The sequence below is a fragment of the Capra hircus genome, chromosome 2 (assembly GCF_001704415.2).
Source record: "Capra hircus breed San Clemente chromosome 2, ASM170441v1, whole genome shotgun sequence".
NCBI lineage: Eukaryota > Metazoa > Chordata > Mammalia > Artiodactyla > Bovidae > Capra > Capra hircus.
The window spans coordinates 65,068,967-65,213,145 of NC_030809.1; the positions used below are offsets into that span (position 1 = coordinate 65,068,967).

A 144,179-nucleotide genomic window follows, 5' to 3' on the forward strand; every position below is an offset into this window, starting at 1 on the left:
TAATAATCTCTATTATTCACATTGCTGCAGATGGCAATGTTTCATTCTTCTTTATGGCTGAGTAATATCCCCTGGAGGAGGGAATGGCAACCCACTCCAGTACTCTTGCCTGGAGAAGTCCATGGACAGAGGAGCCTGGTGGGCTACAGTCCGTGGAGTCACAAAGAGTTGGACACGACTGAGCGACTAACACTTTCATTTTCACAATATTCCACTGTGTCTGTGTACCACGTCTTCATTCATTCATCCTATTTCCTTTAGCCTGTATTATCTCTTTAAATTTTCACAGCAGCCTCTGTGGTGGGTTTCATCTTCATCCCAGGATGAGGAAGCTGAGTCTGGGCTATTCTATAGAACATATCGAGGCCACCCTGCTGACAGGGGTGGACCTGGGCTGGGAGACCAGGCCAGGCTGCTCCTAAAACCCAGCAAGGTCTCAGCCATGACATTACACTCTCGGTTACTTATTCCTTAAAGGTGAACTCAGTCTTCCTACATTCTCTTTCAGAAAAAAAATGTTGGGTCTGACCATAACTCTTGGCCATAAGTCTCAGACTCTGGCATTTAAATAATAAATAACTTAAATCTTAGAGATTGATTTCGTTTGTCAGCTCTTTATTTCATCAGGTAAACACATTACTTCCCTAAGTAGTTGCAAAGTTCAACAATGCTTCTTTAACATTGTCAATACACGAATGAAAGGACATCACAACAAAGAAACATAGGGAGGACATAAGCTTGGAATAATCTGTGTGTGTGTACGTGCATGTGCACAAATGTGTACAGCATGTTTTTAAGACAAATGGAAGCTTCTTCATGGAGCCAAGTTGGTAGTATTGGGGAACCACTGTCTTAAGAATTCCTGCCTAGTGTTTCTGCTGTCATCTGTTGGCTGGTAATTAGATAATTTTTTAAATTGAAATATTTATAATGTGTTAGTGTCAGGTATACAGCAAAGTAATTTGTTATACATATGTGTGTGTGTGTGTATCTTTTCTTTTTCAGATCCTTTCCCATGATAGGTTATTATAAGATATTGAATATAGTTGTACTATACAGTAGGACCTTGGTTTTTTTTTTTATCTATTTTATATAAGTAGTGTGTGTATATTGATCCCAAACTACCAATTTTTCCCTTCCCACTCCTTTCCCTTTGGTAACCGTAAATTTGTTTTCTCTTTTATTTATTCATTTTGGCTGAACTGAGTCTTCATTGCTGCACACGGGCTTTCTCTGGCTGCAGAGAGTGGAGGCGACTCTCTAGTTGTGATGTGCAGGCTTCTCATTGCGGTGACTTCTCTTGTTGTGGAGCACAGACTCTAGGTGCACGGGCTTCAGTAGTTGAAGCATGCAGGCTCAGTAGTTGAAGCATGCAGGCTCGGTGGTTGAAGCAGAAGCATGCGGGCTCGGTGGTTGAAGCATGCAGGCTCAGTGGTTGAAGCATGCGGGCTCGGTGGTTGAAGCATGCGGGCTCAGTAGTTGCAGCTTGTGGGCTCTAGGGCATGTGGGCTCGGTAGCTGTGGTGCGTGGGCTCACCACCAGGCTCTAGAGCATGGGCCTAGTTGCTTTCCAGCATGTGGAATCTTCCTGGACCAGGGATGGAACTCGTGTCTCCGACACAGGCAGGTGGATTCTTACCTACTGCACCACCAGGGGACTCCAATAAGTTTGTTTTCTGTGTCTGTGAGTGTTTCTGTCTTGTAAATAAGTTCATTTGTATCATCTTTTTAAATTCCACAAAAAATATCATGATATCATGATATTTGTCATTGTCTGACTTACTTCACTTAGTAGCTTAGTTGCTTCAGTCATGTCCAACTCTGTGTGACCCTATGGACTGTAGCTCACCAGGCTCCTCTGTCCATGGGATTCTCTAGGCAAGAATACTGGACTGGGTTGCTGTTTCCTTCTCCAGGGGAATCTTCCTGACCCAGGGATGGGACTTGTGTCTCTTATATCTCCTGCGTTGGCAAGTACGTTCTTCACCACTAGCGCCACCTTGGAAGCCCATGATAATCTCTAGGTCCATCCATGGTACTGCAAATGATATTATTTCATTCTTTGTAATGGCTGAGTAATATTCCATTCTATATATGCACCACACTTTTAAAAACCCATTTGTTTGTCAATGAACAGTTAGGTGACTTCCACGTCCTGGCTATTATAAATGTGCTGCTGTGAACATTGGTGTATACGTATATTTTCAAGTTGGAGTTTTCATCTTTTCTGGATATATTGGCTGGTTACTTTTAAAATGACCTCCTTCAAGTGATGCTAAGAAGGTATCTCCCAGTTATCCTGAAATTAGTTGCTCTGATTATGGATTGTACTGGCTGTTAGTTCTGTAGATTTTTAAAAAGCTCCTTCACAATCATTACCATCTCCAGTGAACATGATAAATCCTAGGAAGTGGTGAGCTATGAGAGGGGAAGAGCAGTGTCTGTTTTTTCACTGCTCCATCCTAGAACTTAGCACAGTGCTTGGCATAGAGTGGGTGCACAGTAACCCTGAGTTAAGTAACTGAATGAATGAATGAATGGTGGATGAAAGAGATAATCGCATTTAAAATTTCTTATTCTTTGTGTCCAGAGCTGATCAACTCTTAATATAAACATATTTGTAAATTATGAAACAATAATGGGAAAGTATACTATTAACCCACTACTGAGCTTCAGAAAAAAGCTTGTGAGTACCTTTCCTATCCCATCCTTCCTGCTTCCTTCTAAATAAAAACCACCCTGAATTTTGGGTTTCTCATTTTGTTGCTTTTTAAAAGAGTAGTTAAAAAATCCCATATGCGTATTCCATCCTAAACCTTATGTTTACCACCTTTGCTTCCTTAAGCTTGTTCTAAAAATCACATATGTATGTAACCCTAATCAGAGTGTTGGTTAGTTTTTGCTTGGTTTCTGAAGTTTATAAAAAATGCTATCATATAGCTTATGGTTTTTTACTATTTTTTTTTTCACTCCATATTATGTTTCTAAGCTTCACTGGAGCAATAGGTAGTTTATTTTCAGTGCTGAATAATAAACAGGCCATCATCTGAATAGCACAATGTATTCATGAATTTACCTGTCAATGGAATTTGGGTTATTTCTAGTTTGGGGCAATTGTGAACAGTATGGCTATGAACATTCTTTAAAAAAATTCTTTTGGTTGTTAAAATAACAGTATATACATATATACATGTGTATATAGCATAAGAAATGAAAAGCTCATGTATTAAAAACTGAACACCTTTAAATACACCCGTGGCAAGATGACTTACTCTGACCTCAAAGCCCGCAATAGGCACCATGCCCTCCTTCAGTTGGACTTCGTGTTAATCACCTCTGTACTTTTCTTTGCTGCACTCTCACCTTTCCTAAGCACTACAGTTTAGCTTTGCCTGTTTATCTCTTCTTTCTTAGAACGTCTTTTCCAGATCTCCTTCCATCTGTAAGCCCGCATTCCATTTCCTCTCCCTCCTCTTGCCATTTTGAACTATTAGGCTTTTGTTTTCATTGGTGCATTCCTCTGGCGTGCTTTTATTATCTACAGGGATGTTATTCTGCTCCTCATTTTTCCTTGAATAACTGTACAGGATTTGACTTCAATCCTTTTCTCTTACTTATGCATACGTGATATTAGGTTTCCCGAACTTATCGGAAGGAGGTATAATTTAAGAGTTGTTCTGCTTTTACAACTTTAGAGCATCCTCTTCTGTAGTCTTTGTTAAGTATTAAAGAACTCTGGCACCTCACTTCCTGCCATCTCCAGCTTCCTTTTATCAGGCTCTTCTTCCCACTTCCTTTACTCTATTTCCCTGATCCGCTCCCTGTGGATTCTATTTCTGGCAGTTCCTCCTCAGTTGCAATTTTTAAAAATAATTTATTTTTGTGCTTTTGGCTGTGCAGGGTCTTCATTGCCGGGCAGGGTTTTCTCTGGTTGTGGCCAGTGGGGACCACTTTCTAGTTGGGGCGTTCTCGCTTCTCATTGCAGTGGCTTCTCTTGTTGCAGAGCTCGGACTAAATATTATCAACTTGCAAATATTATTGCCCATACTGTGGGTTGTTTTTTCACTTCTTGGTGATGTTGTTTGAAGTATAGAAGTTTTTAATTCCAATTCATCTATTTTGTCTTGTGTTTCTATGCTCTGTATGTCATATTAAAGAAACCATTGTCTAATCCGTGGTCATGAAGATTCATATCTATGTTTTATTCCAAGAGTTTTATCATTTTAGCTCTTATGTTTAGGTCTTTGATCCATTTGTGTTAATTTTTACATGTGGTGTGAGGGAGAGGTCTAATTTCTTTCTTTAGTGGGTGACTATCCAGTTGTTACACCATTTCTTGAAAAGATATTCTTTCATCATCAATTGGCACCCTTGTTTAAAATCAATTGACCGTAGGTATATGGGTTTATTTCTTGACTCCAAATTCTGTTTCATTGACCTATATGTTGATAGGTCTTATTTCCTATAGCTTTGTAGTAAGTTTTGAAATTGGGGAGTGTAAGTCATCCAACATTTGTTTTTTTCAAAATTGTTTTGGTTGTTCTGTGTCTTCTGAAATTCTATATGAGTTTTAGGAACCGCTTATTAATTATTGAAAAAAAAAAAAAGCCCACAAAAGCCAGATGGAGACTGACTGAATCTGTAGATCAATTTGGGGAATACTGTCATCTTAACAACATTAAGTCTTTTAATCCATGAAGATAGAATGTCTTTTTGCTTACTTAGTGCTTATTTAATTTCTTTCAGTAATGTTTTATAGTTTTCTGTGTACTTAAGTGTACTCACACCTTTTTAAGGTTATTCTTAAGTAGGTTAATCTTTTTGGTGGTATTATTAATGGAATTATTTAATTTTTGTATTGTTTATTGCTAGGACATAGAGCACAACTGATTTTTACATATTGATCTTGTATCCTATAACCTTGCTGGATTGGTTTATTAGTTCCAATTTTTTAGTGGATTCCTTAGGATTTCGTATATATAAGATAATGTCATCTCTAAACTGAGAGAGTTTCACTTCTTCCTCTCTAATCTGAATGCCTTCTAATTTCTTTTCCTGCCTAACTGCCCTGGACAGAACTCCAGCACAGTGTTGGGAAGAGTGGATATACTTATTTTCTTCCTGATCTCAGGAGAAAATCAAGCAGTCTTTGACCACTACATTAGCTATGGATTTTTCATAGATGCCCTCTATCAGGGTGAGGAAGTTCCCTTCTATTCTTAATCAGTTGTGTTTTTAAATTTTTAATAGGAGAATAATTGTTTAACAATTGTGTTAGTTTCTGCCATACATCAGCATGAATCAGTCATAGGTATACATGTATCTCCTCCCTCTTGAAACTCCCTCCCACCTCCCACCCCATCCCACCCCTCTAGGTTGTCACAGAGCACTGACTTTGAGCTCCCTGCTTCATACAGCAAATTACCACCGGCTGTCTATTTTATATATGGTAGTGTGTATATTTCAGCACGACTTTTTCAATTCATCCCTCCTTCACCTTTCCTCACTGTGTCCACAAACTGTTCTCTATGTCTGCATGTCTATCTTCAGTTCAGTTCAGTTGCTCAGTCCTGTCCAGCTCTTTGTGACCCCATGGACTGCAGCACACCAGGCCTCCCTGTCCATCACCAGCTCCTGAAGCTTGCTCAAACTCATGTCCATTGAATTGATGATCTCATCCAACCACGTCATCTTCTGTCATTCCCTTCTCCTCCTGCCTTCAATACTTCCCAGCATCAGGGTCTTTTCCAATGAGTCAGTTCTTCACATCAGGTGGTCAAATGATTGGAGTTTCAGCTTCACCATCAGTCCTTCCAATGAATATTCAGGACTGATTTCCTTTAGGATGGACCGGTTGGATCTCCTTGCAGTCCAAGGGACTCTCAAGAGTCTTCTCCAACATCATAGTTCAAAAGCATTAGTTCTTTGGTGCTCACCTTTCTTTATAGTCCAGCTCTCACATCTATACACGAGTAATGGAAAAACTGTAGCTTTGACTAGATGGACCTTTGTTTGCAAAGTAATGTCTCTGCTTTTTAATATGCTGTCTAGGTTGGTCATACCTTTTCTTCCAAGGAGCAAGCATCTTTAATTTCATGCCTGTAGTCACCATCTTGGCTGCAGCCCAAGAAAATAAAGTTTGTCACTGTTTCCATTGTTTTCTCATCTATTTGCGATGAAGTGATGGGACCAGGTGCCATCATCTTAGTTTTCTGAATGGTGAGTTTTAAGCCAGTTTTTTTTCACTCTCCTGTTTCACTTTCATCAAGAGGCTCTTTAGTTCCTCTTTGCTTTCTGCCATTAGGATGGTATCATCTGCAAATCTGAGGTTGCTGATATTTCTCCTGGCTATCTTGATTCCAGCTTGTGATTCATCCAGCCCAGTATTTCTCATGATGTACTCTGCATGTAAGTTAAATAAGCAGAGTGACAATATACAGCCTTGATGTACTTGTTTTCCCAATTTGGAACCAGTCTGTTGTTCCATGTCCAGTTCTAACTGTTGCTTCTTGACCTGCATACATGTTTCTTAGAAGACAGGTAAGGTGGTCTGGTATTCCCATCTCTGTAAGAATTTTCCACAGTTTATTGTGATCCACACAGTCAAAGGCTTTACTCTAGTCAATAAAGCAGAAGTAGATGTTTTTCTGGAATTCCTTTGGTTTTTCTTTGATCCAACAGATGATGGCAATTTGATTTTTGGTTCCTCTGCCTAATATGTTACACATAACTATAATATGTGATACACACATATTGGATTAGGGTCCACCCTAATAACCTCAGTTTAATTAATTACCTCAGTAAAGATACACTCTCCTGGTAAGGTTATATTTTCAGGTCCTGGGGGTTAGAAATTCAACATGTGAATTTTGGGGGGTACTCAGTTCAACCCATAATAGTAAGTGTACACATATTTTTTTTTAATATCTGGAAAGAGTTTGTGAAAGATTATGTTAATTTTCTTTAAACATTAGGTAGTATTCATTTAGTGAAGCCTGCTTGTCATGGCCTTTTTTTGGGTAGGAAGTAATCAAAACAATTTTGATTATTAATTCATTGTTTTTACTTTATAGATTATTAACAAATTTATAGATCTCTTCAGATTTTGTTTCTTCTTGATTTGGTGTCAATAGCTTGTGACTTTCTAGGAATTTGCCCTAGAAGACTATCTAATTTGTTGGCATTTAGTTGCTCATAGTATTCCCTTATAGACTGTTTCATTTCTGTAAGGTTGGTAGTAATGTCCCCACTTCATTTGTGATTTTACTGATTTAAGGCTTCTGTTTTTCTTGATCAGTCTTGTCAATTTTGTTAATTTTTTAAAAGAGCCAATTTTTTGGTTTTGTTGATTCTATTGTTTTTCTATTCTCTAGTTCATTTATTTTCACATCAGTCTTTATAATTTAATTTCTTCTGCTTTTTTATTGGGATTTTTGTTTGCTCTTGCTTTTCTAGTTTATTCAGATTATTGATCTGAGGTCTTTAGTCTTTTTAAATATAAGTATTTACTGCTATAACTTTCCTCCAACCATTGCTTTAGTGATATCCTAAGCTTGGGAGAAGGAAATGGCAACCCACTCCAGTATTCTTTTCTGGAGAATCCCATGGACAAGGAGCCTGGCAGGCTACAGTCCATGGGATTACAAAAGTCAGACATGACTTAGCGACTAAACCACCATAAGCTTTGGTATGTTTCTGTTTTCATTCATCTCAAAATATTTTCTAATTTTCTTTGTTATTTCTTCTTTGATCCATTGCTATGTTGTTTAATTTCCAGATATTTTGAATTCATAAAATGTATTTTTGTTATTGATTTCTAACTTCTTTCCATTGTGAAGAACATACTTTGTGTGATTTTAGTCTTTTAAAATTTATTGGAACTGGTACATTTTATTGGAGCTAATGTATAGTCTGTCCTGGGGAATATTCCATGTGTGGTTGAGAAGAAGGTATACACTGCTGTTTTTGGAGTGTTCTATAGATATGTGTAAGTCTGATTGGTTTATAGTGTTCAAATCTTGGATTTTCTTATTGTCTTTTGTCAGGTTTTCTACCCATCCCTGAAAATGGGCTATTGAAGGCTGCTGCTGCAGCTAAGTCGCTTCAGCATGTCCGACTCTGTGCGACCCCATAGACGGCAGCCCACCAAGGCTCCCCCATCCCTGGGATTCTCCAGGCAAGAACACTGGACTGGGTTGCCATTTCCTTCTCCAATGCATGAAAGTGAAAAGTGAAAGTGAAGTTGCTCAGTCGTGTCTGACCCTTAGCGACCCATGGACTGCAGCCCACCAGGCTCCTCTGCTATTATTTTTGAATTGTCTAGTTCTCTCTTCAGTTTTGACAGTTTTACTTCTTGTATTGGGGGGTTGTTAGGACACTTATCTTTATAACTGTTTTATATTCCTGATATATTGACTTTTTTCTTATTTTAAGATTCTGACTCCATTAAATTATTTTGTCTTAAGTCTATTTGTCTTTTTTCATACAGTCATGACAGTTCTCTTTTGGTTGTTGTTTGCATAGAGTATCTTTTTCTATCCTTTTACTTTCAACCTTGAATCTGAAGTGTTGCTCTTGTAGCCAATAGATAGTTGACTCATTAAAACAATCCATTTTGCCTTTTAAATGGAGTGTTTGATCTTTTTACATATAATCTAATTATTTATAAGGTAGGGCTTATGTCTCCCATCTTGCCATTTGTTTTCTATATATCTTCTCTTTTGTGCCTCAATTTCCCCATTATTTATTTTTTTGTGTTAAATAGGCATTTTGTAGTGTACCATTTTAATTCCCTTGTCATTTCTTTTACTATATATTATTTTCTTACTGGTTGTGTTTGAAATTATAGTTAACATATTAATTTATAACAATTTAAGTTTGGGTTAATACCAACTTAATTTCAGTATTATACAAAACGTTGCCCCTATATATATATTCAATTCCATCCTCTCTCCTTTGTGTTGTTTATTGGTGTACAAATTACACCATTATACACTGTGTACCCATCAACTCAGGTTATAATTATTGTTTTCTGTGTTGTCTTTTAAATCAGATGGTAGAAAATTACAAATAAGAAATGCATTTATACGCTTACCTCTGTTGTTATCTTTATTGGTGTTCTTTACTTTTCATCTGAGTTTGAGTTACTGTCTAGTGTTCTTTTAATTCAGTCCAAAAAAAAAAAAAATCCCCTTAGCATATCTTGTAGGGTTGGTTCACTAGTGATGAATTATATCAGTTTTTGTTTGTCTGTGAATATCTTCATTTTTCTTTCATATTTGAACACATTTATAATGGGTATTTTGAGGTCCTTTCTGTGAAATTTGATATCTGGTTGTTTCCAGAGGCAGCTTTTGTTATTCTTTTATTCCCAAGGTGTATGGGTTACATTTTCCTGTTGCTTGCGTGCCTCATAATTTTTTGTTAGAAACTGGACATTTGAGATGATATATTGTAGGACTCTGGGTACTCATCTCCCTTCTTCCCCAGCCAAGATCTGTTATTTTTGTTTGCCTGTTTTTTAGTGACTGGATTATTTTAGCAATATTTATTTTCTCCATCCTATAAAGTGTGAAGTCTCTGGTGTTGTTCCTCAGGGAGTGAAACCAAGCAAGACCCTCTGGGGCTCCTGGGTATAGAAGCATTTCTGTGTCCCCATTCCTTGTTTGTAGGGAACAGACCCCAACCTCCATGACCTTCCCTGTGTCCCAAAGGGCAGATTCAAACAGTTGCTAATCAAGGAAGGGAGGAGATTCAGAGACAAAGAAAACACAACCAAGAAACAACAGTGCCGCCTTGGAGGAGGGTCCTGTTTCTACCTCCAGATGGCATAGCAATATCTTTAAGCTCTTTGTAGAACTAAAGTGAAAAAGTGAAGTCGCTCAGTCGTGTCCAACTCTTTGCATTGTAGGCAGACGCTTTACCATTTGAGCCACCAGGGAAGTCCTATAGAACTAAAACCCCCAAGAAATGCAAGATGTCAGCAGTCCTTCATTCTAGAGAAGCCCTTCTGAAGTCAGATTAAAGGAACCAGAGAAGCTCATCAAGAGATTACCTGAGAGTAGATTAAAGGAGTGTAGGCCCTGCACACACCCTGATCCTTATCAGCAACCCCACTCTTGAACCATTGCTATAAAACTCCTCACCAAATCCTCCCAGGTTTGGACTGTTTTCAAGGGCAGGAGGCTGCTGTGTCTCCTTTGCCTGGAAAAGCAATAAAGCTCTTCTTTTCTAATTCACCCCAACTCTGTCTCCAAGATTTTATTTGGCACCAGTGCACAGAGGCTGAGTTTTTGGCATCAGAAGACCCAACTTGGATACTTCCATAATCACCTCGGGATGATAGTGGTATTGGTAAGTGCTCTTTCTTTCCCTGACAACACTCAGTTGTTAAACCCCACTAATTGCAAGCTTATTGCTCTATTATTTCTAATAATGTCCTAGGGCATAAACTGTCCTACAAACCAATCAGGCCACCTGATTTGAAGAACTGACTCATTGCAAAAGACCTTGATGCTGGGAAAGACTGAAGCCAGGAGGAGAAGGGGGTGAAAGAATGAGATGGTTGGATGGCATCATCTACTTGATGGACAAGCTTCAGGAGCTGGTGATGGACAGGGAAGCCTGGCGTGCTGCAGTCCACAGGGTTGCAAAGAGTCGGACATGACTGAGGGAATGAACTGGTAGGCAGCTAGGAATAGGATGTGAAACACTGAAGTTCTGCTTCTCCTAGGAATAGGGCCCTTCCAATGGTAGCTTGAGGAGAGGGAGCCCTATGTCCTTGGCTGCAGAAGTCTGGAGTCTTCACTGAGCTGGAAGAGGGAGGAGGGTGGTCTTTGTTCAAAGACTGCCTGCTTGTGCCTTTGTTACCAATTTTGGGGTGTGTGTGTGCTTGCTAAGGCGCTTCAGTCATTTCTGACTCTGTGCGACCCTATGGACTGTAGCCCACCAGGCTCCTCTCTGTATAGGATTCTCCAGGCAAGAATACTGTAGTGGGTTGCCATGCCCTCCTTCAGGGGATCCTCCCAACCTAGGGATCAAACCTGTGTCACCTGCGGCTCCTGCATTGCAGGCAGATTCTTTACCACTGAGCCGCTGGGGAAGCCCAATTTTAGGGGGTAGGTTTTCTCAAATATATGCACTAAAGCCACCTGTGCTCTAGACCTTATCTCTTCCTATACCCTCTAGAACTTTGACCTCTTTCTTTCTCTTCTTGAAAGACTCCAGTTCATTTTGTTCTTTTCCAGAAACATTTAAAACATGTTCAGGTCAGAACCATGGGAAAAAATAACCAACTCTCCTTCTAATCCCCCATTTCTCCAACCCTTTCTCCCCCCTACTTCACAGCCAAATCCTAAAATAATATCTAGAACTAGCCTCCACTTCCTTACTTCTCTCTCATTCCCAGTCTTTACTTTATCCCCAACATTCCATTGAAATTCTCACCCTAAAATTTCCACATATCCAGATTCAGGGGACATTTACTGGTCTTTACCCTACTTGACTTCTCCATAGAATTTAACACTGTTTCCAACATTCACATGAGCACACGCACACACACAGACACACACTCTCTCTTACACTTCTTTAGCCCTTATTTTAAAACGTTAGTTTTAAAGAGGGTCAACAGTGTTTAGTTGAATCTCATTGTGTTTCACACACACACACACTCTTTCTCTCTCTCTCACACACACTTCTTTAGCCTTTATTTTTTTATTTTTTTTGAAGGATAATTGCTTTACAGAGTTTTGTTTTCTTCTGTTAAGCTTCAACATGAATCAGCCATAGGTATACATACCTCACATCCCTTTTGAAACTCCCCCGCATCTCCCACCCCATCCCACCCCTCTAGGTTCTGTACCTCCCTCCTCTTCCAAATCACAGTCCCTGGTTTTCTAGAGTCTTAGCACTACCTGGGGCTGTTCTTTCAGGTGTGGGCTTGACAGTCTGTTTCTTGACTACAGGGACATTGCCTGGGTCATTCATTTTTCCTTCCCAAGTGTCTGGCATGGAGTAAGTGTTCAGTAAACACTCGCTGAAGTTGCGAATGGGTTCTCGCATCTATACACTGTGGGTGAGGGTTCCGCCAGTGTGGAGGTGCTCAGGGTTGTCTCTGGATGGCAGCCGTCTGCTCCAGCGCCTTGTCCTTGGGCTCCAGTGTGCTTTTCATGCGCATACAGCATTTCTTCCATGTTGTCCAGTTCTGCTTTCTCAAGAACCTGTTTCTTCTTTGTGAAGAAAACAAGAGAGGGTTCTGGCTGTTCAGTTGTGTGCTCAGAATTTGGAAGGTGGGGACAGAGAGGAGGAAGATTTGACTTCATGAGAAATGAACAGGAGACGAAAGGCAGCCAAGTTTCCCTGGGTCTTGCGCTGTCCTACTCATTATGGTGTATTTGATCTGCAGAAAGCTGGGGTCTTCCTCTGCTAGGCCTCAGAGGAGGGCAGGAGCACTCTAGGCTTAAGTTTTCTCTATTTATTACAAGTCTCATTACACAAATACAGCAGACTGGAAGGTCTAAAAGACCCTTCCAACCCTGATCCACCTGTAGGCGCAAGGACAGGGGCCACACTCACTGGCCGGGGAGCCCTTCTTGGAAGAACTGCTTGTCTCTCAGATGGTTCAGAGTCTTGGGGTCCAGCAGCAGAGAGAAACCCAACCTGGATGGACAACCCCTCAAAGCAGTCCTTGGTGGCAATGCTCTGGGCAAATTAGCAGCTTGAAGTTTCACAGTCTGCATCTTCCAATCAAACAAGTCAAGTCAACAGTTAAAAATAAAATGAAAAAAGGAGAAGGCTGGAAAAGTAGTGCTGGAAGAGGCTGTGGGTGCAGGAAGGGCACACAGTGGGCTTCAGATATATTGGCAGTTCCTTGATTTGGACAGACGTACGTCATTCTAAAATGATTCTTTCAGTTTAGTTCAGTTCAGTCACTCAGTCATGTCCGACTCTCTCTGACCCCATGAACCGCAGCATACCAGGCCCGCCCCCCTCTCCGTCCACCACCAACTCCCGGAGTCCACTCAAACCTATGTCCGTTGTGTCTGTGATGCCATCCAACCATCTCATCCTCTCGTCCCCTTCTCCCCCTGCCCCCAATCCTTTCCAGCATCAGGTTCTTTTCAAATGAGTCAGCTCTTTGCATCAGGTGGCCGAAGTATTGGACCCTCAGCCTCAGCATCCATCCTTTCAATGAACACCCAGGAATGACCTCCTTCAGGATGGACTGGTTGGATCTCCCTGCAGTCCAAGGGACCCCCAAGAGTCCTCTCCAACACCACAGTTCAAAAGCATCAACTCTTCGGCACTCAGCCCCCTTCACAGTCCAACCCTCACATCCATACATGACCACTGGAAAAACCACAGCCTTGACTAGACGGATTTCTCTGCCTTTGAATATGCTGTCCAGGCTGGCCACACCCTTCCCTCCAAAGAGCAAGCGTCATTCAACTTCATGGCTGCAATCACCATCTGCAGTGATTTTGGAGCCCCAGAAAATAAAGTCTGACACCGTTTCCCCATCTATTTGCCATCACATGATGGAACCAGATGCCATGATCTTAGTTTTCTGAATGTTGAGTTTTAAGCCAACTTTTTCACTTTCCTCTTTCACTTTCATCAAGAGGCTCTTTAGTTCTTCTTCACTTTCTGCCATAAGGGTGGTATCATCTGCATATCTGAGGTTATTAATATTTCTCCCGGCAATCTCAGCTTGTGCTTCCTCCAGCCCAGAGTTTCTCATGATGTACTCTGCATAGAAGTTAAATAAGCAGGGTGACAATATACAGCCTTGACGTACTCCTTTTCCTATTTGGAACCAGTCTGTTGTTCCATGTCCAGTTCTAACTGTTGCTTCCTGACCTGCATATAGGTTTCTCAAGAGACAGGTCAGGTGGTCTGGTATTCCCCATCTCTTTCAGAATTTTCCACAGTTTATTGTGATCCACACAGTCAAAAGCTTTGGCATAGTCAACAAAGCAGAAATAGATGTTTTTCTGGAACTCTCTTGCTTTTTCCATGATCCAGCGGATGTTGTCAATTTGATCTCTGGTTCCTCTGCCTTTTCTAAAACCAGCTTGAACATCTGGAAGTTCATGGTTCATGTATTGCTGAAGCCTGGCTTGGAGAATTTGATTCTTTACATACATTTAAATGGCACTGACTTTTTGCATGCATGTAATATCTTTAAAATTTTTTAATTAAAGAAAAGAAACCCCAAATGTGAAAGGCTGTAAGTGAATGATGGAGCAGAAATTAAACTGAAGAGCATAGAGAAGGAAGAGGCGAGCAAAGGCGGGAGATGACATCTTGGACGTGGGGATGTTGGCCTCAGTTTCTTTCTTCTGTCTGGATCCTGGTTCTGCTTCTAGGTGCTGGAGCCCCACTAGCATGCCCAGGATTGAGATACTTGCCACCGTGAGGGATACCATGACGCCAATCATGGGAGCGCAGTCCCAGATACAAACAACTCAGAGAGGAAGTGTCCCAGTGCGAGGAAGAAGGTCCAGAGCGTGATGCAGTAGAGCGTTTCGTTGTGAATGTCGATGGCGCAGAGGCAGCGAACCGCTGATGAGAGCAGTGTCCAGATTCCATAGGTCCGAGCTTGGAGGCCATTCACCAGGTCTGGCTTGCCGGTCTAGAGCTTTTCATAGAGGAAGGTGTGGTCTCGGAAGCTCTGTAGTGAGTTCCCCGTGGCTATGATGGATACCATCACCAGCCAGCTTCGTAACACATTCAGGAATCGGCTCATGGCTCCCCTCCAACCTGAAAGGGCTTTTTGCCTGGCGACAGCACTCTCAGCACAGCAGCAGCAGCAGTAGTAGCAGCAGCAAAGGAACTCTAGCCTTTATTTTATTTATTTATTTATTTATTTATTTTTTTAGCCTTTATTTTAAAACATTAGTTTTAAAGAGCGTCAACAGTGTTTAGCTGAATATCATTGTGCTTCTCTCAATACCAACTTACTTACTGTAAGATCATTACTTATAATAATTTATACTCAGTATTATACACACACACACACACACACACACACATATATATATATCAGTTCAGTCGCTCAGTTGTGTCCTACTCTGCGACCCCATGGACTGCAGCATGCCAGGCTTCCCTGTCCACCACCAACTGCCAAAGCTTGCCCAAACTCATGTCCATCAAGTTGCTGATGCCATCCAACCATCTCATCCATTCACCCCCTTCTCCTCCTGCCTTCCATCTTTCCCAGCATTAGGGTCTTCGCATCAGGTGAAGCATCAGCATCGGTCCTTCCAATGAATACTCAGGACTGATTTCCTTTAGGATTGACTGGTTTGATATGTTAGTGTAAATTACTTTGGATTTGTTTCTACTTTATATTTCAATTAAGACCTTATGTTGATTTAAAGGGCTTCCCTGGTGACTCAGATGGTAAAGAATCTGCCTGCAATGCAGGAAACGTGGGTATGATCCCTGGGTTGGGAAAAAACTACATATAGTAGTTTATATTATTTCTGAATTTCATTCACAGAAAGGAATTTTCAGCATATTTGTTAGAAAAAGTTGGTGCTAGTCTGGGGAGATTGAGAGTTTCTGCTGTACCAGTGCCAGTTTCCTCTTTCTAAAGAGATCCAGTGCAAGTGAGCTTTTGCACTTCCCAGTGTCCCCCTTCATTACTTTTGAGACAAATTCAGCTTCTCAAATAGCTGAATGATAATTCTCTTCAACTAATATGAGTTATTTTGGTTGTTCCTTAGTTCTTATGTGAGCTACCAAAATGATGGATATTTTTTCATCTACTTTATCCCTTCTTTTTAAACTTACCTCTGCCAGCCTTATGCATGGGAGGATGCTTGCTTGCAAACCTCCAAGTACAAGATTTTGTTTTTCTATTGAAAATTATTTGTAGTGAAGTTTTTTTCTGGCTGTGGTTCTTATTTTGGAAAACTCTTTTCACAGGCTCAAAATGGCAAGGCCATCTTTTGGTTATTGTTCCCAAGAAATGGCTTTCAACCACTAGATTGCTTTCTGCACATGGGTTTCTTTTTTATTTCCTGGTACGAGACAATTCTGGTTGCTTCAGGAGAAAAGCCTGACTGCATGACAGGTGGGTGTTCTGTGAAGAGTTCCTGTTTTCTTGATGGACCCAGAGCCGATGTGCGGGACCGCCTGGGAGCATCCTACATGGAGCACACAGAGGGCAAGACTGTGGCCGGTGGGGTGTTTTCTCCGTCTACTTTTAAGAGAACAGGGTTTGCAGCAGCATCAGCAGTATCTAACCAGGGCAGCCAGGGAACCAGAGTCCAGGGGAAGCTTACTGGGGCAGATAAGCACTGGCTGTGGGCTGCAGACTGTGGCACAGCAGACACTAAGAAAGCCATCGAAGCCCGTGTCACTCCGTCCAAGGATCAGCATCGTGAGTGGCACTTGGGAACTTATTAAGATGCACAGTCCTCATTCCTGACCCATGGATCCAAATCGAGGTGTGGACAAGATCCTGATGCAGCTCCTGTGCCCATTATGGCTTGAGGAGCACTGCTGCTCTCAGACCACAGCACAGACACTGCTCCCTCCAGGAAGTCTTCCTGGTGCTCCTTTCAATACCCCAGCACTCTGTCACCTGGGTCTCCTCTGTGTCCTCACTGGCCTTGTTGCTGCAGGTCTGCATGTCCCTTCCTCAGTGCCAACCCAGGCCATTCTGTGCTCACCTTGCAGATGACCTGATTCAGAGCATATTCTAATCAGAAGGCCCATTGGGCCAGTGAACCAATGAATGGGCAGGTGATCAATGAGACAAAAATAACAGCCTCAAATTCATGGAAGCCTAGGTGTTTATTTTTGCTGCTTCTCAGACAAGCTCCTCAAGGTAAAAACAAAACACGCAGTTTCAATAGCATAGATTTTAAACGTTCAACCTCATACCATGGCATTTCAGGTTTCCAGAGCATTTTGGTTCAGGCACTTTTGTACCCAGAGGCACAGAGAATTTCCCAGGCTGGAAGGGAGTGACTTATTCTCATGGGGGTGCTGTTTTCAGCTGCCTGGTGAGGTACGGAAGAGCAGCAGATGACACCAGGTCAAGGCCAAACACACAGCCCACCCTGCCTTTCATGGGCAGGTTGTCCAGCTGGGGTGTGCTCAGGTCCTCTGCTGCACCTGCCCCCCTGAGGAGCACCTGTAGCAGAAGGTGGGGAGGGAAGGGGAGGGAGCGTATTAGACTTGGCTCTGTGTCAGCATCTTTGGTGTAAGGAGACATCCCAGGCCCAGGGAGGGCCAGAGGAAAAGGGCAGCTAATACTGAGTGGGGCTGACAATCCTTGGTGAGTCCCAGCTGCCCATGTTCTCCCTGCTTCCTATCAGCAGGAAATTGATGGGCATTTTTGTCAAGCAAATGCTGAAATCTCTGCTTCGCCCACCACCTTTCCAGTGAGCTTCTCTGAGGCCAAGGCTGCCGCTCCATCAGGGCACATCTGGGAGGCAAGCTCACGCCGCTCAGCTCTCGAGCAGCAGACAGAAACATCCGCAGGAAGCAGGCAGTTCTGTCTGCACTGCTTTCCTTCCATCAGTCCCTGGCCTAATGAGATACACTTGCACTTGGCTCCTTTTTTTTTTCCTTTTTACTCAAGGACCCTAATGCGCTCCACAGACATGAGCTCATGCAGTCTCCATGGGGAGGCAGGAGCGTTTCTTCTGTGGCTCTCCTGGGTCAGCTTTTGCCAGCTGACTCTCTTTATTTCATGAGATGGTTAGCTAATATCACCAACTCATGGATGTGAATCTGAACAAACTCTGGGAGATAGTGAAGGACAGGAGAGCCTGGAGAGCTGCAGTCCACAGGGTCGCAAAGAGTCGGACTTTGTGATAGAACAACACGATGCCCCCTGGCCTGGGTGACCTAAGAATATAAGCATGACCAACGTCCCCTTTCAGGGTACATCTCACTGATGTCTTCCAGCAGACCGCGCTGCTTTGTGTTCAGAGATGACACATCATCCCGATGCTGCCAGGGGCTGGGGGCTTAGCCGAGAACAGCTGTTTCTCTCCACAGGGGAAATAAAAAGTTTCAGTATGAATCAGTGAGGGACAGCATACAATCCAAGGACACATGGCCTGTGGCCTCTCTTGTGCTTTGGGGCAGCAGGGTTTCCCGTTTGTGGTTTTGGTGGAAAAGCTTCCCACCTTACCCCCCACAGCTATTTTGAAACATAACCCTGCATTAGGAAGAACTTGGAGCCAGTGTAGCTTTGGGGTGTTCAGAAGGCAGGTTCTCTGCCTGGCGGCAGCAGGAAATTTGAAAAGTCCCCAGTGTTCTTCCACAGGGCAATTCAGTGAGGACTATCCATCCTTCAGCCCTCTGGCTGGGGCCCCGAGAAAAGCAGGCATTGTTTTCCCCTCCCCCTTGAACCAACTTTTAGAGGGTCTGCTCTCGGGGAGACGTTCAAACTAATGATTTACAAGGTGAGAAGGCACAGTGGTTTAAAGAACAGTCATCACCAACTTAAAGAAAGAAAAAAAGTACACTTGTTCCTAAGACAGGGTTCATTAGTGGCTCCGGTAAGGAGGTGATTTCACACTCCCACAGGAGGACCAATTTGCAGCTGGCGGGGTGATTTCTGACTTTTAGGAAAAAAAAATCTCCCCAGCTCAGGGAGGATTAGGGGTAGCAGCCTCAGCCCCAATTGTTCCCCCTTCCCACCTCCTAACCTGGCAAAGGATGAACCTTCAGGTGGCTCCCTGGGCACAGACCTAGGCTCACCCCCAGTGCCCTCAACCCTGCCTGGCCTCCTGCTGCAGCCAAAGGAAGGGCGGCACCCTGCTCCCTGGTGACTGGTCAGCCCTGTGCACCTGGACTGGGCTCCAGGCAGAGCTCTTGTCTGCCCTGCTACCCGAGAGCCTCAGCTCTGCAGACGCCTAGCGAAAGTAGCAAAATGGGCAGGGGGCAGGGGCACACACACGGATGCAATCATCAAAGTACCAGCCTCTCATTGCCTTTTCTGTGCTAAGTTTGCTCAGCTCTCTGCAGATGTCGCAAGTGTGAGCTGCCCTTCTCCTAACATCTGGCACTGGCTTTGAAATCTACAGGTTGAAATCTCAGGGACTCAACTTTTGAGCTAATAAGTGTAATTGTAAATCCTGTTATCTATATGAAATACATGTGGACATATATATATATATATATATATATCACACACAAGCATGTCATTTTGAATATTACTGCACACATCCCAGGAATCCAGACCTCGGCCCACCAACTTGTGTGTAATTCTGCTGTCCTGCATGATCGAGAAGTCCTGGCAAACTCCGGGCACTGTCCTGCCTGTGTCTGGTTCCCCGGAGCTAGGTGCAGGCCCGTCACACGTGGCTTGTCTTCTGGGCCAGGGTGTGGTCCACTGGCAGTGTGAACCTGACGGAGCCATCCTTCTCCCAGCCCCTCCGGATCTTGGTGAGTCTGCGGCTGACGCACGGCAGGAGAAACAGGCCTTTGGCCAGGATGATAACACAGGGCACCAGCAGGGTGAGGGTGAAGGTGGGGGGCAGGAAGAACTTGTAGCGGCTCTCCTCGAAGGCGCGGGTCCAGCCATAGGTGAGCGTGTGCAGGGTGCTCAGTACCAGAGCCACAAAGCCCAGAGTGGACTGCGGGGGAAAAGAAGGCTGCAGTAAGGGTGAGGATGGACATAGCAATCCCGCCAATGACAGGGGAAAGAAGCAGGGTGGCTTTAGTGGGGCTCTGGGTTCAAATCCCAGCGCCATCACTCACTCTCTGCATGATCTTATTACTACCAAAACTCTCTGAACCTCAGTTTTCCCAACAGAAAAACAGGAACAATGCTTATATGCCAATGTGTGTAAGAATTGATTGATTCATAAGGATTCAATAAAACAACAATGCTTTTCCCCAAACTATTATTCATACCTCTAGTGGCTGCCAAAGGACTTAAGATGGAATTCAAAGAAGTTTAAAAACACGTTAGTAGTTTTGTGTATATATTCATGCATATAGAGTAATAAGTGTCTGCTAGCATATCAAAATCATAATTTCACAGATAATATTTGGCATAAGATAAGGCCAAGAAAAAAACAAGTGGATTTTAAGTTGATTTAAAGATAAACACAGGGACTTCCTGGTGGTCCAGTGGTTAAGAATCTGCCTTGCAATGCAGGGGACGCTGGCTCCATCCCTGGTTGGTGAGCTGAGATACCACATGCTATTGGGTGCTGCTGCTGCTAAGTCGCTTCAGTCGTGTCCGACTCTGTGTGACCCCATAGATAGCAGCCCACCAGGCTCCTCCATCCCTGGGATTCTCCAGGCAAGAACACTGGAGTGGGTTGCCATTTCCTTCTCCAATGCATGAAAGTGAAAAGTGAAAGTGAAGTTGCTCAGTCGTGTCCGACTCTTCGAGACCCCATGGACTGTAGCCTACCAGACTCCTCTGTCCATGGGATTTTCCAAGCAAGAGTACTGGAGTGGGTTGCCATTGCCTTCTCCGGCTGTTGGGTGGGGTATGGCCCAAAAAAAGAAAAGATAAAACACAATGCAAAAAGTTCCCTCGGCACCAACAGTGAAGATGGCTCTCAGGGACCTCTAGGCTAGGTATCTTCACGCTGTATACAAAGCCCATAGCACCACAGAGATGCTGCCTGTGGGTACTGGTCCCTTACTTCCTGCCCGTGCTCTGAGCTACAAACACCCCAGGTACAAACCCTACCAGGATTACTCTCCTGCCTGGAAGGAGATTAGTGATGCTAAGGAGATCAAGACCATCACAAATCCGGATGGACACAGTCCAGGCCATCTTACAGCAGAGCATCCCACCCTTGAGCCGGGTGTGGGCTTTTGTGTGTCAGTTCCAGCCACGAGCAGCTCATCACCCCAACTGCTATACAAACACAACTTTCTATGGGGACCACAATGTGAAAATAGCCAAGAAGTGCTGATCTGTAACTCCAGCCTCTGGGAATCTTTTTGCAGGCAGGGTTTCTTGCAAACTACAAATGACGCCTTCCAGATTTACTGTTGGTACTAGCCTCAACTGACACTGTGACCCTCGGCAAGTTACTTCATTAGCCTCAGGGAAAAGGAAGTGATTAAAAAAGCTGAAGTCAGAATTGTGGGGAAAGCGCTGTACTGATGCAGCATTCTGCAGCCCCCAGACCTGGCAGGCAACAGTGCAGAGCAGAGGGCACCTAGGGTTAGGGCTTTGTAGAGGTTGGGGAGGGGGTACAGGGCACTGAGAGAGTCCTGGTGGGAGAGACCTGTGTGCCCTGCATAAGGAATATGCAATGACCCATCAAGCAATGAACACACATGCATTTTCTCCAAGGACACACCTCATGGTACCTGAGGGTGCTTTTACAGGTTGGTTTTGAGCTTTCCACGGAGAAGCTGTAATTGGCCTCCTGGATCTCCTTCCGGCCCAGCTTGTTAGCGTCAATCCAGGGGCTTGGCTGAGAGATGCTGTCTTGTTTTCACTCCCCTCAGACACAGCTCTAAGTGGGTCTGATTTTACTACCGTACCTCATGCTTACTCCTCACTAGCATGGGTGGCGCTTTGCTTATACCCGCCCCAGTGTAAACTCAAGACGGTGAATCTCAGTAACTGGTTCAGAAGAATTGCCTGTAATGCTTTTACTAAAAATAGTAATAATAAATATTTTCTAATGGCTGTACATACAAGTTCATAAATAGGTTCACAAATATAACATTTTAACCCTAAGTAAAATACTAGCTGGGCTCGCCTTGTGGCTCAGTGGTAAAGAACCCACTTGCCAATGCAGGAGATGTGGGTTCGATCCTGATTGGGGAAGATCCCACAAGCCTCAGAGCAACTCTGCTCGTGCCCAGCAATTACTGAGCCTATATTCTGGAGCCCAGGAGCCACAACTACCGACCTCGATCCCTGGGTCAGGAAGATTCCCCTGGAGAAGGAAATGGCAACCCACTCCAGTATTCTTGCCTGGGAAAATCCCATGGACAGAGGAGCCTGGTGGACTACAGTCCATGAGGTCACAAAGAGTTGGATATGACTTAGTGACTGAACAAGAAAAAAAATACTAGCTGCCAAGATCCCGTCTCTATCCTTCCTTAGCCTTCTCTGGTCCTTCTTGGCTTTGTGACCACTTCAAGGATCTTTTTATCACATCCTTAACAACTTCTTGGCTCAGTACAGCCTGTTGGGAAAGGCCATGGTTGGCTCTGTGCTACCCACAGCTACTTCAGGTATCATATGAAAATGGTTGGCCCCCAAATGGGAGGCTTCTTGACTGTGAGTCACATGTAACCAGAGTCACTTCCAGACCTGTCAAGAATTCCAAATCTCCTAGCAACTTCTGAACCAGAGTAACTTTTTCTAAGTTCTGATCTATTGATAATGAAGACTCGGGTTAAAGAAGTTCCCAGCAGTGAGAAAATATTTGGGATTAATATCCAGGATATATAGAGAACTCTTAAACTCAACAACAACAAAAACAAACCTGATTCAAAAATAGGTAAAGGACTTGAATAGAAATTTCTCCAAAGAAGATATAGAAATGGTCAGTAAACACATGAAGAGATGCCCAGCATCAGGAAAATATAGATCAAAACCACTCCACATCCATTAGGAGGGCTACTATTAAAAACAAAGCAAAACAAGAAAAGCGTTGGTGAGGATGTGGAGAAATTGGAGCACTTGCTGCTAGTGGGAGCGGAAAGAGTGTGGCTACAACAGAAGATGGTATGGTGATTCCCCAGTGAATTAAAAAACAGTCACCACGTGCTTTGGCAATTCCACTTCTGGTATATATCCCAAGTAACTGAAAGTAGGGTCTTAAAGAGTGCTAACTATAAGCACAGAGTCCTTATCTGACCACAGAGTAATTCTCCATCAGGAATAAATCTTCAACTAGCCTTCCAACCACCCCCCTATTTCCCAAACAACTTTCAAGGCCCAAACTACTGCTCTCCTTACTCAGATGAATTCACTGGGTTTTGCTGAGATGGCTGGGATGTGCCTTTTCATAGCCGGAGACTGTGTTTTCAAATTTGGCTGCATAGTAACATCACTTGGGGAGCTTGGGGAGCATCTTAATGCCCAAGCACCAGTCCTAGGAATTCAGATTAAATTGGTTTGGGATGGGGCAGAGACATTGGTAGTTTTTACAAGTTCAGCAATGATGCTGTTTGCAGACAGGACTGCTGCTGCTGCTGCTGCTAAGTTGTTACAGTCGTGTCCGACTCTGTGCAACCCCATAGACGGTAGCCCACCAGGCTCTGCCATCCCTGGGATTCATCCAGGGAACACTGGAGTGGGTTGCCATTTCCTTCTCCAATACATGAAACTGAAAAGTGAAAGTGAAGTTGCCAGGTGTCTGACTCTTAGCAACCCCATGGACTGCAGCCTACCAGGCTCCTCCACCCATGGGATTTTCCAGGCAAGTGTACTGGAGTGGGTTGCCATTGCCTTCTCTGGCAGACAGGACTAAGAATCACCAATTTGGGAGATTCTCCTCACCTGAGACTTTCTAGCTTCAGGCTGAGACGTCTTCGTGGCCCCCCTGCTCAGGCTGTTTGATGAGGGTGGACTCGGTCCTTTCTGTTGCTTCGACAAAGACCCACCCATGGCCTGAATCTGCACTGTGATACCTTTCCAGATGCTATAGCAGTGAGAACCCACCCTGGCCCAGGAATGAGTCCTGGCAGCCCCAGTGAGGCCTAAACACCTCCCGTGGTGACATGTCCTGGGGCTCCAGTGTTTTGCCCATGCTCTCCACTGTCCCTGGCCCTGATCTGGAGAGTGATGGACTGTGCTGGGCAAACGAGACATGCCCTGGGAGGCAATAAGGACCTGCTCCCAAAACAAGACATGTCCCGGGAGACAATAAAGACCTGCTCCCGTTCAGACGTCCTCTTCCCTTCACCATCCAGGATCCCATGGTGACGGGTGGCAGGAGGCCCCAGCCTCGGGCTGATGGCTCACAGAGAGGGCTGACAGCCAAAGACCAGCCAGTGACAAAGGGCCTTTTGACTTTCCAATCCCAACGAGAAGCCTGGATGACTCCAGCAAGTTTGTTTCCCTAAAACTCACTCTCCTTGGGAACAATTAAAAAATCTCAGAACAGCCAAAGGGAGGCATGGTCTTGGGGCAATTAATGACCCCCACACAAGCTAAGGCCATTTCTATTATATGTAGGCTTGTTAGTGAGAAAGAAACCACTGGTTGTTGCTGGCTCCTGCCGGTGCTCAGCTACTGTGGTGGGAAGGGGCTTTGGACCATTGCTTACAAGGCTGGGATCAAAGCAGGCCTCTGCTACTATTTTGGGCAAGTGGCTAGAGTGGGCAAGGCCACAGGCAGCTCCTGTAACTATGGAGCAGAACTGAGGTGCTAAGAACTGAACCCTAATTTCTCTTCAAATTGAGCTGCACTGACCTGGGTATTCTGCAATCTGACAATGTTTAACTGGCTTCATTAGGAGCAGTTGGCACAGCCCAAAACAACAGCAACAAAAACACCCAGACAAACAAAACCCCAAATTAAAAACTTTGAAAACAGCCTCAGGAACGTAAGCACAGGTCAACTTGTTGAATCAACACACTGTTTTGATGGCTTGAAGGCATCAAGATGGAGAAGGCAATGGCAACCCACTCCAGTACTCTTGCTTGGAAAATCCCATGGACGGGAAAGCCTGGTAGGCTGCAGTCCATGGGGTCGCTAAGAGTCGGACACGACTGAGCGACTTTACTTTCACTTTTCACTTTCATGCATTGGAGAAGGAAATGGCAACCCACTCCAGTGTTCTTGCCTGGAGAATCCCAGGGACGGGGGAGCCTGGTAGGCTGCCGTCTATGGGGTCGCACAGAGTCGGACACGACTGAAGTGACTTAGCAGCAGCAGCTCAGTAAATCATTGCAGACCCGGGGGTCAGGCCAGGCGCACTGGGAACCACATTTTTCCACAGTCAGTTTCTAGGCCCTGGTGACCTGCTGCGGTCTTTCTTGGCTGCGGAAGGAAATACGGGTTGGGGTACTCCTCATTCTAGAGCAGTGCTTACCTTATGGAGAAGCTCACCTCAGAAAGTATACAGCCACCCCTGGGTGCATGTGTCATGCACTACACATGTCCTCAACACAGGAGGTGGACACAGACAAGTCAGGCCACAGTCAGGATGCTCGGAGAGGCTAAGAAACTGTCTAGTGGGGCAGGGCTGGTCAGTAGTGGTCTTGGGACTGAAACCCAGGTCTGCTGGCTCCGCCATCTCAGAGACTGTCACACACCGCATGGCACGCACTTAAGTCACTCAAAGAGCTTATAAAGACAGATTCTAGAGCCAACCCATAGGTCGGGGTAGTCCTGGGTATCTGTACTTCTCCAAGAGCTCTGTGACTTCTAACTTTTTGACGTCAGCTCATCATAAGAATCGCATTTTCATTACCACCGAGGACACAATGATGTCTATACACATATGTATAACTACTGAACTGATACAACTGAAAAAGAGATGTCTGTGCTCAGAACATGTAAAGTGCCCTGACATTTTGGGAGACACTCTACTCTATTTGAAAAGCTTGTTGTAGCCCCAAAATTGATTTCATGACCCATCAATGAGTGTCCACTGCAGTTTGCAAACCCTGCCTTGGACTATTCTAAGGCCCTCAGGGGAGTCTCTTGGCCTCCCCTGAGTGCTGAGTGACTCTACTGTTCAGTCTCTTGCTGCTTCCTGCTGGGCTCAGAAATGGGCAATTGGTAGCTTAGTGATCAGGGAAATGTGGCCACACGCCCTAAGAATAATGGCAAATCACTTTGTATTTGTGTTTTACACATAATCTTGCACAATGAGTTGCAGCACCTCTGGAGGGAATTCACTCCACTTCACAAGAGTGTAAGGTAAGGCTTAGGGAGCACACATGATCTGCCCATGGTTCCAGAGCTGGAACAAGTCTGTTCCTCCCCCATGTCAGCACTCTTGGGAGATAAAGCATTTGGGGACAGAATGTGGGCACTGGATTTCCACAAGTAAAACCCTGCCTTTCCACCCCTCTCTTGGCCTTCCACCCCCCCTCTTCCTGCAGCACCAGCAGGACTTTCCTATTTGTATTTCAACTCTTCAGTATGTAAAGCAGAGAGGCTGCTGAGGTCCCTGTCAGCTTTTGCTAACAAAACCAAATCCCCTGGCTTTCTCTGGCAGCAGGAGCTGGGGCTTGTAATCTATGGCTGCTTAAGGAAGCAACTTTCCGGTGAGGGGAGCAAACTGCAGTCTGTTTTAATTGTGGATAAACCATGCACCCTGGCAGACTCCAGGCAGGAACTGGAAAATCCCAGATTTGTGTGTTTGACACATGAGGATTAGTGGCAGATAAATAAGATTCTTTCTTCCTCTCTTTTGCCAGCATGTAGTCAGGCCTGAGCATTCCTCCAGAGACCTTCCAAGATGAGCAGAGCCAGTGAGAGTCAGAAACTGACATAAAACACCACAACTCTGTCTCGTTCTAGGGTGTGCACGTGTCCCCAGTTAGGAACAATAAATTGGGATTATATAAGAGTACCACACCACTGGTGTCCCTGCTGGAATCTCATGCTGTGTCCTTGCTGCACAGAGAAGATATGCAACAGATGTTTGTTGGCAGTGGGGGTGGAAGTGATAGCTGTTCCCTGCCCTGATACCACGTCGATGGTAGAACCCAGTATTAGTCAGCACTCATCACTGGAGTGGGTGAGTTAGTGTGTCAGTACCAGGGGGTTGACCACGTGCTCTGTATAGAGAACAGTGGGCGATGCCAGAGGAATGCAAATGTCCCTTCCCAGTTGTCCTTAAAATTAAAACATGGCTATGCCTGGCTTTAGAGGATGAAACAGCAACTCACTCCAGCGTTCTTGCCTGGGAAATCCCACAGGCACAGGAGCCTGGGAGGGCTACAGTCCACAGGGTCACAAAGAGTCAGACACGACTGAGCAACCGAACATGCACACATGCATGCCTGGCTTGTTCACAGGTCTAGCGCAATGCTGGGTGCAGAGTATGCGTTCAATAAGCAGTGAATGAATGCATGAAGAAGCTTTGCCACTAGTAGCAGCTTCCTAAGTGTGTCCTGTAGAGTGTAGACAGCTGTTACGTGGGTGGCGGTGGTGGGGGAAGTGGGGTCGGGAGGGTGCTACGACTCAAGTAAGTCAGCTGAACAAGATTTGCTTGTGGCAGACATTAATTTGATGTGCCAAAGTGCATTGTGACTAACTCAGGGGGCAGCGGCTCTTTTCCCAAATGTATTTGACCCCACGTGTCCTTTTTCATAGGAGTGGTGTCCTTTGGGAAATGCTGTGGTTTATTTCCTATAAATTGGAGGCCCTCATGCCCACCTCCCATCCACTCTGCATGAATCAAGAGGTCAAAGGGAATAACAGGGTCCAGTTGATCTGAGGGTGCTGGGTGGCCACTAGATTCACTCAAGGGCTCACTGATTTCCTAGCCAGATCAGCGACATGTCCAGTGACTCCATGTTATGGGATTTTGTTTCAGAAGCCCAAGAATTATAGAAACTGAGAACGTGTAGTCCAGGGTTCAGCGTTCTGCCATCTGATTTTTTCACGTGCCTAAATCTGGCTTCCCCAGATGTTGTGAGGATGAGCTGGTCCCAGGTAGCCCCTTTTTCAGGAGACCTGGGTGAGCCTGCCAGGCTCCTGGGACAGTGGACTGAGAGGTTCTGTTGCACAGATTATGAAAGCCCAGGCAGCATGTGGATGGGAAGGCGCCTGCATGGGAGAGGCAGGGCCCAGGCTACCTTACCTGGACAAAGCTGAACTCTCTCCAGTTGAGTGAGTTCGCGATGGATGGCAGTGAGGTGACAGCCAGCAGGGACAGCATGCCAAGGGCCAGCACTCCCAGGGACAGGTAGATCTCCATCCGCCACACTTCCTCCTCATTCCAGATGTGACTCTTATTGGTCAAGACCTGGTATAGAAGGAAGGAAAACCATGAACACTGTGGCCAAGGTCGATGCCCTGGGATTTGGGCCAGTGAGGAGTTTGGGATGGGAGAAACACAGGAACAACCAACATTTCTACTTTCCCCCTCATGTAATGTGTGTCTAGCTCTGTTTGAAGCACTTTTCAAGTATCAGCTCACCTGATCCTTTGAACGACCCTGTGAGAGAGAGTTCATTACTGTCCCCATTTTTCAGATGAGGGAAATGAGGCACAGAGATCAAGTTACCTTGCTGTGGTCACACACACCTCAGGAGATGGCAGAGCTGAGACTAGGAGCCAGGCAGCGGGCTCCGAAGACATGGCTCCCTCCCCACGCGTTTCACAATTGGCCTGGGGCCAGTCAACCAAAGCAGCCACATGAGCCAAGAGTAAGGAGCAGAGAATTTGATAAGACACAAAGAACCTCCAAACATGGCCATCTCTCAAGGTTTTCAGGTGCCCAAGTCTCCCAGAGGAGGGATGAGCTCTCCAAGCTCAGAATCCCATCAGCTAGGTGGGCTGCTGCCCCTGCTGCCCACCTCCCCTCCCAGCCTGTCTCACCTTGGACCCATGGTCCCCCAAGCTGCCCCCATCACTGGTTCATACTCCAGACACATATAGACACCAAACCCCTCAATATTTCCTAACTAGCCCCCAGCTCCCATCTTCCCACCCAGCTCCTCATTTCTGTCTGAGGAATACAGCTTTGACTCAACTGTGGAGCCCCATACTGAGGTCACAGGTGTGAGGCCTTTGATGCAGAGCCCAGATCCAAGGTCACCTCGGGAACTGACTGAGCCTCATTGTAACCATTGCTGAAACCCACCCTGATCCTTACTGGCCAGATTCCTGACTCCAAATTAGGCAAAAATGCCCCTCCTCCCAAGCCTTCCCCCCTGGTACTCATCCTATTGTGCCCAAACCAGTCACCTAATGCCACCCTTCAAGCAGAAATTTTCTTTGTCTTGAGGCCATAAAAATTGGCTACCAACCCATGTAAGGCATCAGCTCTCCCTTGAGCTGGCCAGCTGTTCGAACATCGTCCCGTCGGCTCTCCCTGGTCTGTTAGGAGGTTGGCCTACTGTGCTCACAGCCCCCACATTACCTCAACTCTTTGTCTTAATAAACTCACTCTCATCTGAAATGCTCTGTGTCTGGAGGTTCTTTTCCAACCTGTGCTCGGAATGTCAGGACATCAAGCACTGCTACACAGCAGAGGCCAAGGTCCACTCACCAAGCAGACCCATGAGCACTTCAGAAGCACCTACTGTGCCAACATCCGTTGGATCATCAAAAAAGCAAGAGAGTTCCAGAAAAACATCTACTTCTGCTTTATTGACTACTCCAAAGCCTTTGACTGTGTGGATCACAACAAATTGGAAAATTCTTCAAGAGATGGGAATACCAGACCACCTGACCTGCCTCCTGAGAAATCTGTATGCATGTCAAGCAGCAAGAGTTAGAAATGTACATAGAACAATATTGGTTCCAAATCAGGAAAGGAGTACGTCGAGGCTGTATATTGTCACCCTGCTTATTTAACTTATATGTAGAGTACATCATGAGAAATGCCAGGCTGGATGAAGCACAAGATGGAATCAAGATTGCCGGGAGAAATATCAATAACCTCAGATATGCAGATGGCACCATCCTTATGGCAGAAAGTGAAGAAGAATTAAAGAGCCTCTTGATGAAAGTGAAAGAGGAGAGTGAAAAAGCTGGCTTAAAGCTCAATATTCAGAAAACCAAGATCATGGCCTCTGGTCCCATCACTTCATGGCAAATAGATGGAGAAACAATGGAAACAGTGACAAAACTTTATTTTCTTGGGCTCCAAAATCACTGTAGATGGTGATTGCAGCCATGAAATTAAAAGATGCTTGCTCCTTGGAAGAAAGGCTATGATCAACCTAGACAGCATATTAAAAAGTGGAGACAGTACATTGCCAATAAACATCCATCTAGTCAAAGCTATGGTTTTTCCAGTAGTCATGTATGGATGTGAGAGTTCGACCATAAAGAAGGCTGAGCGCTGAAGAATTGATGCTTTTGTACTATGGTGTTGGAAAAGACTCTTGAGAGTCCCTTCAACTGCAAGGAGATCCAATCAGTCAATTCTAAAGGAAATCAGTACTGAATATTCACTGGAAGGACTGATGCTGAAGTTGAAACTCCAATACTTTGGCCACTTGATGTGAAGAACTGACTCATTGGAAAAGACCCTGATGCTGGGAAAGTTTGAAGGTGGGAGGAGAATGGGATGACAGAGGATGAGATGATTGGATGGCATCACTGACTCGATGGACATGAGTTTGAGTAAGCTCTGGGAGTCGGTGATGGACAGGGAAGCCTGGCGTGCTGCAGTCCATGGGGTCACAAAGAGTCAGATATGACTGAGAGAATGAACTGAACTGAACTGAACTGTGTGCTAGGCCCTGGGCCATAGAGAACAAAGACACCTGACCTCACAGGGTTCCGGATCCCCCACTGAGCTCCAGGGATGCACCCACTGATGAGCCAGCCACTGCAGGGCCAGAGGTGTCTACTTCCTTCTTCCCCACGGGGAGCGCCCTTGCACCTGAGCCCCCTCCAAGATGGGCTGACAGATCCTTCTATTAAAACTACGATTTCCCAACTAGACCAGGTAGCAGAGTTCCTGGAAGTCAAGGTGTTCTCTCAGAACACTGGCAAATGCTGGTGCTTCAATTCTACCCACAGGACAAGGAACAGCATTTCCCTTAGGAAATATGACCAGGCTCTAGCAGGCACGTCTCTGCTTTGCAAAACAGAGTCAGTCAGGTTTTTAAGAAACTATTTCAGCAGAGGGAAAAAAAAATAACCCAAGTACAGGTAGAAGATGTAATAATAAAAATGAATCCAGTGGGCTGAGCAAAAATGGTTGAAAAGCTTATGAGAAAAGGTTGAAAGAAACGGAGCAAATGCCATCCATTGAGTACTTTTCATGCAATTTGTGAAAAACGATGGACTCTGTTCTATTTCAGGGCAGGCTGGCTCTTGCTGGTGCCATTAAGCCACAAAAGGACCAGGAGTCTGGAGACCCAGGTTCCCACCCTGACCACAAGTCCTGTGAGACGCTGGGCAACTCCAGCTCTGGGCCTCTGTTTCTCCACTGACAGAGCAGGAAGAGCTCGTGTCTAAAATCCTAGAATTTTGCTCCCTTACCAAACAAATGTCATCACCAGCTAGGGAAGGCGGGGCCGGATATTACCCTGCAGGGGGCTGGGAGGTCTCCCTCCTACCTGAGCCTGGTGGAGGCTTACTCACACCTTCCCAGGACTAACAACTGCCGCTTGTAAGTCATCCCCATGTTCTGAGTTGTTTGTTCTTCAGATATTCTTCATTAGTCACTCCCTTCTGCCTTTTGGTAAGATTAGGCAGTTAATGTCACAAGTCAAGAGTCTGGATGATGACACACACCGCATTTGCTTGCAAAATGTCTTGTTTTTTTTCCTACTATTTCCATTCAGCAGTGATGCTGGGAAGGGGTTGGGTGAGGCTGGCAAGGGAGTAATGGGTGGTGAGGAACCTGTGTGAGCATCTGGATATTAGGCCGTGGGGGTCTAATCCAACCAAAGTGCTGTTCTCAGGGCTCCCAGCAACCAGGGTCACACCCGGCTAACCGGGACATAGATTCAATAGCTCTCCACTCCCATGTTCAGAGCTAATCAGGCTGGCCACCTTGACACGATGAGGACAGTGCTCATCAACAAGAGATGGAATGCTGGCATCCACACATGACGTTTCCTTTCCCTGTAGGTTTCAGCTTAGAGGCAGAAGGGTTCAGGGACAGGAGACCAGAAGGCTCACCATGTCCCAAGAGTGGGTGGTAGTTGGCAAGAGGGTGATGCTGACCTCCAGCCAAACCCAGAGACTGTGGTAAGGCAGGAGAGGGTCAGTCTAGGGTGCTGGTGAGAATGGCTTCGCTGTCCCAAGGCCTGGGTTCAGTGCTGGGTCTGCTGCTGGGGGTCAGTCATGAGATCCAGGCAGTCACTTTCCAGAGTACCAGCACCTCTCTCTCTTCTTGCAAAGACTAAATGGGTGATGTTTGTGAAGTGAGAAGCGTGTGACTGGCACATAGTAGATGATTAATATAATAAATGGCTGGTGCTGTTGGTCTTAACGGCAGCTGGGAAGTTAGACTAGTTCTTTCCCCAGGCTCTACCCAGACTTCTCTTAAGAGATGCCTGGTGTTAGCTTCATGGTGGCCAAGTTACCAGTCACTCAGTGAATATGCACTGGGACTCTGTGTTAGGAACCATGGGCCTCAAGGGGTGGAAGACCCACCCAGTCATGGAAATCTAGGCTGGGCAGACATGTAGATGAGTGATTACACAGTGATGCAAAAGAAATCCCATAGAAATGTGGATCAAACACAACAGATAACAGAGGTGGCAATGGGGAATGGGAGAGTGGCTGGAGAGGCTTAATAGAGGTTGGGTTTTGAAGGAGGAATAGGAGTTTGTCAGACTGCCAAGGTGTCCCAGGTTGGGGTGTCCAAGCTGGAGGAATGAGCTCTGCCCATTCCGAGGACAGTATGGGCCCTGAGTGTGATGTGTCAAAGAAGCATTGGGGAGATGAGGCTAGGGACAGAGCCCAGATGCATTGGGAAGGGTCTGTCCTTATCCTGAGTCACCAAATGCTTTTCAGCAGTGACACGGTCAGATGTGAGATCTAGATGGTTCTCTCTGACAGCTTAGACTAGATTTGGGGTGAGAGGAAGGAGAAGACAGTGTGTGCATAAAACATTTTCTTTGATATTAATTTTGATCTTAAAATGTATTTCTAAGGCACCATTGAAGTAAATCAGAAAACACTAGTAAATAAAATACGATTTACCATAGATGTAAATCAGAAAGTACTAGTTACCACTGGTAATCCTATTAACAATATCGATAAACATGGTCTCAGAGGTCTTCTCTGCAGCTGGTGTGTCTCCAATTCTGTGGACTTGGGGTTAAAGGAAACCTGTGTTTCCTGTGCCCAGGCTAGCGTGCTCCCTTCCCTCCAGTCGGGCAGCCAAGGTGGGCCCTGAGAGGGCAGCTCGAGGGCAGACTGGGAAAGTCACAGGTCACAAACTGCTCCCAGAGCCCTGCTGCTAGGGGCTGAATGCAGGACAAGCTCAGATGCCCAGTCTTGGAGCCTGTGGGCATGGTTGACCTGCATACTATCCAGTCTCTAAACCTCCAGGTTCAGGCAACTCCTCATTTCTTGGGTGTGCATCCTACTTCTGGGCTGCTCTGCTGTTAACCGCCCCCACCCCGGACATACCCACAGCAGCCCTGGCTCTGCCCTACAGAACACTGCAGAACAAGGTTCGGCCCCTTCGCTTGACTTTGCTATCTGTCTCTGATCCCATCCTGTGGGAGTGATGGTTGCCTGGCAACCTCCACTGGGGCCTGCAGCCTTACAGGGCTTTGAAACTCAGGGAAAGTGACCTTGCCCTTGCCCCTCTGTGCCTTGGTGTTTGCATCATGGCAAAACTATATTAACATAATATCAGAAAAAGCCTTGGGGACTTCCCTGGTGGCGCAATGGATAAGACTCTGCCTGCGAGACAGGGGAGAGGGGTTTGATCCCTGGTCCGGTAGACTCCACATGCTGCAGAGCAAAGAAGCACATGTGCCATAGCTCCCGAGCCCACACTCTAGAGCCCGCAGGCCACTCCCGAAGCCCATGAGTGACAACTACTGAAAACAGAGTGCCCTAGAGCCCGCACGTCGCAACTGCTGAGCCTGTGCGCCTAGGGCACGTGCTCATCAACAGGGAAACCTCTGCAATGAGAACTCCGGACATGGCAGCAGAGTAGCCCCCGCTTGCCCCACCTAGAGACAGCCCACGCAACAACAAAGACCCAGCGCAGCCGAAAATAAATAAATGAATGAATTAAAAACAAAAACAGAAACAGCCTTTGCAGGGCGGAGAATCTGGAGAGTGGCAGTCAGAGGGTGAGCAGGGGAAGGGGCAGCCAGGGGTTTGCCTCATGCTCTGGTGGGAAGGGGGCATCACCTTCTTCCTTACCTGCTGCCTGAAATGCCTGCCACCCAGATCTGCCACCTCGTGGGCAGCAAGTACTGTGCCATACCCTGAGAAGCTATGCAGGGCCTCCTGCCCAGTGAGAGAATATTGGAGAGCATCAAACCCACTAGCACTGGGTAAGACCTCCATCGACATCAGGGCGCTGAGAACCAGGGAGGGGCTATGACTTGCTCAAGGTTAAGCTCTTTGTTCTCGTCAGTGATGCTAGAGGACAAGAGTCCAGGGTTCTGGCCTGCAGGCCTGCACGCCACCCCATGCCAGCTAAGGGGAGGACGAGACTGTCTTACTTCATCCTGTGGCCTTAGGGCCTGGTAGAGTAGAACTCAGGGAATGAATGAGCTCTGGGATCACCTACTCAACTGGTAATTTGGACTTGTTTTCCCTGTAGAAATTACATGGGCATGAACATGGATCTGGAAGAGACTGGCTGGATCTGCATCCCACCTCAGCCCCTTACTGGCTGTGTGACTCTGGCCAAGTAACTTAAACTCTCTGTGCCTGTTTTATCACCTGTCAAATAAGGGTATTACAGCATCTGCCTTATAGAGACAAGGGCTAAATGAATTCACGCTGGGTATGTAAAGCTCTTAGAATGCTAAGAGTAAGCTCTTTTTAAAGAGTATGTGACCATTATTTTTCCCTTTCTCTCTCATTGCCAGCAACGAGAAGTCTGAAGTCTGGGTTCCAATTTTCTCTTATGAAGGCCCAAGCCTACAGATGCAATGATGCCAGCTGTCCATGGGTGGGGAAGGACAGGGGCATTTGAGAAGCTGCGAGCAGGGAAGCAGGGACCCAAGTGAGTAGGGGCTGAGGTCTGTGGTTCCCAGGAAGCGGCCCCACCTTGCCCCCACAGTCCTGCTCTGGGAAGTGGCCAGGCCTCTGAGGGGATGGCTGCATGGCAGATGTGCCTGGGGAGGGCACAGCCTCAGTAGGATCCCTGCTTTCCAAGCAGGAACAAAACTGCAGCTGGAACCAGGGGCAGATGAGAAGGGTCTTATTGGATGACTTAAGTGTCCTGGAGTGTGTAGGACCCACACACCAGGCCAGAGGCTGAGGGCTAGAGGTAGAATCAAGCAGGTTAGCTAAAATAAAGAAAAGCAGTGTTGCTTGAAGACCTGCGCTTTGGAGTCAGAATCAGGCCCTGTGAGTTTGTAAACCATGAGGAAGCATCTAGGGGGCCTGTTTCTGTGGGTACAGGTGCCAGGGGAGGCTGCCTGTGGTGCTATTTGGTTTGGCCTGAAGGCCCTGCATTCCCAGGAATCCTGATGGCAAAAGAGCACCATCTGGCTTTCCTAAATGCATAATTACTGTGCCCGCCCCCACCCCCCCACCATATTTCTTCCCCAGCAGCCTTCCCCATTTCAGATGATGGTAACTCCACCCGCCTCGGTACTCAGGCTGAGAACCTGAGCATCTCATCTATCCCAAGTCTATTGTAGCAATCCTGTGTACTTGGGCTTCAAAACATGCCTTCAATACCTTCTTGCCCCTCTGCTGTCCCCACCCCATTCCAAGCCTCCATCACCTCTCATCAGGGTTCCTGCACAGCCTCCTAACTGGTTTCCCAGCATCTTCATCTGATCAAGTTAGAAGATCGTCTATCTTCTCCACCTGGCAGCAGAGTGAGCCAATTAAAACCCCAGATGGATCATCAATCCTCTACTCAAAACCTTTCACTGGCTTAGGGTCTAAGGCCAAAGCCCTTCCTTGGCCTTCAAGGCCTCTCTGGTGTGGCTTCAGCCTCCCAGGCCTCACCCACCACTGCCTCCCTGGGCTCCACCAAGAGGTCCTCCTTGCTATTTCTCAAAGGTGCCAGGCAACTCTTCTCCTTCCAACCTGTGCTCACATATCACCTACTCAGCAAGGCCTCCTGCTGCTGCTGCTGCTAAGTCGCTTCAGTCGTGTCCGACTCTGTGCGACCCCATAGATGGCAGCCCACCAGGCTCCCCCGTCCCTGGGATTCTCCAGGCAAGAACACTGGAGTGGGTTGCCATTTCCTTCTCCAATGCATGAAAGTGAAAAGTGAAAGTGAAGTCGCTCAGTCATGTCCAACTCTCCACTATCCCATGGACTGCAGCCTACCAGGCTCCTCCAACCATGGGATTTTCCAAGCAAGAGTACTGGAGTGGGGTGCCATTGCCTTCTCTGAGCAAGGCCTCCTACACCACCCTTTAAAATTGCACCCCACCATTCTCTGTGGTTTTCTTTTCTTCCTTAGCACTAGGCATGTTTGCTCAGTTATATCCGACTTTTTGCGACCCCATGTACATAGCCCACCACACTCCTCTGTCCATGGGATTCTCCAGGTAAGAATCCTGGAGTAGGGTGCCATTCCCCACTTCAGGGGATCTTTCCAACCCAGGATCAACCCACATCTCCTTTCCAACCCACATCTCCTGCATTGGCAGGCAGATTCTTTACAGCTGTGCCACTGGGAAGAATTGGCAGATGGCAAGTGTACCTATGGGACACCCAGTACCATGACTGGCAGGAGACAACTCACGAGGGCCGTACCTGCTTGATGGCCAGGTTGACCAGCTCGTAGCGGTGGGAGCGGCGCAGCGGCAAGCAGAGACTGTAGACCGCGTGCAGGGCAGCGCAGAAGAAACTGAGCAGGCCCATCTGCTTGCGGTGCTGCAGCCAGTGGTCCAGCCAGTCGGGGAAGCGTTGGTACTTGGTGCCGCGGCGCAACTGCAGGGCAGCTGCCAGCACGCCGGGCAGATACACCAGCGACAGCAGCACGTAGGCCACGCAGGGCAGTGTTGTGTTGACCACGAGCACAGGGAGCTTGTAGAACTTGTTCTTGCCCTCCTGCACGTAGGGCTCCAGCACATCCCGGACAAAGTTGTAGGCGTAGAAGAAGATGAAGAGCCCCAGGGCCAGGAGAGCGGGCACCTTCCAGCCTAGGAAGAGGCGCAAGGGCATGGCCTCCACCTCCCGGGCTGAGGCCAGGGACCCCATGTCCACAGGGGTGAAGCCCATGGCCCTCACCATCTCCAAGACAGTGCGCTTGGCTTCCGGCTGGTCACTGCAGATGGGCACCTGTGGGGAGGGAGGTGGGAGGCGTTAGGTGGGGTCCCTGGGTGGGGCCTCAGAGAGTCTCCTGGCCAAGGAAACTGCCAGGTAAGGTACAGCTGGAGCAGAAGGTGACCCTGACTCCCAGGCCAGAGGCGTTTCCTCCCTGTGGTCTCCCCGTCTCTGACCCAGCAGTGCCCACTACTCAAGGATAATGGCCAACATTCATTCAACAGTGAGCATCTCACCCAGCTCATAGCCATCAGCATCCACAAGCAGAACACCCATCTAGGCAGCCCCCAGCAGCCCTTGGAATAGGTGCCTCGAGGACTCTGGCCTGCCCTGAGGGTTGCTCAGCAACGGGGCTTTGCATATGGCTTAGAACGTGCTGCTGTGGCTGCAGCTCCATCCCTCAGTCCACAAGTGTCCTCTTGCCCCTTACAGCTCTCAGCCAACAAATGAGGCATTCCACAAGCCAGCCCCTGCCTTGTAGCCCACTGCTCCCCTCTGTGAGCCCCCAGGCAGGTCCACTGGAATCCTCTGACCCCAAACAGTCCGCGTGTCTTGCGGACACTGCTGTGGTCAGCTGCTCTACCAACACTGACTCAGGACCTACTATGTGCCAGGCTTAACACGTGTGATCCCTCAGCATTGCCACAAGCCTGAAAGTAGGTACTACTGTCCACATTTTTCAGGTGAGGAAACTGAAGTTTGGGGACATCAATTCTCACCTCTGTGCCTCAGAAGGAATGCCCTTTCTGTGCCTGATAACATAAGGTTGGGCCAAGGCCAAAGCTGACTTCAAAGGCTTCCCCAGCCAGCTGCTGGTTCTGCTTCCTCTAGGCCCTGCTATTCTACATTCAGCCACTGTCCCTTGCCTGTCCACATATGAGAGTCCCAAGATGCAGGCTGTAAAGAGGATCCTCCAGTTAGAGGGGCTGGGTACCGGCGGGCTCTCCCACAGCCTGGCATGGAGTTGGCAGAGAAGCCATCTGAGCTGGATTCATTGGAAGAGGGTCTCATACACATGTGTTAGCATTCTTCCTTCAGGAAAGTGCAGGTGGCCTCTTGACATTAAAAACCATCTTGCCTTGGTTAGAGCCCCTCTTGCCAACAACTGTATGCAGCAATGGCTGTTTTCTGGAGCCATTTTCCACCTCCAGAAAAACCTGCTATTAACTATTCTGAGAAATCTGCTCAGTTCTTGGAAACCCTTGGAATAAATGAGATAAAGTTTGGGACTTGCCTCCTTCCTCAGGCTCTGGCACAGGTTCTTCTTTCTAAGTCCAGTCCTAAAAGCAAAATCTCTCTTCTTGACTCCAGATAGTAAAAAGAAAGCCATCAATCTTTTCCTCCTTATTTTCTTGGAATTCAAATTACCATAGAAGAACATGGATTTCCGGTTGAAACCCCAGCTCACCAAGCTATGGGACCTGGTGTAAGTAAGCTCATTAACAACTCTGCACTACACTGCCCTACTCTGTGAAATAGAACTTTGCAGTCTTGTGAGATGAGCTGAGATAACGTACATGAAGAGCCTGGTTCATCAAGGGCCTTCAGTGAAAGGTAGCCATTTACATTGATTATGATGACTGCATTCCTCCAGCACTTACCTGCCTATTTCCATCCCTTGGACCAGACTGCAGGGTCCAGGCAGAGATGACATTGAAGGCCTTGACCACTGCGCAGGTGGGGAAAAGGGAGGCCAGGTACTCAGCATTGGACTCATGGTGCTGAAGGTGCTCCTGCTCTGTGGGATTGCTCACGTCCACCAGGATCTTGCCAGACAGCTGGTCACTGAGGCCACACAGTGTGGAGTAGTGTTCCCGGAACATAGCCACAAAGATGACCTCCGGGGAGCCCACCGCCTCCTCCTGGAAAGTCAGTTGTGCTGCTGAGGGAAACAGCCCAGCCATGCGTTTGGGGTTGCGGCTCCCCACCACCACACTGAAGCCGGAGCCCACCAGGCGGGTGGCCAGGGAGCGGGCAAAGTCCCCGCTGCCCAGGATGCCCACTTTGGGAACCTCACTGGGGGCCTCAGCAAGGCTGCCATCACTGTCCACCAGGTGGTGGCTGATGAGCGGCTTGTCCATCTTTCCTGATGTTCTGGTGGCTAGAAGAGAAAACAGGAAGTTGGTCAGCAGAGGGCTTGTGGACTGCCCCTCCTACCAGCTCCCTCTCTGTCCATCAGAACTGCATGACGGTCCAACATTCACCCAACAGGCCTTTCAGTGTTAACATGTGCCAGCATGGGGGCACAAGCTGAATAAGTCCCAGCCCCTTCCTCAGGAGCTCACAGATTCCATAAAAGGAGAGGGAAGGACCTCTGTGTTCTATTCTGTCCTCTGTCCTGAATTATTTGCTTGGTACAAATTTGTGAGAGTGAGTGTGCTGAGAAAGAAGGGTATGGAATTTCTATGATCAATGCTATGCATGTCTTTTCAAAAGCATTATGTAATATCCACTGTTACTATCTGGGAGTGACCCCGACCCCAGCATCATTGGGTTTATTGGATTACCAGGAAGGGTAGACGATGTGTTCCTATGTTTGTTTACACTCTGCATTTTGGAATGGTATCTCTGATGCTCTTCCTTAAGTAGACAATTTAGCAGCTTAAAGGTAGAGACCTCATGTTATTTGACTGTGGATCTCACCATTTATCACAAGGCCTGGCACAGAGCTGGTGTTCAGTGCTTACTGAATGAACGAACGAACACCAGAATTCTACTCTCTGAGGGTAGGACAGCGAATGGGACCTAAGATTGGGCCCCTGCATTTGGGCTACAAATTTACAGTAAACTTGGGTGGGAAAGTTATTTGTTTTAATTGTCACCAACTTCTAGCTGTAAGTTGCTATTTTCTTCAGTATGAATGTAAGCAGCAACACAGTAGTATTGGCCTATCTGCAGCTTTTTCACCAATAATGACCAATGTCACAAGTTTAATTGTGAAAGAGCTCTCCAAATATGATTTAAACTCATCATGAATTTAAAATTATGGTAGATAGAACACCTAAATACATAAAGCAAATATTAATATACCCAAAGGGAAAACAGCAACAATAACAGTAGGAGACTTCACTATCCCACTTTCAGTAATAGATGGATCAGACAGAAAAAAAAGGTCAGCATGGAAACATTGAACTTGAACTATACTTTAGACCAAATGAACCCAACAAATATATAGAGAACATTCTATCCAACAGCAGCACAATAGACATTCTCCTCACATGTCACAGAACATCCTCCAGAATACAGTATATATGTTAGGTCATAAAACACATCTTAACAATTTAAAAAAGCTGAAATCACATCAAGTATTTTTCCAACCACAATGGTATGAAACTAGAAATCAGTAACAGGAGAAAAATCAGAAAATTCACAAATATGTGGAAATTAACATACTCCTGAATGACCAATAAGCCAAAGAAGAAATCAAAAGAGAAATTTAAAAAAATATATATCTGAAGCAAGCAAAAATGGAAGTATAACATACCAAAAAGTATGAAGTGAAGCAAAAGCAGCTCTAAGAGGAAAGTATAGCTTAATGCCAAAATGAAGAAAAAAGAAAGATCTCGAAACAACTTAATTTACATCTCAAGGAACTAGAAAAAGAACAACAAAGTCCAAGTTAACAGAAGGAAGGAAATAATAGAGATCAGAGTGGAACTAATTGAAATAAAAGCTAGAAAAACAATAGAAAAAAATCAATGAAGACCTGGTGTTCTGAAGAGATAAAATTGACAAACCTTTAGCTAGATTCACTAAGAAAAAAAAAGATCCAAATAAAATACAAAAGAAAGAGACATTATAACTGACATCACGGAAATACAAAAGATTATAAGAGACTATTATGGACAATTATATGACAACAAATTGGACAACACCAATGAAATGGATAAACTCCTAAAAACATACTATCTACCAAGACTGACTCATGATGAAATAAAAAATCTGAACAGGCCAGTAATGAGTAAGGAGATTGAATCAGTAATTTAAAAAACTCTCTGACTTAGCTGACTAGATAGATGTTGACTCAAAGAAGAATATCTATAATGATAAAGAAGTTACTAAGACACTCTTCCCTTTCCTAACTACATGTCTCTGTGAGGCTGGATTTTCTTCATACATTTCAATCAAATATTGCCCCACACTGAATGCAGAAACGTGAGAATCCAGCTCTTTCATATTAAGCCAGCCTTTAAGGAGATATTAAAAAATATAAAACAATGTCCCTGTTCGCATTACTTTTTGTTTTGGAAAATATCATTTTCATGAAAATATCTCACTATTTTAAAATAAAATGGATTTATTGTGACTATTTTAAAATAAATTAATAAGCAAACAAACAAACAAAAAAACCCCAAAGCCTCTCCCAAAAAAGAAAGGCCAGGACTGGATGGCTTCACTGGTGAATTCTTCCAGAGATTTCCTGACAAGTTAATGCTAATCCTTTCCTCACTCTTTAAAAAAAAAAGAAAAAAGAAAAAAAAAAAAACTGAAGAGAAAGGAACACTTCCAAGCTCATTTTATGATGCTATCATTACTCGGATACCAAAGCCAGATAAGGACATTACAAGAAAAGGAAATTACAGGCCAATATCCCTGATGAACATAGATGCAAAAATCCTCAATGAAACACTAAGAAACTGAATTCAGCAGCACATTAAAAGGATCCTACACCATGATCAAAGCGGGATTTATCCCTGGGATTCCAGGATGGTTCAACATAGGCAAACCTTTAAATGTGATATACCATAATGAAAGAATGAGGGATGAAATTAATACGATCATCTCAATAGATGCAGAAAAAACATTTAACAAAATTGAACATTCTTTCATGATAAAAACTCTCAACAAGTTATATACAGAATTAGGAATGTACTTCAGTATAATAAAGGCCATATATGACAAGCTAACACGTAATATCATACTCAGTGGTGAGAAGGTGAAAGCTTTTCCTCTGAGATCAGTAACAATACAAGGATGCTCACTCCTGGCCACTTCTATTCAACATAGTAGTGGAAGTCCTAGTTAGAGCAATCAGACAAGAAAAAGAACAAAAGACATCCAGATGGGTAAGGAAAAAATAAAATAGTCTTTCTTTGGAGTTGACATGATCTTATATATAGAAAACTCTAAAGACATCACCAAAATACTATTAAAACTAAGAAATTAATCCAGTGAAGCTGCAGGATACAAAATCAACATGCAAAAATAAGCTGTACATATACCAACAATGAACTATTTGAAAAAGAAATTCACTAAACAGTCCCATCAGTTCAGTTCAGTTTAGTTCAGTCGCTCAGTCGTGTCCGACTCTTTGTGACCCCATGAATTGCAGCATGCCAGACCGCCCTGTCCATCACAAACTCCCGGAGCTCGCTCAAACTCATGTCCATCGAGTCGGTGATGCCATCCAGTCATCTCATCCTCTGTCACCCCTTCTCCTCCTGCCCCCAATCCCTCCCAGCATCAGGGTCTTTTCCCATGAGTCAACTCTTCTCATGAGGTGGCCAAAGTATTGGAGTTTCAGCTTCAGCATCAGTCCTTCCAATGAACACCCAGGACTGATCTCCTTTGGGATGGACTGGTTGGATCTCCTTGCAGTCCAAGGGACTCTCAAGAGTCTTCTCCAACACCACAGCTCAGGAGCATCAGTTCCTCGGCGCCCAGCCGTCTTCACAGTCCCTTCCCTGCTGGCCCAGTGGTTAGGAATCTGCCTCCCCATGCAGGGAGTGCTGGTTTGATCCCTGGTCAGAGAACTAAGGTCCTACATGGCTTGGGGCAACTAAGCCCATTTGCCACAACAAAAGATCCCATGTGTGCTGCAGCTAAGACCCAAAGCAGCCAAATAAAACAAATAAATAAGTATTTTTTAAAGAATAAAATACTTTGGAATAAATTTAACCAAGGAGGGGAAAGATCTGTACACTTAAAACTATGGAACACTGATGAAAGAAATTGAAGAAGATGCTAATAAATTAAAACACTTTCAGATTCACAGCAATCTATAAAAAAATTCCAATGACATTTTTCAGATATAGAAAAAAAAATACTAGGATTCATACAGAATCACAAAAGATCCCAAATAACTAGAGCAATCTTGAGCAAGAAGAACAAAGCTGGAAGCATCGTATTTCCTGATTTCAAATTATATTACAAAGCTTTAGTAATCAAAACAATATATTACTGACATAAAACAGGCATAAACCAAAATAGCCAACCCAGAAATAAACCCATGCATATATGGTCAAGAATATGCAATAGGGAAAGGACAATCTCTTCAATAAATGGCATTGGAAAAACCTGACAGAATGAAAGTGGACCCATATCTCATATCATACAGAAAAATCAACTCAAAATGGATTAAAGGCTCACACTCAAAAAAAAAAACAAAACAAAGAAACAAAAAAACAAGACCTGAAACTGTATTACTGTCCTAGAAAAAAACTTGGGAAAAAGCTCCTTGACATTGGTCTTCTCAATGTCAAATCTTTTAGATTTGACACCAAAAGTACAAAGATCAAAAGTAAAAACAAACAAGTTCAGTTTGACTACATCAAACTAAAGAGTTTTCGCACAGCAAAGGAAAAATCAACAGTCAACAACATGAAAAGGTAATGTGGAATGGAAGAAAACATTTGTAAATTATATATTCAATAAGGGGTTAATTTCTAAAATATTTAAGGAAATCATACAACTCAATAGTAAAACTCCAAGTAATCCAATTAAAAATGCAAAGGAATTAACAGACATTTTGCTAAGGAAGACATACAAATGGTCAACAAATACATAAAAAGATACTTAATATCACTAATCAGGAAAATGTAAATCAAAACATCATACCAGTTAGGAAGACTAGTGTCAAAAAGTCAAAAGATAGTAAGTCCTTGGCACACATGTAGAGAAAAGAGAACCCTTCTGGGAGTTGGTGATGGACAGAGAGGCCTGGCGTGCTGCAATTCATGGGGCTGCAAAGAGTCAGACACGACTGAGCAACTGAACTGGACTGAACTGAACTGACGCACTGCTAGAGGAAAGGAAATTCGTATAGCCATTGTGGAAAACAGCACAGTGACTCCTCAAAATATTAAAAATAGAACTACCATATCATCCAGCAAATGACTACTGAATATTTACCAAAGGAAATAAAATCACTCTCTTGGAGAGATCTGTACCCCATGTTTATTGCAGCATAATTCATAGTAGACAAGATACGGAAACAACCTCAGTGTCTGTCCGTGGATGAATGGATAATGAAAGTATGGTATATGAGTACAAGGGAATATTATTCAACCTTAAAAAAAGAAGGAAATCTTGATATTTGCATCAACATGATGAACCCATGGGACATTATGCCAAGTGGAATAAACCAAATACAGAAGACAAATACTGCATGACCCCGCTTATATGTGGTTCTGAAAAACCCCAACTTAGAAGTAGAGAGTAGACTGGTGACCAGGGGAAATGGGGAGATATTGGTCAAAGGGTAGAGACTTTCAGTTATGAGTATGTTTGGGAGATCTAATGAACATTACGGTGACGACAGCTGATAACGGCGCACATTATGGGGGGGTTGTAGGAATGAAGAAACCAATGTGAACAGTGCTCTCTCAGCAGTTGAGCCAGCACTGGGTGGATGGCGGCTCTGGTGATGAAGCAGACCCTGGGTGCCAGCACTGTCCCAGCAGCAGGGATGAGGTGATGGAAGGATGCGGAGACCCGGCCAGTGCCTGTGCACCTGGGGAGAGGGGTGAGTGGTGACGGGGGCTTTGCAGGCGGCCTTAGAGTCCCAGGCTAGCACCAGGGATTTGGGCCAAGATAACTGTACATCCCTCCCTAGGGACTCCAGTCTTCCCTATGGCCAGTCGGGGCTTGGACAGGTACCCTGGGGTCTCCCCAGTCCCTGCCCCAGCCACCTGGAGATACCAGTGCCAGAGCAGGCTTTGTTCCTTCAGGGGGGAGAGTCACCACACTGGGCCTTCCAGGTCACCTTCATGTTTGCTAATGATTTGGAGGATCCCAAGCAGGTCCCCTCATGAACAGAAGCCTCTCCTCTGGCTTTGGTCTCCCTTTCTCCTTCTCATCTCCTGAGCAACTACCACATGCTGAACCCTCTTGGGAGGATAAAGTTGAATAAGAAATGCTCCCCACTCTCCAGTGGTTTATAATTGCATGTGTCTGTGTGTGCGTGTTGGGTGATGCAGGGAAAGAAGGGATAGGGCTTCCAAAGGGGCAGCCAACGACAACTTCACAGCACACACAGCCTCTGCTGGTCCTTGAAGAGCCCCGAGTGATCTACAGCCTCACAGTAAACATGAACCAGCCCAAAGAGAAGTCAGTGAGACCTGGACTTGGAATCCTGTCTGTGTTTATCCCCAGACTTAGCATGAGGTGGGAGGAAGTGTTCAGGGCTGGGACTCAAGCTTCACTGCTCAGAACCTCATTCGTATTTGCTTCCCGTCAGGGATCTGAGGTGACGCAGCTGAAGCTGAGGGAAGCCACAGCCCCAGAGACCTGGGGCTGGTCCCAGTTTTGCCCTGAACTGACCCTGAGACATTGGAACATCTAGGGACCTATTAAACGTCCCAGACTTATTGTCCTCAGGGGCCCTGCTTTGAGCCTCAGGGTAAATGGAAACTAAACATGAAACACCTCCAAAGTGCTTCTTGCTACCAAAATGTGGTCCTTGGGACAGGAAAAGGCCAGCCACCTGGGCAGAGGTGCTAGGTTCTGATCATAGCCATGCCCATTGCTCACTATCCAGGTGCTTCTGCACTTTAGTCCTCTCACCTTTAAAATGGGGACACAAACTGCATCTTCCTCCAAGGACTGTTGGGAGGGTGAAATTAGCTAACAAGAACTCAGAGCCACCTTTTCTGACTGGTGCTGTGTGTACATGTACATGTGGGTGGGTGTGTATCTATGTGCACTATCCTCTGAAGTGCTTCATGGGCCTTTCAAAATTCTTCAGCCCTCCCACTGCCCAGCATGAGCCTGCAGCTGGCATGATGCTGGCAAGGGCAGGACATGTGGTAGGATCCTGGAGGCCCCAAAGGTCTAGCGGAGCCCCTGTTGCCTGTCCATGTGACCCAAAGGTGAGAGGGCCTAACCCTGCCTGGGCCCTGGCTCCCCTGCTCTTCTGTTTACAGATCTGGGGGAGGTGGAAGGGAGGGGATCAAACTGCAGCTGGGTCGGGGCAGCTGGGGCCTGCTGCCTGCACAGACACACCTTCCCACCTCCCCTTCTCAAACGGTGGACAGAACGACATGTAGGCCTGGTTGTGCAGGAATTGGCACAAACCACAGTTTCCAGTGCCCTCTGGGTCTCTGCCCTGCTTGCTGGGCCTCTCTTCCTTCCTGGCAGGGCCACAACATGGGTTGTTTGTGGCTGGGAGCCAGGCCTGGCCCACAGGCCTGCCTGCCAGCTTCTGTCTGCTCTCGGACAGGCCTTCAGAGGTGGGCACTCAGGGCATGGACAGCGCTGCAGCCCCTTCTACATGGGTGGCACACGCCTGTCAGACCCCAGGGGCTGGAGCAGGCTGCAGCCACGAAGGTGCTGCTTTGGGGCTGGATGTGGGTGGGGGCGGGGGTGCCAGCTTGGCACCCTGCAGCTGGAGGGTCTGCAGGCCACCTGGGATGCCACCCCTTCTACCTCCAGGGCAGAGGCTAACTTAACTAACATTTCTGGCCTCATGGACTGCAAGAGGAATATGGCACAATTCTTGCCCTCAAGTGGCCCACAGTTGTGTTCAAGCTTTATTTTTAAATTTTAACATTAAATCTGGGGGGCACACATTGCTGTAATTCTAGGTATGTGCTGTGCTAAGTCACTTCAGTCATGTCTGATTCTTTGTGATCCCATGGATTGTAGCCTGCCAGGCCCCTCTGCCCATGGGATTCTCTAGGCAAGAATACTGGAGTGGGTTGCCATGCCCTCCTCCAGGGGATCTTCCCGACCCAGGGATCAAACCAGAACTGCTCTATTTATTTAGAAATTAAGTATATTTTAGTATGATTTGTACACTCCAATGTTATACACAGAAGAAATAATATATAAACACACATAAATGTACAGAGCTAAGGCTAAAAATTTAAACACAAACAGAAGCTCTAAGTTTTCTTCCCGCTCCCAGGGATGATCCCTGACAACCCCTGGGGAAGTTTGTACCCTCCAGATACTGGGGTCCCCACAGAGTGACAGGCACAAGATGCAACTGAACACGGTCCCCTGGGAAAGGACCCTGCCAACAGATAGGGCAGCTGGGCAGCTTCCTGCAGGAGGTGGGCCTGAGCTGAGCCTTGAAAGATGTGCAAGTGAGCTCAGAAAAGCCTTCTAGAAAGATGAGCCTGTGTGAGAAAAGGCCCAGGAGCTGAAGAGCAGGGATCCACAGATAGCTCGTGGCCCTGGGGCAAAGGGTGTATGTACCCACAGCCAGCATCTAGGAGCTGGCAAGTCATAAATGAAAATGCAAATTCTCACCTAGAACTTAAAAGACACACACACACACACACACACACACACACACACAAATAAACTAAAAAAAGCATAGAGATGAAGAGCATGGCTCTCAGAGGCTGAAACTCTAGGTTTCATCCTGACAGTTTCCTCACCAGTAGACACTGGACGAGTTCCTTCAGTTTCCTCATCTGTGAAATGGTGGAAGGCCTGGTTTCCCTCAGTGGGCATGGGGTAGTCGAGCCTGGTGCACACCTGGGACTTTGCCTGTGGTTAGGGACCTGGGGGCTTCTCTAGGCCCTTGTCTGTTGGCGTCCCCATGCCTTGCCCCAGTCAACTTTGGGAAGGTAGAGATCACCATGCTTGTTCCATGGCCCGACTTCTAAAACCCAGCCTTGTGCCTGACACATTGCAGATGTTCCATGCATATTTGTGACTAGAGATACATGTCACAGGAGCTTCCAGCTTCAAAACTTACTCTATTTGTCCTTTGGGGGCAGAAATCCTTCCAAAATGCAGTGCCTGTTTCAAGAGAAGGCAAGCACATCCTCACCCAGAACCCAGAGATCAACATGAGCTGCAAGAAGGGATGTTCCTGAGTCTCATCTTGCCTTTTTAGAACTGTGTTATAGGCTTATCTCCTCCCTCACTGGCAGGACATTTATCACAGCTGTCAGCCTGCTTGCCTCTTAATTAAGGCCCTCCCAGATCCTGTTAATTGGCTGTGGACAAGAACTACAAACACATGATCAAGAAAGTGAAAGGACAACCCACAGAAGGAGAGAGCAGTTTTGGAAGCCATATAGCTGATGAGGGACTTGTTTCTAAATATATAAAGAACTCGTACAACTCAATATTAAAAAGACAACCTATATAAAATTGGGCAAAGGATTTGAGTAGACATTTCTCCAAAGAGGATTTACTGGTTTTCAAGAAACATACAAAAAGATGCCCAACATGATCAGCCCCCAAGGAAAAGCAAATTATCAAGAAAACCATGAGGTATCACTTTATATCTACTAGGATGGCTTAACCAAAAAAAAAAGAGAGAGAGAGAGAGAGACAAAGATAAAAATTGTTGGTGGGGATATAGAGAAATCAAAACCCGCATCCACTGCTATTGGGAAAGTAAAATGGTACAGCCCCTGGAGAAAAGAGTCTGGAAGTTCCTCAGAAATTTAAACATAGAGTTTCTATGTATTCCAGCAATCCCACTTCTAGGAACACAGATACCCTAGAAAAATGAAAGCATATATACACACAAAAATGTGTGCACCAGTGTTCCCAGTAGCACATTCACAATAACCCCAGAGGAAACAACCCAGTGACCGCCACTCATGAATGCGTAAGCAAAACGTGGTTCATGCACACAGTGGAATGACATTCATAATGAAAAGGAATGAAGCACTAATACACACGACAACACTGTGAACTTGGAGAATATTATGTTAAATGAAAGGAACCAGTCTCAAAAGGCCACATGTATGATTCCATTTATACGAAATGTCTAGAAACAGGCGAGTCTACAGAGACAGAAAGTAGATGAGAGGCTGCCAGGAACTAAGGATGGGGGCGGGGGGTAAGAGGTTGGGCAAAATCAAGAGTGACTGCTCACTGGTACAGGGTTTCTTTCTGGAATGATGAAAATGTTCTAAAATTGATTGTGGTGATGGGTGTACAGCTCTGTGCATATACTAAAAAACCACTGGGTGGCTTACTTTAAATGGATGAATTACACGAATTATAGCTCAATAAAGTTGTGACACTACACAGCCTGTTACTATGTATAAACTAAGAACATGCTTTGGTGAGAGTTTAAGGACTCCTCCCGACTGAAGCGACTTAGCAGCAGCAGCAGCAGCGTGAGTTAATACATGGATTTTGTGACATCAGTGTTGGTGATTCTGCAACCTTCCCAAGTTATCTTCTGCTGCTGCTGCTGCTGCTGCTAAGTCACTTCAGTCGTGTCCGACTCTTAGCGACCCCATGGACTGTAGCCTACCAGGCTCCTCCATCCAAAATTTGAGGTTTCTAAAGCCCCAAGACATCTAGAAAAGTGAGGCTTATGTAGTCAACACTATTAACTACTGCTGTAAGGGAGATGGTTGCTGTTGTTTAGTTGCTCAGTTGTGTCTGACTCTTTGCGTCCCCACGGGCTGTGGCCCACCAGGCTCCTCTGTCCATGGAATTTCCTAGGCAAGAATACTGAACTGAGTTGCCATTTCCTTCTCCAGGGGATCTTCCTGACCCAGGGATAGAACCCATGTCTCCTGCATTGCAGGCGGATTCTTTACCACTCAGCCACCTTGGAAGCCCCAAAGGCAGATGGTACCATGGGCTAAACAGTCCTCTTGGCTTCTGAATGGGCCTTGCAGCTTTTGCCCACACAGCTACTTCTCTGCATTCCACCCCATGTCAGCAGACAGCTGTTCCAGAGCCACAGTGGATGGCCTGCAAGGAAGGGCGCTGAGGCCTGAGGCTCACCTACCAGCTCCTGGGATGGGTCAGCGAATAGGGCACGTGTGTTCCAGTGGGAGGGGACAGGCAGGCGTCATTTGCTCCTCACCAAGTGGCTGTGGGTTTATATAAAGACCTACAGCTGGAAACTAGCACACAGTTGCCAATCTGCCTGCATTAGGTCCAATACATTCATCTTTCCCCACCAAACTTATCCTTTCCTTAATTAGGCAGAAGATCGGCCCCTGAGAGCCATCAGTGGTCATTGGGAGGTTGCCTAGCAGAGTGTGGTCTCGTAAAACATCTGGATTTACTCAGGATCAGTCACCTTAGGAAAATGCAAAGTGGGCCAGCAAGAACACAGGCAATTATGGGATCATATTTCAGCTGCACCACTTACAAGCTGGGTGGCTTTGGCAAGTCACTTTACCTCCCTGAGCCTCAGTTTCTTCATCTGTACAATGGAGTGATGTCACTTACTTTAATGAAACATAGTAAGGATTATGAGTGAGTGACTGAGTGCAGTCGCTCAGTCGTGTGCGATTCTTTGCAACCCCATGGACTGTAGCCTACCAGGCTCCTCCCTCCATGGGATTCTCCAGGCAAGAGTACTGGAGTGGGTTGCCATTTCCTTCTCCAGGGGATCTTCCCAACCCAGGGATCGAACCCGGGTCTCCTGCATTCCAGGCAGACACTTTAACCTCTGAGCCAGTTTGGCCCCAGTAAGGATTATAGGAGTTAGCAAAGTGCCACGATCTGAGCTTGTTAAAACTCATATGAGTTTCATGTTGTTCCTCTCTGCCTAGGATTTTTAAAAACCTTTGATCTGTGAAAAGCAGAAATAAATGCACCTAAATCAATAAATGGTGTTCTCTGCTGAACGGAAAATTTTACTCCAAAGTTTTCTAAAAATACGCTCTGAGATAATGGTCTGGATATCTGCACACACTTCTAAGACAATTGGAGGAAGTCATGCTGCTCTTTGGGGCTCAGGAAGAGGTAACAGGAGGTGGTCGAACAGGGAGGGGTACAGTGGAGAGAGGCTGGTGGTCAGGGGAAGGGCACCAAGGGTGGTCTGGGACCAGGCTTTGCTAGTCTCAGCACCAGGCTCCCTCCCAGGGATGGAGCTCAAGTCACTGGTGTTGACAGGCCACCAGCAACCCTTACCAGCTACCCCAGCTCCTAGATCAAACCCCACCAGCAGCCACTCTGCCTTCATGGTCTTTGAGAACAGCCCCTTTGCACTGACAGGATCTCTCTTTCCTGCCTTTGTCCTCCCCAGACTCCAAGGGCAAGAACAGTCAAATTCACTTCTGCAATCCCAGCACTTAGCCCAGTGCCTAGCATGTTTAGGTCAATCCTGAGCTACACTTGAGTCATCTGCAGGGCTTCGTAAAACATACTGCTAGGTGGGACTTCCCTGGTGGTGAACAGTCTGCCTGCCAAGGCAGGGAACATGGGTTTCAACCCCTGATCCAGGAAGATCCCACACGCCGTGGAGCAAATAAGCCCATATTCTACTACAACTGCTGAGCCCACGCTCTGCAATTACTGAAGCCTGAGCCCTAGAGCCCGCGCTCCTCAGTGAGAAGCCACTGCAATAAAAACCCCATGCACCACAACTACGGGAAAGCCAGCGAAACAATGAAGACCTAGCATGGTCAAAGATAAATAAATAAATAAAACTATATATGTATTAAAAAAACAACCGTACTGCTGGGCAGCACTTCCCTGGTGGTCCGGTGGTTAAGAATCAGTCTTTCAAAGCAGAGGATGCGAGTTCAATCCCTGGTCAGGGGAACTAAGATCCCACATGCCTCGGAGAAACTAAGGCCAGCAACTGCAACCACTGAGCCTGCACACCATGACTAGAGAGCCCATGCTCCACAACAAATGATCCCAAGTGCCGCGCAGCCAAAAACGAAAGCAAAGACAAAAACCTACTGCTGGGCTGCATCCCCAGGACTTTTGATGCTACTGGTCCTAGGACCACAGGCTAAAAACACTGCCGCAGATGCTCACAAAAGGTCTATGTGAGGGGCGAGTGAATTGATGAATCACTCGCATGTAAGAACCACTCCCGCTCTGTCTTCTTCCTTGAATTCTCCTAGTCAGGCCTAGCCTTTAGGCCACTCCTTCATAAAGCCTCCCTGACCCCTGGGACCCCTGGTATCAGTAACTCTTCTTATACTCCTCTTAGTCTTGAGGGCCAGGTGCACCCCACCCCTGTACACACTTTGGCCTCGCAAAGCTGGCTCTTTCTGGTAAAGAGAAGGCAGTCAAGGCTATGGTGGCATTGCCCACTCGGTCAATGAGGCAAACCCTCCAGGCAACCTGTTCCCATGGCCCCCTCCCCGTCCTGTGTGCAGGTCATCAGGTCTACTGCAGGGGGTCACCTCTCCCACTGAGGGAGAAGAGAGTAGTGAAACCAGGAGACCACACAGAGCCTGTGGACCCAGGGGCCCCCAACACATCCACTGGGGTGATCTCCCCAGAAGACTTAGTTTCCTGAAGGACCAAGAACTCAGATGGCCTGAAGTCATATCCATATCCATGTATTCTCACTGCCAGGCCCGGAGGAAATGCTCACTTGCACAGTTCATCACTACCCACCATCAGCACAGAGGCAGGAGGGTGGTCAGTGCTGCTTGCAAGGGGGAGGGAGGAAGTCCCGGTGGTCAGCACCAAGGCCAGTGGCGTGAAACAGGGACGATGCTAGCAAGGGGCCCTGTGCTCACAACCCCAGGGGCACCATTTACATTGTGATCCATGTGAACAGTGCCCTCTGGAGTTGTGCAGTGCACGTCCTGTGTGGTTTTACGTAAAGGTTGGTCCTGCCAACCCTGGTCTGAAAATCCACCGCATACCTAGCAGGTGTTCTGGCTGCTGCTGCTGCTAAGTCGCTTCAGTCGTGTCCGACTCTGTGCGACCCCATGGACAGCAGCCCACCAGGCTCCCCTGTCCATGGGATTCTCTAGGCAAGAATACTGGAGTGGGTTGCCATTTCCTTCTCCAGGTGTTCTGGCAGGTGTCTGCTTGAGGCTCTTAGGGGAAAGGTTGGCTACACCCTGCGGCCAGGAGAAAAGTGCTTGAATGAGGGCATGCCCAGCACTGTGGGAGCCAGGGAGGAACGCTTGCCTCTGCCCAGTGAGGTCAGGGTGTTGGCATGTGGAGGCAGCCAGCTCCCTATGGACTGGTTAAGCCAGCCAGGTTGGAGGCTGTCAGGCAGCGGCAACTGAATCTGCCGCCTCAGCGATGGGGCTTGGATGGCTTCTCGCTTTCCAGGGACACTTGGTGCTGCAACTCGTGGGGCCAGATGGGTCTTGTGGCTGTTTGCTGCCTCCACCCTTTCCCCTTGCCATGATGTGCATTTGCACATCCAGAAATGGGCCCACCTGGCCCTGGGGGCTCCCCTGCCCCTGGGGAGGATAAAGGAACAGAAAGGGCAGGTCCCCAGACTTTCACCAAGCAGCTCAGCCTGCCTCACATGGCCAGATTCTTGGGTTTGGGGTGCAAGTTTCCTGGCTTTGCCCAGCTGATGGGCCACATTCTCCAGGAAGCCTCTGGAGTGCTTGACCCTGACCCTCGGGGGCCTCTTCCTCTGAACTCTTAGGGACAGTGGGACTCAGCCTCCACTCTCCAACTGCTCTGTGTGAGGATGGTTGTCACACCACTCCATCCCAACCACCTGCCACAGGCCAGCTCCACACAGAACTCTGACTTTGTTAGAAGTCTCTGAGAGCTCAAATAACTGGTCCGAGCGGTCCTGGGAGCACCTTCTGGCTTCCTCCTGGGCCCTGAAGGACAGGGGCGCCTTGTGCTCCGTGCCTCAGTCGCACTCCTGTCACATTGCCATTGACCACACGTGCCGGCGTGCTCGTTCATCACCCCGCCAGACGAGGGGTCACCTTGGACTCATGTCTGTGTCTCTAGATCTGGTCTGGGGCCTAGCACCATGTAGGTGCTCAATCAGTGTTTGCCGTTTGGATGACTTAACTGCTAGATTCTGTGCCCGAGGGCAGAGTGTGCTTGGGAATGAGCCCTGGCTGTTCATCCCAGCACCTAGCTGGGGTCCTCCTCTACCCAGAGGGGATTAAATCACATGATGAGTTTTGAAGTCCTACTGTAGCTTGCTTATACTGTTAGAACTGGCCAGAGATTTCTCTGTTTGACGAACTTAGTAACATAGAAGACCAATGCATAGCTGCACTCACATACTGCAAAGAGACAGAATGATGCAGTTCAGCTCGTGCAACTCTGGCCAAAGTAGGAAATCAAACACCACATCTGAGGCACAGCAGGGTGCAGCCTGGTAAGGACAAATCCAGGGAAGAAGGCTTCAGGGATGCTGGGCCAATGGCTCCAGGGTCCATGAATCTCAGCCAGGAGGAAACAACCTTTCAGAGAGATCTGCCCTCTCCATCAGGGAACAGTACCTGGGACAGGTGAGGCACAGCTGTGGCTTCTGGCAGATGAATTCCTTGAAAGTGAAAGTGAAGTCGCTCAGTTGTGTCCGACTCTTTGCGACCCCATGGACTGTAGCCCACCAGACTCCTCCGTCCATGGGATTCTCCAGGCAAGAATATTGGAGTGGGTTGCCATTTCCTTCTCCAGGGGATCTTCCCGACCCAGGGATCAAACCCAGGTCTCCTGCAATGCAGGCAGACGCTTTAACCTCTGAGCCACCAGGGAAGCCCTTAGATGAATTCCTTGGCTTTTCCCAATCAAGACCCACCTGGCCAATGGTCTTGACTCGGACATCCTTTCTTATGCTTTTTCCTGATCAAGTCATAGACTTAATCTCTGTGCCTGAAAAGTCTTTTCCTCCCAAATGACAAAATTCAAGGTCCAGCAGAAAGGCCATTCCTCTGTGAAGCCCTCACCCTACCTCCTCTTCGAGGCAGGATTAACCTCCCTCCCCTGGTCCCCTTGGCTCCCTGTAGCATGCTAACAGGATGGAACCAGCATATAATGGTAGGAACTTTCTTTGAGAGGCCCAAGGGGTGGATGGTGGTGGAGTTCCCAGCCTCCTTAAATCTCCATCGCCCTTCCCCATGTGCTAATGTTAATATTAAAATGAATACACTTTGATATGAATAATTCACATTTCCCAGTCTGGTAAAGTGAATACAGCTCCTACAAAATCTTTCCCATTTTATAAATCTGAAAGAGACAATCTAAGTACAAAGCCGGCTACTTGTTATGCAAATAGATACGGTTTTCAGGGAAGTCCCCTAGTTCCTCCTTCCCTCCACATGACTGCCCCTAAAGCCACGTCATGTAGAAATCCTGGTCTTCCCAGGGCTATGAGGTCTGCCAGCCCTTCCCTACTGAGATGCAGCTGGGAAGTCACAGCCCAGTACCCAGCAAGTGTCTGGCACATGCCACGTCAGCAACAATCAGGAGTCAAAGAAGAGACGATGAGGTGGGGTCTGACTCACACAGTGGAGAGACTTTAACTGTGGACTTGTACACTCAGGGTATCACTGCTTCCATTCCACAGATGAGAAAACCGAGGTCAAGTCAGGGCTTCTGAAGGCCCCTGGATGGCTCTTGCCCTAGCCCCATCCAGTCCTGCTCATGCACATGGATATGAGTAACAGCCAGTCATCTGGTCTACATGGGGCTCTGAGGTGGTCTTGGCTTCCTCTCCACTCTCCCTCTGCCCAGCTGAGCTGCCCAAACTCATATTTTCCAATCTCTCATTCTCAAATTGTTTCTGCAAATCCAGGGCTGCCCTCTGTCCTAGATTCTAAACCACAGCAGCACTGGCCTTCCCTCCCTGATCTCAGGTTGAGGGGCCCAGGGGGCAAGAAGGAGGTGCTACCTGTGTCCAGTTGCTCCCCCCCAAACCCCCACAGCTGACCTGACGGCAGACAGCATAGAAGATGCCATCTCAAGCACAGGTTTAAAAGCTGGGTCACAGACGCACACATCTAATTGGTGCATTTCTATTTTTTTTCTGCGGGCATTTTCCCTTTCTGATGGACTCTAACAAACATTTTACTGTTATATTTCTTGTAATACTGCCTGGAATCATTATTTAGACATCATTAAAAAATCATTATATTTTTAAAAGGAAGGCTGAGAAGTTCCTACGGAAGAGAATAACAGAAAGCAGGGGTGCGTGCACATGCATACACACACAGCGCTGTACACACACAAAGACACACATATGCAAGTTTGGTTGGACAAAAAAGAGAGGTTTATCACCACACCGCCTGCAAAACAGAAGTGAATGAAAAATTTATAGGGCTTTTTACAAACATTTAGATTGTTGAAACATTCTAAAAAAATCCAGTTCGACTATTTACAGCAGCAGTTCCCTGATAAACCAACCCAGAAGTGGTTACTAATAAGTAAAATTTACAATTCCCAAATGGACCTGCCTTCCACAGAAATATATCATAAACATTAACCTTTTTTTTTTTAAACACACCAGAACCCACAAAGCCAGTGCTCACATTAACTGAAGGCACTGTGTGTGATAAATCCTTGAACCCTTTACTTTGAAAAGGTTTCTGACTTAATGTGCTGATGATAAGATTTCCTATTTTGGCAAGAACATCACCAGATGGTGCTCTTTGGTGCCAGTTCTAAAACAGGGGCTCCCCGAGATGCTGGGGTACACTCAAGCAGACCAGGATTGGAGGGGCTGGAGAGAGGGCCCCACATGCTGCCCAGGCCATGTGGCTCTGCACCCTATAACCAGACTCACCCACAACAAGCCGATGCGAGGATCTGACGCACACGTCCCTTGACAGCCTCACTGTGATCTGGCCACCCGTTCTCCCTGGGGTCTCCCCCTGACCTGTAAGCTGCCTGACTTTGGCTTGGAACACAGAACTCAGGCGGATGCTCAGAAGGCGTGGGACTGCCAGGGGCTTGGACAGCCGGGCTGCCACCGCCTCAGCCTGCACTCTGGTTCACGGCTGCAGGGAGTGAACAGGGTAGTGACTGATGCTTGGTTTCAGAGTGCACTGCGAGCGAGTGGCTCTGGCCTGATACTTCCTGTTAAGGGAGGAAACCTCACTGGTGATAATTAGTGGCTCAGACTCAAGTCTCTTTGCTACAGGAACTGAGGCAGGACAGCCAGCAGAACCCAGGATACATAAAATGAATAAATGTCATCCAACGCAGGGCAGACTGCCTCACCACAGGAGTGTGTGTGTGTGTGTGTGTGTGTGTGAGAGAGAGAGAGAGATGCCTTTACTTCTCAGATACAAAGCCAAACGTAATGGCTGCAGAAAATGGCAATTTACCAATTGCTGCAGGGGGTAATTTATTGCAATCACTGTGGTTGTCATTGGCTTAGTGATAATTCTCTCTACATTCGGTGCCAGCAAGGCTTCACAGTCATCTTTACTAGCTAGCTGGTGCCTCTCTCCGGTAGGGAGACAGACAGAGAGACAGACAGAAGGACAAACAGAAAGACAATACTATCCAGAGGACATAGCCTGGATGGGGAAGGCCTGCCTGCGCGGTGACCCTCCCACAGGGGAGGCCAGAGGTGTGGAAGCTTTTGTTTCATTGAAGTAAACTATGCCAAGTTCAGTCTTATGACAAGTACTTTTGATTGTTTTCAACTTGTTGGAAAACTGGTGATTTTGGGAAACTAGCTCTGAGGAACCATGGGCATCTGGGCCTTTAATGACCAGAATACACACCCTGTTCTCCAGACAGGTTTACTCATTACCAGCAACAGGTCAGGGCCTGAATGGTTCTCTGCTAAGGCTCCTCTGTCTCACCCTGTGGGCAGGGAGGGGCACTGTGGAATGTCTCCAGAGTCCAGCCTAGACCAGCAATGCACAGACTGACTTTCCCCTGCTCAACTCATCTGCCAACCCTCCTTCCAGTCCCCGCCGCTCCCCTCTTCTCCCAGTGCCGTCACCTCCACCTGAAGTCTTGACTTCCTTCTGTCCATTGACACCCCTCTTCCCTGAAGATCTAGCCTGAGCCCTTGGGCATGCAAGGCACCTCCAGCAACCACCCCCCCACAGCCCCCCACTCATCTCCCTCATTCTGAATACAGAAGCAGCTGTCCTCATGTGGGATCTAGTTAGACAGATCTAGGTGTGAATTCAGGTTTGACTGTGTACCAGCTATGTGACCTTGGGCAGGCTACTTTCCTTCTCTGTTCTGATGGTTAAGTAAGAGAGTAAGCATGAAAGCTCCCAGACCTACATCTTACAACTGCTAGTTCATACCCATGGCCTGTGTTCCGCTGTAGGCCACCGGCCACATGCAGCCTTGGACTCTTTCCCTTCCGCTGCCCAGGAGCATTTTGTATCCTCATTTGGCTTCCCAGTTGACTGTAAGTTCCCTGAGGGCTCTCCACTCCTGTGTACCTACACAGCCCCTTGGAGAAGCTGCCCTGCCAGGAAACCACACTTCCTTCTGAAAGCAAACCCTCCAGGCAAGAGCAGCACCCCCATGGTTCCAGCTGTGATGCCCTGCCCCCTGGGGTTCTCCCCAAGCCCCTAGTTGTGTCCTGAGCTCCCCCAATCTTGTGATTCCCCTCCCTTCACGTGTCACACAGAGCCATGCCAGATCAGAATGTTCTGGAAGAGCTGTAGCAAAACTTTGTTGTTAACTAGTCACTGTCATGTCTGACTGTTTGTGACTCCATGGACTGTAGCCCGCCAGGTTCCTCTGTCTATGAGATTTCCCAGGCAAGAATACTGGAGCAGGTTATCATTTCCTTCTCCAGGGGATCTTTCTGACCCAGGGGTAAACCCCCGTCTCCTGCATTGCAGGCAGATTCTGTACCATTTGAGCCACAAGGGAAATCCACAGCAAAATTACGAGAGGACAAAGGCCGCCAAGCCAGAACTCACAGAGCAGTCAGATCTCCAGCCTCCAGCCTTCTAATCTAGGAACACCAGGAGGGCAGGGCTTTCCCAGATCGAACCCCCTGAACTCTCATCACAACCCTTGGCCACCTGGCTCAGCACGTCTTGTTTCTTCCCTAAAAATTCCAGGCGCCACCTGATTTCCAGCCAGTGTGGAGCCATCTCTATAGACAGCCACAAAGGGCCTGCTCGACCTCCAGGAGAGGCTCGGCCCCACATCAGGTCATGGCTCATTTGCCAGACCCCCACCCCACCGTATCTATGCAATACTGAGCCATGTACATGTCTGGCTGGGCACCTGGGCTTGGCACAGACCTGTTTGATTCAAAAGACCCATTGGGGTGACTCCACAGGCACAGTATTTGGCCAGCCTGTCTCACAAAATCTACCTGGAGGGCCCGTCTCACAGGGACACCTGAAGCCCCTTAACATCCTTAGCTGTCAGCACTGAATGATTCACCTTCAGAGAGACCTTCATCCCAACAGCAGGGCATGCTGTCACCTCCCCAAGCCCACCGGGCAAGTCACAGGCCTCCCCTTTCCACAGCCTGACAGCCACCAGAAGCGTTGGCTGCTACAGTCCTGGGTCTTCCCATCACAGACGGCACACAGGCTCTGGGAAACATGCCGTCTGCACTTGAACCAAGACAGCCTGCTCCCCAGGGAAGACTTAGGAGGCCCATTCACCCGTCCATAAACTCCTTTACATTTACCTGGACTGATTTGATAGTCTTGAGACTGCATTTTTCACAGTTTAATCTAATTGGATAGCTCTAAAAGGCTTAAAAATGTGCTGTGTGCTTCGACCCCACGTGGATCTCATTAAGCCGAAGCTGGAGTAAGAAGTTACTGCCTGATTGCAGACCAATTAGGGCTCACCTGTTGCCCGTTTGCCAGATGACAATGGTGACTGATGAGGACAGACTGATTGGAAAGAGTTGAGCATCAGGTAATTCTCCAGTGACAGCGTTCCATACCTGAGGATGGGGGAAATCTTTTGCTCTGGGTTGAAGAGACAATGCAGGGGTTTATGATTCTGCATAAATTTGCAGCCACTGATCCCGCCCGGGCCGTGGTCAATACCTCCAGCTCAGGGAGGAGCCATCTCTGGTTTTGAATCCTGGCTCCCTCGCATTAGCTGTGGAACCTGGGCTTCAGTTCGCCCACTCATATTCAGAAATAAGTGGAGGGTGTTGGCTTTCGTGTGATTATAAATGACAGCCTACACTCATCCTGCTAGAAGTAGGACTCAAACCAGTTCCTGAGTGCCTGACACCACGTTAGTGCTCAGTAAATGTTGAATGAAGAGACAATTAGGCAAAATTTGGACAAGTAGTTATAGTCAGTGGTTAGGAGAACAAATATGCTGTCAAAAGAATGGAGTCTCATGTGTTCTTGGGAAAGTCACAGGGCTGGGAGAACAGCACTGTCTATTTCATAGGACAGCTGGAAGGTTCAAGTGTGCTCACACCTATAACATGCTCGGCATGTGGGGAGCTGACTATTCACTGATGATGACTATTGCATTTCAGTTATGAAGGGGTGCTCACTGCATGCCAAGGGCATGAAGGGCTGACATGCAGAGGCCTGGGAATGGCAGATCAGGTTGGACAGGTCGGTGGGCCCAGCTCTGGGGCACAGATAGGAGGAAGTGAGCCTTCTGTAGCCAAACGTTTGAAAACCACCTAGTGTGCCTTGTCCCCACCCCTTGCCTTCCCACCTCCGAGTTCTGTAACCCAAACGAAATTGGGGCCTGGGCTCAAGACCAGGTCTGCAACAGAGAAGGGGACCATGGAGGCCACGCCCTAGTGAGCTGAGGGGTTCAGACAAGAGGAGCAATGAGCCTGTAAGGTTCCCAGCTGCTTTTCACTCAAACCCTGGGAGAATGGGAAGGGGTCTGATATTTACTGTACTCCTGAACCTCAGCACTATCACACGGTGCATCCTCCCCCAGCAGGCACTATTGTTCCTGTTTTATAGGAATATACGGTCCCAAGCCCTTAGCAGTTCTTGTAGATGAAACAGGTTCAGAGAATGGAGGCCGTGCTTTAGGCCACATGGTAAAGGGCTGTGATGAAGGCAGGCACCCTCCTCTGCAGTCAGCCACTCCACTGTTCAGGTTTGCAGCTATGGACTTTAGTCCTTACATTTCCCCTTTTAACTATCTGAAGCCCTGCCCAACAACTCTGATACATCCTGCAAGGGAAGGGCCCAGAGTTAAGGGCCCAGAGTTAAGGACAGAAAACTTGGAGAGAGGAGTTCATCTGTTTGGCATCTCTAGGCCAAAGAGGGCATACCTATGGTCCCAGTGTGACCAGGCCTGGTCCTGGGGAGCTCAACAAGCTTGAGGCTGTCTGTCCAACCCTCCAATGAACAAATGGCCTGGCCCAAGCTCCCTGCAAGCTCTGAGGCCACGGTCACCACATGCCAAATCCAGGCCTTCCTCCCCCAGGCCTGGCTGAGGTCACTTGTCCATCATCCGAGGCCTCTTTCAGGAAAACTTTTCTGTCCCAGTGATAGCCCCTGACCCACGAAGTCCATTCATCCATCAGACATTGCTTAAGTGTTGTAGTGGAAAGTCAATTGACTCCATGTTGGATCTATTTCTTTGACTTGCTTTTCATTGCTTTTGTTATAATCATACGTTAGGGCCTGCCTCAGAGAACCCTGTCCCTCTGCCTGACTGTTAATCTAGAGCGCCCTTATTCAGCTCCTAGGGAGATAATCTGACCCTGCCCACCAGCGAATGGTTGTAAGAAAGATGAGAAGAGCATATCCCTTTCCCAAGGCTGGCCATTCCCAGAGATGTTTTGCAAGACTGATGGCCTTTTTTGCTTTACTTCCTCATTGCCTCTATCCTGCATTTTGGCCTTAGTTCCTCACTGCATCTCTCTCTGGTTCTATAAAAGAACCTAGCACCCAGACCCCACAAGATGGTTTTTTGGAGATATTAGTCTGCCATCTTCTCGGTCAGCCAGCTTTCCAAATAAAGTCTATTCCTTGCCTCAACACCTTGTCTCATGGTTAACTGGCATATTGTGTGGAGAGCAGAGTGAACTTGTACTTGGTAACAAAAGCACCTGCTCCAAGCTGGCCCCTCTGGAGGCCACTGGGGATACAGATGACGGTAGAGCGCCCTCCAGGCCCTCCTGACTAGATGCTAGGGGGGTTCACTCTGCAAAATTGGACTCGGCCAGCTGTGGGTAGGACCTTGTTGTTGTTTAGTCACTTAGTCATGTCTGACTCTTTTGTGACCCCACGGACTGTAGCCTGCTAGGCTTCTCTGTCCGTGGGATTTCTCAGGCAAGAATACTGGAGTGGGTTGCCATTTCCTTCTTCAGGGGGTCTTCCCAACCCAGGGATGGAACCCATGTCTCTTGCATTGGCAGGTGGATTCTTTACCACTGAGCCAACAAGGAAGACATAGGTATCTGTATTTTTAAGAAACCATGCAGGTGACCGAGGGTCACGCCCAGGTAAGACTCTTTGGTCTTGTGGATTTTCGGGCCCCTCGCCTGGGATTCCTCAGGCTGCCACAGTCCTCTGAGAGCATGACCTATCTCTTCCAGTAGTAGCATCCTCTCGGCTCTCAAGTCAGATAAATCTGTGTACAAATCCTACTTTTGCAACTTAGTACTCGTGTATCCTTATAAAATACCCATGCTGTCAGAGGCTCAGTTTCCCCATCTTAAATGAGATAATAATGGTGCCTTTCCATAGTAAGGATTAACTGGAATACTGTGAGCAAAGCAAGAATTCTGGTGTAGATAATGTGCAATAAATGTCTGCTATTAATCATATCATCACTGGACTCTGATGGACAGAAATATTTCCCTGTATTTCCATGATCCCTATCTGCAGCCTGTGTCTCAGCGGCGGCCTTGGAAACCTCTGAGGCCTCTCCCCCAGAGTCCTCTGCCAGGGCTCCAAGACCTGTCTGCATTTTCCCTGAGGACCCAGCCTCCTGGTCCTCAAAGGACATACTAACTCGTCGTACCCTCCCCTTCATCTAACCCAGAGTGAGCAAAGTTCCAACCACGCCTCTCTGGGCAACCTGCCCCCAATTTCGCGGAAACCGGTAAGTTTGCCAGGCAAGAGCTCCGCGGGCAGAGGACACTGGTCAGCCCAGCCTCTTCCCGGTCAAGGTCGGGAGCCCCCGCCCCTGCCGCCTGCCCCGCCCGGGGCAGGCACAGGGCTGGGAGGCCTGGCGAGAAGATCCCGCCCAGCGCTCCGGCGCTCCCCTGTGACCGCGGGCGGGAGCAGCGGGGAACGCGGGACCGGTGGACTCGGCGGGTCCGCGGGGTGGGGCGCGGGACGCGGCATCCCGGGGAATTAGCTAGGTCCCTTCAGTCCCGACCCCGGCGCTGCGCGCACCCGGCCCTGCCCACCTCGGGTGGCGCACGAGGTTGGGAAGGAAGGTACACAGGGAGTGGAGGACCCAGGACCTGGGTTCGCTGCCGCCGGGCACACGTGGCTGGGTCCCAGTCGCCCAGGTTTCCTGCATGCGTGGGGCGGCCCAGGCGCAGGAAGCTACGGGGCAGCCTCCGGGGCCGGGGTCCCTGGCAGGGCGCAGCCCCGCGGCGACCTGGGCGAGGGGCCACTCACCTTTCAGGCCCGCCGCTGCTCGGAGCGGCGGCAGCAGAAGGTCCGCGGCGGCGGAGGCGGTGGCCCGGCCCGGAGGCTCCTCCTCTCGCGGTGCCCCGCCCGCCTGTGGGGCCGGACCTGCGGGGGAGGAGGCCGCCCTCCTGCCGGCGGCTGCTGCTTATCCGGCTTGGCCACCTCCCCCGGGACCGCAATCGGGGAGCTGCAGGGTCCTCGATCCCCGCCTGGTCCTGCAGCTCCAGCAGTGGCGGTGGGCGGCAGGGACAAACGACCCTCCCCTCCCCCGGCCTAATGTTCCTAAACTTCTAGAACTACACCTCTATCTCCCTCATTAAAGTGGACAACTCTTAACCCGGACAAGCAGGGCGTCTGGAGTCCGCAGTAACTTCTGGGACCGGCTGGCTCCCTTCATCCGAGGGACACCTCAAATCCACGTCCATTTCATAATGCCAGGTTAAGTGGCAGGCCAAGTTCACACAGGTGGGAAGATGCCAAGGCACCAGTTCAACCTAGCTTCCTTCCATCCTGCAAGGGGCGCAGCAGCAGAGGCCCCCTCCTCCACTAGGCTGCATCCAGGCCTCAGTTGCTTCTGTTGCTCCTCTGTCCCTGGTCTACCCTTAGCGCAGACCTCTGACCCTTCTTCAGAGTCCTCACTTCCAGGGCCTGGGAACTGGGGGAGGGCCCTTGGGAGGGCCCTAGTCTCATCTAGACTTCCTAGGCTTGAAACTACCACCCTGCCCAGAGACAGATGGCCTCCAGCCCTGGGCCTGTCCTCCACTCCCCCATGACGGTGGCCTCCCAGCACAGCCATGAGTCAGGTATAAGGTGAGGATATCTTTCAGGTACCTTTCTAGAGGTGTGCGCCGTCATCTGAAGCCCTTTCTCACCTGCAGTCTCATCACGTGCTGCTGACCACCCTTCCTCTCCTTCCACAGGTGAGGACACCAGGGCTCTGATCGTTGTGGGGCACCAATGTCACACATCTTCTGGGAGGCTGACTGGGGGTTGCCTGACCCCTGGGACTCTCTCTGGATTAGTCCTCTAGGACATATTCTGCTAGCCCTTGATAAAGAGCTTCAAATTACTCCAGGATCCCAAGCTGTTCTGGGGAGATAAGTCCTAGGGAGGGGCTATCTGAACCCAGAGACCAGAAAGGCAGGCGGCTGGGCCTCAAGAATGGCCCCACAACTAGACCTCAGGGAGCGCAGTGAGGGGGAGAGGCAGAGCTCTGGCCAGGTGGTGGGGTGAGAGTCCTTTTCTTTGTCCTCTCACTTCACCAGCATCTTGTGCTTCCTCACTTCGATAGGTTTCCTCTTGCATAAAATACCCACCCGCCCCAGCTCTCCACTCTGCCAGACCCTGAGGCCCAGCTTCTCTCCCATCTCCTGTGCCACCCTGCCCCAGGAAAACATCCTCTCTGAGCTCTGGAGCAGTTCTCATAGGTCCTTTGTGCATTCCACACTCAGGAAACCGCACCATATCACAATGTTCCAAGTGCTGGGGACACAGTTGCCCCATGCCTGGTTCTGGCCCTTGGATGGCAGGTTGCCTCTGCAGTGACTTTGGGGAAACAGGAATGAGCATGTAGCCTTCTTTGGTGCCCCTCACATGGTGCCCTGCACACAGTAGGTGCTCTTTCAAGATCTTCTCTGATGAGGGTCTCTGAGCACCCTCTGTTACTCCAGAGGAGCTGGAGCACAAGGAGATGCAGCTTGGGAAATAGAGACGCCGAGAAGCCTTCCAATATTCTCAAAGGATCTGGCTAGCATCCTTCCAAAGAGACCTGGTAGGGCTCTGAGGGGCTCCCCATGAGTTGGAGAGAGGGCAAAGGCTGGAGCAGCAGAGATACACAGAGGAATGTCCTAGTGGATCATGAGGTTGTGCAAGAGAACAATGAGGGGCCTGAAAGGCACAGGGAGGGAGAGAGGTGAACACCCTGCTGAGGCCAAGAACCTTGGTGGACAGAGCACCATCCACGCTGTTGGCCTTTGATGCTTGGCCTGTCTGTCTCACCTGACGTGAGGCCTAGTGTGGCTGAGAGCTGAATCAGTGTTTCATGGAGCCCAGCTCCCGGAAGCAACGCGCCACCTCCTGAGCTGGGGGGAGGATGGTGCCCTGACACTGGTCGAGCACCTCCTCTGCCAGACTCGTGTCCATGGCCAGGCCAAGGGCAGAGTGGCTGGAACCATCCTTCGGAGACATTTGTCAGACCATGTTACTCCTTGGCTCAAAACTTGCCCCTGGCTCCCTGGTCTCTGAGAGTCAAACCAAAGTCCTTTCTATGGCGACCAGGCCCAGCAGGACCTTGTCTCCAGCTCTCTTCTCTCTGCTCTCACTCAGCCCTGCCACGCGGGCCTTCTCCCTCCTTCCTTTGGATCCTTGAGAAATAACATCACCTCTGTGAGACTCACCCAATTATCTGCATCCCTCATCTGGGTACTCTGCCCTATTTCTTTTCACTTAGCCTTTTTCTCCTTCTGGTGTGTGTTAGTCACTCAGTCATGTCTGACTCTTTGCGACCCCATGGATTGTAGCCCGCCAGGCTCCTCTGTTCATGGGATTATTCAGGCAAGAATAATCCCATGCCATTTTCTACTCTAGGGGATCTTCCCAGCCCAGAGATTGAACCCATGTCTCCTGCATTGGCAGGCAGATTCTTTACCACTGAGCCACCAGGAAAGCCCTTTTTTCTCCTTCTAACACACTATAAGACACGCCTTCTCTGTTTGCTGTTCATTAATGTTCTGTTCCCACAGAAATGTAAGCTCCTTCAGGGCAGGGAGTTTTATCTGCCTCTTTCACTTCTGTATTCCCAGTGCCTGGATCAGAGCCTGGCACATAGTCGGTGCTCTGTAAACAGTTGTTGAATGAATGCTTGGCCATTCTCAACCTTCTGCACCTCCCAGCATCTCTGGGAAGCTTTGCCCAGCGCTCCCCCGACATCGACATCTGGTCTCCTCCTTTGCTTGCCCTGGAGCTAGCACTGCAGGCACACAGGAGGTGCTCAGTACATGCGCTGGTGGATATCTGGATATGGAGCCCCTGCATGTCAGTGTCCTGAGAGTTCCCTTTTTCCTGCAGACAAGGCTACTCCTTTGGCTTAGAAGATGAGAGTACCTGGGAAGAGAATCTAGGTTTATCTTCTACTTGGCCCAGAGAGGAGAAGGACATAGTTCAGACTCAGCTTCTTGGGTTGATCCAGCACTTATAAGCTCAGACGGAACACATCCATTTCACAAAATAAATACTCTAATTGACTACTAAATCAAGATGGTCACTTGAAGCCGTGTGCCAGGTGTATTCTGACAGCCTGGCTGGGAGCCAGGCCACCTGGACCTAGATGTGCTCAGGCTGGGCTGCAGCCCCAGGAAAGGTGCCCTGCCCTCCACTGCCAGGCCCAGCAAGGTGAGACTCCCCAAACCAAGCCTCTGGGCACAGGGAACTGCTTCCTTCTGTGAGGGAGGGAGTGGGACTGCACCTTGGGGAAGCGATTTCAAGGGAAAACGGATGGGTTGTGTCTTCTTCTGTGATGACCCTGTGGATAAAGCCTGGTTGAAACCACCCAGAGGTGAGGCAGTGGTCACAGGCATGGGGTGGGCTGTGGGGGACAGCCGCTGGAAGGGGAGGCACGCTGCAGAAGTGCGCTCAGGGCTCAGGGTTTAAGCTTACAGTCTCTTTCATGTCATGGATTATTTCAAGCCAGCATTGTAAGGCGTTATAAGGTGTGACTCACAGGGCCCTCAGCCCTCTGTCCCTGCACCCCGGGCTTGGCGCTCCGGTGTAAGCCTTGCCCTCCTTCTAGCCCTCTATTGCAACATGAGCTCTCTCCAAAGGAAAAGCTCTCTGAGTTCAGTGGAATGAGACTGTATCCACAAGAGATTTAACTGGGGCAGCACAAGAGCATGAACAAGGTTCTAGAGGCAGGTGCTTTTAGGGGGAGGGGTGGGCACATCCAAGACTAGGGGAAGGGTGGGCAGGAACAGCCATTTTGCTAAGGGCGCTCGGACACATGGTAGGCGCTTAGTCAGTCTCTGTGTGAGTCGGGAATCATGGCTTGGGACTGACATCAGTGGTCAGTGGGAACTATGGCAGCACTGCGCTACCTTCAGTTGGGGGAAACCGCATAGGTGCACGGCTAGAGAAGTCTAGGGTTTTAGCTCCTTGCTCCAAGTACGGTACACGTGGTACCCTGGGAGTTTTTCAGAACTGCCTACCCCAGATCTACATCAGAAAGGCATTTTTAAAAGACTTGCTGGAGATTGCATGCGTATTAAAGTTTGAGAAATGCGGGTCTGCAACACAGATGAGGAAAGGGACAACTCGCTGAACACCCAGGCCCATCTGACCATCAGAAACCTGTATTGGAATGCATTCACCCTAATGGGGTGGTACTTTAATACCATTCCCCTTGCTTTCTCAAATGCTCTTGTGAGCCAAATAGCCTGATTTCATCTGCTTCTGAATTTTTAGAAATATGAAGTAAATAACCTGTTTCTCACAGTGCTTAATGCCTATTATATAAAGCTCTAGGAAAAAAATATAAGACTAGTATGCATCTTCCTTTCCAGTTGCTGATCCTATTTCCCTTTTTACCATGGAGACTAGGATACTCAGACCATATTCATGATTATCTTATCTTTACTAAATATATTTAATGAAAGTCGCTCAGTTGTGTCTGACTCTGCAACCCCATGGACTATACAGTCCATGGAATTCTCCAGGCAAGAATACTGGAGTGGCTAGCCTATTCCTTCTCCATCAGATCTTCCCAACCCAGGAACTGAAACGGGCTCTCCTGCACTGCAGGTGGACTCTTTACCAGCTGAGCTCCTTTAAGTTCTACTTTATTTTGACCCCAGCCCATGATTTCCCAAGTCTTATTTACTATTAACCTTATTGTGAAGCTCTTCTTTATAAGCTGTCCTAAATTGCTTTTGGAAAAAGCCGATTGTTTAAGAAAAATAAATAGGTAACATTTGTGTGTTACAACGGCAAATTCATTTCTCCCTGGGCAAACATTACCCTTCCATTCCCATCCTCTGCTGGATTTTTGAGAAGGTGGAAGGATTGAGAGACAGATGACTCTGCCCGAAGTTACTAAGAAAAGAAAGCTTGACCAGCTAGGTGACACCCATACTATGCTCCTCCCTGCTTTCTCCCTGCGCGTCTGTACCCAGCTCACCTGATTGGGGGTGCAAGGGGCTGTCCTCCATGTCAAGGGACTTACTGCAGCCTGGAGCAGGGGCTCTGCTCGCCAGCTGCCCACTCTTCATGTGCTGCTGCTTCTGCCCTGGGCCTGAGCCTGGTGGCCAGGGCTCACTCAGCTCACTCAGCTCAGTGTGGGCGGAGTGTGGAGTCAGCCCAGACTGCTCAAGCGCAGCAGTGTCAGAGCCTCTCCTGGCCCAGGTGGGGTCACTGACCTCAAGGTTATCTGTACATGCACTGTGGTCAGTAGCTAGATAAGGCTTCCTTCCAGGCCTGGGGATGTTTTCATCCTGCCTAATTCTCTGCTTCCTGGGTATTGACTCCCAAAGGGATGAGGGTAAGGAAGTGACATTTTTGAAGTTCCACCACCTATTTAACTTATATGCAGAGTACATCATGTGAAATGCCAGACTGGATAAAGCACAAGCTGGAATCAAGATTGCCAGGAGAAATATCAATAATTTCAGATATGAAGATAATATCACCCTTATGGCAGAAAGTGAGGAGGAACTAAAGAGCCTCTTGATGGTGAAAGAAGAGACTGAAAAAGCTGGCTTAAAACTCAACATTCAAAAAACAAAGATTATGGCATCCGGTCCCATCACTTCATGGCAAATAGATGGGGAAACAGTGGAACAGTGACAGAATTCATTTTCTTGGGCTCCAAAATCACTGCAAATGGTGATGGCAGCCATGAAATTAAAAGACATTTGCTCCTTGGAAGAAAAGCTATGACAAATCTAGACAGCATGTTTAAAAGCAGAGACATTACTTTGCAAACAAATGTCTGTATAGTCAAAGCTATGGTTTTTCTAGTAGTCATGTATGGGTAAAAGATTTGGACTGTAAAGAAGGCTGGGCACCAAAGAACTGATGCTGTTGAACGGTGGTGTTGGAGAAGACTCTTGAGAGTCCCTTGGACAGCAAGGAAATCAAATCAGTCAATCCTAAAGGAAATCAGTCCTGAATATTCATTGGAAGGACTGATGCTGAAGCTGAAGCTCCAATACTTTGGCCACCTGATGTGAAAAGCCGACTCATTGGAAAAGACCTTCATGCTGGGAAGTACTGAAGTCAGGAGCAGAAGGGGATGATGGAGGATGAGATGATTGGATTAGCATTGAAGTAGAAATTACTAGTCAGTGTAGAACTCTGAGCTTGGTCTTGTTTTCAGTAAACATCCACTCCATTGTCCTGAATTCCTGGAATGTCTCTTTAGTATGATAAATGATCAGCACTCAGATCCAGGGAATGGAAGTAATTGGATTCTGTTCCACATGCTTGGGGGAAAAGCGACTGGTGGTTATTAATCTTCAGTTCAATTCAGTCGCTCAGTGTCCAACTCTTTGTGACTCCCTGGACTGCAGCACAACAGGCTTCCCTGTCCATCACCAACTCCCAGAGTTTACTCAAACTCATGTCCATCGAGTCGGTGATGCCATCCAACCATCTTATCCTCTGTCGTCCCCTTCTCCTCCTGCCCTCAATCTTTCTCAGCATCAGGGTCTTTTCAAATGAGTCAGTTCTTTGCATCAAGTGGCCAAAGTATTGGAGTTTCAGCTTCAGCATCAGTCCTTCCAATGAATATTCGGGACTGATTTCCTTTAAGATGGACTGGTTTGATCTTCTTTTAGTCCAAGGGACTCTCAAGAATTTTCTCCAACACCACAGTTCAAAAGCATCAATTCTTCGGTGCTCAGCTTTCTTTATAGTCCAACTCTCACATTCATGCATGGAAAAACCACAGCTTTGACTAGATGGACCTTTGTTTGCAAAGTAATGTCTCTGCTTTTTAAATATGCTGTCTAGGTTGGTCATACCTTTTATTCCAAGGAGCAAGCATCTTTCAGTTTCATGGCTGCAGTCACCATCTGCAGTGATTTTCAAACCCCCCAAAAAGTCTGTCACTGTTTCCACTGTTTCCCCATCTATTTGCCACGAAGTGATAGGACCAGATGCCATGATCTTAGTGTTCTGAATGTTGAGTTTTAAGCCCACTTTTTCACTATTCTCTTTCATCAAGAGGCTCTTTAGTTCTTCTTTGCTTTCTGCCATAAGGGTGGTGTCATCTTCATATCATTATTGATATTTCTCCCGGCAATCTTGACTCCAGCTTGTGTTTCATCCAGTTTAGCATTTCTCATGATGTATTCTGCGTATAAGTTAAATAAGCAGAGTGACAATATACAGCCTTGATGTACTCCCTTCCCAATTTGAAACCAGTCTGTTGTTCCATGTCCAGGTCTAACTGTTGCTTCTTGACCTGCATACAGATTTCACAGGAGGCAGGTGGTCTGGTAGCCTTTGACTGTGCAGATCATAACAAACTGTGGAAAATTCTCAAAGATCATTAATCTTAAACCCACACATCTGGTAAAATGGCCAGAGGGCATGAATGGTGACTTAATCCAAGGATAAAGAGAAACCATAAAGATTTTAAGTATCTTGACTTAAATTGATTGGTTTAAATTAACTTTAAATTGATTGGTTAGAAATAATGGTTATTATTAGTTATAATAATAATTGGTTAGAAATAATTTGAGGAAGGATATAAATACTGCTTTAAGTCCCATCTTGTAGGTACTGTTTACCCCCTCTCAGTGTCTATGCTGAGAGCTTGGTACTTTCCTTCTCTTTAATAAATCGTATTCACTTGCTACCTTGAGTGTTTGCGTGTTTGTGGATTCCATTCTTCAGCTCTGCAGACAAGATTCCCATGTCAGCATCTCTGACTCAACGGACGTGATTTTGAGCAAGCTCTGGGAGATGGTGATGGACAGGGAAGCCTGGTGTGCTGCAGTCCGTGAGGTCACAAAGCGTCCGACAAGGCTGAGCAACTGAACAACAACAATTACCTTGAGGCAAGGACTGTGCCACATTTAAATCACGGGCTTTAAGCCCCATCAAGACCTTGTGAGGTGAATAGAACAAGCCACATTTTCAGATGAAGAAAGCATCATTCAGTGAGGAAGCAGAGCTGGGATTTGAACCAGGTCTGCCTCAACCACAGGTCTTTCTGCTCCCGCTGCCTCACCAGGTGCACGGCTTCTGTGGGCGGCGGCCAGCACGCTTCTGTGCTAAGGGCTGGGGCCAGCCTAGTCAGGGGCAGAGCAGGAGTAGTCCACGTAGTGTGGCCAGAGGGAAGATGAATCTGGATGGGGAAACACTTGCAGCTCTGCCCCTCCTACGCGGAGTCCTGTGAGCCGCCCTAGCCTCTCAGAGGTGAGGCTCCACCGATGAGATCTGCATAGCCAGAGGCAGGTCTGTGAAATGCCAGGTAGGTTTTCAAGAGTCTGGTTGTTTCCAGTGTACTGCCTGATTCCAGCGATGTGCAAAAGTGGGCCATCATCCTCAGAGTCATGTAAACATTTGCTATTCCCTGGCAGCACGTGAGAAGCTAGGTCCCTGCAAGACAAATAAAGGAGATAGTGGCCCAAGTCCTGGTATATATTCCAAGAACCAAGGTCACAGTCAGCTAGATCCTGGGAACTCCAGGGGGGAGAGGGACCTGGGATTGGTCTTTAGAGGCATTTGCAGGACAAAGCAACATATTGACCTGGCTTCAGACTGAAGCCAGGATTCAAACTTGGTTTCCTCAGCTGCAAAATGAGAGCATATATCTCCTTCACGTGATTGTAAGAATGAAGTGATAAACTGCCAGGAAAATGCCTGGCACATAGCAGGTGTTCATTAAAAGGTAGTCAATCAATTAAGAGGAAAAGGAAGAGTGAAGTGGGCAGACCACTGAAAAAAGTCATTTCCATAAGAAATGCCCTTCCTAGCAGGCCTCTCTTCTCCCCACTGGAAAAGTCTTCTTCCTTCTGTGTCCTGATCTAAACTCTCCCTGTCTCTGAGAAGCCCTCAGGGAACTAGCTCTCCTCTCAACTCATGTCAAAGACCCCCAGTGAATGCCAGTTTCCCCACTCCACCCTCCTGTCATAGTGGTCAGTGGGCACTGTGGGCCCTCTGGTCAGCTTCCAGGCTGACTGTAGAAACTTCTTGTCCAGTTCCCTGCCCCTGCCAGCTCAAGGTGTCTGAAACTTCCCCCAATGCCTTGTGAGTCCTGTGAACAGGGCTTGCCCTGTGCATGATCTGGGGGTCCCTGAAAGCTGCTGCAGCAGATGGGGCTGAGGACAAAGGGGACAGATGAAGAGAGGCCTGGTTTGCCTTTGGGTGATTATCAAGGCTTTGTCCTGCTAGCTGAGGGGGCCCAGGAAGATTTGAAGAGGCATGAGTGTGTGTGATAATAATAGCTAAGAGTTTCTGAGGCATGCTATATACCAGGCCCTGTTCCTAGCGTGTTAACTGTGTTAGCTCATATAATCCTTGTATGGGCAATGTCAACTACAAATGGGCACTTGCTCAGAGTATTGCCAGTGACTGAAGAACAAGGGCATTTGCCACCCGCCTCTGTGGAGATCGAACCCTGTGCTGCAGGTGTTCACCAACACTCCCTGCGGGGAGTTCAGGATGGAGTGAGGCACCCTGAGCTCCAGGGAACCTGGTGGGGCAGGTCTTTAAATAGGAGGGTATTTTAAGGAACAGATTTTACGATCCCAATCCTTGCATCTCCACATATCCAGAAAAGCACTAAATCCCTTCATGATGACATCAGATCCTGGCAACAAGCAGAAAACCTCTTGTGAAGTAAGCATTGATGGCATTGAACTCCCCCTTCACCATAATTTATGGATTGACCTTCCCCCACTACCTCTTTGAAGCAGCTTCTCAGAGCTGTCTGAAATGCTGTCTCCTGGGCTGCAGTCCTCATTTTGCCCCAAATCAAGCTTAACTCAACTCTCAAGTTGTGCATCTTTTTCATTCATCAGCAGGTTGTTCAAAATGGCTGTTCTCTTACTCTCTGTATATCCCCTCTTCAACCAGACCTTGCTTCATTCACATAACTACCTAATCCTTTTAATTACTGAGCTTAATTAGTCCCTGGTAACTGAAGAGCCCACCTGACGTCAAATAGTAGCCTCCTTTTCCTCTGAGTAGCAAAAACTGCTATCATGTCTCACTTACCATCTGTCACACATAGTGGGGGGGTCTCCCCAGGACCCTCTGCGAAAGATCCCCTGTTCAATAAACCACTGCTGTCTCTGTCACTGTCTCCGGGCTCTTTCTTTGATCTTGGGGCTGGGAAACTACAAGGCATGCAGATCCATAGGGTACACCCCAACAATCTTCATAGAACATTCCCCCCATTTTCAAATAGGAGACAGGTATGGGGAGGTCACGTCACCTATTGCATTGTATTGTTAGTCTCAGTCGTATCCAACTCTTTGTGACCCCACAGACTGTAGCCTACCAGGCTCCTCTGTCCATGGGACTCTCCAGGCAAGAGTACTGGAGTGGGTTGCCATTTTGTTCTCCAGGGGATCTTCCTGACCCTGGGATCAAACCCAGATCTCCTGCATTGGAAGCAGATTCTTTACCATCTGAGCTAGAGGGACGTCCCTACATCACCTACTCGATGTGATATAGCTCAGAAAGTGGTGGAGCTGGGATTGAAAGCCAATGGGTGTATTTTGGTGCCCACTCCCTACCACTTCCTTTCTGTCTCTTGGAAGCCGTTGGGGGTGGATCATAAAAGGCACATGAGGGGCTGGGAGGGGGTGAAGTGTACTTAGGGGACAAAATAAGTCTAGTAAATCATGTGCATTCAGAGCTCCTCACTCAGGGCTAAGGGCTGCATGTTTAATCAGAGTTCAGAGCAACTGCCCAAGCAGTCATCTGGCCAGGGCTAAAAGGGGCATTCAAAAAGGTCATTTAGCCAAAATCAAATCTCTTGCTTTCTGGAATCCAGGAAGGGAAGTGACTGAGGACCTATGGCCCACCCACTGCCTTTGACATCTGGAGAGAACAAGGCTTTTGATGTGACAAGGCTTTTGAAGTTGAATCCTGAGCCTCAGTTTTCTTATCTGTAAAATGGAGCTGATGACAGAAGGGGAGTAAACTACATGCAGATGGTAAAATTAGTCCTTGAACACACATTGATTCCCCAATCTGCCCTCAGCTATATTCCTTGGTTCATTGTCCTTCTTGGCCGCAATCAATCCCCTGGATTCCAGAGCCTGAAGGGATGGAAGGAGGATGCTAGGACCCTGGGTACATGCTGCCCATTGGACCTGGCCCAGCCCTGGCTGGAAGACCTGAACTTTGTGGCTGCGAGGCCCAGTCTTTCCTCAGCTCTCCCCTTACAACCTTTCCTGACATTCCAGAAACCCTCATCCATCAAAGGTGGGAAGCAGGTGGTGGTTGTTCAGTTGCTCAGTCATGTCCAGCTCTTTGCAACCCCATGGACTGCAGCGCACCAAGCTTCCGTGTCCTTCACTATCTCCTGGAGTTTGCTCAAACTCACATCCATTGAGTTGGTGATGCCATCCAACCATCTCATCCTCTGTCACCCCCTTCTCCTCCTGCCCTCAATCTTTCCCAACATCAGGGTCTTTTTAAATGAGTCATTTCTTCGCATCAGGTAGCCAAAATATTGGAGTTTCAGCTTCAGCATCAGTTCTTCCAATAAATATTCAGGACTGATTTTCTTTAGGATGGACTGGTTGGATCTCCTTGCAGTTCAAGGGACTCTCAAGAGTCTTCTCCAACACCACAGTTCAGAAGCATTCGGTGCTCAGCTTTCTTTATAGTCCAACCCTCACATCTATACGTGGCTACTGGAAAAACCATAGCTTTGACTAGATGGACCTTTGTTGGCAAGGTATTGCCTCTGCTTTTTAATACACTGTCTAGGTTGGTTATACCTTTTCTTTCAAGGAGCAAATGTCTTTTAATTTCATGGCTGCAGTCACCATCTGCAGTGATTTTGGAGCTCCCCAAAATAAAGTCTGTCACTGTTCCCATTATTTCCCCATCTATTTGCCATGAAGTGATGGGACCAGATGCTATGATCTTAGTTTCCTGAATGTTGAGTTTTAAGCCAGCCTTTTTACTTTTCTCTTTCACTTTCATCAAGAGGCTATTTAGTTCTTCTTTGCTTTCTGCCGTAAGGGTGGTGTCATCTGCTTATCTGAGGTTATTGATATTTCTCCCGGCAGTCTTGATTCCAGCTTGTGCTTCATCTAGTCCAGCATTTCTCATGATGTACTCTGCATATAAGTTAAATAAGCAGGGTGACAATATATAGCCTTGATGTACTCCTTTCCCAGTTTGGAACCAGTTTGTTGTTCCATGTCCAGTTGTAACTGTTGCTTCTTGACCTGCATACAGATTTCTCAGGAGGCAGGTCAGGTGGTCTGGTATTCCCATCGCTTTAAGAATTTAGAGTTAGGGGGCAGAATAGCAAACTTTGAGACATGCAGAGTTAGAAGCAGTTAAAGTAAAAAAAACTGGGAATGTTCTGGCCTGCTCACTGTTCTCTATACCTTCTTTGTTCTCAGGAAAGCGAACGAAAAAAAACTCATTTTTTTTCCCTTTTTCTTTTTCACCGCAATAACTACAACATGTAGATGGCTAGGGATGTGTTCGTTTCCTTGTTTCAGAGAATGGATTTCTATCAGCGGGTCAAGTCATGGGGAAAAGAGCTAATCTGGGGGTGGGAAAGCAGGGGGCCTTAGAATTGGTCAAGGAGGTTCCCCACTGGGCCAGAGAGTGCTGATCTGAGTGTTCAGGTAAGGAGGAGCAAGAGTTCCAGCCAGTGGGGATTGAGTTGCAACTTCCTTCTTCCCCTCTCCAGCCTTTTCTGTTCCAGTTTCTCTTCTAGGATTACATGGGCACAGCTGAGAATTGAGTGGAGTTGTAAGGTCAGTAAGTTGCAGGATCATGAAGTGAGTGTGAGCTGTAACGTTTGCGTGAGCCAGGAGTGCTGGACTTAGGTTATCTTCAGACTTTGAGGGACGTTTTGCTCAGAGTCATGGTGGGGCCTAGTTGAGGCAATCAGCAATCCCATTCCTTCTCCAAAGCCAGTGGGGTCATCAGTCATCCTCAGTGGAGAGGGCTGTGCCCGCATGAGTGCACATGTGACCATCTCATATGGCCACTGGCAAATGTGGGGGTCAGGCCAGAGGCTAGAGAAAGGGCCTCATGCAAGAGCCTTTGGTAGCAGTTTTCTGGGAAGTCTGTCTTTGCTCAGTCACTAAGCTGTGTCTGACTCTTTGTGACCCCATGGACTGCAGCACGCCAGGCTTCCCTGTCTTCCACCATCTCCTGGAGTTTGTTCAAGCCCATGTCCACTGAGTCAGTGGCACCATGCAACTGTCTCATCCTCTGTTGCCCTTTCTCCTCTTGCCCTCAATCTTTCCCAGTGTTGACTAAAAAAGATGTACAATGTGAGAGTTGTGAGTTGAGTTTTATTTGGGGCAAAATGAGGATTGCAGCCCAGGAGATAGCACTCCAGTTAGTTCTGAGAGACTGCTCCAAGGAGGCAGTGGGGGAAGGTCAATTAGAAGATTTTGGTGAAGGGGGAGTTCAATGCCATCAAGTGTTTACTTTACAAGAGATTTTCTGCTAGTTGTGAGGATCTGATGCCATCATGAAGGGATTTAGTGCCTTTCTAGATAAGAAGAATAGGCACAATAAATGACAGAAACAGTATGGACCTAGCAGAAGCAGAAGATATTAAGAAGAGGTGGCAAGAATATGCAGAAGAACTATACAAGAAAGATCTTCATGACCCAGATAACCACGATCGTGTGATCACTCGCCTAGAGCCAGGCATCCTGGAATGCAAAGTCAGGTAGGCCTTAGGAAGCATCACTGTGAACAAAGCTAATGGAAGTGATGGAATTCCAGCTGATGGAATTTCAAATCCTAAAAGAAGATGCTGTGAAAGTACTGCACTCATGGAATTTGCTCAGAGTGGCTAGAGGACTGGAAAAGGTCAGTTTTCATTTCAATCCCAAAGAAGGGCAATGCCAAGGAACATTCAAACTACTGCACAGTTGCATTCATCTCACATGCTAGCAAGACCATGCTCAAAATTCTTCAAGCTAGGCTTCAATAGTACGTGAACCAAGAACTTCCAGATGTACAAGCTAGATTTAGAAAAGGCAGAGGAACCAGAGACCAAATTGCTAACATCTGTTGGATCGTAGAAAAAGCAAGATAATTCCAGAAAAACACCTACTTCTGCTTTATTGACTATGCTAAAGCGTTTGACTCTGTGGATAACAACAAACTGTGGAAAATTCTTCAAGAGATGGGAATACCAGACCACCTGACCTGCCTCCAGAGAAATCTGTGTGCAGGTCAAGAAGCAACAGTGAGAACTAGACATGGAACAACAGACTGGTTCCAAATCTGGAAAAGAGTACATCGAGACTGTATATTGTCACCCTGCTTATTTAACTTATATGCAGAGTACATCATGAGAAATGCTGGATTAGATGAAGCATAAGCTGGAATCAAGATTGCCAGGAGAAATATCAATAACCTCAGATAAGCAGATGACACCACCCTTATGGCAGAAAGCTAAGAGGAACTAAAGAGCCTGTTGAAGGTGAAAAAGGAGAGTGAAAAAGCTGGCTTAAAACTCAACATTCAAAAAATGAAGATCATGGCATCTGGTCCCATCAATTCATGGCATACAGATGGGGAAATAATGGAAACAGTGACAGACTTTATTTTTGGGGGCTCCAAAATCACTGCAGATGGTGACTACAGCCATGAAATTAAAAGACGCTTGTTCCTTGGAAGAAAAGCTATGACTAACCTAAGCAGCATATTAAAAAACAGAGGCATTACTTTGCTAACAAAGGTCTGAAGCTATGGTTTCTCCAGTAGTCATGTATGGATGTGAGAGTTGGACCATAAGGAAGGCTGAGAGCTGAATTGAGGCTTTTGAACTGTGGTGTTGGAGAAGACTCTTGAGAGTCCCTTGGACTAAAAGAAGATCTGACCAGTCAGTCTTAAAGGAAATCAGTCCTGAATATCCATTGGAGGGACTGATGCTGAAGGTGAAGCTCCAATACTTTAGCCACCTGATGCAAAGAGCTGACTCATTGGAAAAAACCCTGATGCTGTGAAAGATTGAAGGCAGGAGGAGAAGGGGACGACAGAGGATGAGGTGGTTGGATGGCATCACCGACTCAATGGACATGAGTTTGAGCAAGCTCTGGGTGATGGTGAAGGACAGGGAAGCCTGGTGTGCTGCAGTCCATGGGGTTGCAAAGAGTTGGACACAATTGAACTGCTGAACAATGAAAAGGATTGGGATCATAAAATCTGTTTCTGAAAATGTCTAGCTATCTAAAGACCTGTCCCACCAGGTTCCCTGGAGCATAGGGTGCCTCACTCCACCCTGAACTCCCGAGTGAGTGTTGAAGGTTAGCAGCTGCTGTAGCACAGGGTTCAGTCTCCACAGAGGCAGATGGCAAATGCCCTTGTTGTTCAGTTGTTGACAGTGCTCTGGGAAAGTGCCAATTTGTAGTTGACACCAGCACCAGGGTGTTTTCCAATCAGCTGGCTCTTCTCATCAGGTGACCAAAGTATCAGAGCTTCAACTTCAGCATCAGTCCTTCCAGTGAATATCCAGGGTTGATTTCCTTTAGGATTGACTGGTTTGATCTCCTTGCTGTCCAAGGGACTCTCAAGAGTCTTCTAGAGCCCCACAATTCAAAAGTATCAGTTCTTTGGCACTTGCTGCTGCTAAGTAGCTTCAGTCGTGTCCGACTCTGTGCGACCCCAGAGATGGCAGCCTACTTTGGCACTTAGTCTTCTTTATTTCTGGGAAATACTCAGAAATAATGGGGGGTGGTGGCAGGTGTACTTTGAGAGGGACTAACCTTCTGGGTAGATGGTGGTAGGAACTTGTATTACAAAGACTTCAGCCTAAAAAGCAAGGGCACTTTCTTTTGGGATCACAGGCTGATGGGCTCAGAAACCCATATATCCCACCCTGGTCTCTGGCCTGTGGACTAGTCAATCATGGGGTGGAAGAATGCCCTAAGGCTGGTATGGTGGTGACAGAGGAATGGGCAGAACTGCAGGGGCTGGGGAATCCAGGCAGAACTGATGGCAAGTGTGGGGTCCCTGGGCCCAGCATCCAGTCTCCTTTTACTGCCAACCTCAGAGCACTGAGATTTCCTCCCAGGCAGCGTTTACTTCAGAATTTGACTGGGGCTTCCCTGCTGGCTCAGTGGTAAAGAATCTGCCTGCCAATGCAGGAGACATGAGTTTGATCCCTGATCCTTGAAGATCCCACATGCCATGGGACAGCTAAGCCCCTGCACCACAACTACTCAGCCTACACTCTAGAGCCGGTGCTCCAAAACAATGAGAAACCCATGCACTGCAACTAGAGAGTGGCCCCTTCCTGAAGCAATTAGAGAAAAGCCACGCAGCAATGAAGCAATTAAAAAGAATTTGACTGGTTCCCTAAGACACAACTTTTCACTTCTCCAGGCTTTTCATGCAGTGAAAAGTGAAAGCGTTAGTCTCTAAGTTGTGTCTGCCTCTTTGCAAACCCATGGACTGTTGCCCGCCAGGTTCTTCTGTCCATGGGATTCTCCAGGCAAGAATACTAGAGTGGGTTGCCATTTCCTTCTCCAGGGCATCTTCCCAACCCAGGGATCGAACCCCAGTCTCCTGCATTGCAGGCAAATTCTTTACCATCTGAACCACCAGAGAAACCCCATTTCATGTAGGGACCAGGTACAATTACTGGTAAAATAACATGCCAAACCCCAAAGCAGAGGCTCAAGTTCTTGGCAGAGGGCAAACCGCAGTGACTGGCAGTGTGGTGAGCTGGGCTGCAGGGGCAGCGCAGGCTTCTTGCCCAATCAGGGCAGAGGTGGGGGTGCCTGAGCACTTAGGCAGAGTTGGAGGCCCGGTCCATTTCCTAGACCATTAGCAAGGCAAGTGACTGTTGAAAAATTAACCACAGGCAGGGGTAATGCACTTTGAAGAGGAAAAATCTCCTCGGAGGCTCAAATGCAGGACCTTGGCCCGAGAGGCTGGCCACTGTGGGCGGAGCTTTTGGAAAAGAAAAGAGAGTGGAAAGATATGGGGTTTGCCTCCATAGCAGCCTTCCTCAGTAGTGTGGTTGAGGGAGTGACCCCAAGGGCTGGGGCTTCTCTTTCACGGCGCCCACTGAGCCTCAGATCTGGGAAGACTTTCTTGACCTCTTTCAAGGCTCTGATCTCTCAGCTCGAGGATGTCCCCCCACCCTGTGGCACAGGCTCTGAAGCAGGCCCACCTTCTCCAGTCAGCCTCCAAACATGTTTCCTTGCGGCAGAAGTCCAGTTGGTTGTAAACACTCCTGGGCAGAGAGCTCACTTGAGCTGGGGCAGGAGAGCAGCTGATGCTCCCTCTGCTTGGCATGGGGTGCCCTTGCCTGCCAGCTGCCTTTCCTGTACATGTGCCAGCTGCCCCACTTCCATTATTTCTAATGTCTTAAGTACCCTTCCAAGATGGTCCTTACCATCTGCCCATTTCTCAGACAAGGACATAGATCCCCCAGCAGTGAGAGATGAGAAAGCCATGTGGCAGGCAGTGCTTCAACCAGGCCAGCTCAGTGCAGCATGGATCTTGAATGTGTCTTCAACCCTGTCCCCTTGTTGAGGGAGGTAGCACCTTAACCATAGGTTTCTGCCAGGCTCAAGTTCAACTGAAAAATGTCCATACCACCTGCAATGCAATAGATATGATCCTTGGCTCAAGAAGATCCCCTGGAAAAGGAAATGGCAGCCCACTCCAGTATTTTTGCTTGGAAAATCCCTTAGACAGTGGAGCCTGGTGGGCTACTCTCTGTGGGGTCACAAGGGTTGTACACGACAGTGATTAAACCATCACCACATCATATTTGAAAGCTTTTGATGGATGGTTGGTTTGTCAAATGGGTATAAAGCCAGGGCTTTCAGGCTTTTTCTTGGAGTCATACAATCTGGCCCAATACATGCCTACTTATATATAGCTTATAGATCCATACCTGAAACAATAGTGTGAGGAGACAAAACATATCCTCACCACGTGTGGCAAGATCTGATATTTAAACTTTTACTCTCTTCCACTTCATTAAAGAAAAAGCTTGTTGACCTAGTCCTCTAATAAAGATGTAAACTGAAGTCTGCAAACACTGGCTAGTGGCCACGTTCGGCTGGAAGCGGTGCCACCAGTGTGCTGTGGTTGCTGGGGTGCGGTGGTGGGGTGTGGCCTTTGGGGGTCTGTACACTGGGGCCTGTGTGAGAAACAGATGGGAGACTGTGCACCCACAAGTGTCTCAAGCCTATACCGCAGGGAGTGCCTGCGGTCTGAGGCATCCACCCTGCATCTCAGAGGGACCCAGATTCCCTAACCTAGCTGGGTGCCTTTGGACTTAGTCACTCTCTCTGCTCTCAGCTTCTTATCAGAGCACTGAAAGGTGATAGCTGATAATGCCCACGGGCTGTCCTAGCTCGACCATTCTGGGATGGCTCCAACTTGAGCTTGACTTTCTGTAAACCCTGCCCACTGAGGGGCCAGCCACCAGAGGCTGAGTGGGGCTGGGAGCACTGCAGGAGCAGGGAGTGGGACTGGGTAGGGGTGGCAGGCAGCAAGACTTGAGGCCTTCTGTTATTGCTCTGGGCACTCAGGAAGCATCGCAGGTGGGGAGCCACGGACCTGTCATTCCCCTCTTTAGTGGGCACCTCCACACCTCCTAGCATTTGGAATGCAAGAATGTAGTCATAATTACGCACCCAGACACTCTAGCCCAGCTTCATACCAGCTCGCCCTGTTCTCAGAGTTCTTCACCACTTAGTGGGAAGCTTCATCTCTTTCGTGTTGGATGTTTCTTTAATATGAAGAATTATATTATTCTTAAACACAGGCTACAATCTGAGTGCCCTGGGCCAGGAGGAAAGCAGAATTCATCTCAAGAGGGAAAGAGAAAGAGGTCTGCCCCTTTGGGACTCCACCCTGGCCGTGAAAGTCAAACTCCTTTTTAATCCTTCACCTCACACCTGGGAGCACAGGCATCAGATTAACGGGAGATACATTTTCCTTTTCTTTTTTTAAAAAGTATTTTTATTTATTTGGCTGCACTGGCCCTGGGTCTTTGTTGCTGAGCGTTGGCTTTCTCCAGCTGTGGCGAGCGGGGGTTGCTCCTTGCTGTGGTGTGTGGGTTTCTCATTGTTGTGGCTTCTCTTGTTGCGGAACACGGGCTCAGTAGTTGTGAAGCATGGGCTTAGTTGCTTTGCAGACGTGGAATCTTCCTGATCAGGGATTGAACCCATATCCCCTGCATTGGCAGGCAGATTTTAAACCACTGCACCACCAGGCAAGTCCAAATTTTCTTGTATTTTAAATATCAGGAATTTTGCATTTCAGGCCACTTGCCACTTGGGAGAGAGGGTGAGGAGCCAGAGCTCAAAGTCAGGCAAAAGGAAGATCTAAAGAGAAAAGGGTTCCTGAAACAGGGTGGAATCTAGGAGCTTCTTATTAGAAAGTGTGCTGTGGGACATCCTCTGGGAGTTTTCCAGCCCCACATCAGTTATGTGCCCCGGGTTCTCAGACTTTCGTGAGTGACTGTCTGAACACCTGCTTGTGGTTAGCATGCTCTGGGGCCTGTGGGAAGGGGAGCAGGCTGAGTCCATGTCCGGCACCTAGGACATGGAACTGGAGCTGTGTTTGCTCCACTGTTGGCTGGGAGCAGACCACTGTGTGGACTGGCTAGGAAAACATGAGCCCCTGCACATTCAAGAAGCTTGGATTCCAGAACATTTGGGTGGTCCACCACTGGGTTTCAAGGCCCTCACTCTAGCCAGCTCTGCAGAATGGTCATGCCTTTTGCCAACCCGCTCTTGTCCTTTGCTGAATGTTTGTTAACTACTGCCTACGTTATTTTCCTTTAGGCTAGGAAATCAGTAAGGAAAAACCAAGATCCCCTAAAAGAATCATCTACTGTCCTATTTTGCTCTAGTGTCCTTTCATCTTAAGAAACAAGTGACGAGGGCCGTCACACTCACACGGCCCTTACAGTGCCAGGCTCTGTCCTATATATGGTCTGACATATATGATTCATTGTCTTATGGTCAACCCATGAAGTGGGCTCTGTGACTATCACCCCCATTTTATAGATGAGGGAACTGAGGCACTCAGAGCTTCCATAGGCATAACCTCTTTCCTGTGAATAGCTCTCAAACTGCAGTATGTTTCTTGAATGATTTCTGATTAACCCAGTGGTTCTCATCTGTGCCAGTTATCACTGCCCCCACCCCCCCCGCCGCCCCACCACAACAGGGGGCACAACAACATCTGGAGACATTTTTGGGCAGAGCCTCAGGCCAGTGTGCATGTGGTGTATTTGCAGGGAGAGCTCAGGGAGCTGAGTGTGGGGCTGGGGGAGTGAAATGGAGAGGGGGGAGCCAAATCAAGGGTACATTGCTTGATATGTCTCCATCCTGCTAGAAGCTTCTGGGGAGTTTATGTGTTTCTGCAGACTCTACAGCCTTACGGCCATGGAGGACTGCTCCAAGGCTCCTTAGTGGTCCTGTGCTTCTGAGCTGGGAGCAGACTAGGCTTTGCTGTAGTCAGAGGGGAGATGGAGGGAGTAGGGAGATGGGGCACTAGAGCAAGGGACAGACCCAGAGGGCCAGTGCTGAGACCCCCACCACACCATCAGCAGACACTGACACATACCCGGTGAGGATTGTGGAGAAGGCAATGGCACCCCACTCCAGTACTCTTGCCTGGAACATCCCATGGACGGAGGAGCCTGGTAGGCTGCAGTCCATGGGTCGCGAAGAGTCCGACATGACTGAGCAACTTCACTTGCACTTTTCACTTTTATGCATTGGGGGAGGAAATGGCAACCCACTCCAGTGTTCTTGCCTGGAGAATCCCAGGGACGGAGGAGCCTGGTGGGCTGCCGTCTATGGGGTCGCACAGAGTCGGACACGACTGAAGCGACTTAGCAGCAACAGCAGCGGTGAGGATTGGCAAAACCCCTGCCTTCAGGCCATCATTGTTTGGCTGGGGAAAAAAGACAGGATTCTTCCAAACAGTTGGTGAGGCCAGGACCTTACATAACCCAGCTGCACACCCACTGAGCAACAGATGACGATGTCAGAGCTAGAAGCTTCAAGGAGCCTCTTGTTAATTCCAATCCAACCTTCTCACTTAGAGAGAAAATTGAGGTTCCTGTATTCATTTGTTCAACAACTGTGCCCATTTTATTATAGTAAAATGAGAGAGAAGTTACTTGTCTTCAGAAGGCAGCTGATGTTTTGGGTGATTCACCAGGAAGTCCTAGAGGACTCGCCGGGGTGGGGGATGGTCAGGGTGGGGGGTGGGCAGCGCGGGCTTGGAGCCCCTCTGCTGACTTACCGCACCACTTGGAGGGTGATTCCCAGTTATTCTGGACACATCAAGGAAGACTTGGCCTTTGCTGGAGACTTGGCCGTCCTCCCTCAACGTTAATGGGTATTGATCTACAAATAAACTCTCCAGTACAAGAGATGAGGACTCTTAAAAGAACAAGCATCAGTTCATGTAGAATTTGGTGTCCTACAGTAATATGGGTACTGTGTCTGTATTTTTGGTTCTGTTTAACCTTGAGAGGTTCGTCTTTCCTCTCTCTGAGCCTAAATTTCCCCATATTTTTAACCCAGCTAGAGTCGCTAAGAGTCAGACACGACTGAGTGACTTCACTTTCACTTTTCACTTTCACGCACTGGAGAAGAAAATGGCAACCCACTCCAGTGTTCTTGCCTGGAGAATCCCAGGGATGGGGGAGCCTGGTGGGCTGCCGTCTATGGGGTCGCACAGAGTCGGACACGACTGAAGCAACTTAGCAGCAGCAGTAGCAGCAGAGTCTTCCAGAAAGGCAAGCTTTGTTGAATGCATGAACCAACCCACATAACAGTCGAATTTAGAAAGATGGTAACGATGACCCTATATGCGAGACAGCAAAAGAGACACAGATGTAAAGAACAGACTTCTGGACTCTGTGGGAGAAGGCGAGGGTGGGATAATTTGAGAGAATAGCATTGAAACATGTATATTATCATATGTGAAATAGATCGCCAGTCCAGGCTTGATGCATGAGACAGGGTGCTCAGGGCTATTGCGCTGGGATGACCCTAAGGGATGGGATGGCGAGGGAGGTGGGAGGGGGGTTCAGGACGGGGAACACATGTACAACCATGGCTGATTCATGTCGATGTATGGCAAAAAACCACTACAATATTGTAAAGTAATTAGCCTCCAATTAAAATAGATAAATAAATTAAAAAAACACAAACAAACAAGAAAGTAGCCTTGGAGATAATCTTACCTTGTTTAAAGATGGGGAAATTGAGTCCCAGAAGAGGAAACATGAATTGCCCTTCAAACACCTATAAGCAAGTGACGGAGGCAGACATGTAACTAATAAATACAAGGTGACAAGTATTAGAGCAGGGATGTGTGCCAGGAATATAACACAAAGGGGTGATGAAATCTGTCCAGGCTCCTGCGGATGGTGGGGAGTGGGCTGGAAAAAGCCTTACATTCCCCCAGATGCCACAGAAGTGTCTGTTAGTATCATATTCTTTAATTTTCAATTTTTTAAAATTTATTTTTAATTGGAGGTTAATTGCTTTACAATGTTGTATTGGTTTCTGCTGCACAATAACATGAATCAGCCATAAGCATACCTATATTCCCTTCTTATCAAAACTTCCTCCCACATCTCCCCCCAATTCCACCCCTCTAGATCATCATAGAGCACCAGGCTGAGGTCCCTGTGTTATACAGCAACTTCCCATTTTCTCATTAGCAGCCTCATAGTCTTTCTTCCCTCCCTCTCTGCCTCTGTCCTTCCTTCCCTTTCTGTGACTGTGAGGGTTGTGGGCTGCCCACAATAGACCTGTGCTCTGACTGATTGGAGCAAGATATGGGTCCTTACAGGATCGAGGGAGGCACCAGGGAAATGAGCGGGAACCACAGGCCACCAGGAAGACAGCTGAGGCCATGTGACTGGACTCTGTGGCTATCAGCATGGATGCCAGATGCCACTACTGGGCCTGTTGCTTCTGCCGCACCCAAGCCATCTGACCAGCCCTGCTTCCAAGTGTCACTCACTCTAGGCTAAATCCCTGATAGGAGATCCCTTCATCTGAACTTTGGGCATCATCTAGCCATCGGCTGCCCAGGCTAAAGGGAACAAGTCAGGGCCTTTCAGCTCTCCTGGAGGAGGCAGGGCCAGCCTTCTCCAAGACTCACACAGCGGCCCTTCCCTAAAACATGGGGAAGAGGTCCAGATATTGGGTCCCTCCTACTCCGCATTCTGCGTTCTGCCCTCTCCTGGCCTACCTGCACTCACCCTACGTAGGGTATGACCCAAGCTGCAAAGAGCTCATGGCCCATGAGGAGGCAGCTTGAGACTGAGTCCTCCCAAAACCCCAGGCTGGGCCCAGGGCTGATCTCTTGCATTCCAGGAATATCTGAGAGGGGAGTCTGGCCCAGTAGTGCCCTGCATCTCCAGAGAGCATCTTCGTGAGCATTCAGACGTCTGTGTTCTGACGCATCCTACAGATGTCAGGACCAAAGAGAACTTGATCAGAAGAGGACACTTCTGCAAAGTGGCGAGTGCTCACTCCACCCCCAGCCTCTGAAGTGAGTGGTTGAGGATCCCAAGGCCACAAGAGGACCTGAATTAGTGTACTCTTCTCCCTCTCCTCTCCCTCCACAAGCTGCTCTCAAGGAGTGACAACACGAGGTGTCACCTCCCTCCTGTCTATGCTAGATAAGCCTGTCACACACAACAGGTGACGCACGTGGGTCTGCACCTTGGTTCTTCTTCCTTGGCGGTGTATCTTGGTGATACACTGGCCCTCCAAGTCAGGGCACCTAGAAGTCTCATTCCTTGTGATAGCTGCAGAATATATGCCTTGTTTATTTACCTAGTCCGCTTTGGATGGAGAGTTTGATGGTTTCCATCCTTTGCTCTTGCAAGTTTTTTTTTTTTTTGTGTGTGTGTGTGTGTATGTGACTGTATTTGGGCTTCCCAGGTGGCTCAGTGGTAAAGAATCTGTCTGCCAATGCAGGAGACCCAGGTTCGATCCCTGGGTCAGGAAGATCCCCTGGAGTAGGAAATGGCAACCCATTCTAGGATTCTTGTCTGGAAAATTCCAGGGACAGAGGAACTACAGTCCATGGGATTGCAAAGAGTTGGAGATGACTGAGCGGCTGAGCAAGCACACGTGCACGTGATTGTATTTGGAGGAGAAATTCCTAGGAGTAGAATGCCCGGATTAACTAGTATGCACACTAAAAATGTTATCAGATATTGCCAAACCGCGCCTGAGTAGAGGCTGTGTCAATGTGCACTCCCAAGGGCAATGTATGAAAATGGGTTCTGGTTCCATACCTCAGGGTATCTGGACTGTGGGGAGGTAGGAGAGGTGGCGTGTTTGCTCATCAGAAACCACCAAGATAGCAATGCCTGGTACTTGGCTGGGAAGATATTTTCATAGTTCTCTGGGAGTGTTATAAATGTTCATTTTCCGAATGCAAAGCATTTTGTCATGATTTTTCCCTTTTGATGGCAAAATTGGTCTCAAGGGCCTCCCTTAGCCCTCGGCGTGGTGGCTTTCACGGTAAAGGAGAGACAGCAGAACTTTCCTCTGGCCGTAGGGCACTCCCCTGCATTTCAAACTGATTGGCCTGTGGCAAGTTCAGTGCTCAGCCAACAGGAAATGGCAGCAGCCCAAATACATCACTCTGGAGCAAGCATCCCCTCACTTGCTCACTAGCCTGCATCTGTCAGTCCTTCTGTCCATCCAGCTATCTATTCATCCATCTATCCATCTATCCCTCTCTTCTTTCATAAAACATCTATGAGTACCTGCTCTGAGTTAGGCACTGGTATATGTGCTCAGAGAGCTACAGGGTGATGGGAAGGGATGTAGAAATGCAAACACCCAACAATACTGTGATGCAGAGGAAGGCTGGTTACAGTAGATCCACTTATCACAGAGCTGCACTGTGCTGGGCCCCTGCATGCGGGATGCAGAGAAGCTGGAGGGAACCATCTCCTTCCCCTAAGGAGATCAGGGTCTCCCAGGGGGGTAGGGTAGTCACTATTTCCTAGTATCAGGGAAATGCCCTCTACATGTAGGAGCACTGAGGAAGGGATTTGTTCTTGCTGGGGGTGAAAGAATGTCACATTATTTTATTTGCTTTGCATGCTAAGTCACTTTAGTCGTGTCTGACTCTTTGCAGTCCTATAGATTGCAGCCTGCCAGGCACTTCTGTCCATGGGATTCTCCAGACAAGAACACTGGAGTCGTGCCCTCCTCCAGGGGATCTTCCCGGTCTAGGGATCGAACCAGCATCTCATTATGTCTCCTGCATTGACAGGAGGGTTCTTGACCACTAGCGCCACCTGGGGAGCCAGTTAAACTGGCTGCAAGCCCCCATGTGTCAAGATAGAGGAGAAATCCATGGCTGCCTTGTTGTGGGCTGGCCACCCCCAGGGTGAGCGTTCAGGGGTCAGCACTCCGGTCTTCTGCATCACTGGTTCCTCTAAGTTCCCATCCCAGCAGGAGTGGTTCCTCTGCCTCCGTGTGGACTGAAGCTGGAGGTCTTTACTAAGGTGGGAAGCCTCACGATGTAAGATCAGCCTCCCTAGGGACCTCCCCTACAAGGTCTGTTATCTGTTGGGGGAGGCATTCAGATGAAAGCGTGGGTTCCTGCCATCTCAGAGACCGCACTTCCAGAGTTTCTAAATTTCAATTCCTAGGTCTTGGGGAAAACAAAATCGTCCCTTCTCCCTGGATTCCAATCTTGCTGAACTTAAGTGTCCCTTCCTTCCAGCGAAATCAGTTCGATCAACTTGATGAGCACGGACAATGAAAACAAGAGCCTCCTGGGCATCATCTCCCTGGGTGCCTGGGCAGCTTCTGATCTCAGCTGGCTGAGCAACACACAACAGGGAATCAGAGGCCTGGTCCCTGTTCTGTATGGGGAGGCGAACATCCCTACCGCAGTGTAGAAGACATGGCTCTGATCCCCTCAGATGTGTTTATCTGTGCCTGTGCGCCCATCCCCTGGGGTACAAGGGCATGTCGTCTAAGGCTCTGCACCTGCGACTCTGAAGCCTCAGGCTTTTAAGCCACACTGCCTGCACACATGCACAGATGGCTGAGTGCAAGACTAGTGCTGCTCCATGAAAGCCTGGCTACCCTACCTCAAGTGGTGTAATTGACATTGAGCTGAGTCTAGAATTTGCCCAAAGCACAGTCTTCTTCCATTTTTCTCTGTTCTGCTCCTCCTGCTCCCTTGCTGGTTTCTCCTGGGAGCACTCTTAGCCAGTCTCATGAACTGCCATCTCAGGGCCTGCTTCTGAGGAATGGACCCACGACAACCAGTGGGGACAAAACACAGATATGGACTGTTCCTGGTGCTCCCCTTGGGAATGCAGTGAATGTGTTCTTTCAGAGCAGAGTTTCACAGCAGAAGGGACTCTTGAATCTACCCAGTCTCACTTGGCTCAGTTGGGTAGACCAGATGACCAGCACAGGCCAAGGCAAGGCAGCTTCCCAGGGCGCAGGTGAGAACAGCATAATGTTCAACTGCAGACTACAAGCTCACTGCAGCTCAGCTGCCCTGGATGAATAACCCTAACCACCTTGGTTTTTAGCCCCTTTGCCCAGTGTGAGCAGAGCCAGAGTCCAGAATAAGAGAAGTGAAATCCCACTTAAACCAGTAAAGCCACAGAGCTGGATGGAGTCTCCTAGGTGACCTTGTCTTGTATGGCGAAGGGGCTACAAACCAAGGTGTGTGGCGCTGGGGCAGCTTATTGTCTGCAGGCCAGGTGCAGGGACCTGACGGTCCTGAGTGCTCAATCACTCAGGCTGCTACTTCCTCCTGCAGGGGGTCTTCCTGACCCAGAGATGGAACCAATGTCCCTCACGTCTCCTGCACTGGCAGGCGGATTCTTTGCCACTAGCGCCACCTGGGAAGCCCCTGATGTTCCTAAAGGAGTGAAGAAGGCCTGATAGAATGAGTGGAGATTGAGCTTTGAAGGATGAAGGGAGGTCACTAGTGAGAAAGGGCAGGCATTTGAGGCAGAGGGAGCCCCTTCTTACTGCGTGACCTTGCCCAAGTTGTTTGTCCTGTTTAAGCCTGGCTTTCCTTTTGTGTAGGATGAGGGCAGCAACAGTACTTAATTCCTAGGGTGCTGTAATGGTGAACTAAGCAGGTGAAGCGCTTAGGACAGGGCCTGACCCATAGCAAAGGCAGAGATAACAGGAGCTATTATTGCCATGTTTATATGAGGAAGAGCCAACGGAACTGAAGATGTTTGGATGGTCTACTCAACAAAGACCTATATGTGCCAAGACCCAGACCAAATACGATCTCCTACTGTCTTCTTATTTCTTCTCCTTTTATTTCTTCTGCATCACTGGTTCCTCTAAGTTCCCATCCCAGCAGGAGTGATTCCTCTGCCTCCGTGTGGACTGAAGCTGGAGGTCTTTACTAAGGTGGGAAGCCTTAGGATGTAAGATCAGCCTCCCTAGGGACCTCCCCTACAAGGTCTGTTATCTGTTGGGGGAGGCGTTCAGATGAAAGTGTGGGTTCCTGCCATCTCAGAGACCATACTTCCAGAGTTTCTAAATTTCAATTCCTAGGTCTATGCAAAATAGAATCGGCCATCTCCTCTTTAGGCATCCTTGTGTGTGCCCTGGAGTGGATGCTGTGCTGTGTTACCCAGACCCCCATTCTAGGCAGAGTCACTTGCTTCTCCAGCTGCCTGGAGTAAGTATTGGCTACAATGGCAGGATCACTGCAGTCCATTCTGGCAATTGCCTTCAGCTGGAGCCAGAAGCTCTGCCTAAGGCCCACACTCTTGCTGGGAGTGGCCCACACTCTAGGGCTTGGGAGCAGGGTAAAGGCCAATCTTCTTGCCTCATTTGAGACAGCTCTGAAAGGTCATCAGCTCAGCGTTCCTCATAGAATTAGCTGAGGACTCCATTGTGACTGCAACTCAGTATAAGTCTGCCCTCTGTCCAGTCTTGCTTCCGTCATTCCCTCACAGGTGTCAACCTTCTGCATGCAAACCTAAGACACACCCTGTGCATTTTCTCCATGTCTGTTTGTTTCCTCCAGTAAAACTGGGGCCATGTGCTCTCCATACCAGGGTCCCCAGCACATACCACAGAACAATGATGTATTAAGATTAGTGCAGGTGCTATCAGAGTCCAGAGCAGAAAATACCCAGCTAAGATGGATGGCTTCCAGGCAGAGGCGGCGTCTGAGCCAAGTCCAGTACCAGCCCTTTGTGAGCCAACTCGACTGGCCAGCAACGCACAGAGGTCTTGGCTCGGATGAGGGGTTCCAGGACTAGTACCCATCCCCAGGCTGCAGGTTCCTGAAGAGGGTGGTGATTACAAGCTCCCAGTGGCCTCCAGGTGACACCTAAGCCTCAGAATGAAGGCTGAGAATTCACAGGGAGGGAAGTGTGAACAACCAATTCCATCAGTGCAGAGTACGGTAAGAGGGATGGAAGCCAAGCTGACCCTGGACTCTCCAGCCCATGCGGGCAGGAAGAGGGGGGCCCAGGTATATCCAGCCCCACTGGTTGCAAAGACAGTGTGGGAAGGAAAGGTGAAGCGTTGCAAACACACATCTAGAGCTCAGGAGAAGTTTGGGGAGAGCTGTTCAAAAAGGGTGGACAGACATGGGGTAGAAATAAGAGTTGGACCTTGAAGCCAACTAGTAAAAGTGGAAGGGGAAGAGAAGAAGGCTAAAGATCTGACCTGGGGTGGAGGAAGGGATGGTGCCCTGATGGTCAAGAGGGGAGGGTCGAGGGGAAGAGACACCAAGGAGAGGCAAAGAAATCTCAGCAGTCAGAGGGGTCAGTTGTTACTTGGATATCAGGGAGGTTGAGGCCAAGGGAAGCCACGGGCTGGTTTGGGGAGACCCCTGGTGGCTTACGAGAGGCTGGTCAGGGCACTGATTGAGAGCACAGGTTTTAGAATCAGAGCTGGTTTCAGGCTGTAGTGTCTTTACTTCCTGCCTATGTGACCTTGAGCAAATCACTTAACCTCTCTGGTTTCTATGCCTCAGTTCAGTTTAGTTCAATCGCTCAGTCATGTCCCACTCTTTGCGACCCCGTGAATCGCAGCACGCCAGGCCTCCCTGTTCATCACCAACTCCTGGAGTTCACTCAGACTCATGTCCATCGAGTCAGTGATGCTCATCCTCTGTCGTCCCCTTTTCCTCCTGCCCCCAATCCCTCCCAGCATCAGAGTCTTTTCCAATGAATCAACTCTTCGCATGAGGTGGCCAAAGTACTGGAGTTTCAGCTTCAGCATCATTCCCTCCAAAGAAATCCCAGGGCTGATCTCCTTCAGAATGGGCTGGTTGGACAGATCTGTAAAATGTGGTTGTTACAAAGACTAAAGGACACAACGGTTGGAAAAGCACTTGGCACAGTGCTTCGCCGTGGATAGTTTCAGTCACTAACAACTTTGAGGGCAGAGAGGAGAATATGCTTGAGAGGGGGCCAGGGTGAGAAAGGCTTTGTAAGGCTGCGGGGTGGGGTGTGCTGCTGTGTGGATGGGGCCAGGAATGAACAGAGCTAACGTTTCTAATGTGGGCAAGGGTAGCTGATCCTGGAGGTGTGGCAGGTGCACAGAGGCAGAGAGAGGGGAGTGTGGAAGCATCCTTAGTCCCTCCAGGCTCGGAGGAGGCAGGGCCCTCACTGACACAATGCCATTTCCCCTTATCATGGGTCTGCTTATGGCCATAAAATATGGGATGACACTAGATTTGGCCATCAAGTAAATGGTATAAAGAAATAATTGGAAAATGGATCTGGAAGGAGTGGAATTTTTCCCTGGGCTACTGCTGTCTGTGCCCCACTCTCTGAATAATCTGCAGAGCCAGGCAAGTAAGTATGTCAGGCTTAGGTGTGATGAGAAACTTTACCTTAAAAAGAGCCTGAAATTACCCATGACAATGGAAGAGCCTTTGTCTCCTGAACAGAAGGAGGAAGAAAGACCTTGAGTGTTCCCTGGGGGTGGGGTGGAGGGAAGGGTGTTACATGTTAAAGGGGCACCATGGCGTCTTCCCTGGCTGGGCAAGACTCATGGTCCCACCTGGGGAGGGGTCCATGTGCTGAGATAGGGGTACACTAGGCTTGGCGGAGAAGGTGGCTGCTTAGGAGAAACACATGCTTTTGCCTGCAAGTCAATTCATCCGTCTCTTGGCCCCTGCAATTCATGTCCTTACACCTGACTCTTGGCACACTCCACAAACCAGAGCTCTTGCTTGGACTTTTAGGGGGAAGAAAAGTGGGGTTACTGGTATCTAGGACAGCCCTGGGAGGAAGAACTAGTTTTCCAGAGGATAGAGTGTGAAGAGAAAAGAGGGGAGCCCTCCTTTTCCATACCCCCAAATCTTTTACAAAGAACCCACAGTATTGTATGGAAATGCCACTCTGATGTGCCTCTCTGTGGCTTCAGACCTGGTCATCCCTCATGCGGTCGCCCCTGGGTGCTTACGGCCCTGAATGCCACTCACCCCTCCCAAGGTCCATTGTCCAAGGCACCAAAGTATTGCAGAACCATACTTTCTCCTTCTGTTGTGCCTTCTGGGCAGGAAGCACTGTTTTAGGTAGCTGTTTTCTCTTTCTGCCTCCAAAAACAATTCAGGAGCAGCCCCAAGAGGAGCTTCTCAACTCCAGTCAAGCACGCAGGACAGGACCCCAGTTTTCCCATCTCTGGATGAGAAGAGCATCTCCCACAGGCTGGTGGACTTCCATAGCATCAGCTTCACTTCTGACAGTTGTTCAAAATACAGTTGTCCTGGGCCTTGCCCCAGAACCCCTGAATCAGAATTGTATTTGGAAACCTGGATACTTGACTTGGGGTTTCCCAGGTGGTGCTAGGGGTAAAGAACGTGCCTGCCAAGGCAGGAGACATGAGACTCAGGTGTGGTCCCTCGGTCGGGAAGATCCCTGAAGGAGGGCATGACAACTCACTCCAGTATCCTTGCCTGGAGAATCCCATGGACAGAGGAGGCTGGCAGGCTACAGTCCATGGGGTCATAAAGAGTCAGACATGACTGAAGTGACTTAGCACACACACATGCTTGACTTGAAGGGAGAAGTCTACTTAGAATGTTGTATCCCCAGCTAAAGGCAGATTGCCTTACAAGAAACGGTCAAATGCAAGAAAGTTAGAAAACACTTCTCGGCTTTACAGAAAATGGAAAGCATGAAAATTCCCCAGATAAGATACACAAGTATTTGTTGTTGCTAAACACTGACAGCATAACAATTAATTTACTAGAAGATAAAAGTGGAATGAGCAGATCGGTAATGAAGAAAGGGAGTATTTCTACAAAATCCATTTTTATTCATCTCCATTTGATGTCCATCAAAATGAATCATTGACCATGTAGCAAATAAATAAAAATGTGATACACTTGTTCACATGCATTAGTGGCTTTATGTGCAATAAAGGAAATGGAAGGAGAGAAAAAACTGGAGTAGAGTCATCAGGATGTGGTGGACCCCTCCTGCCTGCTGCTGGAACACACAACTCTATGTCCACCCTCCCTCGACGACTGTGTGAGCTGTGTCTGGCATCGCCCTTTGAGTTTGCATCTGTGCTCCTGAGAGGTTTTACTGAGTAACTCATGTCTCTTCTCTGAAAACCTCACCGTAGAAGCATCCTACCCTTCCCTTGTCACATTAATGTGAAAGTTGTTCTCAGTCCTGGCCCCATCCTTTGGTTTCTCAGGGCACATAGCCAGTGCAGGGACCTTCTCAACTGCCTTCCCAAAAGAGGTACCCATTTTTCACCAGGGATCATGTGGAAAGCACCAGCAGGGGCTTGTTTGTCTGATGTGTTCTCAGACACATCGAGTGGGAGAAGCCACGGAGGAGATGTCTGAGATGTGTGGCAGGGTTTCAGTCCCCACTGCCTTGCTGGTTGGAGCCCTCATGGGTCCTCCACCTGTTCCTTGTCCACCCCCATCCCTCTCCCCAGTGTTCCTTTGAGGGTTGCTCTATCACATTATCCCTAACCATCACTCTAACCCCTGTTCCAAATCCCACTACAGCTCTGACCTAGTTAGTTCCTGCCCCACTGCAGTCAGGTTTCATATCCCCCCTTTCCCTCCCCCCCTCACTTTTTTAAATTAGAGGAAAATTCATACTTTGTTGGTATATGGACATTGACAAAAAAATATAGTCATGTAATCATCCCATATACAAGATACAGGACGGTTCCAATTCCCCTCAGGATGACCTCATGCTGGCCCTTTGTAGTCATTTCCTTCCCTAGCCTCTAGCCCCTGATACTTACTGATTTGTTCCTACAATTTGGTCTTTCCAGAATGTCATAAATGTCCATGATATTTTCCAAACTGTCACAACATCCTACAATGTGCACTCCTTTGAGTCTGGCTTCTTTCACTCAGCATAATGCCTTTTATTTCATCATGTTGTTGAGTCTATTGGTTGTTCATTTCTCTTTATTGCTGAATAGTATTTCACTGTGTGAATGGAACATGATGTGCTCATTCATTTGTCAGTTGAAAGAAGTGTTGGGTTGTTTCCAGTTTTGGGTGATTATAAATAAAATCATTGTAAACACTTGTGTGCAAATTTTTGTGTGCACATATGTTCCATTTCATACGTTACCTAGAAGTGGGATTGCTGTGTCATGTGATAAATTTTGTGTTTAATTTTATAAGAAACTGCCCATTTCTTTTCCAAAGTGGCCATACCATTTTGTATGTATGTATACAGAAGCAACACATGAGTTTGTATGTATGTATAGCAAGGAGATCAAACCACTCAATCCTAAAGGAAATCAACCCTGAATATCCTTTGGAAGGACTGATGCTGAAGCTGAAGCTGAAGCTCTAGTACTTTGGCCACCTGATGCCAACTCATTGGAAAAGACCCTGATGCTGGGAAAGATTGAGGGCAGGAGGAGAAGGGGGTGACACAGGATGAGATAGTTGGATGGCATTGTTGACTCAATAAATATGAGTTTGAGCAAACTCTGGGAGATGGTGAAGGACACAGAAGCCTGGCATGCTGCAGGCCATGGGGTTGCAGAGTCAGATATGACTTAGCGACTGAACAATGTATACATATACAGATACGTTTTTATTTGTATATATACACACAAAAAGCAATGAGAGAATCATTCTTTTGCATGCGTGTGTATATTCACAAGTATGTATGTATATAATAGATTTACTTGTGTTTGTGTGTTTATATTCACAAGCAAGTATCAGAGCTCCAGTTCCTCCTCAGCAGCTGTATATATATATATACATTTTAATTAGGGCAGAGTCGTCTTTCGTTGTGGTCTTGATTGGCATTTCCCTAAGGTTTCCCAGATGGCACTAGTGGTAAAAGCCTGCCTGCCAATGTAGGAAACATAAGAGATCCCTGGGTTCGATCCCTCGGTTGGGAAGATCCCATGGATGAGGGCATGGCAACCCACTCCAGTATTCTTGCTGAGTCCCATGGATAGAGGAGCCTGGTGGGATACCGTCCATAGGGTCGCAAAGAGTTGGACATGACTGAGTGGCTAAATACGGAAGAATTAATGATGTTCGGCATATTTTTATATGCTTATTTGCCATCCATGTATTTTATTTGAGGAAATGTCCAAATCTTCTGCCTATTTAAAATTGGGGACTTCCCTGTTGGTTCAGTGGTTAAGAATCCACCTCATAATGCAGGGGACACAAGTTCGATTCCTGGTCGGGGAACTAAGATCCCACATGCCACAGGGCAACCAAACCTCAGCGATACAACTGCTGAGCCCACACACTCTGGAACCTGTGAGCCACAACTAGAGAGGAGCCCACAAGCTGCAACAAGAGATCCCACATGCCACAGTGAAGCCCTGACACAGCCCAAAATAAGTCAATGCATAAAGAAATAAGTACATATAATAAATAAATAAAATTGAATTGCTTTGAGTTTTTTCTATATTCTGAAACAAATTATTTTTATGAAATGTGTTTTGCAAACATTTTCTCATATTCTGGATTTGTTTTCTTATTCTCTGAACAGTGTCTTCCACCGAGAAGAAGTTCTTAATTTTTAATAAAGTCTGATATATCAATTGTTTTTGGTGGCTCATGGTTTGATTGTCATGTTAAGAAATCTTTGCTAACCCAGAACCATGAATATTTCTCTAGTGCTTTCTTCTATTAATAGAAATTTTATAGTTTTAGGTATATGTAGGCCTCTGTTCCATTTTCCTTGAGATTTTCTATGTAGACAATCATGTCATCTGACAATAAGAATATAAGTTCTATTTCAACTTTTCCAATCTCTGTGCCTGTTTCTTTATCTCACCTATTGCACTGGCTAGGAACTCCAAATGATATTAAATAAGAGTGGTGAAAGTGGACATCTTTTCCTTGTTCTTGATCTCAGAGGAAAGCCTTCTGTTTTTCATTATTAAGCAAGATGTTTACTTTTTTTTTCTAGATGCCCTTGATCAGGTTAAGGATGTCCCTTTCTGTTCTTGGTTTGCTGAGAGTTTTCTCTTTATTATGAATGGATATTGAAATTTGTTACATGCTTGTCCTGCATCTATTTTGATTATCATATATGTTTTCTGTTTTAGTCTCTTGATTTAGTTAATTACTTTATTTTTGAAAGCTGAGAAAATCTTGTATTTCTGGGATAAATCTTAAGTGATTATGATATGGTATCCTTTCAATATTGTGTTTAATTCAATTTGTTAATATTTCATGGAGGATTTTTGCATCTATGCTCACTTTTTCATTCCTGATTTTGGAAATTTCTGTCTTATTCTCTTTGTCAGTTTGGCTAGAAATTTAATTTTATTGATCCGCTTGAAACAGTTTTTGGTTTAATCATTTCTATTAGTTTGAATTCGTTGTTTCAGTGAAACAATTTGATTGTTTTTAATTTTATCTGTATTTTTTTCCCTCTATTGGCTATGAGTTTAATTGCTTTAATTTTTGCAGTTTCTTAAAGTGTAAGCTTAGAGTATTGATTTGGGATCTCATTTGTTTTTTAATATAATCATTTAATGCCATAAATTTCACCAGAAGCATTACTTTAGCTGCATCTCATAACTTTTGATTTATTATATTTTCATGCAATTAAAAATATCTTCAAATTTGCCTATTGATATCATGTATGACCTATAAATTGCTTTAGAAGGGCATAGTTTATTTTCCAAATATTTGGAAATTTCCCAGATATTCTTCTGTTTTGATTTCTAATTTAATTTTATTAGTTGGCTCAGAGAACATACTTTGTATAATCTCAGTTCTTTAAAAAAGCTTCTTGAAACCAGAATTGAAAGAGACACATGTACCCCAATGTTCATCGCAGCACTGTTTATAATAGCTAGGACATGGAAACAACCTAGATGTCCATCAGCAGATGAATGGATAAGAAAGCTGTGGTACATATACACAATGGAGTATTACTCAGCCGTTAAAAAGAATTCATTTGAATCAGTTCTGATGAGATGGATGAAACTGGAGCCGATTATACAGAGTGAAGTAAGCCAGAAAGAAAAACACCAATACAGTATACTAACACATATATATGGAATTTAGGAAGATGGCAATGACGACCCTGTATGCAAGACAGGGAAAGAGACACAGATGTGTATAATGGACTTTTGGACTCAGAGGGAGAGGGAGAAGGTGGGATGATTTGGGAGAATGACATTCTAACATGTATACTATCATGTAAGAATTGAATCGCCAGTCTATGTCTGATGCAGGATACAGCATGCTTGGAGCTGGTGCATGGGGATGACCCAGAGAGGTGTTATGGGGAGGGAGGTGGGAGCGGGGTTCATGTTTGGGAACGCATGTAAGAATTAAAGATTTTAAAATTTAAAAAAAAAATAAAAATAAAATAAAAAAGCTTCTCTCCCTTCCCAAACAGTCTAGAGTAAGTTTTATTGTGGTAAGTTTTCCCTGTGGAAGCAAAAAGAATTCTGTTATTGTTGGGTCAATTAAACCAAGCTTGTTAATAGTGCTATTCAGGTCTTCTACGTCCTACAGTTCAGTCACTCAGTCATGTTCGACTCTTTGCGACCCCATGGACTGCAGCATGCCAGGCCTCCCTGTCCTTCACCAACTCCCAGAGCTTACTCAAACTCATGTCCATTGAGTCCGTGATGGCATCCAACAATGTCATCCTTTGTCGTCCCCTTTTCCTCCTGCCTTCAATTTTTCCCAGCATCAGGGTCTTTACCAGTGAGTCAGTTCTTCTCATCAGGTGGCCAAATTATGTCCTTACAAACCAGCTGCCCATCTTTTCTAGTAATTAATGTGAGAGCAGTGTGAAGCCTCCAAGTGTAACTGTGTATTCTTCTGTTCAGTCCAGCCAATTTTCCTTGCATGTATTTTGAAACTTTGTAGTTAGGTACATACATATTTAAGGTTTAATTGATCCTTTTATCATTATATTATGTTATGCTTTATGCATAATATTCCTTGTTCTGAAGACTACTTTGATATTAATGTAATCATTCCAGTTTTCTTTTGATTGCCATATGATTTTCTATCCTTTTACTTTCAACATATTTATGTTTTTATACCTAAAGTATTTTTTTTTTCCTTGAGAACAGTATATAGTCAGGTCTTTAAAAAAATTCTATCTGATAATCTCTGCTATTTCACTGGGATTTATATCCTTCATGTTTAGTATCACTATTGATAAAGGTTAGATTTAGTTCTGCCTTTTTATTATTTTCTATTTTTCCCCCTTCCTACTCTGTTTTTTTCTGCATTCTTTTGATTATGTGAATATTTTTTAGTATTTGATTTTTTCTGAGACAGAAACTCCTGTTTTTAAACATTTATTTAATTTTAATGGGAGGATAATTGCTTTACAATATTGTGTTGGTTTCTGCCATACATCAGTATGAATCAGCCATACATATGTCCTCTCTCTCTTGAACCTCCTTAGTATTTGATTTTATCATATTGACTTTTTATCTCTGTTTTTTTTTTTTTTTCCCCTTTTTGGTGACTGCTCTAGAGGATATAAAGTATATAACTGTGTCAGTTTCCTGGAGCTTCTGTAACAGATAACCACAATCTGAGTAGCTTTAACGATAGAGATTTATTTTCCCACAGTTGCAGAGGCTTGAAGTCCGAGCTCGAGGTGTGGGCGGGGCCACGCTCCCTGTGTAAGCAGCACAGAGGGTCTGTTGCAGCCTCTCTCTTCGCCTGGTAGTTCCTCTGCTTGAGGCAGCACAACTCTACCCTTTACATGGCATTCTCCTTGTGTCTCTATCTTTGTGTCCACACTTCTTCTTTTTTCTAAATTCACAGTCATATCAGATTAGGGCCCACCCTAATGACCACATTTTAACTTGATTACTTCTATAAAGAGCTTATCTCTTACTAAGGTCACATCTGAGGGTTTCAACATACACATTTCGGGGGACACAGTTCAACCCGTAGCAATAAATAAACTTTTGTAATCTATTTAGAGTTAAATATTTCACCATTTCAAATAAAAGGTAAAGTAACTATACAAGCCCTTTAGCCTCTGCTGTTGTATAGTTACTATGTGTATTACATGTCTTACATGAAAACTCCTCCAGAAACCATTATAACTTTTGCATTGAGCACTCACGTATATTTTAAAGAACATAAGAGGGGAAATACTTTATATTGATATAGATATTTATGTTTGTTTTGCTCTTCCTTCATTCTTGAAGTCCCCAGTTTCTCTTTGGCATCATTTCCCTTCAGCCCAAATAATTTCCTTCATAGCAGGGCTGCTGCTGATAAATTCTCTTAGTTTTCCGCTATCTGAGAATATTTTTATTTTGCCTTCATTCCTTAAGGATAGTTTCACCAAATATAGAATTCTGAGTTGGAAGGACTTTGCACTTTACAGAGGCTGTCTTACCATCCTTTGACCTCTGTGATCATTCAAATGTTCTATGAGTAATGTGTCATTTTTTTCTGACCGTTTTTAAGAGTTTTTTGTTTAATCTTCGTCAGTAGTTTCAGTTTGATGTATATGGCTTGTTTTCTTTGAGTTCATCCAGTTTATGTGCTTCTTTTCGTTTATGTCTTTTCCCAATTTGAGACATTTTCACCATTATTTCTTTAAATTTGTGGTGCACTGCTATGTTTCTCCTCTTTTTCTAGGATTTCAATGACATAAACATTAGATCTTCACTATTGTCCCACAGGTTCCTAAGGTTCTGTTTATCTTTTCAATCCTTTTTCCCCCATCTCAGTTCTTCAGCTGGTATAATTTTTACTGGCTTATGTTCAAGTTCATTAACTTCTTCCTTTGTCACTTCCATCTTGCTTATTGAAATTTGTCCAATGAGTGTTTTATGCCTGATATCATATTTCAATTTTTTTACAGTCTCTATTTCTCTGATGAGCATTTTTCCATTAATTTAAGTGAGTTTACCACTCAGTGTTGTTATTACACTTGCTTTAAAATCTCTGTCTGATAATTACAATGTGTGCATCATCTATGATGGTTTAGTCACTGACTCTTTTGTGGCCCCATGGACTGTAGCCCACCGGGCTCCTCTGTCCGTGGGAGCTCCCAGGCAAGGATACTGGAGTGGGTTGCCATTTTCTCCTCCAGGACATCTCCCTGACCCAGGGATCGAACCTGTGTCTCTTACTTCTCCTGCATTGGCAGGCAGGTTCTTTACCATCTGAGCCACCAGGAAAGTCCACCATCTATTGCCTCACTCCAGCTAGGGCACCATAGAACTCACCTCATTATCCTCACCATTCCCAATTCCAGATGTTTTTAGCCTTTAAAAAAAGTTTCAGCAGCTCAAGACCTAGCCTGAGTCAGAGAGGCCCTATCAACAGCTTCCCACAGAGCAGACTCGAAACACTAGAACTTACAATGCCACTGACAGTCATCAGCTGGTAAATCTCATTGACCAGGAGGGCTCTGCTCTTGTTCTGAAGTTCCTGTTTCAACATCTCCATATTCGGGCCTTCTTCAAGGTCTAAGAGAGTCTCACCAAGATGGCCACTGACTGGGTTGAAAACTGTTCCGCCTGGAATTGGGGCATCTGAGTGAATTCTCCTGGCAGACCTGGACTGGAAGACCTCAGGCAGCCATACCCAGTCCAGCCCTTGCCTGTCACCCCTTTGCTTTCTGAGAGCCCAGCCCCCTGAGTTCACGTCCCATTTCAGCCAGTCTCCAGCTTGCCCTCAACCTTCTTGCTGGCAGCTTCTGTTTGTCTCAGAAGTTCAGCAGCCAACTCTCCAGGAGAACAAAGAACAATCAGGACGGCTGCTGCCTCATTTTTTTTTGTTTTAACTTTTTATTTTGTATTGGAGTATAGCTGATTGACAAAGCTGTGACAGTTTCAGGTGGACAGCAAAGAAACTCGGTCATACGTATACTTGAATCCCTTTTTCCCCGACGCTCCTCTCCCATCCAGGCTGCCACATAACATTGAGCAGAGCTCCCTGCGCTATACAGTAGGTCCTTGTTGTTTATCCATTTAAATAGAGCAGTGTGTACATGTCCATCCCAAACTCGCTAACTATCCCTTCCCCCACCCCATTCCCTCCCTCCACCTCCCACCCCACCCCGGCCTTACATTTTAACTTGCAGAGAGACTATAGTCCCCACCACAAATCCTTTCTCTGTGAAACCAGGGGATCTTGCTCTCTGCCTTTTCTGGAACTCTGTCCTGGCTTGCTTAGACTGTATCTCAACAGCTAAGGAGTCTGAACCTTCCTTCCTCTGTGCCTCTGAGAGCCCAGCAGAGAGGAAGGGGGCTGGTAAGGAGCCCAGTGAGAGAGGGAACTAGTTCTGGTGGGCTTGGCTCCAGGAAATCTGCTCACCCCCATCTTCAGTGGTAACTTCACTCTTGTGAGCAGAAAGCTGTATGCTGGCACATCCATGAGGAAAGCTGAGTGAGTCATGTGGACATGTCCACAATGCCCTGACTCTTTGAGGACCCCAGGACCCTCAACTTTAGGCTCCTGTTTATCCTGTTTCCAAGGATAAGGCAGGAAGGTAGCAGGGGGCTTCTTCCTTGAGCTGCTTTTGTGAAACTTGAGATATTTGTCAGAGATCTTTTGGAGACTCAGAACAATGGTTTGTGGTGAACTCTATGGTGAGCCCACGCACCTGGGACTCTCTCCCTCCTGGCAGTCCTCTCCCAATCATTTTACTGCTCATCTGCTGCCTACCTTCCATGCCATTTCAGTCCCATAGTCACACGGCAGCTTCAGGGCCAGGTGCTTGGTGCAGAGGGCCATCAGTCTTGGTCCCTGCCTGCAGGAAGCACACATCCTGATTCACTTCAGTGATGGCCCTCAGGTGGTTCTGAGCTTCCAGCTTTCTGTTGGGAGCAGTGGTTCTCAGAGTGTGCTCCCACGACCAGCCACATCGGAATCACCTGGATACCTGTCAGACCTAGAAATAAGGAGGTCAGGGGGTGGAGCCCAGCAAGCTGAGTTTTAACAAGCCCTTCATGTGAACCACCACTGCTCAAGGGCTGAAGAGGAAGTGAGAAGACAGGACTAGGAGAGGGTGGGGGCTGGGCAGAGGCATCAGGACAGCGTGTCAACCAGAAGGACTCCATCTCATAGTGCCATCCTGTGGTCATGAACTACTGCGCAGTGGAGGTACGCTCAGTGCAGCTTCCCTCTGGGGCCTTGTCCCCCTGCCTATAGCCTGAGTCTAGGGACAAATCAGGACTTCAGTACTCCATATACTTCCTACCTCTAAGCCCCAGATCTGTTCCCCATGGCCTGTCGGTTAGGAGAGACCTAAATCTCCTGGTCCAAACATCCAGAGAAGGAAAGACAGTTAGTCCTGGCCTCACTGCAATTCAGTTCAGTTGCCTTGCTGTTGCTGTTGCTAAGTCACTTTAGTCGTGTCTGACTCTGTGCGACCCCATATAGAGGATCCTAATTTATCTTATCTTGAACTCACGCCCTTAAGTGAGGACAGCCTGAGCCTCTGGATCCAAGTCCTTTTGCATAATCAAGGTGCTCAGAATCTAGGCAAGGAGAATGAATGGGAGTGGGGAGGGAGGGTGAGAAGGAAGACAGGGAAGGAAATAGGTGGGAACAGCTTATAATCATTTGGCCAGCCCCCACTGGGACCATCTCTGTGTGGCTAGTCCAGCCTAGAGGCTCAGAGAGCAGGTTAAGGTAAAATCAGATGGAACCTGGAGTCCAAAGCCTGCTGGGGAGTCTCAGTGGCTTAGGCCATTCCTGGATGCTGTCTTGGAGAAATCTGGGCAGACTGAAAAACTCACAAAGGACTGGGAGAATCATCAGATCTGAGCATAGTGAACTGAAGGGCAGATTTCACTGATCAGGAATGTATGTGTGTGAGGGGGTGGCTGGGGGGACAGAGATATGGAGGAGAAAGTCCTGGGTCCTGGAGTCCCAGAGTTCCTCTGCTGGAAGTTGAGCAGTTTGCTGAAGAAATTGAGCAACAAGAAGTTGGCCTTCTTGTCTTGTCCTGCAACTGTGACACCCTTTGTCCACCAGGAGCATTGCCACCTACACAGACAGCAGGGAACTCTGCTTGAACTCTGATTCAAATATAGCCAATCAGGGGTTCTGATCATCATTCCATAGCTGTGTTATTTCCCAGAATTGACACTTTATCAGACACCAATAAAGAACTTGAACTCTGATTAATTTAGAAAACTTATAATGGACATGGTCTCCATTTAGCTTCTTGAAAGGCTGAAGATAAAACTTGTGGACATTCCCTCACTGGGGTCTTGGAGCTATAAGTACTGGGAACTATTATAATAAAGGAGGAGTCAGGGATGACTCCAAGATGCCTGGTCTGGAAGGACTGTGTCCTGAGAGGCTGGTATAGAGCACAACCAGGACTAGGGGAATGCTGAGTTTAGCTTTAGACATGGAAAAGTAGAGATGAAGGAGGAATCTTCAGAAGGAAGCCTACAGGAAGCAATTGGGAAAGACTTTTATCTTCTGATATCTTGTTTACGGCCATACTGCCCTCAATGGATCTGATCTTATCTAAAATCTGAGTGACAACATTTGCAAGATAATGTCAGTCCTGGAAATAGATATTACTGGAGTCATTGCAAGCAGGTGGCAACCTTAAAAATGGGTGAACTCCCCAGGGCAGTTTTGGAAGCCTTCTAGGAATTGGTGGTGGGTGGGTGGGGATGCCAAAATTGAAAATGAAAGAGTTGTTTGCTTTCTCAGTCCAGGCCTCCATCCCAATTCACCTAGTAGTAGCAACCTGTGTGCCAAGAAGATGAATATGAATACATTTGGAAAGTGTTATGAGTTGAATTGTATTTCCTCAAAAGATACATTAAATCTGTAAACTCTGGTATGTGTTAATGTAACCTTATTTTAAAATAGGGTTTTCTGTATTTCAGATGAGGTCATTAGAATGGGTCCTAATCCAATATAGGGCTTACCTAGTGCTTAGAGTCAGACACGACTGAGCAACTTCACTTTCACTTTTCACTTTCATGCACTGGAGAAGGAAATGGCAACCCACTCCAGTGTTCTTGCCTGGAGAATCCCAGGGACAGGGAGCCTGGTGGGCTGCCGTCTATGGGGTCGCAGAGTCAGACACAACTGAAGCGACTTAGCAGCAGCAGCAGTGGCTCAGTGGTGAAGAATCTGCCTGCCAATGCAGGAGACACAGGTTCCATCCCTGGGTCAGGAAGATCCCCTGGAGAAGGGAATGGCTACTCACTCCAATATTCTTGGCTGGGCAATCCCGTGGACAGAGGAACCTGGCAGACTAGAGTCCATGGGGTCACAAAGAGTTGGACACGACTAAGCGACTAAACAACAACAATCCAACATAACTTGTGTCCTTATATTAAGGGAGAAATTTGGACACAGACGCACAGGGAGAATGCCATGTAACAGTGGGGGCAGAGATTGGCGTGATGGGGCTGAAAGTCAGTAATGCCAAGGACTGATGGCCACAGCCAGAAACTAGGAAGAAACAAACAAGGATTTTGCCAAAATTTTGATTTTGGACTTCTACCCTCCAGAACAGTAAGATGATAAGTTTCTGTTGGTTTAAGCCATCCAGTCTGTGGTACTTTGTTGTGACAGCCCTAGGAAACTAATAGAGGAATGACTTCCTTTTTCTGAAGTGTTCTAGTCTGCCCCATGCAGAGTGAAATAACAATGGCTAACATTTATTGATCACTTACAATTACACTAGGCACTGTTCTGAGCATTTCACATGATTAACTCAATCCTAGAATGAGACTATTATTCTTTCTTTAACTTTAAAAATTATTCTGTTTTGGTTGCACTGGGTCTTCGATGCTGTGAGTGGGCTTCCTCTACCTGCAGCAAGCAGGGGCCTCTCCTCATTGTGGTGCATGGGCTTCTCGTTGCACTAGCTTCTCTTGTTGCAGAGCATGGGCTGTAGGGTGTGTGGGCTTCAGTAGTTGCTGCACTTGGGTTCAGTAGTCGTGGGGCGTGGGCCCTAAAACACAGACTCAGTAGTTACGGTGCATGGATTTAGTTGCTCTGAGGCATGTGGAATCTTCCCAGTCCAGGGATCGACTGTGTCCTCTGCGTTGGCAGATGGATTCTTAACCACTGGATCACCAGGGAAGTCCAAGGTTATTCTTATTATCCCCATTTTACAGATGTTAAATGTGAAGATAAGTGGCTTGCATAAGGCCCCCCAGCTAGTACCTGGCAGAGTTGGAGTTTGAACTTAGTTCTCTGTGATTCCAAACCCCTTGCTGCCTTTAGATCAAACTGGCGTTCCACTAGTGCTAGCCTGCTTTTAATCTTTGCACATTATACTTGACCCTGTACCAGCTTAGTCCTAGACACCCTTGAGTAAGCAGGATAGTGAAAACCAGAGGAAAGATGTGACAAGATAGAAGTAAGGAGAAGATGAAGGAGGAAAAAGGAGAGGCGGAAATAGAACCTCTCACCCAGCTTCATGAGAATCAGGAAAAGAAACATTGAGGAGAGACGACGCAGGAAAATTAAACGTCAAGGGAGTGTGGTGGAACATGCTGGTGAATCCTGGAGCAGGGGTAGGGAGAAGAGCTGAGCAGAGAACAGCCAGCTCAGCAGAAGTCTCAGAAAGAAGACAGACCTTAGGTGATGCAGAAAGGACAAGAACTGCCCCCGAGCCCTCATTCTCTCTAGATAGTTTGAAATCTATCCTAGTCTTCAAAGGCAGTGAGCTATCTTCTTTACAAAGTCCGATAAACATCCAGCAATTTAGTCCATAAACACCTGTGGTTGTTGTTCCTGAGACCTGGCTCATGAAGTAAGACCAAATCTCACACTGGTCCTCTCAGGCTTTCTACAGTAGAAGTCTCCAAGAGGTAGGCTGTGTCTGTGGCAGCTCCCTAAATGCCCATTCCTTCCTTCCTCTATAGTTCCAGGCAATGGTCCCAGTGTTGTTCAGAATAAATTTCTGCTTCTCCTTCTACTCTTTTTTTTTTTTTTGGTCTACTCTTAAAAAAAACAAAAGTTATATATATATTTGGCTGTGCTGGGTCTTAGTTGCGGCATGTGAGATCTAGTTCCCTGACCAGGGATCAAACCTAGGCCCCCTGCACTGGGAGCTCGGAGTCTGTGTCACGGGGCCTCCAGGGGTGTCCCTCGGTCTACTCTTGATAGAGGGACCCTATTGGCACGAGGAGCTCTAGTGACCAAGTTGAAAGCACTCAGTTCTCCACTGTCTGGACCACCATTGCTTCCCATCAGGATAACATCCTCAATCACTACTAATGAATGTTGTTTAAAAAATGCAATAAGACAGAATAAAGGAATACAGGTATAAAGACATGGAAAGAAAAGACAAAGTGTTATAATCTACAGGTGATCTTATCATCTTCAAAGAATTCACAACTAATATAAAGGAAGTTTAAGATTAAAACAATGACTAGATATAAAACCAACAGAGAGACACCAATAGCATTTCTATATTCAAGGTATACTCAACTAATAAGACAATAGGAAAAAACACAATCAAAACTATAGTTTAAAAAAAAGCAAACAGCAAAACCCCCAAAACTATACTTTATCTTGGAGTTACATTGTTGCTTTCCTTGGAAGAAAAGCTATGACAAACTTAGGCAGCATATTAAAAATCAGAGACATTACTTCGCCAACAAAGGTCCGTCTAGTCAAAGCTATGGGTTTTCCAGTAGTCATGTATGGATGTGAGAGTTGAACCATAAAGAAACCTGCGCGCCAAAGAACTGATACTTTTGAACTGTGGTGTTGGAGAAGATTCTTGAGAGTCCCTTGGACTGCAAGGAGATCAAACCAATCAATCTTAAAGGAAATCAACTCTGAATATCCACTGGAAGGACCAGTGCTGAAGCTGAAGCTCCAATCCTTTGGCCACCTGATTCGAAGAGCTGATTCATTTGAAAAGACCCTGATGCTGGGAAAGATTGAGGGCAGGAGGAGGAGGGGATGACAGAGGATGGGATGGTTGGATGGCATTACTGACTCTATGGACATGAGTTTGAGTAGGCTCTCGGAGTTAGTGATGGACAGGGAAGCCTGGCGTGCTGCTGTCCATGGGGTCACAAAGAGTCGGACACGACTGAGTGATTTGAACTGATCTTGAAATTAACCTAGCCAAAAACGTGTAACAACTTTCTGTAAAATTTTTTTGAAGTTTATTGAAGAAATTGAGAGAAGATTCAAATAAATGATTTAGAAGTTTCAATATTGTAAAAAATTATTATTCCCAAATTAATCTATAAATTTAATATGATCCTAAATGATACTGCCAACAAAATTTTTAACACCACTTGGCAAATTGACATTAAAATTAATCTAAAAGGTTGAGTGGGCAAAAACTAGTAAGGGAATTCTGAAAATTAAGAATAATGAGGAAAAGTGAATGTATCAGATAAAAAGACCTGTTACACCCTTTCCTTCTCCTCCTGTGTCATGTGCCTGATGCTCTGTGTCAACCTAGAGAGGTGTGATGGGGTGGGAAGGGGTGGGAGCTGGGACGGAGGTTCAAGAGGGAAGGGACATTGTATTCCTATGGCTGATTCATGTTGATGTATGGCAGACACCCACACGTTGTAAAACAATTATCCTCCAATTAAAAATAATAAATAAAAAGAACTGTTACAAAGTTATTTAACCCTAATAGTATAATATTGAGCAGCTTTAGGCAAATGGATAAATGGAATAGGATGGAGAAGCTATGTATACATGAGAATTTGTTATATGTTAGAGCTTGGCATCATAAATCAATGAGGTAAAGACAGGCTCTTAATAAATTATATTGGGATAACTGAATAGCCACATGGAAAAAAATTAAATTAGATTTTAACCTATACTGTAAACAAATGAAACATTCCAAGCTCATTAAAAACTTAATTGTTAAATAATAATATTTAAAAATATTATAAAGGGTAAAATGGGATATGGGAGTCAAAAGGTACAAATTTCCAGTTATAAAATAAGCAAGTCCTGGGGATATAATGTACAGTATGACAATACATAATAATACTGTACTGCATATTTGATAGTTGCTAAATAGTGTAGATTTTTTTTAAGGGAGGGGATATATGTATACATAGAGTTGGACTGTGAAGAAAGCTGAGCGCTGAAGAATTGATGCTTTTGAACTGTGGTGTTGGAGAAGACTCTTGAGAGTCCCTTGGACTGCAAGGAGATCCAACCAGTCCATTCTGAAGGAGATCAGTCCTGGGTGTTCTTTGGAAGGAATGATGCTTAAGCTGAAACTCCAGTACTTTGGCCACCTTATGCGAAGAGCTGACTCATTGGAAAAGACTCTGATGCTGGGAGGGATTGGGGGCAGGAGGAGAAGGGGACGACAGAGGATGAGATGGCTGGATGGCATCACCGACTCGATGGACATGAGTTTGAGTGAACTCAGGGGGTTGGTGATGGACAGGGAGGCCTGGCGTGCTGCAATTCATGGGGTCGCAAAGAGTCAGACACGACTGAGTGACTGAACTGAACTGAACTGATAGCTGGTTCATTTTGTTGTACAGCAGAAACCAACACAATATTGTAAAGCAACTATACTCCAATTAAAAAAAAATAGAGTAAATCTCAAAAGTTTTCATCACAATAAAAAAAATTCTGTAACTATATATGGTGACAGATGTTAACTAGAATTATTATAATAATCATTTGGAAATATATGCAAATACTGGATCATTATATCATACACCTGAAACTAACATAATGCTATATGTCAATGATACCTCAATAAAAAGCATTAGAAAATAATACAGGAAAACACTTTTATGGTTTAGGGATAGGAAAGACTTTAAAACAAAACTCAAACTTGAAGAAAAGATTTACAGGAATAAACTGGTAAATTTGAAATTATAACAAACAACTTAGACATGTCAAAAGAAAACACAAAGCTAAAAGATAAGTAATAAAATGAAAGAGCATATTGGCAACAGACACAATCAAGATTTAACATAGAAAGTATATGAAGGACTGACTACCACAAACCAAGAAGAAAAAGAGCACTATTTGATAGAAAAATGATCAATGGATACAAACAAGCAATCATAAAAATAGAAAGTACAAATGGCCAGTAATTACATTAAGAGGACCAACCTCACTGGTAATCAGGGAAATGCAAAGAAAAATGATGATGAGAAAAATTTTCAGCCATTGTATCAGTTAAAATTGAAGTTGGACAGTATGAAGTGTTGATGAGAGCAGGTGTAAAGAAATAGGTTCTTCGTGTACTGATATAGGAAACATATCTGATATAGCATGCTTCACTGGTGGCTCAGATGGTAAAGAACCCACCTGCAATATGGAAAAACTGAGTTTAATCCCTGGGTTGGGAAGATCCCCTGGAGGAGGGTATGGCAACCCACTCCAGTGTTCTTGCCTGGAGAATCCCCATGGAAAGAGGAGCCTGGCAGGCTACAGTCCACGGGGTTGCAAAGAGTCAGACATGACTGAGCGACTAAGCATATAGTAAACATAAATTGTACAAACATATAAGACAATTTCACTTTAATAACTAAAAATGCTCATACCTGTGTTTCTGCAATCCATTTCTAAGACTGTAGCATAGAGGAACATGCCCAAGGTGTACACATACATAAGGAGCAGCTCCAGAGGTGTCTATATAGCATCCTTGGTGATAGGAGACCCCGGTTCAATTCCTGGGTCAGGAAGATCCGCTGGAGAAGGGATAGGCTACCCATTCCAGTCTTCTTGGGCTTCCCTTGTGGCTCAGCTGATAAAGAATCTGCCTGCAATGTGGGAGACCTGGGTTCAATCCCTGGGTTGGAAAGATTCCCTGGAGAAGGGAAAGGCGACCCACTCCAGTATTCTGGCCTGGAGAATTCCATTGACTGTATAGTCCATGGGATTGCAAAGAGTCAGACATGACTGAGTGACTTTCACTTCGCTTGGTTACAGAAGAAAACTGAAGTAACCTAACTGTTCATCAGGAAGTGAATGGATAAAGTCAATAGGGCAGGTACACTAGTAGAATGCATTCATTGGACTTAGAAGTTAAAAGTAGTGAACTAAATCAGTGGCTCTTAAACTTTTGGCTCCAGACCCCTTTGCCATTTTAAAAATTACTGAGAAGCTTTTCGAAGGAGGCAATGGCAACCCACTCCAGTACTCGTGTCTGGAAAATCCCATGGACGGAGGAGCCTGGTGGGCTGTGGTCCATGGGGTTTCGAAGAGTCGGACACGACGTCACTTTCACTTTTCACTTTCATGCATTGGAGAAGGAAATGGCAACCCACTCCAGTGTTCTTTCCTGGAGAATCCCAGGGATGGGGGAGCCTGGTGGGCTGCCATCTATGGGGTTGCACAGAGTCGGACACGACTGAAGCGACTTAGCAGCAGCAGCAGCAGCAGCAGGAAAAAGCTTTTATGTGGGTTATGTGTGCTGTGTTGTGCTAAGTCACTTCAGTCATGTCTGACTCTTTGCGACCCTATGGACTGTAGCCCTCCAGGCTCCTTTGTCCATGGGGTTCTCCAGGCAAGAATGGGCGTGGGTGGCCATGCCCTCCTCCAGGAGATCTTCCTGACCCAGGGACGGAACTTGTGTCTCTTTTGTCTCTTGTATTGGCAGGCAATTTTTTACCACTAGTGCCCCCTGGGAAGCTCTTATGTGGGTTATATCTACTAATATTTACAGCATTGGAAATGATAAGGCTGGGAAAGCTTTAAAATACTTATCAGTTCATTAAAAATAAGCCCATTTAATGTTAACATAGTATTTATAATAATATAAGCAACATTTAAATGAAAAAATAGATATATTTTTCAAAGCAAAAAAAAATGTAGTGAGAAGAGTGGTATTGCTTTATATTACTTTTTTTTTTTTTTCCAAATCTCTTCAACTTCTGGCTTACTAGAAGACAGCTGGATTCTTATACCTGCTTCTGAATTCAGACTATTGCACTTTCATATATAATATAGTTTCTTAAAAACTCCACTGTATGCTTGTGAGGAAGTAAGAGTGGACAAAGGCAAATAAATTCTTAGTGTGATTATGAAACAGTTTGACCTTAGGGACCTCCAGAAATGGTCTCAGGAACTTTGTCCCCAGACCACATTTTGAGAACCAGTCAAGTACCCTGGTGGCTCAGAGGGTAAAGTGTCTGTCTACAGCGCGGGAGACTCGGGTTCGATCCCTGGGATGGGAAGATCTCCTGGAGAAGGAAATGGCAACCCACTCCAGTACTCTTGCCTGGAAAACTCCATGGACGGAGGAACCTGGTAGGCTATAGTCCATGGGGTCACAGAGTGTCGGACACGACTGAGCAACTTCAATGTCAATGTTCTGTGTCAAGTAGATCAATATAGACTTATTTTTAACAGTATTTTTAATTTAGTGTTTTAGCTTGGTTTCTGCCAAACAGCTGAAGCAAATGATTACATTTAGGTACTTTACTGTGGGAAGTGATTTCTGGGATTAGGAGTTGGGGGACTGAGAAGAACAGGGGTGTGTTATTAAGTTGATGATTTCTGTTGGCAACTGAGGCTCAGGTTAATTGGGGATCCCCTGAGAAACCAAGTAGGATATACTATAAAATCATCATATGCGGGAGGTCCGAAAGTATGGATTATTGATCCATTGGCTCCCATCTCCTGTTGGTCAAGGATTGCCCAAGGGAGGGTTAACCAGTGCACCAGAAACCCTGGGGCAGAAAGGAAGCCGTGTGAGGTGCAGCTGAGGCGAAGTTGTCAGGCTACACCTGGGAGCCCCTGGTTGCCACAGCAACTATTATACAAAAGGCTGGCCAGGACAATGTGAGATGAGGCCTCAAAAACTCAAAAATATTCAACACATTGTATGGGAAAACCAGGTTGCAGAATAATATATACAGCAAGATACCGTTTATGGAAATAACAAAACCACCAAAACAATAGTATATATTTTCTGGGCATAAAATAAATTCTTTTAAATGGATTTACACAAATATGTGTGTATGTACATATGTATATAAGCATGTGTTATGTACATACATACAAGTTTACTACTAAAAAAGTGTTGGATTTTTATATACCTACTTCAGAGGAAAGAGATCTAGACTGGACATGAGGTTGTCTCAGAGTTTTTTCTGTAATTTTCTAAATTTTCTTTATCTCCCAAGCTTTAAAAACAGAGGATTAAAAAGAAATTTGCTGAAGTTAATGGACAGAATTTGTTTGCCCCCTCTCTTTCTGTGGGACAAGGAAGCAAAGGGAGCAAGCCAAGCCAAGCCAAGGGGCTCTGAGAGAATAATCGTGGAGTCTGGGGTGTGTACAAGGAGAGAATGGCGTATGTCCCTTTCAGCTGAGTGATCATCCCCACAGAGAACCAGAGTGACTGACCAATGAGAAATTTGAGGGAAGGCATGGCAAGGGTGCCTGAGAGTTCGGGATGAAACCTGAGTAGATTCTTGCTTCCTTTGTGGAGAATTCTTAAGTGGAGATCTGCCTTGGAGCAGCCGTGATGGTGAGCAGGGAGGGCCAGTGCTGGGAAGCTGTACTTTCATGCTTGGGCAAGGCAAAGATTTGCTGTTTCTCAGGAGCTAAATGGAGCTCCCAGAAGCTGGGCTAAGCTGCCCTCAAAAAGCCCACTTGTGAGTATGGCCTGCTGGGGGGAGGGGTTCCCCAGGAAAAAGCTGTGAGCATGAACCAAAGATCAGTCAGCGAGCACATCGTTCACGCTGATGAACTTCTCATGGAGGACAAATATCCCCTGTGTGTTTTGAGGAGGTGATTCCTCCAAACCCACTTGGAAAGTGACAGTCACGTGGTCATGTCTGACTCTTAGTGACCCCCATGGACTATAGCACCAGGCTCCTTTGTCCATGGAATTCTCCAGGCAAGAATACCAGAGTGGGTAGCCTTTTCCTTCTCCAAGGGATCTTTCTAAGCCAGGGATCGAACCCGGGTCTCCTGCATTGCACGCAGATTATCTACCATCTGAGCCACCAGGGTAGTCCCATTGATTTGGGGGACAAATCACCCACCACCCACCCACCACCACTCCTCTAAGCCTGGGCCCTCTCTCTCACCTCCTTCTTCCTGACCTTGAACCTGGAAGAGTCAGGCTCGGGAGGGAGGGAGGTAGAGATGTGAGAGAGCGGGCCTATCCTTCCTTCTGCACCACAGAATGGTTTGAGCTAGGGGAGGGAAGAAGCTGACACCACACTGAGTCCTGATGCAGACAAGGCTGCACTTTCGTTCTTAAAGATACTACTCCAGTTCTGAAGCTCAGTGTGACGGAAAAGCTGTGGGTCCAGGAAAAGAGCGCTGACAGGGCAGAGCTGAAAATATAGCGCTGGGGGAAAACATAGAGCTGTTTTCCTCTGTGCCCATTGAGTTCTGCCCATTCAGTAAATCAGATATTCTTATTTGCACTAAAAAAGTACCTATATATGGTCAATGCTGTAGCAACTCTGTCCAAATGTTACCTGTGATTAGCAGACTGCATGTTACCTGTTCAACCTCTGTGTTCTCTATTGTTTAGTCGCTAAGTTGTATCCCACTCTTTTGCAATCCCATGGACTGTAGCCTGCCAGGCTCCTCTGTCCATAGGATTTCTCAGACAAGAATACTGGAGTGGGTTACCATTTCCTTCTCCAGGGAGTGTTCCGGACCCAAGGATTGAACCTGCATCTCCTGCAGTGGTAGGAAGATTCTTTACCACTGAGACACCAGGGAAGCTCTGGTGTTTCTGTGTTTCTTACAGAACCCTAATTTTGCTCTTTTATCACCCAGCTCTGAAGTCACATGGACCAGGAGAGCTGGTTGGTCTAAGCCAAGGAGGCAATATCATTCCCTAAGTATGTTCTGGAAATTAGCGGGGACTTTTATTTTGGGCAAGAGGGACTTGCTGTAGGTATTGAATGAGAGGGGTCTAGGAATGCCAAATATCTTACAGTGTATGGGACAGTCCTTGAGAGAAGGGCCCCGTATTCCATGTGATATTTTGATGCCGCATGAGACATTACCGCACAATCACACTCATCTCACACGCTAGTAAACTAATGCTCAAAATTCTCCAAGTCAGGCTTCAGCAATACATGAACCATGAACTTCCAGATGTTCAAGCTAGTTTTAGAAAAGGCAGAGGAACCAGAGATCAAATTGCCAACATCTGCTGGGTCATCGAAAAAGCAAGAGAGTTCCAGAAAAACATCTATTTCTGCTTTATTGACTATGCTAAAGCATTTGACTGCGTGGATCACAATAAACTGTGGAAAATTCTGAGAGAGATGGGAATACCAGACCACCTGACCTGCCTCTTGAGAAATCTGTATTCAGGTCAGGAAGCAACAGTTAGAACTGGACATGGAACAACAGACTGGTTCCAAATAGGAAAAGGAGTACGTCAAGGCTGTATCTTGTCACCCTGCTTATTTAACTTCTATGCAGAGTACATCATGAGAAGCGCTGGGCTGGAAGAAGCACAAGCTGGAATCAAGATTGCCGGGAGAAATATCAATAACCTCAGATATGCAGATGACACCACCCTTATGGCAGGAAGTGAAGAGGAACTAAAAAGCCTCTTGATGAAAGTGAAAGAAGAGGGTGAAAAAGTCGGCTTAAAGCTCAACATTCAAAAAACGAAGATCATGGCATCCGGTCCCATCACTTCATGGGAAATAGATGGGGAAACAGTGGAAACAGTGTCAGACTTTATTTTGGGGGGCTCCAAAATCACTGCAGATAGTGATTGCAGCCAAAAATTTAAAAGACACTTACTCCTTGGAAGAAAAGTTATGGCCAACCTAGACAGCATATTCAAAAGCAGCGACATTACTCTGTGAACAAAGGTCCATCTATGCAAGGCTATGGTTTTTCCAGTAGTCATGTATGGATGTGAGAGTTGGACTGTGAAGAAAGCTGAGTGCTGAAGAATTGATGCTTTTGAACTGTGGTGTTGGAGAAGACTCTTGAGAGTCCCTTGGACTGCAAGGAGGTCCAACCAGTCCATCCTAAAGGAGATCAGTCCTGAGTGTTCATTGGAAGGACTGATGCTGAAGCTGTAGCTCCAGTACTTTGGCCACCTGATGTGAAGAGTTGACTTATTGGAAAAGATCCTGATGCTGGGAGGGATTGGGGGCAGGAGGAGAAGGGGACGACAGAGGATGAGATGGCTGGATGGCATCACCGACTCAAGGGACGTGAGTTTGAGTAAACTCCAGGAGTTGGTGATGGACTGGGAGGCTTGGCGTGCTGCAATTCATGGGGTCACAAAGAGTTGGACATGACTGAGCAACTGAACTGAACTGAGACATTGATGGGAGAAGGCAATAGTAACCCACTCCAGTTCTCTTGCCTGGAAAATCCCACAGATGGAGAAGCCTGGTAGGCTGCAGTCCATGGGGTCGCGAAGAGTTGTACATGACTGAGTGACTTCACTTTCAATTTTCACTTTTCTGCATTGGAGAAGGAAATGACAACCCACTCCAGTGTTCTTGCCTGGAGAATCCCAGGGACGGGGGAGCCTGGTGGGCTGCAGTCTATGGGGTTGCAGAGAGTTGGACACAACTGAAGTGACTTAGTAGCAGCAGCAGAGACATTGATGCAGGTGAAAAACCCATTTCTAAGACTGAAACTTCATCCATTTGACATAAACTTACTCTAGATATCTCTTTGCATGTTTTTTAAATTAATTTTTGTTGGAGTATAGTTACGTACAAAGTTATGTTAGTTTCTGCTGTATAGCGAATTGAATCAGTGATACCTATACATGTACCCCCTCTTTTTGGATTTCCTTCCCATTTAGGTCACCACAGAGCACTGGGTAGAATTCCCTGCACTATACATTAGGTTCTCATTAGTTATCTATTTTATACATCGAAATGTATATATGTCAATCCCGATCTCCCATTTCATCCCCCCTCCCTGGTTTGTGCATGTTTTTTTAACATAACCTGACTTTCCTAGGAATGTAACTATTGTATAAATCAAGGAATGGCTACATTGTATTCTGTTGAAAGGCCATCAAGAGTTGTTCACCACGTTAGAAAATCGTGCTGTAAATGGCAGTGGCCTTGTGCTAGTTGAGTCATCTCCTGCATCTGTCTGCAGCCTTGGCATTTCCATGTGTAGCTGCCGGCATCTCACTGCTTTATCACAACATACTTGATAAAACTGCTGCCTGTGTCTTTGCTTAGTAAGAGACATATTAATTCGTTGTAAATTATTAATGTCTTCTTTACAAGTAACATTTTGAATCCCTTTAAAAATACATATTTAGTGGGAGTTCCCTGGTGGCCTAGTGGTTAGGTTTCTGGGCTTTCACTGCTGTCCTGCGTTCAGCCCTTGGTTGGGGACTTGAGATCCTACAGGTAGGGTGGTGCAGCAAAATGTATCTATATATTACATATATAATATATACACACATATAGGTACATATAACAATTGTTATCTACAACTTTTGTTTCTGGATTGAAGAACATTTGTTATAAGAAGGATTGTTGTCACAAGGGCTAGTTGAGTCCGAGATGTTTTACTTATTTAGTGGCTGTGCTGGGTCTTCACTGCTGCTTGGGCTTTAGTTGCAGTGTGCAGGCTTCTCATTGCCGTGGCTCCTCTAGCTGCAGAGCACGGGCTCTAGGGGGCACAGGCTCCAGTAGCTGTGGCACATGCGCTCAGCAGCTTCAGCTCCTGGACTCTAGAGCACAGGCTTAGCAGCTGTGGCACATGAGCTGAGTTGCTCCGAGGCCTGTGGGATCTTCCCAGACCAGGGATAGAGCCTGTGTCTCCTGCATTGGCAGGCGGATTCTTTTTCACCGAGCCATGAGGGAAGCCCAAGTCTAAGATGTCTGAGGTGGTCCCTTTTCCTGACTAGTGACATGGAACACTTTGCTAACATGGGCCCCCAGCACTTTGGCCAAAATCTATACAAGTTGAAGAAAAGGCCTTCAGTCAAAGAGTGGAGAGGGGTTGATGAAGAATTCATCATGTAAAGAAGCTGATGGAAGACACTAACAAGCTGGTCAGCAGTACATTTGATGAAATGAAACTTCTTGGTCAACAGTACCTTTGATGAAATGAGACATCTTATGAATATCCTTTGGTCAAAGTGATTTCCTGTTGTAGAGCCCGCAAACCCTTGAATGCTCTGAATTTTGTGTGACCACTAGGACTGTGGGTGAAGGAGCTTAGATAGTTTCACATGAAGAATTTGTATCACATATATACAAAAAGTATTCAGTATATCAAAAACCAAGCCAAACTAGTGGCTAGTTTGGGTGTGGACATGTGACATAATTTGGCCAGTGAGATATATGGGTACATCTGCTGAGAGACTTTAATGAAAGGAAGAGATAGCATCTTTCCTACCTTGGGGAATTGTTTTCTTTTATCATATGCCTGGCTCTTAAGAACAGGAAGTCTGAGAACTAAGTCTACACCCTTCGAGAGTAGAATAGGATAGAAAGGACCTGGTCTTTGGTAATATTGTTGTGCCATTCAGTAGCCAAGTCTAGGGCCACCTCTCATTTGCATTTAAACTCCCAGTAAATCTGCTGATGTGAGACTATGACTAAGTCATTGTCATTTCTTTTGTTGATAATACTTACCTTCTCAGACAAAATAGAGCAAACTAAACCAAAATCTCCTTCGAAGGAAAACAGTAATAATACACATGACAGAAAAACCAAACATTAACAAAGGTTTATAATGAAAAGTCAGTCCTTTTTTACCTTTCTCCCTGCTCCTTCCACCAGCCTGTTCACCACTTTCCCAGAGGCAACGAATGTCACCAGTTTTTTGTGCATTCTTCTAGAAATATTCTATGCATATACAAATATATATGCTCATACACCCACTTCCTTTTCAAATGCATCATCATATGTTGTAAATTCTTCCCTTTTCCCTTTTCCCCCTGCTATGTGATTATAGAATTAGGACAGCAATTATCTTTGATATTTCCTTACTTGAAGGCTAATTAGAGAAGTCATCTTCTTGGCATAGTAAAGTGGAAAACTTTGTCAATAATTTTTTCCAACCCATTTGACTTTTATTTTCTTATGCTGTCATTTTACTTTCAAAATTTCAGTGTGTAATGCTCTTTATAGAAATAAAGTTCAGGGGCTTCCCTGGTGGCTCAGTGGTAAAGAATCTGTCTGCCAATGCAGGAGACATGGGTTCAATCCCTGATTCAGGAAGATCCCACAAGCTGCTGGCCAGCTAAGCCTGTGTACCACAACTACTGAGCCAGGGCTCTAGATCCCAGGAGCCAAAACCACTGAGCCCATGCCCACATCTGCTGAAGCCCACACACCCTAGAGCCTGTGCTCTGCAACAGGAGGTGCCTCCACATGAGAAGCTCACACCCTGCAACTAGAGAGGAGTCCTAGTTTGCCTCAACTAGAGAAAAAGTGTGCTTAGAAACAAAGAGCCAGCACAGCCAAAAAAAGAAACAAAGAAAGTTCAGCTCTTTTAAGAAAATAAAGTTTCTTGGAAGAGGGGAAATTGCCAATGCTGTTGCTGGGAGGGCAAGGCAACCTGGAACCAACATCGTCCTGTGTCTACCTCCACCCTAATCTGAGGTATCCAGAGGGTCTGCGGAGGTGGGGCCAGGGCTGGTGGCAATGGTGTGAGCCCTGGGTATGGAGCTGCTTCACCCCTCAGAACCTCAGTTTCCTCCTCTATAGATCTCCATGGCCTCCTGCCTCCCTCTGCATTCTTCCATTTTAAATAAAGTCAAACAAAATGTGGGAGGGAAGGGATAAATCAGGAGCTTGGGGTGAACACACACGCACACTACCATATAAAAGATGGATAACCAACAAGGACCTACTGCATAGCACAAGGAACTCTGCTCAGTATTCTGGGGTAACCTATATGAGAAAAGGATCTTAAAAAAGATGACTTATACGTGTGTGTGTAACTGAATCACTTTGGGTGCGCCTGAAACTAACACAACACTGTAAATCAACTGTACTCCAATGGGTCTTCGTTGCTATGCCCGGGCTTTCTCTAGTTGTGGCAAGTGGGGGCTACTCTGTCGGGGTGTGTGGGCTTCTCACTGTGGTGGTTTCTCTTGTGGAGCATGGGTGATAGGTGCATGTGCTTCAGTAATTGTGACCTGTAGGCATTAGAGGGCAGGATCGGTAGTTGTGGCGCACAGGGTTAGTTGTGGAATCTTCCAGGACCAAAGATCAAACCTGTGTCTCCTGCATGGACAGGTAGATTCTTATCCCCTATACCTCCTGGGAGATCCTGCCCATTTTAAAATCAGATTGTTTAGGGGTGTTTTTGGTATTAAGTTTTATGAGTTCTTTATATAATTTTCATATTAGCCCCTTATCAGATACATGGTTGGCAAACATTTTATCCCAGTCTGGTTGCTTTTTCTTTTTGCCAACCATTTCCTTTACTGTTAGACATTTTTAACTTTGATGTGATCTCACTTGTATATATATACATTTTTTTTTGCCTGTGCGTTTGTTGCCAAATCCAAGAAATCACTGCCAAATCTAATCTAGAATTTTTCTCTGTTTTTCTTTTAAGAATTTTGCAGTTTTAGGTCTTACAGTTAGATGTTTAATCCATTTTGAATTAATTTTTCTATCAATATATGGCACAAGGTAAGGGTCTAACTTCATTCTTTTTCATGAGGATATTCAGTTTTCCCAACACCGTTTATTGAAGAGACTCTCCTTTCCCCATCGTGTGGTTTTGACACCCTTGTTGAAGATGATTTGTCCATGCAAGAGTTTATCTCTGGGCTCTTTATTTTGTTCCATTGGTCTACATGTCTCTCCTTATGACAGTACCATATCATTTTGATTACTGTTGCTTTGTAGTATAGGAAGCGTGAGGTCTCCAGCTTTGCTCTTTTTCTGGATTGTTTTGACTTTTGGGTATCCCCTGAGATTCCATATAAATTTTAGGGTATTTTTTTCCCTGTTAAAAGTGTCATTGGGATTTTTGGTATGGGCATTGTAACAATATTGAGTCTTCTAATCCAGGAGAGAGTGTTCAGCTTTTTAGTCTAATCTTCCGTATGTGGCTTGATGGGTGGTGCTGTGGGTCACTGGTCCTGCAGCGTGGATGCCTGTGATGATGTGTTTTTGCTCAAAAGGAATCTTGGGGGGCAGTATGCGATTAGTCTGTATTCACAGAGCTGCCTGCAGCCTCCAGATGGCCGAAGAATGGGGCAGACGGGTGTGGGGACAGTATGTGGAGTGGCAGGAAATAACCCTGATAGTGGATGCCTGCCTCCCTACAGCATGGCTTAGCCTCCCTGCTTGAAGATATTCCTACATTCCAGGAGCTGGTGAAGAGCAAGGATGTGCTGCCTATCTGTCTGGGTCACCTCCTCTTCCTACTGCCCAGTGGTGTCCCCAGCACAGAGCAGAGTGTCTGAGATGTGGTAGGTGCCTGGTTACACAGATGGCCTGAGAAGGGGTAGCATAGCACCCGGTCAGCAAGTGACAGTCACACCTCTCCCTCACCCTCCTCTGGAGGCCAACCTCTGAGGGAGAAAAGGCCTTACTGGGAGAGAGGCAGGGGCGTGAAGTGCAGAGCCCCTGTGCTCATTTTTCTGCAGAATCCAGAGGCCTGGCCTGGGCTGGCCAAGGGCAGAGGAAATAGTCACTAAGTGGATATGAGACTAAAGCTTTTAATAGGACTGGACATCTGCTTGAGATGTCCTGCAGGGACAGAGTCTGACTGAAGACAAGGATGGAGAAAATAAAGCCTTTTTATGCTTTACCAGGGCTTCACTGGTGGATCAGATGGTAAAGAATCTGCCTGCAATGTGGGAGACCTAAGTTCAATCTCTGGATTAGGAAGATCCCCTGGAAAAGGGAATGGCTACCCACTCCAGTATTCTTGCCTGGAAAATTCCATGGACAGAGGAACCTGTTAAGTTACAGTTCCTAGGGGTGCAAAGAGCTGGATACGATTGAGCACATCTTCCGCTTTAACATAATTTTTTGCATGCGCTTTATAATGTCTACTGCTGCTAAGTCGCTTCAGTCGTGTCCGACTCTGTGCGACCCCATAGATGGCAGCCCACCAGGGTCCCCCGTCCCTGGGATTCTCCAGGCAAGAACACTGGAGTGGGTTGCCATTTCCTTCTCCAATGCATGAAAGTGAAAAGTGAAAGTGAAGTCGCTCAGTTGTGTCCGACTCTTAGCGACCCCATGGACTGCAGCCTACCGGGCTCTCTAGTCCATATACTAAAAAGTAAGCAGTATGTTGAGGGCTGTCCCTAATCATGTAAGCCTGGCTCTGCCTCCTGGAGAAAGGTAAGGAGTGCAGGGCCCCACCCTCTGGGAGAGAAGCACTTTCAAGGGAGGTGCAGGGGAGCATCTGGGATGCCGCAGAGCAGAGCTTCCCGCTGAGCCCAGGTGCTGGGAGGCTCTGGGGGAGGAAATGTTGGCTTCCTCTAACCTTGGAGGAGGGGCAAATCACCTCCAGGTGAAAACAGCTTGCCCTGTGATCTCTATGTGCCTTGAGATGTGAAAGGTGGTGCACTGTCCAGAGACTTGAGGGTCTAGATGTGTGCATGGGTTGGGTTTACTTACAAGTCCTGGGACCGTGATAGGAACCATTTCCACGCGTCAAGGGTGGAGGTGAGGAGACCCTCCATAGCACTGTGTGAGTGAGGCAGAGTCTTAACCACTCTGGAGGGGGGTGGTAGATATGGACTGATCTGGGGGCGGCAGAGGACAGCCAGGTAGAAGCCTCCCAAAGGGTCCTTGCCCAGGATGGAAAGTGAGCAGACAGCAGAAAAACTGGGCATGTTTTGGAAAATACATCAGAGAAAGCAGAAATTACATCAGATAACCAGAGGATTAGATCATGAAGCTAAGAAGTTTCAAGTGGGCTTGAAGAAGGCTTGAGGGGAAGTGACAAGTGGATGGCTACTGAAGCACATAAAGTTTGTCCCCTGTGGGGAGGCTGGCAGTGTCTGAGATGTCATGCCTTGTATTGAGCTTTGAGTTTTCCTCCTTTATCAGTGTCCAAGAGAAATGCTGATGGCCCATTAGACATGGACTGGGAAGACGAGCCACCACCCCCACCAACTCATCTTGTCTTCTTTTCTCTGTATACAAAGCGCTCTGGGTTCAGGAATAGAAAGGAACTTTGTCTCATTTTGACTTCTTGCTGAGAAAGGTCCATTTTGAGCCATGAACTTTCTTGTGGCTTCACTGACTCTTTAGAAGAAGGTGTTCTGTTACTGGTGTGGAAACTGAGGCTGGAGGAGTCAATGTCTGCTCCTTGATGGTGAACTCCAGTCTGCTGAATTCCAGAGCTCCTCCCTGTACTTCTCAGTTCATGAGCATTCCCAAAGCATGGTGCCCAAGCCACTGGAGGTAAGTGAGAAGATTATGGGAGAATGTTTTTTTTTTCTTTCATTTATTAGTAATAGTTTTATGGTTTTCCATTTAGGGTAGGTATTTTTGAACAGGTTGAAAGTGCTTAATTAAAAGGGAGTTGAGGACTTCCCTGGTCATCCAGTGGCCTAAAAATCTTCCCTGGTCTGGGAAGATTTCTCATGTTGTGGGGCAACTAAGCCTATGTGCCTCAACTACTGAGCCCATGCTCTAGACCCCATGTGCCACAACTACAAAAGCCCATGGGCCTAGAGGCCTGTGCTCGGCAAGAAGAGAGGCCACCGCAATGAGAAGCCTGTGCACTGCAGCAAGAGAGGAGCCCTCACATCGCACTAGAGAAAGCCTGTGCCTAGCAATGAATACCCAGTACAACCAAAACATTTTTACTTATTTTTCAATTAATTTATTTATTTTTAATTGGAGCCAATTACTTTACAATATTGTAGTTGTTTTTTGTCATACACTGACATGAATCAGCCATGGTTGTACATGTATTCCCCGTCCTGAACACCCCTCCCACCTCCCTCCCCATCCCATCCCTCAGGGTCATCCCAGTGCACCAGCCCTGAGCACCCTGTCTCATGCATTGAACCTGGACTGGTGATCTGTTTCACATATGGTAATATACATGTTTCAATGCTATTCTCTCAAATCATCCCACCCTCGCCTTCTCCCACAGAGTCCCAAAGACTGTTCTATACATCTGTGTCTCTTTTGCTGTCTCACATATAAGCTCATTGTTACCATCTTTCTAAATTCTACATATATGCATTAGTATACTGTATTGGTGTTTTTCTTTCTGACTTACTTCACTGTGTATAATAGGTCCAGTTTCATCCACCTCATTAGAACTGATTCAAATGCATTCTTTTTAACAACTGAGTAATATTCCATTGTGTGTATGTACCACAGCTTTCTTATCCATTCATCTGCCAATGGACATCTAGGTTGCTTCCATGTTCTGGCTATTATAAACAGTGCTGCGATGAACTTGGGGGTACATGTGTCTCTTTCAATTCTGGTTTCCTCAGTGTATATGCCCAGCAGTGGGATTGCTAGGTCATATGGCAGTTCTATTTCCAGTTTTTTTTTTTTAATTGTTTTTTATTTTTTAATTTTTTATTTTTTTTTAAGTTTTTTTTTTTTTAAATTTTAAAATCTTTAATTCTTACATGCATTCCCAAACATGAACCCCCCTCCCACCTCCTCCCCACAACATCTCTCTGGGTCATCCCATGCACCAGCCCCAAGCATGCTGCACCCTACGTCAGACATGGACTGGTGATTCAATTCTTACATGACAGTATACTGTGGGATCTTCCGGCAGACCAGGGATAGAGCCTGTGTCTCCTGCATTGGTCAGGCGGATTCTTTTTCAGCCGAGCCATGAGGGAAGCCCAAGTCTAAGATGTCTGAGGTGGTCCCTTTTTCCTGACTAGTGACATGGAAACACTTTGCTAACATGGGCCCCCAGCACTTTGGCCAAATCTATAACAAGTTGAAGAAAAGGCCTTCAGTCAAAGAGTGGAGAGGGGTTGATGAAGAATTCATCATGTAAAGAAAGCTGATGGAAGACACTAACAAAAGCTGGTCAGGCAGTACATTTGATGAAATATGAAACTTCTTGGTCAACAGTAACCTTTGATGAAATGAGACATCTTATGAATATCCTTTGGTCAAAGTGATTTCCCTGTTTGTAGAGCCCGCAAACCTCTGAATGCTCTGAATTTTGTGTGACCAACTAGGACTGTGGGTGAAGGAGCTTAGATAGTTTCACATGAAGAATTTGTATCACATATATACAAAAAGTATTTCAGTATATCAAAACCCAAGCAAACTAGTGGCTAGTTTGGGTGTGGACATGTGACATAATTTGCCAGTGAGATATATGGGTACATCTGCTGAGAGACTTTAATGAAAGGAAGAGATAGCATCTTTCCTACCTTGGGGAATTGTTTTCTTTTATCATATGCCTGGCTCTTAAGAACAGGAAGTCTGAGAACTAAGTCTACACCCTTCGAGAGTAGAATAGGATAGAAAGAGACCTGGTCTTTGGTAATATTGTTGTGCCATTCAGTAGCCAAGTCTAGGGCCACCTCTCATTTGCATTTAAACTCCCAGTAAATCTGCTGATGTGAGACTATGACTAAGTCATTGTCATTTCTTTTGTTGATAATACTTACCTTCTCAGACAAAATAGAGCAAACTAAACAAAATCTCCTTCGAAGGAAAACAGTAATAATACACATGACAGAAAAACCAAACATTAACAAAGGTTTATAATGAAAAGTCAGTCCTTTTTTACCTTTCTCCCTGCTCCTTCCACCAGCCTGTTCACCACTTTCCCAGAGGCAACGAATGTCACCAGTTTTTTGTGCATTCTTCTAGAAATATTCTATGCATATACAAATATATATGCTCATACACCCACTTCCTTTTCAAATGCATCATCATATGTTGTAAATTCTTCCCTTTTCCCTTTTCCCCCTGCTATGTGATTATAGAATTAGGACAGCAATTATCTTTGATATTTCCTTACTTGAAGGCTAATTAGAGAAGTCATCTTCTTGGCATAGTAAAGTGGAAAACTTTGTTCAATAATTTTTTCCAACCCATTTGACTTTTATTTTCTTATGCTGTCATTTTACTTTCAAAATTTCAGTGTGTAATGCTCTTTATAGAAATAAAGTTCAGGGGCTTCCTGGTGGCTCAGTGGTAAAGAATCTGTCTGCCAATGCAGGAGACATGGGTTCAATCCCTTGATTCAGGAAGATCCCACAAGCTGCTGGCCAGCTAAGCCTGTGTACCACAACTACTGAGGCCAGGGCTCTAGATCCCAGGAGCCAAAACCACTGACCCATGCCCACATCTGCTGAAGCCCACACACCCTAGAGCCTGTGCTCTGCAACAGGAGGTGCCTCCACAAATGAGAAGCTCACACCCTGCAACTAGAGAGGAGTCTAGTTTGCCTCAACTAAGAGAAAAAGTGTGGGCTTAGAAACAAAGAGCCAGCACAGCCAAAAAAAGAAAAAAGAAAGTTCAGCTCTTTTAAAAGAAAATAAAGTTTCTTGAAGAGGGGAAATTGCCAATGGCTGTTGCTGGGAGGGCAAGGCAACCTGGAACCAACATCGTCCTGTGTCTACCTCCACCCTAATCTGAGGTATCCAGAGGTCTGCGGAGGTGGGCCAGGGCTGGTGGCAATGGTGTGAGCCCTGGGTATGGAGCTGCTTCACCCCTTCAGAACCTCAGTTTCCTCCTCTATAGATCTCCATGGCCATCCTGCTCCCTCTGCATTCTTCCATTTTAAATAAAGTCAAACAAAATGTGGGAGGGAAGGGATAAATCAGGGAGCTTGGGGTGAACACACACAGCAACACTACCATATAAAAGATGGATAACCAACAAGGACCTACTGCATAGCACAAAGGAAACTCTTGCTCAGTATTCTGGGGTAACCTATATGAGAAAAGGATCTTAAAAAGATGACTTATACGTGTGTGTGTAACTGAAATCACTTTGGGTGCGCCTGAAACTAACACAACACTGTAAATCAACTGTACTCCAATGGGTCTTCGTTGCTATGCCCGGGCTTTCTCTAGTTGTGGCAAGTGGGGCTACTCTGTCGGGGTGTGTGGGCTTCTCACTGTGGTGGTTTCTCTTGTGGAGCATGGGTGATAGGTGCATGTGGCTTCAGTAATTGTGACCTGTAGGCATATAGAGGGCAGGATCGGTAAGTTGTGGCGCACAGGGTTAGTTGTGGAATCTTCCAGGACCAAAGATCAAACTGTGTCTCCTGCATGGACAGGTAGATTCTTATCCCTATAACCTCCTGGGAGATCCTGCCCATTTTTAAAATCAGATTGTTTAGGGTGTTTTTGGTATTAAGTTTTATGAGTTCTTTATATAATTTTCATATTAGCCCCTTATCAGATACATGGTTGGCAAACATTTTATCCCAGTCTGGTTGCTTTTTCTTTTTGGCAACCATTTCCTTTACTGTTAGACATTTTTAACTTTGATGTGATCTCACTTGTATATATATAACATTTTTTTTGCCTGTGGCTTTGTTGCCAAAATCCAAGAAATCACTGGCCAAATCTAATCTAGAATTTTTCTCTGTTTCTTTTAAGAATTTTGCAGTTTTAGGTCTTACAGTTAGATGTTTAATCCATTTTGAATTAATTTTTCTATCAATATATGGCACAAGGTAAGGGTCTAACTTCATTCTTTTTCATGAGGATATTCAGTTTTTCCCAACACCGTTTATTGAAGAGACTCTCCTTTCTCCCATCGTGTGGTTTTGACACCCTTGTTGAAGATGATTTGTCCATGCAGAGTTTATCTCTGGGCTCTTTATTTTGTTCCATTGGTCTACATGTCTCTCCTTATGACAGTACCATATCATTTTGATTACTGTTGCTTTGTAGTATAGGAAGCGTGAGGTCTCCAGCTTTGCTCTTTTTCTGGATTGTTTTGACTTTTGGGTATCCCCTGAGATTCCATATAAATTTTTAGGGTATTTTTTTCCCTGTTAAAAGTGTCATTGGGATTTTTGGTATGGGCATTGTAACAATATTGAGTCTTCTAATCCAGGAGAGAGTGTTCAGCTTTTTAGTCTAATCTTCCGTATGTGGCTTGATGGTGGTGGGCTGTGGGTCACTGGTCCTGCAGCGTGGATGCCTGTGATGATGTGTTTTTGCTCAAAAGGAATCTTGGGGGGCAGTATGGCGATTAGTCCTGTATTCACAGAGCTGCCTGCAGCCTCCAGATGGCCGAGAATGGGGCAGACGGGTGTGGGGAACAGTAATGTGGAGATGGCAGGAAATAACCCTGATAGTGGATGCCTGCCTCCCCTACAGCATGGCTTAGCCTCCCTGCTTGAAGATATTCCTACATTCCAGGAGCTGGTGAAGAGGCAAGGATGTGCTGCTATCTGTCTGGGTCACCTCCTCTTCCTACTGCCCAGTGGTGTCCCGAGCACAGAGCAGAGTGTCTGAGATGTGGTAGGTGCCTGGTTACACAGATGGCCTGAGAAGGGGTAGCATAGCACCCGGTCAGCAAGTGAACAGTCACAACCTCTCCCTCACCCTCCTCTGGAGGCCAACCTCTGAGGGAGAAAAGGCCTTACTGGAAGAGGCAGGGGCGTGAAGTGCAGAGCCCCTGTGCTCATTTTTCTGCAGAATCCAGAGGCCTGGCCTGGGCTGGCCAAGGGCAGAGGAAATAGTCACTAAGTGGATATGAGACTAAAGCTTTTAATAGGACTGGACATCTGCTTGAGATGTCCTGCAGGGACAGAGTCTGACTGAAGACAAGGATGGAGAAAATAAAGCCTTTTTAATGCTTTACCAGGGCTTCAGCTGGTGGATCAGATGGTAAAGAATCTGCCTGCAATGTGGGAGACCTAAGTTCAATCTCTGGATTAGGAAGATCCCTGTGGAAAAGGGAATGGCTACCCACTCCAGTATTCTTGCCTGGAAAATTCCATGGACAGAGGAACCTGTTAAGTTACAGTTCCTAGGGGTGGCAAAGAGCTGGATACGATTGAGCACATCTTCCGCTTTAACATAATTTTTTGCATGCGCTTTAATAATGTCTACTGCTGCTAAGTCGCTTCAGTCGTGTCCGACTCTGTGCGACCCCATAGATGGCAGCCGCACCAGGGTCCCCCGTCCCTGGGATTCTCCCAGGCAAGAACACTGGAGTGGGTTGCCATTTCCTTCTCCAATGCAGATAAGTGAAAAGTGAAAGTGAAGTCGCTCAGTTGTGTCCGACTCTTAGCGACCCCATGGACTGCAGCCTACCGGGCTCTCTTAGTAAGCATTTGACTGCGTGGATCACAATAAACTGTGGAAAATTCTGAGAGAGATGGGAATACCAGACCACCTGACCTGCCTCTTGAGAAATCTGTATTCAGGTCAGGAAGCAACAGTTAGAACTGGACATGGAACAACAGACTGGTTCCAAATAGGAAAAGGAGTACGTCAAGGCTGTATCTTGTCACCCTGCTTATTTAACTTCTATGCAGAGTACATCATGAGAAGCGCTGGGCTGGAAGAAGCACAAGCTGGAATCAAGATTGCCGGAGAAATATCAATAACCTCAGATATGCAGATGACACCACCCTTATGGCAGGAAGTGAAGAGGAACTAAAAGCCTCTTGATGAAAGTGAAAGAAGAGGGTGAAAAAGTCGGCTAAAGCTCAACATTCAAAAAACGAAGATCATGGCATCCGGTCCCATCACTTCATGGGAAATAGATGGGAAACAGTGGAAACAGTGTCAGACTTTATTTTGGGGGGCTCCAAAATCACTGCAGATAGTGATTGCAGCCAAAAATTTAAAAGACACTTACTCCTTGGAAGAAAAGTTATGGCCAACCTAGACAGCATATTCAAAAGCAGCGACATTACTCTGTGAACAAAGGTCCATCTATGCAAGGCTATGGTTTTTCCAGTAGTCATGTATGGATGTGAGAGTTGGACTGTGAAGAAAGCTGAGTGCTGAAGAATTGATGCTTTTGAACTGTGGTGTTGGAGAAGACTCTTGAGAGTCCCTTGGACTGCAAGGAGGTCCAACCAGTCCATCCTAAAGGAGATCAGTCCTGAGTGTTCATTGGAAGGACTGATGCTGAAGCTGTAGCTCCAGTACTTTGGCCACCTGATGTGAAGAGTTGACTTATTGGAAAAGATCCTGATGCTGGGAGGGATTGGGGGCAGGAGGAGAAGGGGACGACAGAGGATGAGATGGCTGGATGGCATCACCGACTCAAGGGACGTGAGTTTGAGTAAACTCCAGGAGTTGGTGATGGACTGGGAGGCTTGGCGTGCTGCAATTCATGGGGTCACAAAGAGTTGGACATGACTGAGCAACTGAACTGAACTGAGACATTGATGGGAGAAGGCAATAGTAACCCACTCCAGTTCTCTTGCCTGGAAAATCCCACAGATGGAGAAGCCTGGTAGGCTGCAGTCCATGGGGTCGCGAAGAGTTGTACATGACTGAGTGACTTCACTTTCAATTTTCACTTTTCTGCATTGGAGAAGGAAATGACAACCCACTCCAGTGTTCTTGCCTGGAGAATCCCAGGGACGGGGGAGCCTGGTGGGCCTGCAGTCTATGGGGTTGCAGAGAGTTGGACACAACTGAAGTGACTTAGTAGCAGGCAGCAGAGACATTGATGCAGGTGAAAAACCCATTTCTAAGACTGAAACTTCATCCATTTGACATAAACTTACTCTAGATATCTCTTTGCATGTTTTTTAAATTAATTTTTGTTGGAGTATAGTTACGTACAAAGTTATGTTAGTTTCTGCTGTATAGCGAATTGAATCAGTGATACCTATACATGTACCCCCTCTTTTTGGATTTCCTTCCCATTTAGGTCACCACAGAGCACTGGGTAGAATTCCCTGCACTATACATTAGGTTCTCATTAGTTATCTATTTTATACATCGAAATGTATATATGTCAATCCCGATCTCCCATTTCATCCCCCCTCCCTGGTTTGTGCATGTTTTTTTTAACATAACCTGACTTTCCTAGGAATGTAACTATTGTATAAATCAAGGAATGGCTACATTGTATTCTGTTGAAAGGCCATCAAGAGTTGTTCACCACGTTAGAAAATCGTGCTGTAAATGGCAGTGGCCTTGTGCTAGTTGAGTCATCTCCTGCATCTGTCTGGCAGCCTTGGCATTTCCATGTGTAGCTGCCGGCATCTCACTGCTTTATCACAACATACTTGATAAAACTGCTGCCTGTGTCTTTGCTTAGTAAGAGACATATTAATTCGTTGTAAATTATTAATGTCTTCTTTACAAGTAACATTTTGAATCCCTTTAAAAATACATATTTAGTGGGAGTTCCCTGGTGGCCTAGTGGTTAGGTTTCTGGGCTTTCACTGCTGTCCTGCGTTCAGCCCTTGGTTGGGGACTTGAGATCCTACAGGTAGGGTGGTGCAGCAAAATGTATCTATATATTACATATATAATATATACACACATATAGGTACATATAACAATTGTTATCTACAACTTTTGTTTCTGGATTGAAGAACATTTGTTATAAGAAGGATTGTTGTCACAAGGGCTAGTTGAGTCCGAGATGTTTTACTTATTTAGTGGCTGTGCTGGGTCTTCACTGCTGCTTGGGCTTTAGTTGCAGTGTGCAGGCTTCTCATTGCCGTGGCTCCTCTAGCTGCAGAGCACGGGCTCTAGGGGGCACAGGCTCCAGTAGCTGTGGCACATGCGCTCAGCAGCTTCAGCTCCTGGACTCTAGAGCACAGGCTTAGCAGCTGTGGCACATGAGCTGAGTTGCTCCGAGGCCTGTGGGATCTTCCCAGACCAGGGATAGAGCCTGTGTCTCCTGCATTGGCAGGCGGATTCTTTTTCACCGAGCCATGAGGGAAGCCCAAGTCTAAGATGTCTGAGGTGGTCCCTTTTCCTGACTAGTGACATGGAACACTTTGCTAACATGGGCCCCCAGCACTTTGGCCAAAATCTATACAAGTTGAAGAAAAGGCCTTCAGTCAAAGAGTGGAGAGGGGTTGATGAAGAATTCATCATGTAAAGAAGCTGATGGAAGACACTAACAAGCTGGTCAGCAGTACATTTGATGAAATGAAACTTCTTGGTCAACAGTACCTTTGATGAAATGAGACATCTTATGAATATCCTTTGGTCAAAGTGATTTCCTGTTGTAGAGCCCGCAAACCCTTGAATGCTCTGAATTTTGTGTGACCACTAGGACTGTGGGTGAAGGAGCTTAGATAGTTTCACATGAAGAATTTGTATCACATATATACAAAAAGTATTCAGTATATCAAAAACCAAGCCAAACTAGTGGCTAGTTTGGGTGTGGACATGTGACATAATTTGGCCAGTGAGATATATGGGTACATCTGCTGAGAGACTTTAATGAAAGGAAGAGATAGCATCTTTCCTACCTTGGGGAATTGTTTTCTTTTATCATATGCCTGGCTCTTAAGAACAGGAAGTCTGAGAACTAAGTCTACACCCTTCGAGAGTAGAATAGGATAGAAAGGACCTGGTCTTTGGTAATATTGTTGTGCCATTCAGTAGCCAAGTCTAGGGCCACCTCTCATTTGCATTTAAACTCCCAGTAAATCTGCTGATGTGAGACTATGACTAAGTCATTGTCATTTCTTTTGTTGATAATACTTACCTTCTCAGACAAAATAGAGCAAACTAAACCAAAATCTCCTTCGAAGGAAAACAGTAATAATACACATGACAGAAAAACCAAACATTAACAAAGGTTTATAATGAAAAGTCAGTCCTTTTTTACCTTTCTCCCTGCTCCTTCCACCAGCCTGTTCACCACTTTCCCAGAGGCAACGAATGTCACCAGTTTTTTGTGCATTCTTCTAGAAATATTCTATGCATATACAAATATATATGCTCATACACCCACTTCCTTTTCAAATGCATCATCATATGTTGTAAATTCTTCCCTTTTCCCTTTTCCCCCTGCTATGTGATTATAGAATTAGGACAGCAATTATCTTTGATATTTCCTTACTTGAAGGCTAATTAGAGAAGTCATCTTCTTGGCATAGTAAAGTGGAAAACTTTGTCAATAATTTTTTCCAACCCATTTGACTTTTATTTTCTTATGCTGTCATTTTACTTTCAAAATTTCAGTGTGTAATGCTCTTTATAGAAATAAAGTTCAGGGGCTTCCCTGGTGGCTCAGTGGTAAAGAATCTGTCTGCCAATGCAGGAGACATGGGTTCAATCCCTGATTCAGGAAGATCCCACAAGCTGCTGGCCAGCTAAGCCTGTGTACCACAACTACTGAGCCAGGGCTCTAGATCCCAGGAGCCAAAACCACTGAGCCCATGCCCACATCTGCTGAAGCCCACACACCCTAGAGCCTGTGCTCTGCAACAGGAGGTGCCTCCACATGAGAAGCTCACACCCTGCAACTAGAGAGGAGTCCTAGTTTGCCTCAACTAGAGAAAAAGTGTGCTTAGAAACAAAGAGCCAGCACAGCCAAAAAAAGAAACAAAGAAAGTTCAGCTCTTTTAAGAAAATAAAGTTTCTTGGAAGAGGGGAAATTGCCAATGCTGTTGCTGGGAGGGCAAGGCAACCTGGAACCAACATCGTCCTGTGTCTACCTCCACCCTAATCTGAGGTATCCAGAGGGTCTGCGGAGGTGGGGCCAGGGCTGGTGGCAATGGTGTGAGCCCTGGGTATGGAGCTGCTTCACCCCTCAGAACCTCAGTTTCCTCCTCTATAGATCTCCATGGCCTCCTGCCTCCCTCTGCATTCTTCCATTTTAAATAAAGTCAAACAAAATGTGGGAGGGAAGGGATAAATCAGGAGCTTGGGGTGAACACACACGCACACTACCATATAAAAGATGGATAACCAACAAGGACCTACTGCATAGCACAAGGAACTCTGCTCAGTATTCTGGGGTAACCTATATGAGAAAAGGATCTTAAAAAAGATGACTTATACGTGTGTGTGTAACTGAATCACTTTGGGTGCGCCTGAAACTAACACAACACTGTAAATCAACTGTACTCCAATGGGTCTTCGTTGCTATGCCCGGGCTTTCTCTAGTTGTGGCAAGTGGGGGCTACTCTGTCGGGGTGTGTGGGCTTCTCACTGTGGTGGTTTCTCTTGTGGAGCATGGGTGATAGGTGCATGTGCTTCAGTAATTGTGACCTGTAGGCATTAGAGGGCAGGATCGGTAGTTGTGGCGCACAGGGTTAGTTGTGGAATCTTCCAGGACCAAAGATCAAACCTGTGTCTCCTGCATGGACAGGTAGATTCTTATCCCCTATACCTCCTGGGAGATCCTGCCCATTTTAAAATCAGATTGTTTAGGGGTGTTTTTGGTATTAAGTTTTATGAGTTCTTTATATAATTTTCATATTAGCCCCTTATCAGATACATGGTTGGCAAACATTTTATCCCAGTCTGGTTGCTTTTTCTTTTTGCCAACCATTTCCTTTACTGTTAGACATTTTTAACTTTGATGTGATCTCACTTGTATATATATACATTTTTTTTTGCCTGTGCGTTTGTTGCCAAATCCAAGAAATCACTGCCAAATCTAATCTAGAATTTTTCTCTGTTTTTCTTTTAAGAATTTTGCAGTTTTAGGTCTTACAGTTAGATGTTTAATCCATTTTGAATTAATTTTTCTATCAATATATGGCACAAGGTAAGGGTCTAACTTCATTCTTTTTCATGAGGATATTCAGTTTTCCCAACACCGTTTATTGAAGAGACTCTCCTTTCCCCATCGTGTGGTTTTGACACCCTTGTTGAAGATGATTTGTCCATGCAAGAGTTTATCTCTGGGCTCTTTATTTTGTTCCATTGGTCTACATGTCTCTCCTTATGACAGTACCATATCATTTTGATTACTGTTGCTTTGTAGTATAGGAAGCGTGAGGTCTCCAGCTTTGCTCTTTTTCTGGATTGTTTTGACTTTTGGGTATCCCCTGAGATTCCATATAAATTTTAGGGTATTTTTTTCCCTGTTAAAAGTGTCATTGGGATTTTTGGTATGGGCATTGTAACAATATTGAGTCTTCTAATCCAGGAGAGAGTGTTCAGCTTTTTAGTCTAATCTTCCGTATGTGGCTTGATGGGTGGTGCTGTGGGTCACTGGTCCTGCAGCGTGGATGCCTGTGATGATGTGTTTTTGCTCAAAAGGAATCTTGGGGGGCAGTATGCGATTAGTCTGTATTCACAGAGCTGCCTGCAGCCTCCAGATGGCCGAAGAATGGGGCAGACGGGTGTGGGGACAGTATGTGGAGTGGCAGGAAATAACCCTGATAGTGGATGCCTGCCTCCCTACAGCATGGCTTAGCCTCCCTGCTTGAAGATATTCCTACATTCCAGGAGCTGGTGAAGAGCAAGGATGTGCTGCTATCTGTCTGGGTCACCTCCTCTTCCTACTGCCCAGTGGTGTCCCCAGCACAGAGCAGAGTGTCTGAGATGTGGTAGGTGCCTGGTTACACAGATGGCCTGAGAAGGGGTAGCATAGCACCCGGTCAGCAAGTGACAGTCACACCTCTCCCTCACCCTCCTCTGGAGGCCAACCTCTGAGGGAGAAAAGGCCTTACTGGAGAGAGGCAGGGGCGTGAAGTGCAGAGCCCCTGTGCTCATTTTTCTGCAGAATCCAGAGGCCTGGCCTGGGCTGGCCAAGGGCAGAGGAAATAGTCACTAAGTGGATATGAGACTAAAGCTTTTAATAGGACTGGACATCTGCTTGAGATGTCCTGCAGGGACAGAGTCTGACTGAAGACAAGGATGGAGAAAATAAAGCCTTTTTATGCTTTACCAGGGCTTCACTGGTGGATCAGATGGTAAAGAATCTGCCTGCAATGTGGGAGACCTAAGTTCAATCTCTGGATTAGGAAGATCCCCTGGAAAAGGGAATGGCTACCCACTCCAGTATTCTTGCCTGGAAAATTCCATGGACAGAGGAACCTGTTAAGTTACAGTTCCTAGGGGTGCAAAGAGCTGGATACGATTGAGCACATCTTCCGCTTTAACATAATTTTTTGCATGCGCTTTATAATGTCTACTGCTGCTAAGTCGCTTCAGTCGTGTCCGACTCTGTGCGACCCCATAGATGGCAGCCCACCAGGGTCCCCCGTCCCTGGGATTCTCCAGGCAAGAACACTGGAGTGGGTTGCCATTTCCTTCTCCAATGCATGAAAGTGAAAAGTGAAAGTGAAGTCGCTCAGTTGTGTCCGACTCTTAGCGACCCCATGGACTGCAGCCTACCGGGCTCTCTAGTCCATATACTAAAAAGTAAGCAGTATGTTGAGGGCTGTCCCTAATCATGTAAGCCTGGCTCTGCCTCCTGGAGAAAGGTAAGGAGTGCAGGGCCCCACCCTCTGGGAGAGAAGCACTTTCAAGGGAGGTGCAGGGGAGCATCTGGGATGCCGCAGAGCAGAGCTTCCCGCTGAGCCCCAGGTGCTGGGAGGCTCTGGGGGAGGAAATGTTGGCTTCCTCTAACCTTGGAGGAGGGGCAAATCACCTCCAGGTGAAAACAGCTTGCCCTGTGATCTCTATGTGCCTTGAGATGTGAAAGGTGGTGCACTGTCCAGAGACTTGAGGGTCTAGATGTGTGCATGGGTTGGGTTTACTTACAAGTCCTGGGACCGTGATAGGAACCATTTCCACGCGTCAAGGGTGGAGGTGAGGAGACCCTCCATAGCACTGTGTGAGTGAGGCAGAGTCTTAACCACTCTGGAGGGGGGTGGTAGATATGGACTGATCTGGGGGCGGCAGAGGACAGCCAGGTAGAAGCCTCCCAAAGGGTCCTTGCCCAGGATGGAAAGTGAGCAGACAGCAGAAAAACTGGGCATGTTTTGGAAAATACATCAGAGAAAGCAGAAATTACATCAGATAACCAGAGGATTAGATCATGAAGCTAAGAAGTTTCAAGTGGGCTTGAAGAAGGCTTGAGGGGAAGTGACAAGTGGATGGCTACTGAAGCACATAAAGTTTGTCCCCTGTGGGGAGGCTGGCAGTGTCTGAGATGTCATGCCTTGTATTGAGCTTTGAGTTTTCCTCCTTTATCAGTGTCCAAGAGAAATGCTGATGGCCCATTAGACATGGACTGGGAAGACGAGCCACCACCCCCACCAACTCATCTTGTCTTCTTTTCTCTGTATACAAAGCGCTCTGGGTTCAGGAATAGAAAGGAACTTTGTCTCATTTTGACTTCTTGCTGAGAAGGTCCATTTTGAGCCATGAACTTTCTTGTGGCTTCACTGACTCTTTAGAAGAAGGTGTTCTGTTACTGGTGTGGAAACTGAGGCTGGAGGAGTCAATGTCTGCTCCTTGATGGTGAACTCCAGTCTGCTGAATTCCAGAGCTCCTCCCTGTACTTCTCAGTTCATGAGCATTCCCAAAGCATGGTGCCCAAGCCACTGGAGGTAAGTGAGAAGATTATGGGAGAATGTTTTTTTTTTCTTTCATTTATTAGTAATAGTTTTATGGTTTTCCATTTAGGGTAGGTATTTTTGAACAGGTGAAAGTGCTTAATTAAAAGGGAGTTGAGGACTTCCCTGGTCATCCAGTGGCTAAAAATCTTCCCTGGTCTGGGAAGATTTCTCATGTTGTGGGGCAACTAAGCCTATGTGCCTCAACTACTGAGCCCATGCTCTAGACCCCATGTGCCACAACTACAAAAGCCCATGGGCCTAGAGCCTGTGCTCGGCAAGAAGAGAGGCCACCGCAATGAGAAGCCTGTGCACTGCAGCAAGAGAGGAGCCCTCACATCGCAACTAGAGAAAGCCTGTGCCTAGCAATGAATACCCAGTACAACCAAAACATTTTTACTTATTTTTCAATTAATTTATTTATTTTAATTGGGAGCCAATTACTTTACAATATTGTAGTTGTTTTTGTCATACACTGACATGAATCAGCCATGGTTGTACATGTATTCCCCGTCCTGAACACCCCTCCCACCTCCCTCCCCATCCCATCCCTCAGGGTCATCCCAGTGCACCAGCCCTGAGCACCCTGTCTCATGCATTGAACCTGGACTGGTGATCTGTTTCACATATGGTAATATACATGTTTCAATGCTATTCTCTCAAATCATCCCACCCTCGCCTTCTCCCACAGAGTCCCAAAGACTGTTCTATACATCTGTGTCTCTTTTGCTGTCTCACATATAAGCTCATTGTTACCATCTTTCTAAATTCTACATATATGCATTAGTATACTGTATTGGTGTTTTTCTTTCTGACTTACTTCACTGTGTATAATAGGTCCAGTTTCATCCACCTCATTAGAACTGATTCAAATGCATTCTTTTTAACAACTGAGTAATATTCCATTGTGTGTATGTACCACAGCTTTCTTATCCATTCATCTGCCAATGGACATCTAGGTTGCTTCCATGTTCTGGCTATTATAAACAGTGCTGCGATGAACTTGGGGGTACATGTGTCTCTTTCAATTCTGGTTTCCTCAGTGTATATGCCCAGCAGTGGGATTGCTAGGTCATATGGCAGTTCTATTTCCAGTTTTTTTTTTTTTTTAATTGTTTTTATTTTTTAATTTTTTATTTTTTTTTAAGTTTTTTTTTTTTTTAAATTTTAAAATCTTTAATTCTTACATGCATTCCCAAACATGAACCCCCCTCCCACCTCCCTCCCCACAACATCTCTCTGGGTCATCCCCATGCACCAGCCCCAAGCATGCTGCACCCTACGTCAGACATGGACTGGTGATTCAATTCTTACATGACAGTATACATGTTAGAATTCCCATTCTCCCAAATCATCCCACCCTCTCCCTCTCCCTCTGAGTCCAAAAGTCCGTTATACACATCTGTGTCTTTTTTCCTGTCTTGCATACAGGGTCGTCATTGCCATCTTCCTAAATTCCATATATATGTGTTAGTATACTGTATTGGTGTTTTTCTTTCTGGCTTACTTCACTCTGTATAATTGGCTCCAGTTTCATCCATCTCATCAGAACTGATTCAAATGAATTCTTTTTAACGGCTGAGTAATACTCCATTGTGTATATGTACCACAGCTTTCTTATCCATTCATCTGCTGATGGACATCTAGGTTGTTTATTTATTTATTTTTTTTTGTGGCTATTTTATTTTATTTTATTTTAATTTTTAATTTTTTTTTAAATTTTAAAATCTTTAATTCTTACATGCGTTCCCAAACATGAACCCCCCTCCCACCTCCCTCCCCACAACATCTCTCTGGGTCATCCCCATGCACCAGCCCCAAGCAAGCTGCACCCTACGTCAGACATGGACTGGTGATTCAATTCTTACATGACAGTATACATGTTAGAATTCCCATTCTCCCAAATCATCCCACCCTCTCCCTCTCCCTCTGAGTCCAAAAGTCCGTTATACACATCTGTGTCTTTTTTCCTGTCTTGCATACAGGGTCGTCATTGCCATCTTCCTAAATTCCATATATATGTGTTAGTATACTGTATTGGTGTTTTTCTTTCTGGCTTACTTCACTCTGTATAATTGGCTCCAGTTTCATCCATCTCATCAGAACTGATTCAAATGAATTCTTTTTAACGGCTGAGTAATACTCCATTGTGTATATGTACCACAGCTTTCTTATCCATTCATCTGCTGATGGACATCTAGGTTGTTTAGATGGAGAAATATACCATGTTCATGGATCGGAAGAATCAATATAGTGAAAATGAGTATACTACCCAAAGCAATTTACAAATTCAATGCAATCCCTGTCAAGCTACCAGCCACATTTTTCACAGAACTAGAACAAATAATTTCAAGATTTGTATGGAAATATTTCCAGTTTTTTAAGGAATCTCCACACTGTTCTCCATAGTGGCTGTACTAGTTTGCATTCCCACCGAAAGTGTAAGAGGGTTCCCTTTTCTTCACACCATCTCCAGCATTTATTGTTTGTAGACTTTTTGATAGCAGCCATTCTGACTGGTGTGAGATGGTAGCTCATTGTGGTTAACCAAAACATTTTTAAAAGGGAGTTGATATAAACATTAAGTAAACATTAGTACAAGTGCTATAAGGGCATGCAAATATCAGGATACGTCTAGAAGAATCTTGCCCTGCTCTCCTGTCACCTTTCCTTTCCAGGACAATTGGCCTGGGGCTAGCCTGCCCCCATCATTTCAGGATTTATCCTCCAGTCACTGGATTTCCTTGTTTCTCTCTCAGTGAAGGGAGTTGTCATCACCTGGCAGTTGGGAGGGAGGTGGTCCATTCATGGAGGACATCTCCTAGCTACCCAGATCTGTTCTCTGATAGCCCAGCTAGGTCAGATGTTTGCTTCCCCCATGACAAGGATGACCTCAGAGATGGGAGGGTTTTCCCTTGCCCCTCATCCCCATCCTTGGTCTGGGCTCTGAAAACACTGCAGAGAGATGATCCTGGGCTGGGGGAGATGGTTACAGTTCCTGGACCAGATCTCACAGGGCTGAGGGTATGCAAAGATGACTTATCACAGCAGGAAAGGAAACTGGTGGAGCAAGGACCATACCTATCTAAGATCATCACTCTAAAAACAACTTTTTTCATTTTCCCCATCTTATCTGCTCTTGTTCACATGCACGTCTTTAAAGAGTTTTAATTCATTATACACCATTTTGTATTCTGTTTACCCCCCAGCCTCAAGCCGACCATGTGGGTGTGTGCTAAGTCACTTCAGTTGTGTCTGACTCTTTGCAACCCCATGGACTGTAGCCTGCCAGGCTCCTTTGTCCATGGGATTCTCCAGGCAGGAATACTGGAGTGAGTTGCTCTGCCCTCCTCAGGGGATCTTCCAACTCTGGGATTGAGTCTGTGTCTATCGTCGTCTCCTGCATTGGCAGGTTCTTTACCACTAGTGCCACCTGGGAAGCCCCAGAGCAGACCTCACCCCAGCCCTTCACCAGGCTGCTCTGTCATTTTTGTGATGACCATTGTGATCTTGCACAGGGCTCCCTCCAGTGGGTCTTCAATCATGGACTAAATCTCCCTGGATAACAACACTAAGATGGCTCCAGTGTTTCATAATTATATAAAAGATCGCAAGGAACTGCTTTAACAAATGTCACTTTAAAAATATTTTCAACCATTTTTTAGGGTAATTATTTGCAGCCCCTCTTATTACTTCATTCTCAGCCCCTCTTGATTTTCCTTGCCTCTTTTCTGGAAATTTCCACCCCTTTCCCCCTCCCCAACAGCCCTCTCTCTTCTTCCTGCCTGTCCTGTCTCCTGCTCCCCTATCCACATGGCTCGAGGAAAAACAAAACAAAACTGGATATGGAGTCAGAAGAGATGAATCCAAGGTAGGATTTGTCACTTTCCAGTTGTGTAACCCCCAGGCAAGTCACTTGATCTTCCTAGCTCTTGTTTTATTTCTATCTCTAAGCATAAGAAAAACAGAGGCTGAGCACAGAGAAATTCTAGGGCAGTGAAATTATTCTGTCTTTACTCTGATGGTGGATAATAGGCATTATCGGTTTGTCCAAACCCATAAGATGTACAATACCAAGACTGCATCTTCACGTAAACCATGGACTTTGGATGATAATGATGTGTCAGTGTAGGTTCATCATTGGTAAGAAGCACACAACTCTGGTGCAGGATGTTGCTAATGGGGGAAGCTGTGTACATGTGGGGCAGGGGCACACGAGAAACCTCTGTACCTTTCTCTCAATTTTACTGGGAACCTAAAACTGCTCTAAAAATTAAAGTCTTAAAAAATATGTAAGAAAGCGGCTTCCCTGGTGGCTCAGTAGTAAAGAATCCACCTGCCAGTGCCAGAACTGGGTTTGACCCCTGTCGCAGGAAGAGCCCACATGCTACAGAGCAACGAAGCCCCTGTCCCACAACTATTGGGCCTGCATTCTAGAGCCGGTGCTCCACAACAAGAGAAGCCACCACAGTGAGAAGCCTGCACACTGCAACTAGAGAAAAGCCTGCACAGCTTCCAAGATCCAGAGCAGACAAAATGAGCAAGGAGATCAAACTAGTCAATCCTAAAGGAAATCAACCCTGAATATTCACTGGAAAGACTGATCTTGAAGCTGAAGCGCCAGCACTTTGGACACCTGATTCAAATAACTGACTCATTAGAAAAGACCCTGATGCTAGGAAAGATAGAAGGCAGGAGGAGAAGAGATGACAGAGGTCAAGATGGTTGGATGGCATCACCGATTCAATGGACATGAGTTTGAGCAAGCTCTGGAGATGGTCATGGAAGTGTGGTGTGCTGCAGTCCATGGGGTTGCAAAGAATCAGATATGACTGAGCACCTAAACAATAACAGCAAAATAAATAAAATTATTAAAAAATATGTACGATGGTCCTCTGATCCCAGTCAGTGGATCTCAGCAGTCATGGCCAACCACATTGTGCTCTACACTGGCACGAAGATGCCCATCTTGGGGCTGGGCACCTGGAAGTCCCTTCCAGGCAAAGTGATGGAGGCTGTGAAGGTGGTGGTTGATCTTGGGTGCCATCACATTGACTGTGCCCACATGTACCAGAACGAGAACAGGTGAGGTTGGCCCTCCAGGTGAAGCTCCAGTTGAAGGTCATGAAGTGCGAGGACTTTTCATTGTTAGCAAGCTGTGGTGCATGTTTCACAATAAGGACCTTGTGAAAGGTGCCTGCCAGAAGCTGAAGCGGGACTACCTGGACCTCTGCCTCATCCACTGGCCCATGGGCTTCAAGCCTGGGAGAGACTCTTCCCATTGGATGAGGACTGCAATGTGATTCCCAGTGAGAAAGATTTCGTGGATACCTGGACAGCCATGGAAGAGCTGGTGGACAAAGGGCTGGTGAAAGCTATTGGAGTCTCCAACTTTAACCATCTCCAAGTGGAGAAGATCTTAAACAAACTTGGCTTAAAATACAAGCCGGTGGTTAACCAGATCAAGGGCCCCCCCATACCTCACTCAGGAGAAGTTAATCCAGTCTTGCAACTCCAAAGGCATTGTGGTGACTGCCTACAGTCCCCTAGGCTCTCCCAACAGGCCCTCGGGCCAAGCCGGAAGACCCTTCCATACTGGAGGATCCCAGGATCAAAGCCACTGCCAGGTGCTGATCTGATTCCCCATGCAGAGGAACTTGATCTTGATCCCCAAGTTGGTGACATGCATTGCTGAGAACTTCCAGATCTTTGACTTTGAACTGACCAAGGAGGATATGACCACCTTGCTCAGCTACAACAGGGACTGGAGGGCCTGTGCCTTGGTGAGCTGTGCCTCCCACAGGGATTATCCCTTTCACGAGGAGTTTTGAAGGAGTTTTGAAGCTGTGGGCACCTGCCCTTGCCCAAGTGACCTGCTGTCTCCCATCTCACTCTTCTTCTGTGTAGGGTAATTTGGCCGTGTCCCTCAGTGGTGGGTCAGCAACTTCCAGACAAACCAGAGAGGGCTCAGCC

The 144,179-nt window shown here is 46.4% G+C and overlaps 1 protein-coding gene and 2 pseudogenes across 4 annotated transcripts; 1 reads left to right on the forward strand and 2 right to left on the reverse strand.

The window, feature by feature from the left end:
- LOC102177010 lies at positions 14,195 to 14,780 on the reverse strand (annotated as a pseudogene).
- On the reverse strand, positions 16,781 to 68,647 carry STEAP3 (STEAP3 metalloreductase). Of its 4 annotated transcripts, none has more exons than XM_005676251.3 (5): positions 68,530 to 68,647; positions 38,589 to 39,088; positions 36,475 to 37,002; positions 27,725 to 27,889; positions 16,781 to 19,603 (listed from the first exon to the last, which is right to left on the reverse strand). In XM_005676251.3, the coding sequence occupies exons 1-5, from the start codon at positions 68,618 to 68,620 to the stop codon at positions 19,322 to 19,324; spliced, it is 1,566 nt and encodes a 521-aa protein (XP_005676308.1). In that variant the 5' UTR covers positions 68,621 to 68,647; the 3' UTR covers positions 16,781 to 19,321. The 4 variants fall into 4 exon arrangements, with proteins under 4 accessions (XP_005676308.1, XP_017917351.1, XP_017917361.1 ...); XM_018061862.1 differs by lacking the exon at positions 68,530 to 68,647 and adding an exon at positions 63,351 to 63,427; XM_018061872.1 differs by lacking the exon at positions 68,530 to 68,647 and adding an exon at positions 56,612 to 56,844.
- Positions 143,131 to 144,037, forward strand: LOC102181727 (annotated as a pseudogene).

Coding starts and splice junctions, on each gene's coding strand:
- STEAP3 (XM_005676251.3), bottom strand. CDS start 68,620: ATGAAGAGTGGGCAGCTGGCGAGCAGAGCCCCTGCTCCAGGCTGCAGT. Junction 37,003..38,588: donor CAAGGGATGGAAATAGGCAG/GTAAGTGCTGGA, acceptor CCCTCCCCACAG/GTGCCCATCTGCAGTGACCA. Junction 27,890..36,474: donor TCAACCTGGCCATCAAGCAG/GTACGGCCCTCG, acceptor CTTCTATACCAG/GTCTTGACCAATAAGAGTCA.